At 40.1% G+C, this 122,146-nt stretch overlaps 2 protein-coding genes, 2 long non-coding RNA genes and 1 pseudogene across 8 annotated transcripts; 2 read left to right on the top strand and 3 right to left on the bottom strand.

Moving 5' to 3' along the window:
• Window positions 1–1,370: 1,370 nt before the first annotated feature.
• TOPBP1 (DNA topoisomerase II binding protein 1) lies at window positions 1,371–53,491 on the bottom strand. 3 transcript variants are annotated; one of them, XM_025867172.2, is made up of 20 exons: window positions 53,328–53,491; window positions 52,618–52,708; window positions 50,805–50,939; window positions 48,968–49,111; window positions 47,914–48,095; window positions 46,663–46,859; window positions 45,161–45,340; window positions 44,301–44,470; window positions 42,098–42,261; window positions 41,701–41,948; window positions 25,194–25,510; window positions 24,371–24,543; window positions 18,586–18,797; window positions 17,054–17,340; window positions 9,481–9,654; window positions 9,281–9,390; window positions 4,685–4,808; window positions 3,970–4,116; window positions 3,750–3,852; window positions 1,371–1,612 (listed from the first exon to the last, which is right to left on the bottom strand). In XM_025867172.2, the coding sequence occupies exons 2-20, from the start codon at window positions 52,699–52,701 to the stop codon at window positions 1,386–1,388; spliced, it is 3,378 nt and encodes a 1,125-aa protein (XP_025722957.1). In that variant the 5' UTR covers window positions 52,702–52,708; window positions 53,328–53,491; the 3' UTR covers window positions 1,371–1,385. The 3 variants fall into 3 exon arrangements, with proteins under 3 accessions (XP_025722957.1, XP_073756066.1, XP_073756069.1); XM_073899965.1 differs by having other exon boundaries at window positions 44,301–44,455; XM_073899968.1 differs by lacking the exons at window positions 52,618–52,708; window positions 53,328–53,491 and adding an exon at window positions 50,145–50,309 and having other exon boundaries at window positions 50,805–50,941.
• LOC141374015 (glyceraldehyde-3-phosphate dehydrogenase-like) lies at window positions 19,310–22,299 on the bottom strand (annotated as a pseudogene).
• Window positions 53,492–53,558: 67 nt separating the features above from the next.
• LOC141374000 (uncharacterized) lies at window positions 53,559–67,561 on the top strand. Its single transcript, XR_012380515.1, has 3 exons — window positions 53,559–53,596; window positions 54,379–54,420; window positions 66,980–67,561. It is a non-coding gene; the product is annotated as an uncharacterized lncRNA (long non-coding RNA).
• A 1,481-nt stretch (window positions 67,562–69,042) lies between these two features.
• On the top strand, window positions 69,043–109,283 carry LOC112831659 (inhibitor of carbonic anhydrase). 3 transcript variants are annotated; one of them, XM_073899876.1, is made up of 17 exons: window positions 69,043–69,388; window positions 80,049–80,221; window positions 83,418–83,526; window positions 84,466–84,627; window positions 85,876–86,032; window positions 86,882–86,937; window positions 89,900–90,078; window positions 91,464–91,635; window positions 92,547–92,689; window positions 95,132–95,222; window positions 96,417–96,458; window positions 99,260–99,415; window positions 102,903–103,044; window positions 105,757–105,821; window positions 106,349–106,533; window positions 107,827–108,013; window positions 109,095–109,283. In XM_073899876.1, the coding sequence occupies exons 1-17, from the start codon at window positions 69,346–69,348 to the stop codon at window positions 109,127–109,129; spliced, it is 2,097 nt and encodes a 698-aa protein (XP_073755977.1). In that variant the 5' UTR covers window positions 69,043–69,345; the 3' UTR covers window positions 109,130–109,283. The 3 variants fall into 3 exon arrangements, with proteins under 3 accessions (XP_073755977.1, XP_025737805.1, XP_073755983.1); XM_025882020.2 differs by having other exon boundaries at window positions 69,044–69,388; window positions 85,873–86,032; XM_073899882.1 differs by lacking the exons at window positions 89,900–90,078; window positions 91,464–91,635 and having other exon boundaries at window positions 69,055–69,388; window positions 85,873–86,032.
• On the bottom strand, window positions 80,278–84,458 carry LOC141374001 (uncharacterized). Its single transcript, XR_012380517.1, has 4 exons — window positions 84,339–84,458; window positions 83,837–84,097; window positions 81,406–81,472; window positions 80,278–80,378 (listed from the first exon to the last, which is right to left on the bottom strand). It is a non-coding gene; the product is annotated as an uncharacterized lncRNA (long non-coding RNA).
• Window positions 109,284–122,146: the final 12,863 nt, after the last annotated feature.

The raw sequence follows: 122,146 nt of genomic DNA, 5'->3' as shown, positions 1-122,146 counted from the left end.
TAAATGCACTTTGGGACATTTTTTTCTCTTCAAAATATTTCTTCCAGAAACTTACAAAATATTTAGAAAACATCTATTTTGATTAAATGTCCACTTATTTAAAACTTCAAAAGGGAAAGTTTACTGTCAAGAAATTATTTTAAAATTCTAAAATGATTGCTATATTTAAAAATGGAATTTCTCTTAATTATACAGGCTTAGGGAAACATGGTAAAGTTTAGAAAACTTTACTTATGAGTACATGTATTTTTATCACTTGAAATAATAAGAACTATAATTAGTACTATAAAAGGGTATTATAAAAGCTGCCTTAAAAGAAGGTCCCTTTGGCTTTTGGTAACCAAACCTCCCAGAGTCCAAGATAGACCAGCCATATACTGAACTAGAGTGAAGTGTTTTATGTCATAATTTTAACAATTCCACTAGAGTAAATATAATTCCAACTATTTTCCTTCTATGTATATACATATAAGTGGAATCTTAACAAATATATTTTACCAAAGCTCATGGTACCCCCAGTGTTCATTTGCCTCAAATATAAGGAAGACAGCCTTTTATTCTGAGTTTATTTATCTACTCTGACTTGGCACAAGAGTTAGGCTCTCTGTAATGACAACACATGATCTGAAGTATATTAAACAAAAAGCCACTTTCACTCAGCATGCAAATATAGAATTGGCCTCATGAAATATATAGGTAGCTTAAGACAGATGCATAGTTCTATCAATCAATTCAAGATAGAAGTTCCCTAATACTCGTCATACAACTGGAGATTCTTCTATCAGGAAAAAGATGAAGTTATACTACTGAACTTGAATCATATCACACTGAGATCTGTAATCACCTTTTCTAGAAGATAAATTTGTAAAGAGAATACAAAATACACCTAGTTTTAATAAGAAATAACTAATTTAGAACAAATATTATTTATACTAACATGACAGAACAGAGAGAATTACCCATTGAATCCATTTCAAATGAGGCAAAGTGGATCCTAAAATCATTTTCTTCTCAGGGGAGGTTACAAAAAATATTAATCACACCACAATGTCAAAGCAGTTGCTTGGTATGGAATAAAGCTTTGTCTGCTTCCTACCCCAAAGTAAGAATTCTAGAACAGCTTGGAACAAGGGACGGAAGGAAAAAAAGCTAGGGAGGAAGGAAAAGCTAGCCAGTAAAAGGCCACATAAGCAGTATATAATATATATACTTTGGGCTAAATAAAGCCCAGTAGTATAACCCTTTTCCTGGTCCTGATATTCTAATCTTTTTCTTTACTGATTGCCACACCCCCACCCCAGGAAAGGTGCAAAGTTAGGCTTAACTCGTGGAACTGAGCCAGCAGGAAGCTAAAGAATGAGCTACCCTCCTCTCAAGTCACCAAGTCACTCCTTTTTGCCATCAGTGACGGGTACATACCTCAGTGCCTCCAGGACTCTACTTCGCCCACTGCGGGCAGAGCGAGTGCTATCAGGGGTTGAAGAAGCACTGTTACAACCACTTCTTGAAAGGGAAGCCCTCTGTCCTTGGGGTTTCACTATTGATGTTGCAGACATTATCTCCTGCAGCTGCTTTTGAAAGTTTTCTCTCATCTCCAAGGTCTGTGTCAGAGCTTGAAAACACAAAAATACACCAATTGTTTCTTTTTTATAGCATCTCATTCACATTAACTGTTTTGTCTAGATTTGGTTGAACACAAATTTATTCATTTGACATTTACTGAATACTTACTACAGGCTATAGTAATGTACTAAGACTAGGAATATTCAGAACATAAAGGCAGTCCTTACCAGGACGACTGTGTACGAAAAAAATCAAGAAGCTCTACTAAGACACACTGCTAAGACCTGGTGATTATCCCTTTTGTAGAGCCCCCTGCCTGCTTCTGACCCTCTCCTGTGTTATGTACCACACTCTGAGGTACATTACAGAAATTAACATATGTGATTTTCCCCTGTGGTACTTGAAAACAGACCACAATATATTTATTTTTGGTTTCCTTGTAGATTAAACACAATGGTACTAAATAAACATTTTTGGAATGAACTGAGTGGGACTAACTAAATAGGTAAGTCATAAGGAAAGCTCCAGTAAGTAGGGTAAAATGAGTATGGAAAGTAGAAAATATTAATCCATTAAAAATAGGACATATATAGATACAAATTTATTCACTGCAGTACTCTTTGTAATAGCAAGAAATCAGAACCTGGATGCCCATAAAAGGGACTGATTAAATGGCCATTCATACAATTGTGAAAAGAAGATTCAAAATGAAGCACTGCTAAGAGTCACTTAAAACAGTCAAAGGACGCTGAGAAAGTAGGGCCTACGCACAGTCTCCTGTTTTCAGTTCCCAGAACACCATGAACTATTAACTGCTGTCAACTGTGACTTGTCAATTGCCAACTCCACCACCTCCTAGAACATATCCTTCTATTTTGGACTGAAAAAGAGATATGACCTGTTAGCCAAATAATAATCTTGTATCCGTTTATTTTATTTATTTATTTTATTATAAAGATTTTATTTATTTATTAGAGAGAGAGAAACAGCATGAGAGGGGAGAGGGTCAGAGGGAGAAGCACACTCCCCGCTGAGCTGGGAGCCTGATGTGGGACTCGATCCCAGGACTCTGGTATCATGACCTGAGCCGAAGGCAGTTGCTTAACCAACTGAGCCACCCAGGCACCCTCTTGTATCAGTTTAAACTCTGACAGCATCAGGGGCACCTGGGTAGCTCAGCTGGTTAAGTGTCTGCCTTCAGCTCAGGTCATGATCCCAGGGTCCTGGGATGGAGCCCCGCATCTGGCTCCCTGCTCAGTGGGGAGCCTGCTTCTCCCTCTCCCTCTGCCCTTCCTCCGGCTTGTGCTCTCTCTCAAATAAATAAAATGTTTAAAAAAAAAAAAAACTCTGACAACACCAATCATATTTCTTTCAAAACAAGTTACATAACCTTGTGGGGTTTTTGCCTATATAAGCTTGTCCTCCCTGCTTGCAATAAGGAGTTTCAGTGAACTATATCACCCGCAATCCTGAAAACCCCAAATAATAGCTTTTGGTTGCTTTACAGCCTCTTCTTCTTGGTCAACACAATGAATACTATACAGTTGGGAAAAAAAAAAAAAAAGAAAGAAAAAGACCAAAGAAGCTCATGTACCAATATGAAACACTGCACAAGTTGAACTATTAAGCAAAAAGATAAAGATCAAAGTATAAAACAGCATATATAGTATGTCCACCCTTTATATTTTTTTAAAAAAAGTGCAGAAGAGAACATATGTATTTATGATCGATTGTGTATGCATAAAACTGTAGGACACATAAGCAACTAAAAACATTGGAAGAGTGGGAGAAACTCTTCATGCATCCTTCCATACCTTTAAACCATGTGCATATGTCAAAATATATTATACATATACTAAAGCTTTTTGAAAGTTACTGGAAAGAACTGAACCAAAGAACAAATTTTTACAAAACCATCAATTCCACTTACCTTTAACAAAATAGGGCTGTATCACACTACCTCTGTAAAATACCTAGTTCCACAGATTTCATAAGTTTCACACTTATAAATCACTAAAGCTTTGCATATTATTACTTAATGATTGGCATGGAACTTCAATTCAATCCTCAAATATATGCTTTATAGAGACACAGAAAACAACTTTGTTTTTCCAAGCAAAGGAAGCATTCTGTATGAAAGATATATATTTGTAAACAAAATTTTTTTGTAATTTAAAATATTTTACCTCCTTTAGAGTCATTCCTTCCATCTCCATTTGATGTTGCTGATTCTTTATTACCGGTGGTTATACTGTCTATATCGTTTTCTTCTATAGGCAAATGATTTGGCTATTCAAGGAAGAAAGTTACAATTTCTTAAACCAAGTCACTGCATAAAGTTTCACAGCACTGTATGATTATACATTCAGCTTAAGGAGGAGGTAAATGTGTTACCATATTATCTACCTCATCATCCTTTGTTGTTGAATCTGCTGAGAGTAGTCGACTATTAGAGAGTCTGCCATCTTGCACTGTACTGATATCCAAGCTCATTTTGGGATTGTAAGTATGTGGATAAAGAGATTCAGGAAGATGTTTATACTCTTGCGCACACTGCAATATAATGGCATGCTTTAAAACAGGACTGAAAAACATCTTAGTGAATAAATTACGTTAAGTAGAATAAGGACAACCAATACATTATGTCCTAAGACAGCAGAAGTTTGCAGAATTAAAATTTTACAAAAGTAGGTGACACTGAAACATACCATCATACAAATGACAAAACTGTTCTAATTTTAATGTCATGTACACTGAAGAGTAAGATCTAACTCATTCCTATGCTTTTGCCAAGATATCATTCATAGTCCTGGGAATACCCGGAAAGAAAACAGTTCTAAACTGCATTGGCATGCTAAATTAATTCTCCTTAAATTACTATATTATCTTTCACATCATTTTTAATTAGGGAAAAGAATCAGAGAAATCAGAAAGAGTACCCATTAAAAACTCAAGTATTTAGGGACTGATCTTAAGTTTTTAATGCCAAAGAAATGAAATGTGCACTGTTAACTAAGGTTATCAAACTTGTTTACATACATGGAAACTGGTTTGTGTCCTGAAACAATGTTTGTGTACATTCTCATTTAATAGAGAGGGAAGGAAAAAAAGTATTGCTTACTTCTAAAAGCCAGTGTTCTGAAACAATGTGTACTCCTCTTTCTTTTACAGATTTATACTCTCGGTTAGTGTCATTTGGTCGGCCTTGATAAATGAAATGAGTCACCGTTTCATCAAAACTCCATCTGAAACAATCAAATTTTAAAAAACAAATAACTAAGACAAATATCTGAGTTTAAGATGATCATTGCTCTCTACGAACAGAATATATTCACCTTCATGAAACTTTCACTATCTAGAGTAATCATGGACATTAAATGACAGGCTCCATTTTTTTGGGTGGGGGGTCAAATTTTACACATATATCTCTAGGTATGTAAGTTCAGAGATCTGGAGGGTAGGTAGTCTTTAAAAATATTACTTGCTTCTTTATACTTTTTTGAATTGTTTAAATTTTCTTTTTTTACAATGAGTATCACTTTATAGTAACAATAAAGGTATTTTAAAATCAATCAAATAGGCAAAGCATCCAATCTGTCCTCCAGTTATTGGCAGTTACTAGTCATTGTACATTTCCTCTGTGTGCCATAATAAACTATGTACTTTACACAACATCTCACCTATTCCTCTCAACAATCCTAACACACTGATATTATTATATCCACTTTACAGATAAGGAAACTGAAGGTTAAGTAACATATTTAAGGATATTCAGTAAGTGGTAGAGCCAGTTTTGACTTCAAAACCCATACTCTTAATGAGTACATTAGCCTACAATCTCTTGATTCTTCCCATGGAATAGTTTCTTGACCTAGGAAAATAATTTAAAAATTGTAAAATATATACTATCCTTCTTAAAATCAAGTAAAAACAAGAGAAAGTAAAAATTTTATTTCTGAATATAATCACCAAAATAAATAGGTTTCTCATTATGGACACTTAACATACTTTCCATTTCCTAAATAAGAAATAACTCTATTTTCTATTTTTTTAATTTTTTATTGTTATGTTAATCACCATACATTACATCATTAATTCTTGATGTAGTGTTCCATGATTCATTGTTTGTGCATAACACCCAGTGCTCCACACAGAACGTACCCTCTTTAATACCCATCATCAGGCTAACCCATCCCCCCACCCTCCTCCCCCATCACCAGGCTAACCCATCCCCCCACCCTCCTCCCCTCTAGAACCCTCAGTTTGTTTTTCAGAGTCTATCGTCTCTCATGGTTCGTCTCCCCCTCCAACTTACTCCCCTTCATTCTTCCCCTCCTGCTATCTTCTTCTTTTTCTTTTTTCTTAACATGTTGCATTATTTATTTCAGAAGTACAGATTTGTGATTCAACAGTCTTGCACAATTCACAGCGCTCACCATAGCACATACCCTACCCAATGTCTATCACCCAGCCACCCCATCCCTCCCACCCCCACCACTCCAGCAACACTCAGTTTATAACTCTACTTTCTAAATAGCCAAGTTAAACAAATTAAGAAGGCATATTTCCTTCTAAATTATATTATAAACATCTCTATTTCCTACTCTATTGTCTGTGTTTCCTCCAAAATAATAGTAAAGAACACCTTGCCTAATTTAGTCGTTAGTCTAATAGTTGTTTCTACTTCTGTTAGGGAAAACAATACAAACTTAAATAAATTATAAAGATAATTAAAAAAATAAGAGGAACACTTCTGCCTGATTCATCTTGCTTCATGCCTCACTGCAATAATATGGAAAATGTTGAGTTTCAGTCCTCCGAGATCCTTTAATGACAGACTGTCAATGATCCTAAAATGTTTAGATCAGGAATTAGCAAATTTTTTCTTACAAGGCCAGATGATAAATATTTTAGGCTTTGCAGGGCAAAAAGTTGTTGTAAACGTAAAAAGTTAAAACTACTCCACTCTTGCCTTGTATGAAAGCAGCCATAGATAATATGTAAACTAATAGGCATGGCTGTGTTCCAATAAAACCTCACTTAGAAAAACAGATGGCTGATCTTCTGGTCTAGATCAGTGCTTTCAGCAAAATTGTTACCTTACAAGCTATTTTGTAAATTTGTGGGAGTGATTTTGGTTGTTAAAATAATGTGTTTATATGATGAGGGGTGGTACAAGCATTTAGTAAGGTCAAGGGATACTAGAAATTCTGAGGAAGAGTTACACATACAATTATCCCGTATCTTGCATGATTTTCTAATGTCCTGACACAAATTCAGAGGTTAAAAAAAGTTTGTTTATAATAATCTGAGGCCTGTTTTACTTATAAACACAAGTGAGTTTTTATTTTTTCAGTTTAAATATACACTAATGTATCGAACATCCAACTACTAAGCAACTGATGGAAGACTATACTTTGCTTAATCTGTAACTTTGCCAGATTGTGAACAACTCTTGGTAAAGTCCTGTTACTGACAGAAACGCTGCTCATGGTATCTGAGTCTCTGTATCTGTTTCAGCCTTGTGGCTGCAGCATTTTAAGTGATTTTACATATGTATGTAAACATATGAATACTCTGGGGCGCCTGGGTGGCTCAGATGGTTAAGTGTCTGCCTTCAGCTCAGGTCATGATCCCAGGGTCCTGGGATCGAGTCCCGCATCGGGCTCCCTGCTTCTTGGGAGCCTGCTTCTCCCTCTGCCTCTCTCTCTGTCTCTCATGAATAAATAAATAAAATCTAAAAACAAACAAACAAAAATCATATGAATATTCTGTTTTCTTCCAGTGTCATCAGGCACAGGCATTTACATACTAAACAAATTCTATGATTATGTGCCTTCTGATGACTTTCATTTTTTAAAATTATAAAGTAGTTAAGTTATGGGGTGCCTAGGTGGCTCAGTTGGTTAAGTGTCCAACTCCTGATCTCAGCTCAGGTCTTAATCTCAGGGTAATGAGTTCAAGCCCTGTACTGGGCTCCACATTGGGCGTGGCACCTAATTAAAAAAAAAAAAAGTAGTTGTTATATTTGTGAAATCCTTTTAGAAGAGGTAATGCTATGACATGCTGAGGAGATCTGGCCTAGATGTTTAACTGTAGGAAGTGGGAGGCAGTGTCAGATGATCTCTTCAGTATGCTCAGGTTCTAGCTTATGGATGGGAATAAGTGGGACAGTTTCATTTGAGAACAGATTACCCTATGAACATATAAATATTGTAACCTCTACATATTAAAGTAGAGACTTCACCAAGTCTGAGAAATCCCTTTCAGGAATAGATTTTTTTAAAGATTTATTTATTTAGAGAGTGAGTAAGCGTGTGCACGAGTTGGGGGTGGGGGTGGGGGTGGAGGGACAGAGAGAGAGGGAGATAAAGTCTTAAGCAGACTCCTTGCTGAGTGCAGAGCCCGACGGAGGGCTGAATCTCATGACCCTGATATCACAGTCTGAGCCAAAGCCAAGAGATGTACACTTAACTGACTGCACCACACAGGCGCCCCAAGGAACAGATTTAAGCAAACTTTCAATCAGTTAAATCTTATTTAGGAATTTCAGCAACAGATTCTATTTTTCACACTGAGAGGACTGGCATTTTAAGTCTTATTAAAATTCAAGTTCTATAGGTTCCTTTTATGTCTTACATCAAGTCCACATGCAAAGAGAATATACAATAAAGCACTCAACTTTGACAAATATACAGACCCTCAAAGGACTCTTGTGAGAATGAAATGAGATAAAGCTTGGCTCATACTAAGAGCTCAGCAACTGGTAAAAGGTAATATGATTATAATAATATGTAATCATATAGTAGATACAAAACAGGTAATACAAACATTAGTTCTAACAAGTAAAGCTTTTCTAAAACAGATACATTAAACACATTAAGATGCTTATAACTATCTCAGATACATTTTATTTTTATTCTCCTGATCTAATTTATCAAATAGAAAGCTAACCAAAGTAACACTTACCAAAGGTGAAGATAAAGCCAAACGTATTTCTCAAACTGTCTGTTACTTATAGAACCAGTCATTACGCTATCTACAAATGGTTGAATACAAGTGATTAAGAAACCTAGCACTGCCGACAGTGGAGTACGATGGACTCAAGACTGGCTGGCATGGGTAAGGCTCTCTCAATCCCTGGCACACATACCATCTATGCTAGAGGCTGTCTCTAGCATGGCTGTCAGGTGGAGGGCAGATCTGATAATCTATACCTCTAAAGTAGTGAAAATGAATAGAAATTACACCATGCTACAAAAAAACCATTTGATTCCTGGAGGGCTGCAGCACTGCTCACAGGAGGGCTCTACTCTGAAACTCACTAAGGTACAAATATGCTTAATCTCACACCTCGTATCTCATATGAGTGAATGTGCCATGAATCTTTTACTGAATGTATTAGGCAAAGATGCTTCTTGTACTCGTAATTCATGGAACCCAAGTTTCTAAGTTTCTAGAATAGTGAGTGGCACAAAATAGGTTCTCAAATATTGGTTGCACATACCCTAAAAAATACACATAGCAACGTGAACTGATAATGGGAGTGAGTATTTTTCAAGGATGTAGTAAACGAAAAATCAACTGGAGATACCGCAGACAATATGACATGCTAAAAGGCAAAATAAATGGTCCTTTGTGGATGCTCACAATAGCTTTAGGTTTTCCTATATGTGTAGATAATATCAGTACCAAAACAGAAAGATGTGTCAACTACCTGTAATCTGCTCCCAGAGACGCTGCAATCCCATTCAGTTCACCCTGCTTCTTACTGAGTTTCTTACTCACACATACCACTACCTTGTGAAGTGGCTTGGGGGCTTCTTCCTGTCCATAGGAATGAAAAGAAACAGATCAACTATTATTGTTTGAAATATTTTATCTACAACTTGCCTTTAATAAGAGATCTAATTCTACCTTCTCCGATTGGGCATCCTTCAGCGGAGGGCTGGCAGACAGAGCAACAGCATTTCGAGAGCTATTTGCCAAAGCAAGTTTCAAGTTTCTGACAATGACTTCTGAAAGTGGCGTACTCAGTTTCCTTTTCTGCTGGCTAGGACCTCCTGGAGTTTCCAAGGCTGCAAGTGCATCCTGTATGTATGTCAGGGGAGAGAGAGAGGACGAGAAAGAAGAGGAGGAGGAAGAGGATTGGAAAGGACAGAAGGGAAGAGGGGACAGTAGGGAACAGGAAGGTCAACGGTACAGGAAAGAGAAAAGGGAGAGGTCAGAGAGAGAATCCTCAAAATTAACTGGATTACAGCTTTAGCCTCCTCCGGTTTTCCTCCAAACAACAAAAAGAATGAAATATTATCTGCATCTGAACATAATAAAGAAAAAAAACTTCATGCTGTCCAGGAAATGCTTACATTTTCAGCTGTACTCACCATATTTGGCTGAACCTTAGAGTGGGAGGTGCAGTTAAAATTAAGGACACCAAAAAGCAAAATGAACAAACAATAAACATGGAAGGAAACAAGCAAGGATGGATACGAGCAAGATCTGAACTGTAAGATTAGTAAGTTGGCTGTACTGAGAATTGTGAAAAATCCTCAAAAGGACAAAATACATTCCTGTTCCCAAGCCACCCACAGTTCCCTCATGAGAAGGGATCACTGTTACTTAGGACACTGCTGCTCCTCTTTTCCATCTGTATAGTACTCCATGCACACAGCTGACTGTATTTACCACTGCTCAACTGATGAATATTTAGGTTAACAATCTTTTGCAAGTATAATGATGCAACCAACTACCTTGTACACACACCATTTTGCACATGTAAGGATAAAAGGAAACATTTAAGCAAAATTTATGTAACAATGTTGACATTCTCACAAGCAAAGCATTAGAGTGTTTCCCAACATGTTTGATAGCACAGTGGGTAATCAGATTTTTTTTTTGCCCATCTGATAGGTTAAAAAAATTTAACTGTATGCTTTCCCACTCTTTTCTACTAAACGAGATTAAACATCTTTATGCATGTATAATACTTCTATTTTTTTGTGACAGCTATCTCTTCCTAACTTTTGCCCATTTTTTCCCCATTGCTTTTTTTTTTAAAGATTTTATTTATTTATTTATTTATTTATTTAGAGAGTGAGAGTGCAGGGGGAGGGGCCGAGGGAGAATCTCAAGCAGACTACGACCTGAGCTGAAATCCAGAGTCAGATGCTTAACGGACTGAGCCACCCAGGTATCCCGCTTTGGCTTTTTTTTTATTCACTTGCCTGAATATATTTGTATGAGTTTGTATGTATACATATCCATTGAGATATACATATATTTGTTCCCAATTTGTTGTCAAATTTTTGCCATGGAGAATTTTTAAATACTTTTATTGCACATTTATAAAATCTGGGGCTGAATGTGGAGAATTTTTTAATGCTGTCAGATTCATATGAACCTTTTATTTCTTTTGAGGTATATGTTATAGTTAGAAAGGTCTTCCTTGGGGCGCCTGGGTGGCTCAGTTAAGTGTCTGCCTTCAGCTCAGGTCATGATCCCAGGATCCTCGGATTGAGCCCCACATCTGGCTCCTGGCTCAGCAGGGAGCCTGCTTCTCCCTCTGCCTGCTGCTCTCCCTGCTTGTGCTCTGTCAAAAAAATAAATAAAATCTTAAAAAAAAAAAAAAAAAGGCCTTCCTAATGCTGGGATTATTGAAAAACAAACTTACTCTTTCATGGACTATTCTATTATTTTTATGCCTTTATTTCTTGTATTTAAATATCTAATCCTCTGAAATTTATTCTCATGTAAGGGGTGAGTTTTCATCCCGTTTTCTCAGATGGCTACCCAGTTGCCTGATTTGAATGCCACCTTTATCATATAATACATTCTCCTATCTATGGGGTGTAATCCTGTGTATTAATAGGAGTACTCATGTAATGACACACTGCTTCAATTACTGCAACTTCATACAATGCTTGAATAACTAGTAGGGCTACTGCCTACCCTCGATTATCCTTTTAAGATTTTATTTATTTGAGAGAGTGAGGGAGAGAGAGAGAGAGCTGGGGGAGAGGGAGAGGGAGAGGGAGAGGCAGACTCCCTGCCAAGCAGGAAGCCCAACGTGGGGATCGATCTCAGGACGCTGGGATCACGACCCGAGCCAAAGGCAGATGCTTAACCGACTAAGCCACCCAGGCGTCCCTCTTTTCAGATTTTTAATACTATTTTTGCTTGCATTTTTAATAGGATTTATATTACCTTTATAGATCTTTACAATGTTTAACCTTCTTTGTGAGAATATGGAAAGACTTTCTATTTGCTAAAGTTTTTCAAAGATTCCTATATAGCATTTAAAAAGATTCTTCAAACAAAAAAAATCAACCTCGCATAACACAGCTACCTGCTTTCTGCACCTGCTCCATTCACATTGCTTCCTTTCTGGTATTTCCCCCACTTAAGCATTAGATCCCAACCTCACTCACAACTCAAGGGATGTGGTTTCAGCAATTCTCCCCTCTTGTCTACATCAACTGGATCTCTACTAGATTGGCCATACTGGCATACAGTTATTTCTTTTCTTTCTTTTTTTTTTTTAAGATTTTATGTATTTATTTGGCAGAGAGAGAGAGCACAAGCAGGGGGGAGTGCATTGGGAGAGGGAGAAGCAGGCTCTGCGCTGAGCAAGGGAGCCTGATGGCCCGATGCCAGGACCCCAGGATCATGACCTGAGCCGAAGGCACTGAGCCACTCAGGCTCCCCTACAGTTATTTGTCCTATCTTGAAAATAAAACAACCTTCTTTTGACTCTACTATGCCCTACAGCAACCACCCCATTTCTTGGTTCCCCTTTACAGGTAAGATTCCTCAAATGCACTGTTTATATTCAATGTCTATAAACTTCTCACATTCCCATATGAATCTATACTGGCTTCCACTTCCACCATGTCATCAAAACACTTCCTGTTAAGATCACCAGTGACCTCCACAATGCTACATCCAGTGGTCAATTTTCTGTTCTGACCTTTCTTGACTTTCAGCAGCATCTGACACAATTAACTATTCTTCCTCAAATATTTTCTTATGTGGCCTCTAAGACAATCTCTAGGCTTTCTCTTCCCTCACTGGTGGCTCCTTCTCAGTCTCCCCTGCTGGTTCTTCCTCTAAATGTGAATCCCTCAGAGTGCTCCTTGGACATTTCTCTTCTCCTGCTCACTTGGCATCTATTCTCATATGGCTTTAAATATTACCTACAAACTCGAATCCCCAAATTTCTTTCTCTAGCCCAGATCATTACCCAAACTTCAAGCTATGTATGTAACTACCTATTTGACAACAGTACTTGGATATCTAACAGGCATCTCAAACTTTATGTGTCAAAAATACAAACTCTTGATCTGAGGCCCTGATCCCAACCCGTTCCATTCAACTCAGTTGATTGGCAGCTCCTTTCTTCTAATCTCTCAGACCAAAAATTTGGAGGAGGATTCAAATTCCAAACATTTAAACACCTGCCATGTACTAGGGAAAACTGATGGAGAACAATCATTATCTAGACATAACCTTGTAAAATTATTAGATTTTAAAGATAAAAGAAAACTCCACATGGCCTTCAGGCAAAAAAGATGAAATTAACTTACAAAAACAACACAATTAGACTGGCATCAGAATTTTCAAAAACAATATATACAAAGAAAGGCAGCAGTGGATTAGCATTTTCAGGAAACTCAAGAAACAAAAAAATGCAAATCAGGAACAGTACATCCAAATAATCTGTTGAAAAATCAGGTCTTGGTAAAGGTTTTGAATGTGTAGAACTCAGGAAATATTGTACACATGTGTCCTTCCCGAGTATTCTAGAGGATGCACTTCATCCTACCAACAGATGATGGGGAAACTTCACAAAGGAATGACAGTGAGCATTTCACATATTTGACTGTAGAGTTAAGACTAAACAAGGGTGAGGTCCATGGGTTAAAAAAAATATATAAACATTTTATTTTCTGACAAAGTAGATAAATGTAATTAAAAACAGTGGAAGAGAGAAAATGGAGAAACAGAATAAGATTACTGACTGCAACAGAAGCAGCAGGGGTCAAAACATCATTTACAACTGACAAAAGGTTAAGTAAGAAGGGGGTTTAAGGGCACCATAAGAATAAAACTAACAAACCCTTTCCTAAATAAGGAAAAACAAAAAAGAAAAACAGATACCTGAAGAAACATGTAACATACACACATAGATAACATAAAGTAATTACAATATATGACAGAAATGAGACCAAGTATAAATCATATTAAATGTGAATGTGCCTAAGTTGCCTGGTTGAAAGAAAAAGATTTTTTAAATGGCTCATAAAGCAAAACTCAATTCTATGCTCAATTCTACCTTTAAAATTCAGCAATCCCCAAAGACTAAAATGAAGGAATGCACAGGATTATAAGGCAAATGAAAATCACAAGATAGTACGAACTGAAATCCTTATACCAAGGTAGACTTCAAGCCAAAAAGTATTAAATGAGAAAAAGAACATATCCCAAGTTACATTAATAATTATGTCTATGCACTAATTAACATAGCAAACCACATGAGATGCAAGAAACAGAAACACACCATATTAGGAAACTTGAAAACACCACTTAGTAGGAGTTCAATGAACAAAAAATAGGAAAGGATATAAAAGATCTAAACAACATAATCAGTAAGTCATATCGTGTGTGTGTGTGTGTGTGTGTGTGTGTGTGTGTGTGTGTGTGTGTAGCAAAGACTATCCATGTTGGAGAATACATCTTCTCATAAAATGTTCTCAAAAATCAAGAAGTGTTCTCAAAAACTGATCGGCTCAGTTGGTTAAGCGACTGCCTTCGGCTCAGGTCATGATCCTGGAGTCCCGGGATCGAGTCCCACATCGGGCTTCCTGCTCAGCGGGGAGTCTGCTTCTCCCTCTGACCCTCTTCCCTCTCGTGCTTTCTATCTCTCATTCTCTCTCTGAAATAAATAAATAAAATCTTTGAAAAAAAATTAAAAAAAAAACCTGATCATATATCAGGGCACAAAGATCAGTAAGTTCTATGAAGTAGAAATATTATAAACAACACTCTAATCACAATGTAATAAAACAAGAAATTAAAAACAAAACAAAGCCTTTCCATCTGGAAAGTAATGAAAATTCTATTTCTGAATAAAGGGTATATGAGTATTCCTTCTAATATTTTTATTTTGCAACTTTTTGTAAGTCAGAAATTATTTCCAAGTGAAAAGTAAAAAAACAAAAACAAACCAAAAACCAAAAACTAAAACCCCAACTTATAATTCCTTGTTGGCAAGGATGGGGGACACTGGGTGCTCAACACATTACTAGTAGGAGTATAAACTGGTACAACCACTTTGACAGTTAGTCTCTACTAAAGTTGAAATATGACCCAGCAATTTCACTTTTAGGCGTATACCAAAAAGAAATGCATGCACACATATTTCAAAAGACATGCACAAGAATGTCTACATGATTTGTAAGAGCAAAAATCTAGTAGCCATCTAAATGCTCATCAATAGTAGACTGGGTATGTAAATTGTGGTATACCCATTTAATGGAATATTATGCAGCAGTGAAACCAATGAACTAAAGTTACAGGAACAAGGACACAGCTTTCAAACAGGTTGAACAAAAAAAAGGCTCAAGAAGAATATATATTATAATTCTACGTTTAAAATTAAAAATAAAAACAAGCATAATAAAACTAGTGTTAGAAGTCAGGAGTGTTACCTCTGGAAGGAAGGAGGAAACAGTGATGAAGGAGAGGCATGAGGAAGGCTCTATGGCACTGGCAATGATCTCTTTCTGAACATGTACAGTGGCCTTCCAGCTGTTAACTTTAACATTTAGCAGCACATTTGTTGTACTTTTCTGATGTATGCCAAATAAAAATTAAATAGAAGATTTTTAAAATATGAGGCCTAACGTGTTCAATTTTATGATTATTTCATGGGCCCTATTGTTGAGTAAAAAATTCAATGTACCATATTACATCAATTTGAAGAACCACTGATTGTAAGATGAAGTACCATTTTATGTATTACCAAAAAGGAAAAAAAAAAAGCCCCCAAAATCAGCCCCCCAAAAAGAAAGGAAAAAAAAAGAAAAACCCTGCTAAGTAAACTATGACTCTAAATGATAAAACTTTTAAATGTGTTTTGTGCCTTCACTGAGACTATTTCAGAACCATCAGCTTTCTGCAAGGTATCTAAAGAAGAATGGTGTCAATGACTGGGAATATTTCTATTTTTCTTGCCTACTAGTATCATTTCATCTACTATTCAAAGAGTCTGTGAGCTAAGAGACCTTAGAGATCATCTAGATATACTCCATGATTTTACAGATGGAGATAAACTCCAGCCCAAAGAGGTTAACCTGCCTTAAAAGACAGCAAGAAGCAAAACAGAAGCCTGATTCTAGATCTGTTCTCAAACCAGTGATTTTTCTCTATTTCTTAAGGCATAATGATCAGTGTTAATGATAGTACCAAATGTTACTTTTTCGAGCAAAGGTTTTGCTTGGTGAGAACTATCCAAAGTATCAATTTATATTTATTTTCTGAAGACGAACAATCTGTAAATTTTATAAACCTACTCCTAAACACACCAGTAAAAATTATTAGAATGTTGCTTTATGTTTTTTTAAGTAGGCCCCATGCCCAGCATGGAGCCCAACACTGTGCTTGAACTCCAGACCCTGAGATTAAGCCCTGAGCCGAGATCAAGAGTCAGACACTTAACCGAGTGAGCCACCCAGGTGCCCAGAATGTTGCTTAATACCCTATCAGCAGAACTCCAACAGATGATTAGTACAGTAATTGTGCAAAGGCTCATGGATAAAAAATCATCAACAATGATTTTAATAGCCATTTGAAAGGCCAACAGCTACTAAAGGAATAGTGAAGAAAATCATTTTTGGAGAATAAGAGGAAACCATTTATTGACAAATAAACTCTTGATCTGTGAATGAATTTCTCAGAAAAGGAGCCATCCTCCAGTGCTCAGGAGATCAAACAAAGATGCAGACTTAACCCATCTTTTCAAGGGAAATGACTGCAAAATAAGGTGATAATAGACACATTCTTGGAGGGAAAGCACTGAGGGTACTGCTAGAATCAAAATATAAGTAGCAATGGGTTTATATCATAGTTTATAAAATCATTTCATCACACCATTTCATTCGATCCTTAAGATAAATCTGAGTTTTCAGAGCAAGTGATAGCCTCTTTGTACAAAAGAAAAAGCCTATGCTTGGATATGTTAAATGATCTGTCCAGAGTCATACTGTTCGTGATCTGGGACTTGAACCCAGTCCTGATTTCACACCATTTTACCTCCAGCTGTTATCTCAACCCTAAGTATATGATGGAACGCGATAATATGAATCTACCTGCCAGTATCTCTGGAAAACTTACTACCACAAACTTTAGAGGTGATGCAGAATTTGGAGCTTTAACTTTAATATACTATGAATTGTTAATGGTTAACTCCAGGACTGTTTTCTATAAACCCTACCTTCACATCAAAGGAAGGTTTGAAGAGTTTGTCCTTGGACAGAAATTTTGATGGTGTATCCAGATGTAAGGAGGGCTCCTTCTGAAGTCGCTGTCCCACTGGTGGGGAGACTGAAACCTGTCTGGTGTGTTGTGAGATCACAGCACGGAAAGCTTTACTCTGAAAGCGGTTCATATCTAAAGGTGTAACAGCTGTTTTCCTGTGAGTTTCCAGTTGTGCAACAGGATGCTCCAGAGTATCTGGATTTAGATTCACCCTGTTTGTTATTTCAGTTTCCAAACTTTGTTCTAGAGATTTAAAATGAAAAGAAACAAATGTGAGCCACTAAGGTCATCTTTTATCTCTAAAGAGGCATACACAAAGTGATACTCTTATATCATACTGTTAGTTTTCATGTGAATTCTCAAGTACACTTTAAGTCACAAAGTTATATACCTACCTTCCAAGAAACAAACCAAATGATGTATTAAAATATGTTGAGTTAGACAAAGCATAACAATTGAAACAATGAATGAAATTAGACTTCCTATTTCATATTGTTGCTTGAAATATTTTTAATAAACCTCACGATTTGCCAAATATTATATGTGTCATCTTAGTCAATGGCAGTTAAAAAAAAAAACAAACCCAATTACATATACTCTGAGTTAACAACTACAGTGAAGTTTTTAAAAAGTTCTTAGTGAAATTTTAATATGACCTAAATGTCACTTTGCCTCAGTTGTAAAATTTCCAGTCTGTCTGGGTAAGCAATAATGGCTCTGAGAGCTGTTCCCAAGCTACTGACTTGTCCCTGAAGTTTGCCTAGGGATGCCATCATCTTAGAAGAGGGGGTACTGTGTCCTCCCACCAGCCTTTTTTCAACATTTAACAAAAACACTTAATAGATGGCTATGCCATGCCAGGTCCAATGCTAGACAATGGAAATATATAACGCACAAGACATGCATATTCTTTGCCCTTTCAGAGCCTGTAACTGAGTAGGGAGATGTGAAAGCAAACTAGAATTACACCACTGGGATCAAAGGTTCAAAGGGGATAATGCAGGGAGTTTTGGCAAGACAAAGGCTATAGTTGGTGGGTCAAGGAAGGCTTCCCAGAACTGAAAGATAAGGACAAAGAGGCAAGCATGAGGTGCGCTAGAGAAAAGACACAGAAGTCCAAAGATGAGAGGAAGCGAGAGCACATGATTGACATGGTGTGTCAGTGTGAGCCACAGAAGGAACAATAAATGGGATCCTAGCTCACATCGTAAGACTTCAAACACTGAGACCCCAGAATGCTTCTAGATTATTTTGTACCTTCCAGCTTTCAGACAGTGCCTGCAGTAGAGAACAGGTAAAATTAAGTATCTGTGCTATGAACATGTTTATTTTGCCACCCAATAAGGAATGCTTAACAGCGGTGCACAACACTCAACGTGAAAAGGAGAAATCAGTGACCTTGTCTAAAAACAAGCTTTGACACATTCATATTCCAGAAACCATCAAATTGTAAAAATACATATAAAAGAACAAAATAAAAGTATTAACCTTCTTTAGTTGACTTTTCAATCAGAAAATGGCTTTCATTGGCTCTCTTTCCCATTCTAGCAGTCTCCAACAACCAAGATGTGGTGACTGCTGGTAAATTCCACTTCTTGGCAGCTTCATATTTAGATCCACCTGGTTCTTTCAATACAAGATGTGTACTGGCAAACATGCCTTTCTTTGCATTGGATTTGCGAACAAAGAATTCTTGAACGCTGAAAATTATATTTAAATAAAAGCAAACGGTCATATACACAACTAGTGAGCAAGCTAAGAAGGAAGTTTCTAATACAACTGTTGTTAAGAGTTCTATATATAATACTCGCTGATAAAAAGTTGATGTTTACGAATCCTCTTACAAACGCTTACTCAAAGATAAAAATGTATTGCTACAGTAAAACTTTTTATAAAAACATAAGCAAATTAACCTAGACTTTCAAGAACTAACCAGGAAAATTACCTCCTTAATTAGTCATCACCTACCCACCTTGGCCCTTCTTCCCAAAAGGAGGCATGGAATAGCCAGGGAGCACAGAAAGGGTATGAATAACACACTGTATCTTTCTAGCCCACTATGTCTTCCCAAAGCATTTTCAGACATAATCTCATTTGATACCCTTAATATTTGTGAAATACCAGTATTTTACAAAATATTGTTTTTTTTTTAAAGATTTTATTTGTGAGAGAGAAAGAGAGAGAGAGAGAGAGAGAGAGAGAGAGAGAGAGAGAGAGAGCATACGCACATGTGTGCGCACAAACGGGGAGCGGCAGGCAGAGGAGGCAGAGGGAGAAGCAGACTCCCCGCTGAACAAAGAGCCCGATGTGGGGCTCGATCCCAAGACCACATAATCATGACCTGAGCCCAAGGCAGACGCTTAAGTGACTGAACCACCCAGGCATCCCTTTTACAATCGTAAAGATACCTGGGAAAAGATACAATTAAGTGACTTGTTCAAAATCACAGAATATTTATTAAACACAGAGAACATGGGGACAGAAAAGAGAAGTCCACCACTTGATATATAAACAGAATTTTTTTTTTAAACAGCTTCTGGGTTTTATGCTCTAGTTCCCACTTTCAAGATTCTTTAAATCTCCCACATTTTTCCTAGCACTTTCATGGTTTCATTTTTCACATTTAACTCACTGATCCATTTGGTACTTATTTTGTATGAGATATGGCTCTAACTTTATTGAATCCTATTTACTGAATAAGCCATCTCTCTTCTTCAATGACTTGGAATATCACTTTTTTTAATAAAGATTTTATCTGAGAGAGAGAGCACAAGCGGGAGGGAGGGGGGAGAGGCAGACTCCCCGCTGAGCAGGGAGCCCCATGTGGGGCTCGATTCCAGGACCCTGAGATTATGACCTGAGCCGAAGGGAGATGCTTAACTGACTGAATCACCACCCAAGGCATCCCGGAATATCATTTTTATCATACACTAAATTCCTGTTTGTATTTGGTCTATTTCTAGACTTTCTGCTCGTTCACTGAACTTCCTGCAACTTATTAAAGCCACACTATTATTTAGTGAGGTTTTACAAAATATATTTAAATAACTATTCTATTTTGGAATTTTCATGATTTTTCTGCTTGCTAACCTTTTCTTAAGAATTCAAGAATTTAGTTTGCTTGTTGCCCTCCCTAAAAAATCTGGATGGCATTTTAACTGGGATGTTAAATTTATACATTAATGTAGGGGACTGAACAATAGAAACTTTATAATCTTCTTTTCAAGAACATGGATATCTTTTCTACTGTTCCCTTAATAGCATTTTATAAGCTTCTGTAGCTCTTCCAAGTTTCCTGTTAAACCTGTTGGTAAGTATTTTATCTCTCATTGAAACTTAGTTTTCATTAGCTTTTCTAACTGGTTGTATGAAGGTCAATGATTTCTGTATATTAATTTGCCACTTTATTGATACTTATTAAAAGCCACTTTACTAAATTTTTCTCTAAGCACTGCTTTAGTTTAACCCCTGGAACTTGGGTGTCATACTTTTGCTATCATTACTTTCTAGATTTTCTGCAACTTCAGTTTTTTTCAAAAAGCTTTTTATTGTTTAGTATAATTCAAATACAGAAGACAGTGAAAATGGAAATACAAAATTTAGTGAATTATTATTAAGTGAAAACCCTTGTATCTACCAACTACATCAGATGACAGAATCTTGCCAGCCACTCCAGAACCTCTCCAATGTGTCCCTTGCTCAATTACAACCCCTCCATACCTCCCTTCTTAGTAGTAGCCACTATTTGGGTATTTGTGGCAATCACTTCCTTACCTTTCTTTAGTTTTATCACATAGTGCATTCTTAAAAACTAGTTTTTTGGGTTTTTTTGTCTTTTAGCTTATAGGCTCCGTCCTCTTTCCCTTCCCCTTAATACATATTTGTTGAAGACACTGTATTATTTATAACAAAGTTATCTCAGAGTCTGGATTTTGCTAACTGCATTTCTGTGCTATAGTTTAACATATTATTATTTTTTTTTTTGGCTGGGTACAGTATACTTTATTGATGGTACATGACAAGGTAGGCTTCCCCAAGACCCTCCCCTTCTTCAGGGGGCCTGGGATGGAAATGGTGGAGGTCGGGAGATTCTCAGTGTTTTGGGGGATAAGTTGGGGCAGGAACTCCCCAGCAGCTGAGGGCCTCTCTCTTCCTCTTTCTCTTGCTGGGGCTGGTGGTCCAGGGGGCTCTTACTCCTTGGAGGCCATGTAGACCATAAGGTCCACTACCCGGTTGCTGTAGCCAAATTCATTGTCATACCAGGAAATGAGCTTGAGAAAGTGGTTGTTGAGAGCAATGCCAGCCCCGGCATCGAAGGTGGAGGAGTGGGTGGTGTCACTGTTAAAGTCGCAGGAGACAACCTGGTCCTCAGTGTACCCCAGGATGCCCTTGAGGGGGCCGTCTGATGCCTGCTTCACCACCTTCTTGATGTTGTCGTATTTGGCAGCTTTCTCCAGGTGGCAGGTCAGATCGACGATAGACGTGTTGGGGGTGGGGACACGGAAGGCCATGCCGGTGAGCTTCCCGTTCAGGTCAGGGATGACCTTGCCCACAGCCTTGGCAGTGCCAGTGGAAGCAGGGATGATGTTCTGGGCAGCCCCTTGGCCATCACGCCACAGCTTCCCAGAGGGGACGGACACGGTCTTCTGGGTGGCAGTGATGGCATGGACGGTGGTCATGAGTCCCTCCACAATGCCGAAATTGTCATGGATGACCTTGGCCAGAGGAGCCAAGCAGTTGGTGGTGCAGGAGGCATTGCTGACAATCTTGAGGGAGTTGTCATACTTCTCATGGTTCACACCCATCACGAACATGGGGGCATCGACAGAAGGAGCAGAGATGATGACCGTCTTGGCCCTGCCCTTCAAGTGAGCTCCAGCCTTCTCCATGGTGGTGAAGACCCCAGTGGACTCCACAACATACTCGGCACCAGCATCACCCCATTTGATGTTGGCGGGATCTCACTTCTGGAAGATGGAGATGGACTTTCCAATTGATGACAAGCTTCCTGTTCTCAGCCTTGCCTGTGCTGTGGAATTTGCCATGGGTGGAATCATACTGGAACATGTAGACCATGTAGTTGAGGTCAATGAAGGGGTCATTGATGGCGACAATACCCACTTTGCCAGAGTTAAAAGCAGCCCTGGTGACCAGGCGCCCAATATGGCCAAATCCGTTCACTCTGACCTTCACCATCGTGTCTCAGGGATGCGGCTGGCACTGCACCAGAAGATGCGGCTGTCTGTCGAACAGGGAGGAGCAGAGAGCCTATTCTCCTATTTCTTATAAATCAGTAGTTGAATCTAGAAACTTCATCATATTGAGGTTTTATCATTTTGGTAAGGCCACTTTAAGGTGATAGTGTGTTATTCATCAGGAGGCATATAATGTCTGTTTTCCTTTTTATTATGTGATTACTGATTTTCAGAGCCCAGATGTTTTCATTCATTAGGAGTTATAACCCTATCCTTCTTCATTTATTTGTTGGAATACCTCTTAAAGAGAAACTGTCTTATCCATTATTATGGTACTCTGATACAGATTACATAGGAAAGGCAGGATAAATACTTGATCCTTTCACTTTATCTGACAGCTTTCAAATAATGGGCTGGTTTCCCAGCATCTTTCAAACATGACCAATTAGCTTTGTTTGGAAGTCATTATGAAATCATGATTTAAACATTATTTGATGTGTTTGGATCCACTGCCATTATTCTCTTTAGTGATACTTAAATTTTCCTGTCTTTGGCCAGTGGAGGTCCTTTTGACACAACTTCCTTAGCAGTCCTTGCTATCTGGTCTGACAAAATGTTCCATACTCACTGATACCTTTTCTGCCCCAGACCTGGAATTAATTTTTTTTTTAAAGACTTTATTTATTTGAGAGAGAGAGTGCAGAGAGAGAGAGCAGTGAGCATGAGCATGAGTTGGCGGGGGGGTGGGTAGAGGAAGAGGGAGAAGCAGGCTCCCCACTGAGCAGGGAGCACGATGTGGCACTTGATCCCAGGATACTGGGATCAAGACCTGAGCCAAAGGCAGATGCCTAAGGGGCTGAACCACCTAGGCGCCCCCTAGAATTAATCATTTCTTTACATTTTAGTTTCTTTTAGCCAGAAATGGTATTTTAGGATCACAATCTGGGCACTGGGATTGCTTATTACCATTGTGTTGATAATGATTTCTAGGCTTATAAATGGGTTTGAATTCCTCTTAGAACCAAGAGTTATGAAATAGTTCTAAAATGTCCAGTTTATAAGGTCTTTTCATTTTCTATTTATACTATTCATTTCTAGTCTTTTTGCATCATGATTAGTGAGTATGGTCTGTACTCTTTCTACTTCAGGGAATTTACTGAGCTTTTCTTTGTGGCCAATTTCTTTATAGGCAATGTTTCTTAGTGTTCTACAGGCACTTGAAAAGGTATGTTTTCTGTTTCAGGGTAGATGACTATGCTATTGAAATCTAGATCCTTCCCTGTTTTCCTATGTGACCTCTCATGAAATAAAAGATGGAAATTAAAGTCTCCTACATTACTAATGTATTTCTGTTGATTCCACCTTGTATCTCCTAATGTTTTCGTCTGATGGATGACAGTCATGTTCTTTTTGGCATTTATATATTTTAACTTCAGTGTGACTAGCTATTTACAGTGCTCTTCTTTTTCTTACTTAATGCTTTTGCATTTGAATCCAAACTTGTCTGACATTAGAACTGCAACCCCTCCTTTCCTTTTGTTTGCATTTCTTTGACATACCTTTGCCCATCTTTTTTTTTTCCAGATGTTCTGAATCAATTTGTTTTAGGTGTGTCTCTTTAAAGTCATTTTAAGTGTTGCTTCAAGATCTAATCTAAAAGAACTTTTTTTTAAAATATAAAAGTTGATTTCATTTACATTTACTGATATAAGTTTTCTGCTTCCTTTTAGAACAGTTACCACCTAAGGTTCACTTAGGGGTTGGGCTAATTTGAATTTTGGAAGTAATTTTCTTTTTTTTTTTTCCTTCCCAAGTATTCATTACTGAAAAAGAATAAATTGCCCATATGGCCCATGGAAGGGAATAATGCTTGGATGTGCAATATTCAATCATGGCCCTCATATCAGCTTTACATATTCCCTTTCCTGGTAGGTAAGCACTAATGCCCATGGTCTGAACCTTTGCCAGGTATCCATCTAGTAGTACTGAGCCATCACAAAGCTCAATTCCAATTTGAATGTTCACCAATAAGTCAAAAGGTACACCATGATAGCAAGTGCACAAAAAATACTACATACCTTGCTCCAAGGCGATTTGCTAAGAACGTCAACGAATCTTTTTCTGCTCCTGCACACTGGCTGAACGAAATAACACAACCCTCTAAAGGAGTCATTCCTGCCATTACTGGGACTGGTATGAAGAGAGGATTTGACTTTGGATCAATTAAAGTCTGATAGTCTATACAAGTTACCTTTTAAAAACAAGAGACACAAGAACAGCAACCTGAAATAAGCAACTAGTGGTTAACACTGGTTTGGTTACAGTAGCAGTAATTTTAGTTTACATGAAAAGCGATTTTACTTGAAAATAACCTTGTGTATGCTCATTCTCAATACATTTCACATTATATTAAAAAAATTAATTCATTACACAGGATATTAACATCAGGCAGGTTTACCATTTAATTACTAAATATTGCGGTAAATTTAATTTCTTCCCAAGTATTAGTTTATAAATTTTCCTCTTAGCTCTTGGAAAGTTAAAAAAAAGTGGTTGAATTACCAGTGTTCAGCCAATAAAAAAGAACAATACAAAAGTGCACCCATGCTTTGGTTGTGAGAAAACAGCGAGGACTGAAATAGTATGAGGTGACCTGGGGTAACATCTTAAGAAGGAATGCTGCTGCTGTGGCCCCAGGGAAACAATAAGCTCTACTCTGCCAGGATTGGGGCCAAGAAAGCTTGCGTATTTTCCTATCTTACAATTCCCTTTGCTAAACTCAAAATCTAAACCTTGCGCAAATGCCAATTTACCTAAACTGAATTGCTTAGGAAATAAACATTAACACTCTCAGGGCCTGATATCCTTCAACACATTTCAACTGCTACAGGGTTTTCTTACCAGCCACGTATTTGTGACAACTTCTCCCACAGTTGCTTCTACTTCACACCCCAGCAGAGGAACCACAGCATAATCAGCAACAATTCTGCTCTGAAGGGACACGATTTTTCCAGCATTTTCTCTTATGATATTTGCAATATTAGATTCATTTTCATTACTAAACCCCAAAACAAGGAAACTCTTTTGGCTAAATAAACCTTCTTCAGTAATTGTAGAAGCATCAGGGAGGCAACGAGTGACAGAAGACTGGTTTTCTTCTTGCAGAGAAATATGAGTAGAGTCATTAAAGGGCTCAAGTTCAGACTTCACAGCTTCAACTGAAAGAGAAAAAGAAATGTTTTCTAGCAGAAAATTTATCTTATACTTAAAGGTAACATGAAGCCTGAGAACTGTGACCACAGTCACAAAAACTAAGGCTCAGTAAGTACACAAACTCATCCCATCTTCTTGGCTACCAAGAGTACTGTCATTATTTCCATCTTCCATTAGAAATGACAACAGCAATCATGTCACTGTTCTAGGTATTCCTAGTATACTAGAAACTCCAATTAATTGAAAATTATGATGCTCTGGTAACTCCCTGGGCCTGTCTCAGTCCCCAAACCGGTTTTGCTAATTCACAACAGAACTGAGAAAGTATCATTAAGGAAAAAACAGAAGTAATGGCCTAAATGGTCAAGCCCTTCACGTGGAAATAACTGATAAATATAGTAAGAGAATTATGGTTATTGCTTTTTATGGTTTTTTATCTTTCAAAAACCTCCTAAAATTTTCATATTGAGTTTACAGCTGCTTAGCTACTACAATATGGATTTAACAGAACTACTGATGAAGGACCCAAGCAAATAGTCTCAACTATTACATTTCAGAATCAAGTTGGCTGATGGATAATTAGAAAAAAAAAAACATAAATGTCAGTAACAAAATATATATAGTCCCTAATATGCAATAAACACTGGCAATTCGAGGCTAGAAGTTTAAAAGGTAAAAGTACTATTTAACATACTACTGGAAGTCTTAGCCTCAGCAATCACACAACAAAAAGAAATAAAAGGCTCCAAAATGGCAAGGAAGAAGTCAAACTTTCACTATTTGCAGACGACATGATACAATATGCAGAAAACCTGAAAGACCACCAAAAAATTGCTAAAATACATGAATTCAGCAAAGTTGAAGGGTATAAAACCAATGTGCAGAAACCTGTTGCATGTCTATACACCAATAATGAAGCAGCAGAAAAAGAAATCAAGGAATCGCTCTCACTTGCAATTGCACCAAAAATAAGATACCTAGGAATAAACCTAACTAAGGAGGTAAAAGATCTGTACTCTGAAAACTAGAGATCACTTATGAAAGAAATTGAAGAGCACACAAAGAAATGGAAAACCATTCCATACTCATGGATTGGAAGAACAAACACTGTTAAAATGTCCATACTACCCAAAACAATCTACACATTTAATGTAATCCTTATCAAAATACGACCAGATTTTTCACAGAGCTGGAACAAACAATCCTAATGTTTGTATGGAATCACAGAAGACCCCAAATAGCCAAAGCAATTCTGAAAGAGAAAAACATAACTGGAGGCATCATGATTCTGGATTTTAAGCTCTATTACAAAGCTGTAGTCATCAAGACAGTATGGTACTGGCACAAAAACAGACACATAGATCAATGGAACATAATAGAGAGCCCAGAAATGGACCCACAAGTATATGGTCAACTAATATTTGACAAAGCAGGAATGGATATCCAGTGGAAAAAAGTCTCCTCAACAAACACTGTTGGGAAAGAAAACTGGACAGCAACATGCATAAGAATGAAACTGGACCACTTTCTTACACCATACACAAAAATAAATTCAAAATGGATGAAAGATCTAAATGTAGAGACAGGAAACCGTCAGAATCCTAGAGGAGAACACAGGCAGCATCCACTTTGACCTTGGCCTAGCAACTTCTTACTAGACACGCTGTTGGAGGCAAGAGAAGCAAAAGCAAAAATGAACTATTGGGACTTCATCAAGATAAAAAGCTTTTGCACAGCAAAGGAAATAGTCAACAAAACTAAAAGGCAGCCTACAGAATGGGAGAAGATATATGCAAATGACGTATCAGACAAAGCGTTAGTATTCAAAATCTATAAAGAACTTATCAAACTCAACACCCAAAAAACAAATAATCCATTCAAGAAATGGGCAGAAGACATGAATAAACACTTTTCCAAAGAAGACATCCCGATGGCTAACAGACACACGAAAAGATGCTCAACATCACTCTCCATCAGAGAAATACAAATCAAAACCACACTCAGACACCACCTCACACCTGCAAGAATGGCTAAAATTAACAACATAAGAAACAACAGGTGGTTGGCAAGGATGCACAGAAAGGGGAACCCTTTACACTGTTGGTGGTAATGTAAACTGGTGCAGCCACTCTGGAAAACAGTATGGAGGTTCCTAAAAAAGTTAAATAGATCTACCCTATGACCCAGCAATTGCACTACTGGGCATTTACCCCAAAGATACAAATGCAGTGATCCGAAGGGGCACCTGCACCCCAATGTTTATAGCAGCAATGTCCATAATAGCCAAACCATGGAAAGAGACCAGATGTCCATCAAAAGATGAATGGATAAAGACTATGTGGCGTGTGTGTATATGTATATATACATATACATGTATATGTACACACACACAATGGAATATAACTCAGCAATCAAAAAAATGAAATCTTGCCATTTGCAAAGATGTGGATGGAGCTAGAGGATATTATCTTAAGTGAAATAAGTCAGAAAAAGACAAAAAAACAAATGATCTCACTCATATGTGAAATTTAAGAAAGAAAACAAATGAATATATGGGAACAGGGAAAATAAAAAAAAGGAGAAAGGGAAACAAGCCATATGAGACTCTTAAGAATACAGTACAAACTGAGAGTTGATGGAGGGAAATGGGCTAAATCAGTGATACGTATTAAAGAGGACACTTGTGATGAGCACTGGATGTTTTAAGTGATGAATCACTGAATTCTACTCCTGAAACCAATATTGCACTGTATGTTCACTAAGTAAAGTTTAAATTAAAAAAAAAAGGTAAAAACTTAGTTTTTGATAAATCTAGTGGTGCTGTGTACAAGGATTGGCTAACTACAGCCTAGGGGCCAAATTGGGCCTGCAGCCTGTGAGTTAAGAACGGCTTTTACGGGGGACACCTGGATAGCTCAGTCAGTTAAGCGTCTGCCTTCAGCTCAGGTCATGATCCCAGGGTCCTGGGACTGAGTCCCACACTAGGCTCCTTGCTCAGCAGGGAGCCTGCTTCTCCCTCTGCCTGCTGTTTTCCCTGCTTGTGCTCTCTCTCTCTCTGACAAATAAATAAAATCTTTAAAAAAATGGCTTTATGAGGCATCTGTCTTTGGCTCAGGTCACGATCCTGGACTCCGGGGACTGAGGCTCAAGTTGGGCTCCCTGCTTTTCCCTCTTCTTCTGCAACCCTCCCCCCCCCCCCCCCCCCCCCCCCCCTTCTTTTTACCCCCCTTAAAAAAATTTTAAAAAAAAAAAAAAAGGAATGTTTTTTACATTTTTAAATGGTTGTAAAAAGCAGAACCCAAACAAAATAGAATATGTACAGAGACAAAACATGGTTGACAAAGACTAAAGTATTTACTGTCTGGTCCTTTACAAAGTAAATTTGCCAAGCCCTGCTTTATGAGATCTCAAGAAGCCTGGAAGTTATTCAAGGATTCTTCATTTATTCACCTATACAGGCAGTGTGCTGAGGTGCTTTATGTGTATGTAATTAGTGCTCGTGATACTATGATGATGATACTACTGGTTTATCTTTTTTTTTTTTTTTAAGATTTTATTCTTATTTGAGAGAGAGATCACGCACCTGCGCACGAGAGGGGCAGAGGGAAGAGGTAGAGAAGCAGACTCCCCACTGAGTGCAGAGTTTGACATGGGGCTTGACCTCAAGACCCTGAGATCATGACGTGACCTGAAATCAAAAGTCAGATGCTTAACCCACTGAGCCACCCAGGCGCCCCACTATGGTTTATCTATACTCTTTCTTCAAGGGGAATCTCAGGCTTAAAGAGGTTAAGTAACTTGCCTGAAGTCATATAGTTAAGTGGTAGAAATGAGACATAAACCAAAGGCTGTCTGACTTCAGAGCCCGTAACATTATGTTATATAAGTGCCATCTTCTTATTTCTATCTTCATCTCCAAAAGACATTAACACTTGGGCGCCTGGGTGGCTCAGTTGGTTAAGCGACTGCCTCCGGCTCAGGTCATGATCCTGGAGTCCCGGGATCGAGTCCCGCATCGGGCTCCCTGCTCAGCAGGGAGTCTGCTTCTCCCTCTGACCCTCCTCCCTCTTGTGCTTGCTCTCTCTCATTCTCTCTCTCAAATAAATAAATAAAATCTTTAAAAAAAAAAAAACAAAAGACATTAACATTTTAATTTTTAAACTAATCCTTGCCATATAAAAAAAGTTATAAATCTTTATAAATAAAACTTTCCTACTTCATACAAGTGTTTAAATTACTCTTATTGACCCTCTAAAGAAGCACAGTTTTATCTAAAGCATTTAGTGATCAGTAGGTCAGGAGACTCTTTGACCTCCGTTTCATACTATAGAGAATAAGGGACAAGAGTGTATTTATAATTTTAAAGATATCTGAGGATGAATAAGCTTAGAGGGAAACAAAGGTGATAGGATACACAAAGACGATAACATAGTTATTGCTCCTGTAGTTTTTAAAATAGCAATTTTTGGGGCACCTGGGTGTCTCAATTGGTTAAGCAGCTGCCTTCGGCTCAGGTCATGATCTTGGGGTCCTGGGATCAAGCCCCACATTGGGCTCTCTGCTCAGCAGGGCGTCTGCTTCTCCCTCTCCCCACCTCAACATTGCTCATGTACTCTCTCTCTCAAATAAATAAAAATAAAATAGCTATATTTTTCTTTAAAATTTTATTTATTTATTTGAGAGAGAGAGAATGAGAGAGAAAGAGCATGAGGGGGGAAGCGTACAGAGGGAGAAGCCGACTCCCCGCTGAGCAGGGAGCCCGATGCGGGACTTGATCCTGGGACTCCAGGATCATGACCTGAGCCGAAGGCAGTTGCTTAACCAACTGAGCCACCCATGTGCCCCTAAAATAGCTATTCTTAATATAAAACATAAAAAGTTTTTTTCCCTTTATAATTAACTTTGTAATCACACCTAGAAGGCAAAAGAAACAACTCTGTTTAATGTCTATATACTGCTGGTGAGAGGGAAGATGGAAACCACGAGGAACTTTAAACTAGTACTATAAAAACAAACTAGCAATACTAAGTTCTTACAAACTGCAAGTAAAACCCTGAAGTTATTTTTTTATTTGACAATTTTTTTATTTATTTAAATTCAATTAGCCAACATATAGTACATCATTAGTTTTTGACGTAGTGTTCAACGATTCATTAGTTGCATATAACACCCAGTGCTCACATCACGTGCCCTCCTTAATGCCCATCACCCAGTTACCCCATCCCCCCCCCTCTCTTCCACAATCCTCAGTTTCTTTCCCAGAGTCAAGACTCTGTCATAAAACCCTGAAGTTATTAAGTGACTCAGAATAAGCTAGATGTTCTACAGCAGTCCTTTCCATTTATTTGGGTAACAGAACCCCCTTTTCAAACAGATCTCATTTAGAAGCCCAACACACACTTCTTGATAAGTCTAATATTGAATAAGCTCTCCCAAAAATAATTTTGCTTTAAGAACTACAAAATACTTGGGGCGGGGAGCAAGATGGCGGAGGAGTAGGAGACCTGGATTTTGTCTGGTCCCAGGAATTCAGCTGGATAGGGATCAAACCATTCTGAACACCTACGAACTCAACAGAAGATCAAAGAAAAGAATAGCAACCACTCTCTGAACAGAAAAACGACCACTTTCTAGAAGGTAGAACGTGCGGAGAAGTGAATCTGAGGCGATATTCAGGAAGACAGATGGCGGGGGAGGGGGGCTCCATCAGCCAGTGCCGGTAAGTGATAGAGCTGCAGAGCACAAAATTGGAACTTTTAGAAGTCGACTCCACTTAGGGATGTCGCTCCAGTGGCTAACTGGGGTGTGGAACCCTCGCTGGGACAATGTGGTCTCAGGACCCTCGGGGTCACAAAAAGACCAGGGGTGCCTGAGTGTGGCAGAGCTCCCGGGTATCAGAGCAGGGAAGCCGGCTGCAGACACGGAACCGAGGAGTGGGCTCTCAGCTCGGGGTTGCCATAAACTGTGACTGGCGACACAGTTGGGCCACTGCTCCTCCAGCAGGAACCCAACAAGCGGCAGATCCAGGGAGACTCCCCTTGCTCCCCTAGGAGGAGCGGCGTGGGAGCGCACCGCAGGGGTCTGCTGGGTTTGGAGACTCCACACCAAGTCGTGTGCCAGAGATAGAAACGCTTGGTCACAGGCCGGGTGAGCACAGAGTGCGGCCGGAGACCAGGGAGAGGGAAGTGACTGACTGCTTTTCTCTGGGGGTGCAATGAGGGGTGGGGCCCCAAGTTCTTGGCTCCTCCGTGGCGGAGACTGGGAGGCCACCATTTTCACTCTCGTCCTCCAAAGCTGTACGGAAAGGTGCAGGGAACAAAAGCTCCTGAGAGCAAACCGGAGCAGATTACTTAGCCCGGACCCGGCAAGGGCGGGGCAATTCCACCTCCAGCAAAGACATTTGGGAACAATGACAATAGGCCCCTCCCCGAGAAGATCAGCCAGAACAGCCAGCCAAGACCAGTTTACCGATCAAAGAGAACAGCAGAACTTCAGCGCTAGGGGAATACTGCACATAGAATTCATGGCTTTTTTACCCTGATTCTTTAGTCTTTCAAAGTTAATTTTTTTCTTTTGAATTTTTCTTTTTCCCTTTTTCAACCAACATCTTATCAATCCCTTTCTTAAAAAAATACTTTTTATTTTTCATTTTTAGAGTCATAGTCTATCCCTTCATAGTAGTCACCCTTATTTTTGATATATATTTATAAGTTGTTCTCTCTTTAAAATTCTGGGGTACAGTTTCTTCTAAGAGATCAAAATATACCCTAAATCTCTAGTGTACGGCTTTGTTCTAGTCTCCTGCCTGATCACATTCTCTCTTTTTAAATCCTCTTCTTTTTTCAACCAACTTCTTACCAATTCCTTTTAAAAAATCTTTTATAATTTTCATCTTTACAGTCATATTCCATCCCTTCATCGTACTTACCCCTATTTTTGGACATACAAGGTTTTCTTTCTTTAAAATTTTGGGAGGCACTTTTTTCTAACACACCAAAATACCCCCCAAATCTAGTGTGTGGCACTGATCTATGCACCAGCCTGATCATATCTGAACATATTCTGTTTCTTTGCTTTGTTTGTGTTTGTTTTTATCTTTTTCTATTTTTTTTTTCTTCTTTCTTTCCCTTTCTTCCCCCCCCGTTTCAAGTCTCTTCTGATTTGTTTAGTGTATATTTTCTGGGAACGCTGTTACCCTGTTAGCATTTTGGTCTCTCATTCATCTATTATCCTCTGGACATAATGACAAGATGGAAAAAAATCACCTCAACGCAAAGAACAAGAGGCAGTACCGACTGCCAGAGACCTAATCAATATGGACATTAGTAAGATGTCGGAACTAGAGTTCAGAATGACGATTTTAAAGATACTAGCTGGGTTTGAAAAAAGCATGGAAGTTATTAGAGAAACCCTTTCTGGAGAAATAAAAGAACTAAAATCTAACCAAGTCGAAATCAAAAAGGCTATTAATGAGGTGCAATAAAAAATAGAGGCTCTAACTGCTAGGATAAAGGAGGCAGAAGAGAGAATTAGTGATATAGAAGACCAAATGATGGAAAATAAAGAAGCTGAGAAAAAGAGAGAGAAACAACTACTGGATCACGAGGGCAGAATTCGAGAGATAAGCAATACCGTAAGACGAAATGACATTAGAATAATTGGGATCCCAGAAGAAGAAGAGAGAGAGGGGAAAAAGGTATACTAGAGCAAATTATAGCAGAGAACTTCCCTAGTGTGAGGAAGGAAACAGGCATCAAAATCCAGGAGGCACAGAGAACCCCTCTCAAAATCAATAAAAATAGGTCAACACCCCAACATCTGATAGTAAAAGTTATGAGTCTCAGAGACAAAGAGAAAATCCTGAAAGCAGTTCAGGAGAAGAGATATGTAACCTACAATGGTAGAAACATTAGACTGGCAACAGACCTATCCACAGAGACCTGGCAGGCCAGAAAGGACTGGCATGATATCTTCAGAGCACTAAATGAGAAAAATATGCAGCCAAGAATATTATATCCAGCTAGGCTGTCACTGAAAATAGAAGGAGAGATAAAAAGCTTCCAGGACAAACAAAAACTAAAGGAATTTGCAAACACAAAGCCAGCGCTACAAGAAATATTGAAAGGGGTCCTCTAAGCAAAGAGAGCCTAAAAGCAACATAGACCAGAAAGGAACACAGACAATATACAGTCACAGTCACCTTACAGGCAATACAATGGCACTAAATTCATATCTTTCAATAGTTACCCTGAATGTAAATGGGCTAAATGCCCCACTCTAAAGACACAGGCTACCAGATTGTTTAAAAAACAAGACCCATCAAATGCTGTCTGCAAGAGACTCATTTTAGACCCAAAGACACCCCCAGACTGAAAGTGAGGAGGTGGAAAACCATTTACCATGCTAATGGACACCAAAAGAAAGCTGGGGTGGTAATCCTTATATCAGACAAATTAGATTTTAAAACAAAGACTGTAATAAGAGATGAGGAAGGACACTGTATCCTACTTAAAGGGTCTATCCAACAAGAAGATCTAACAATTGTAAATATCTATGCCCCTAACGTGGGAGCAGCCAATTATATAAGCCAATCAATAACAAAAGCAAAGAAACAGATCGACAACAATACAATAATAGTGGGGGACTTTAACACCCCCCTCCCTGAAGTGGACAGATCATCTAAGCAAGATCAACAAGGAAATAAAGACTTTAAATGACACAGTGGACCAAAAGGACTTCACAGACATATTCAGAACATTCCATCCCAAAGCAACAGAATACACATTCTTCTCTAGTGCCCATGGAACATTCTCCAGAATAGATCACATCCTAGGTCACAAATCAGGTCTCAACTGGTACCAAAAGACTGGGATCATTCCCTGCATATTTTCAGACCACTAGAACTTAATCACAAGAGGAAAGTCGGAAAGAACTCAAGTACATGGAGGCTAAAGAGCATCCTACTAAAGAATGAATGGGTCAACCAGGAAATTAAAGAAGAATTAAAAAAAACTCATGGAAACCAATGAAAATGAAAACACAACTGTCCAAAATCTTTGGGATGCAGCAAAGGCAGTCCTAAGAGGAAAGTATATAGCAATACAAGCCTTTCTCAAGAAACAAGAAAGGTCTCAAATACACAACCTAACCCCTACACTTGAAGGAGCTGGAGAAAGAACAGCAAATCAAGCCTAAACCCAGCAGGAGAAGAGAAATAATCAAGATCAGAGCAGAAATCAATGGAATAGAAACCAAAAGAACAGTAGAACAGATCAACGAAACTAGGAGCTGGTTCTTTGAAAGAATTAACAAGATTGATAAACCCCTGGCCAGACTTATCAAAAAGAAAAATGATCCAAATCAACAAAACCATGAATGAAAGAGGAGAGATCACAACCAATACCAAAGAAATACAAACAATTCTAAGAACATATTATGAGCAACTCTATGCCAGCAAATTAGATAATCTGGAAGAAATGGATGCTTTCCTTACAGACGTATCAACTACCAAAACTGAACCAGGAAGAAATAGAAAACCTGAACAGACCCATAACCACTAAGGAAACTGAAGTAGTTATCAAAAATCTCCCAACAAACAAAAGCCCAGGGCCAGATGGCTTCCCAGGGGAATTCTACCAAACATTTAAAGAAGAATTAATACCTATTCTCCTGAAACTGTTCCAAAAAATAGAAATGGAAGGAAAACTTCCAAACTCATTTTATGAGGCCACTATTACCTTGGTCCCCAAATCAGACAAAGACCCCATCAAAAAGGAGAACTACAGATCAATATCCTTGATGAACATGGATGCAAAAATTCTCACCAAAATACTAGGCAATAGGATCCAACAGTACATTAAAAGGATTATTCACCACAACCAAGTGGGATTTATCCCACTGGGCTGCAAGGTTGGTTCAACTTCTGCAAATAAATCAATGTGATACAATACATTAATAAAAGAAAGAACAAGAACCATATGATCTTCTCAATAGAGGCAGAAAAAACATCTGACAAAGTACAGCATCCTTTCTTGATCAAAACTCTTCAGAGTATAGGGACAGAGGGTATATACTTAATATCATAAAAGCCATCTATGAAAAACCCACAGTGAATATCATTCTCAATGGGGAAAAACTGAGAGCTTCACCCTAAGGTCAGGAACACGGCAGGGATGTCCACTATCACCACTGCTATTCAATATAGTATTAGAAGTCCTAGCCATAGCAATCAGACAACAAAAAGAAATAAAAGGCATCCTAATCAGCAAATAAGAAGTCAAACTCTCACTCTTTGCAGATGATATATACTTTATGTGGAAAATCCAAAAGACTCCACCCCAAAACTGCTAGAACTCACACAGGAATTCATTAAAGTGTCAGCATATAAAATCAATGCACAGAGATCAGTGGCATTTCTATACACCAACAACAAGACAGAAGAGAGAGAAATTAAGGAGTCAATCCCATTTACAATTGCACCCAAAACCATAAGATACCTAGGAATAAATCTAACCAAAGAGGCAAAGGATCTGTACTCAGAAAACTATTAAATACTCATGAAAGAAATTGAGGAAGACACAAAGAAATGGAAAAACGTTCCATGCTCATGGATTGGAAGAACAAATATTGTGAAGATGTCAATGCTACCTAGAGCAATCTACACAGTCAATGCAATCCCCATCAAAATACCATCCACTTTTTTCCAAGAAATGGAACAAATAATCCTAAAATTTGTATGGAACCAGAAGAGACCACGAATAACCAGAGGAATGTTGAAAAAGAAAAGCAAAGCTGGCGGCATCCCAATTCCGGACTTCCAGCTCTATTACAAAGCTGTCATCATCAAGACAGTATGGTACTGGCACAAAAACAGACACATAGATCAATGGAACAGAATCGAGAGCCCAGAAATGGACCCTCAATTCTATGGTCAACTCATCTTTGACAAAGCAGGAAAAAATGTCCAATGGAAAAGAGACAGTCTCTTCAACAAATGGTTTTGGGAAAATTGGACAGCCACATGCTGAAGAATGAAACTGGACCATTTCCTTACACCACACACAAAAATAGACTCAAAATGGGTGAAAGACCTAAATGTGAGACAGGAGTCCATCAAAATCCTAAAGGAGAACACAGGCAGCAACCTCTTCGACCTCAGCCACAGCAACTTCTTCCTAGAAACATCGTCAAAGGCAAGGGAAGCAAGGGCAAAAATGAACTATTGGGACCTCATCAAGATAAAAAGCTTTTGCACAGCGAAAGAAACTGTCAACAAAACCAAAAGACAACCGACAGAATGGGAGAAGATATTTGCAAATGACATATCAGATAAAGGGCTAGTATCCAAAATCTATAAAGAACTTCTGAAACTCAACACCCAAAGAACAAATGATCCAATCAAGAAATGGGCAGAAGACTTGAACAGACATTTCTGCAAAGAAGACATCCATTTCTTGATTGGATCATTTGTCTGCACTGCCCAAAGCAATCTACACATTTAATGCAATCCCTATCAAAATACCAACAGCATTTTTCACAGAACTAGAACAAACAATCCTAAAATTTGTATGGAACCACAAAAGACCCCCAGTAGCCAAAGCATCTTAAGAAAGAAAAGCAAAGCTGGAGGCACCACAATTCCAGACTTCAAGTTAATTTTACAAAGCTGTAGTAATCAAAAAGTATGGTACTGGCACAAAAACAAGACACACAGATCAGAAGAGAGAACCCAGAAATGAACCATTGACTATATGGTCAATTAATCTTTGACAAAGCAGGAAAGAATATGCAATGGGAAAAGGACAGTCTCTTTAACAAACGGTTTTGGGAAAACTGGACAGCACCATGCAAATAAATGAAACTGGACCACTTCCTTACACCACACACAAAAAGGATAAAAGACCCAAGTTTGAAACCTGAAAACATAAAAATCCTAGAAGGGAACACAGGCAGTAACCTCTTTAACATAAGCCATAGCAACTTTTTTCTAGATAGGTCTTTGGAGGCAAGGGAAACAAAAGAAAAATAAACTATTGGGACTACATCAAAATTACAAGCTTCTGCACAGTGAAGGAAACAATAAACAAAACTAAAGGCAACCTATGGAATGGGAGGAGATATTTGCAAATGATGTATCTGATGAAGGGAAAAAAAAAAACTGATTCAAAGGGATACATGCACCCCTATGTTTATAGCAGCATTATTTACAATAGCCAAGATACGGAAGCAGCCCAAATATTTAATGACTGATAAATGGATAAAGAAGATGTGGTCTATGTGTACACACACACACACACACGGGAATATTATTGAGCCCTAAGGAAGAATTAAATCTTGCCATTTGCAATGACATGGATGAAGGTAGAAAGTATAATGCTAAGCAAAATAAATCAGAGAAAGACAAATACCAAATGATTTCCCTCATATGTGGAATTTAAGAAAGAAAACAAATAGGAAAAGGAAAAAAAAATAAGAGAGACAAAGCAAGAAACAGACTCTTAATTACAGAGAACAATCTAATGGTTACCAGAGGGGATGGGGGAGCTGGGATGGGTTCCATAGGTGATGTGCATTAAGGAGTGCACTTGCCATGATAAGCACCAGGTGATGTATGGAACTGTTTGGTCACTATATTGTACACATGAAACTACAGCACTGTATGTTAACTGGAATTAAAGTCAAAACATAAAAAAAAGAAATACTGGAAATTCCCTTCTAGAAATATGGTAGCTAGACATTTGAAACCCTCTTACTATCAAGTACTTGAAAATATAGGATAAAATACTAAAGGCATCAGTACAAATACATAGCTATATAGCTGAATTTGCAGGAAAGTGCGAGATCCTCAAGGACTGAAAATGAAGTAGTAGTAATGAATGCAGAGCATTAAGTGGTCACTAAAACCAATGGTTACCCTGAATCTGAATCTGTTTTGGCAGAAACTTAGACCCTCAGAATTTAAGGACATCACACGGAGGGAAACAGAGTCAAGTCTTTGGTCTCACACAAATTAGAGGTGGGACAGAGTATACCCCGAGGAAACAAACCCAGAAACCCTAAAGGGAAATAAATATCTTTAGTTACAATACAGTCCCAAATCAACCAAACAATAACAAAAACCTACCCTGTAAAGGAAGTAACAAGTACATCTGACTTTGGCTTTGGGTCAAGGGGGAAAAACATCTCTCCTGAGAATTTGTCATCATAAGCTGGTCCTCAAAGTAGGTTAGGGTACAAATTTACACTAGCCTGATGGTCCAAAAAACATCCAGCCAATAAACTGAGAAGTGTCTGGAGTTGGAAAATTCCTAGACTTCTGGCAGATTTAAACATGAACTGTTTCTAAAGAAACAAACCCTCACCTCAAGCTTCACCTCAAGCTTCTTAGACTTCCCACAGTCCTAATAAGAATGAGTTTACAATATCAGAAAAACATGAAGAATCTAGGCACCATTAACAATAAAGAGAATTACCCCTCCCCTCCATTCAGATGTAGCAGTATGTTTAATGTGTTTCAAGAAATAAGTAACAAGACATGAATATAGAATAACAGATTATTAAGAGAACTAGAACTTCTAGGAATTGAAAAAAATAATTACTGAAATAAAAAACTTAATGGATGGGTTAACCACAGTAGGCAACAGCTGAACAGACAAACAGTGATGTGGAAGGAAATCCTGAAGAAATCACACATAATAAATCACAGAAAGACAAAAAGATGAAATTAGAAGGGCAGGTTAAGTGTTCCACACAAAGAGCTAATGGGGGTTAGAGAATATAGAGTGGGGAAGAAGCAATATTCAAAGGTAACAGATGAAATTTTTTTAAAATAAAAAAAAAACAAAAAACAAAACCCTCACTAATCCTTAGATTCAGAAAGCACAATGAATTCCAAGTAGGACAAGTACATGGTAAAACTCTAGGACGTCAGCAATAAAAAGGAGATATTAAAAACAGCAAGAAGAAAAGATTTCCTACAAAAGAATAACGATGAGACTGAATGACTTCTTATCCAGCAGCCATGGAAACAGGACAATGAACTAACATCTCAGGGAGATCAAAACAACCGTCTAGGATTATATTCCTAGCATAACTGTTTTTTAAGAACAAGGACAAAAAATAAAGACATTAACAGAAACTGAAGGAATTTCTAAAGGATATATTTTATAGGAGGAAAGAAAATGATCCCAGAAGAGAGTTCTCAGATACAACAAAGAATGGGAAGCAAAGAAATCACTAAACATGATGGTAAATCAAAACAAGTATGGACCATATAGAACAGTGTCTAACTGTCCAATTAAAAAAGACAATGACAACATTAGCCCAAATCACATAAATTGAGTATATTAGTGTATGTAGGGGGTGTGATCAGCAGTGCTATTGAAGATAGTGTTATAAAGTTCTTGTATTATTCAAGATGAAGATAAAAGTTCTGATTAACTTTAGATTTCAAGTTATGATGCCCATTCAAGTTCCAAGTAATCACTGGAAATATAAACAGATGTAACTTCCACATAAGTAAAGGGTAGACAGGAAGTTGGGAGGTTGGGGTGAGAGAGGACAAGCTCAAGCTATCCAAAAGGAAGCAAAAATGTTAAACAAGGAAGCACAGAAAAATGAGACAAACAGCACAAATTAAGATGGTATAAAATAATAAGTAACAATAAATGTAAATTGACCAAATTTGCAGTTTTAAAGAAAAAGTCATACCAGATAAATACCGTATCACATGAGGCAGGGACAGTTCTATTAATATCAGACAAAACAGATTTTAAGGAAAAAAAAATTAGGAAAATGAGGATCATCATGTAATAAAACAACAAACTATATTAAAAAACTAAATCTGACAGACCTACATGGAGAAACTGTCAAAGCCACCATTACAGTGGAGGAGTTTAACACGCCTGTGTCATTAATCCATACAGGGTAGACCAAACTTGGTATCAGGTACATGTAAAGAAACCTCCAAGCAATCACAGAGACATGGGTAAGTAAGAACAATCTCAGCAGTACTGTTTGCACTGGCAAAAAAAGAGACACAGTAAAAATGTCTATAGGTGGGCAAAGAGATAAACTGTGGTATATTCGACCAGTTACTTTGATTAAAAATCTCTCATGGTTGGAGGCGAGCAGCAAAAAAGTACATACCATCTGTCATCTATGTAAGCTAAAATATACACAAAATGAGAGTATCTATATTGCATATAGATATATATACATGTAAACTATGAGGAAAATGGAGACTCACAGGGGGCTTTTGGTATAGTGGAATATTCTATTTTTTTAATACCTATGTAGTAGTACATGGTTACTCATCACATTATTCTTGACATCTTTTTCAAGGTATCAAATGTTTCACAAAAACTTTTTCTTAAATAAGAAGAAATTCTGCTCACAACTCTTCACCGGCAAATTTCCTTCCCACTTTGAGAAGACGACATTGTTGTGGTATACAGTGCAGCACTGTATGCATTAAAGATCACAATAACCAAGTAAGAGGTAATTATAAGGTTAAAATAAGTTCATGCTGTTACACGGGCCCCTGGGTGGCTCAGTCGGTAAGCGTCTGCCTTCGGCTCAGGTCATGGTCCCGGGTCCTGGGATCGAGCCCCTCGTTGGGCTCCCTGCTCCGCGGGGCGTCTGCCTTTCCTTCTCCCTTTGTCCCCCCACCTCATGTGCTCACTCTAATGGATAAATAATATCTTTACAAAAAATCTTAAAAAAAAGTTCATGCTGTTACAAACTCACACTAACAAACTGATGCTGGTATATAAAACAGATCAAAGAGGAGCCAGTGAATTGAAGACAGATGAGAGGGTCAAAGGGTTCAGCATCCCCTGGCCTTGCCTACTTAGAAAAAGTAACAAACATAAAACACTAAGGGAAGAAAAAGGTTTAACTTAAAATCTAGAAAACCTGACAGAAATCACATGTGTATGTATTCTGCTACTAAAACCTTTTTTTTTTTAAGATTTTATTTATTTATTCATGAGAGACAGAGAGAGAGAGAGAGAGAGAGAGAAAGAGGCAGAGGGAGAAGCAGGCTCCCAAGGAGCAGGGAGCCCGATGTGGGACCTGATCCCAGGACCCTGGGATCATGACCTGAGCCGAAGGCAGACGCTTAACAACTGAGCCACCCAGGCGCCCTACTAAAACATTTCTTAATGACTGTAAATACTAATCAACTATTTCTTACCTACTGTTGGGTTATTATTTACATACTGAGAGAGCAGATCTTCGTCAGCTTGTTCATGCTTTTCATCAGAAGCCAAGTCTTTCTTAGAGAAGCTGTTGTTCTTTTTTAAAAGAGCTGTTTTACTTTCAGGTTGATCTGAAACTGGAATTTCCACTGGCTGGTAGTTAGCATGGATATATGGCTCTTCAGGAAGCATATAACCTTTACTAAAACACTCTAGCAACCACTTTGCTCCCACTGCATGAGGCCTACAAAAATAGTACATAATTATATATTAGTTTAAACCATAAAGACCATCATCTCACTTGCCATGCAGGTTCCATAATTGCATGGATATGCAATTTTAAGAAAAATCATTACAGAGTAAAAATTGCTTTAAATTAAAAACCGACAAAACCTGTGGGCCGATTTATCCCAAAACTGCTTCAATTCATCATCATAATCTCCCACAATAACATGAGTTACATCTTCATTGAGCTGATTAAAACGAACTCCACCTCCACTGTTAATAAGCCTTCTCAGTTTATCTAGCTTTCTGCCACTAAAACCGCAAAGATAGATCTGCAAAGAAAGAAAATATTTACTTTAGATTAATGCATTTAAGATGGTTTGTTTCTCAACAGAAACACATTAAAAATAAATATCTAAATGCATTGTGTGTAATTAAGACAGCTCTGTGTACATTTAAAATATATTAAGAATCGAGTATATTCTGAAATTGTTTTTTTTTTTAACAATTCTGACATTTTTTTAAAAAAGATTTTTTAAATTCATTTGAGGGAGAGCGGGAACGAGGAGAGCAGGAGCTGGGGAGAAGCAGACTCCCTGCTGAGCAGGGAGCCCAACATGGGGCTCAATCCCAGGACCCCGGGATCATGACCTGAGCCAAAGGCAGATGCTTACCTCACTGAACCACCCAGGCGCCCCAATAATTCTGAAATTTTTATTTTTTATTACTTCTTCACAGTCCCATAGCATTATTATCCACAGTAGACACCTGGTAAGTACTGTGAGGCTTTAATAAAATAGAAGCTAGAATTCAGTTATCTTCTGGATACTAGTGCATAGCCATGTCTAAAATGCAGGTAGCTTCTTAAATTCTAAAGATCTTACTACTTGTAAATTTAAATTATAGAAACAAACTAGAGTTTACATATCTGAACTCAGAAAACTTGGGTTTAAATTTTGGTTCAGAGGCCAATAATTAACTACATGACCATGATAAGTTACTTAGGCTCTTTAAACCAATTTTCTTACCTATAAATTGAGATACCTTTTACACAGGTGATTACACAAAAAAATTTAAGTCGAGCTGAGGACAGTACTTTGAAGATAATACACGTGCAATAATTTATTTTTAATTATCAGTATGCATGTATTTAAACTAATTTAATAAATATAAAAAGCCTCCCATCTGTATTTTCCATTTTAAAAAAATTTCTTAAGAATGGCAAATCCAGGGATGCCTGGGTGGTTCAGTCGGTTAAGTGTCTGCCTTCGGCTCAGATCATGATCTGAGTCCTGGGATCAAATCCCACGTCGGGCTCCTTGGTTGGCAGGGAAACTGCTTCTCCCTCTGCCTGCCGCTCCCCCTGCTTGTGCGTGCTCTCTCTGTCTGGCAAATAAATAAATAAAATCTTAAAAAAAAAAAAAAAAAGAAAAAAAGAATGGCAAATCTATTCCTAACTGCATTTATATCCCAAACTAAATAACCTCTCTTATTATAAGATACTGTAACAAAAACCAGGAATCATAAATAACTAAAAGTCAGGGGCATCTAGGTGGTACACTTGGTTAGGCGTCTAACTCTTGGTTTTGTCTCAGGTCATGATCTCAGGGTAGTGGGATTGAGCTCCATGTTGGGCTCCGTGCACAGCACAGAGTCGGCTTGAGATCCTTTCTCCTTCCCCCTCTGCCCCTCCCTCTTGCGCTGTCTCTCTCTCTCTCTAAAATAAATAAATCTTAAAAAAACAACTAAAAGTCATATCCATAATTAGTAGAGTCTAGGATAAAAGATTATATAAGACACTTTCTGTTCTGCCAATAAACTGATGTTTTACCAACTAATATATAGCCCATTCACTCTAAAAGTAGAAATATATTAAATAAGTATTCAGCTCTAGGAGATCTATAGCATATGATGTTTCCATCAAGGCACTTATAAGATAGTTTATTCATACACTAAAAAATTAAGTAGCCTAAGAGACATTAAACAAAGTCTCTTAGGTCTAATGGTTAGGAACACAGGATTTGGAGTAGATGGCTGTCTACTTAATGTCTGTGTGAATCTCAACAAGAATTTTAATCCACTAAGCCTCAGCCTCAGGGTAATAACCATTTTAGAGTTATCTGTGGGAATTAAATGAGAGTATATACAACATATTAACAATATATATGAATTGGTTACCACAGTCTAGGATATTAGAAACACTTAAAAAATGACAGTTATGGACAGATGTGGCCTAATGTTTGCATCTACTTAGCTAGAGTGAAGGGTTTATATGGATAAGGAACAAGCCCAACTCTGAGGGGTCTTCAAAGTCAGGCTAGGAAGTACTGATGTACATTATCACTGCATGTATTACATAATAAAGACATACCCGACAACCATCTAATAAATCTTCAGGTGCTTGAAATGCACTGACATCCAGATTTTCTAGATTTTCAAGTGTAGGCTCCACTTTACTATTAAGAACTGAATTACACATCGATTCATTTATGCAACTTGCACTGATGTTGGAAATATGGCTGACATCTGAAAGAGTACGACCTACATATCAAACAAAGATGTAGAAATTTATGGAGATAAAATTATGATTACCTATTTTCCTACAGCTTAATTTTTCTTATACACTAAGGGCTGTGAATAATTTCCAAAGTAAGCTTCAAATGTTTTTACTGAAATCTTGGTGGCCAGTTTTGAGAAGGGAAAATGAAACTAAGGTTCATATTTTAGTCAAATAAAAACATACTTAATACATTTTAATAGTGGCTTGCTTCCATTAAAAATCTGAAGTTGCTGGCTGTAGGGTCCAGGAAAGAAAAAAGTGTAACATCTGCTAAATTGCCAACATGGCACCTACGAAATAGAAATGGTTTTCAATTTTATATGAATACAGATGGTCTATAGTAATTGTAGCAAACTAATAAAAATGTATTACATTTGCCCACCAGTCAAGCTTGGAAAAATTCTTTTAAGTCTCTATTAGTATTCTCGATTTCTTTAATCATCTTTTGCAGTAAATCACCGTATGAAAGAAAATATACATCTGTTATAAAAAGAAATATCTAGAGTTCTGGACTGATCTTCATACAATTTAGTTATTACACAATTATGCCTGGAAGCATAGCAAGAAAGGATAAATTCCCTACTATATCTCACTGATCCGATTTACAAATCAATTCTTACAAAGAAAGCGGCATTAAAAACGACTGTTTACTTTAATCCCACTGAACTTACTATCAACTGTGTTGATCCGGCCAGTAGGAGTTGAAGTATCAGGCACAGTCTTTGTTTCTGGTCTAGGTTCTGTCTTGTATATGGATTCGTCCTGACAAAAACCTTTGTCAACACTGTCAAAAAACCACTGTGTGGTCACACAGTGTACATTCCATCTCTTGGCACATTCGTATTTCTGACCTATCATGTTCATTAGGAAAGAGAGAAATGTAAACCATTAAAATCCATCTCTGTAGAAATATTTGAAGTATGATAGGTTATGGGAAAAAACTCACCTCAACAAAATGAGTTACCAGTAATTATTCTTATACAAACTATGCTATATAGTGTATGTAAGGGGGTTTATCTCTTAAAATTGTGGAATTTATGTGGAATTCCTTTAAACCAGTTTCTTAATCTGTAACATGGGAATAACTCACAGAATTATGTGGCTTTAGTAAGACTGCATAAAACAACTGTGAAGATTGTAAATGTCTGCAATATAAAAAATACCAGCTTTGAACAGACTACTCTAATGTCAATAGGATTTGACTTGGAAGTCCAAATAGACAGGCATATTATAAGAAATAAATCTTTTTATTGCCTTAAAACAACTTTTAACACAATGTATTTAGAAACAGTGTCATAGAGAAACAGGTAAATACATAGTAAACATTAACATGAAAAGGATGTTTTTGGACATTTTTGAGAGCTAAGAGATGAACTGCCTTCAGATCCAGAGATTCAATAAGTTACCAACTCTACTCACAATTATAATATCATAATTGGCCATATGCAAAGTTCTGACTTAAGGACAGAACTAATTAATTTTAGTTTTTTCCCACTAATTTTGTTATCTAGGTAGCTTAATAAAACACAGTATAAGGAAATAACAAAAACATCAACAAAATTCTTCTCTCATCAGTTTGTATATATTTTAAGGGTATTGGTAAAGAAAAAAAATCTTCCAAAACAGGTATAAAGGTTACAAGACACCAAAATTAAACACAATTTTAAGGAATTATTCTTATTGATAATGTATTTTTCTTTTAACTGCCTCATTTCTGCAAGATGTATCTTCAAGTTACAACTTGTAGTTCATCCAATAAAGCTGATTCATTCAATTAAAAACTAAGTCAAGCTTTTAAAATTTATCATTAGAAAGAAATGTAATTTAACTACATCTATTAGACTTTTTATTATTCATCCAAATTTCTTGTTTCATAAGTATTTGGTAACTATGTAAGAAACCTTTTCTTTAAAAAAAAAATAAATAAAAATAAAAATCAAACAATAAAAACCACTGGAAATTGAAAAAAAATTTTTTCTATGATCTGGATAAACCTGGACAGTCATGTAATTTTTCTACAGATTATGAACCAAACTATCTTTGTAAGAATTTAGGGGGGAAAAATACCAGATTTATTAACACATCAAAAGCAAAAGCTATTCTGTAAAGATCTTAAAATGTTAAATACTAGAGAAAATTGTGCATTTTTTCCATTTGGGAAACATAGTTTTACCTTTTGGTTCTTGCACAATGAGGTGTGTACATTCATTCATTTTCAGCTGTCCCATGTATTGACCTCCATGCTTAACTGTGAGTTGCTGAACTGCCTTCCTGTCTAAGCTACACAAGCCAGTCACACAGATTATGCAACCAAGAAAAATAGGACACTTGAAGTCTTCCATGTTTACATCAGTATACCTAGCTATTTTTCTGGGGAAAATAAGTAACAAGGAAAAAATTAACATATTAATATACCAGAAGGTTTAAAATTTACCAGAAGAATAATGACAAACAACAGAAATCACTAATGCTTTCATTTTTTAGAAAAGGGGCACTGACACTCAAAATTACACTAACTGCTCATCTAGTTCAACCATGTCACTAGTAAAAGGTAGTATTTCAGACAGAGTTTCTCAAATAAAACTGTTTTAAGGGTTAACTCTTTGAGTTCATGCTGGTCAAAGTGGTGTATTTTCCAAAATTTTAAGTGTGAATTTACTTAAAAACTCAAATGGTTGCCTATTAGAAAAATGGCCTTTCTATCCTTCCATTATACTATATAAATAATAAGCAATGATTTTTGGCAGAATACCAACAAAAATATTCTTTTTCCATGTAAGGCAGATGTGCTAGGAATGAAGGTACCAACGTGGAGACAGGTTTAGGATGTGCTGGTGTTGATAGGAAGACTGGAAAAATGCCCATTTCTAAGGTCCACAAGGGCAGGGATGCTATCCTGATTTGCTCAGTATGCATGTCTAATGCCTACCTCAGGCCAGGTTCATAAAATAAACTTGATTAACATTTACTGAATGACCACATCTTGGTTAATGGCTGACATGTTTACATTTAACTTTACATGGACACCTTTGAGAGGGAATAGGACTATCAAAATGGTTAATTTACTCTCCATCTTAGCACAGTAGTGGAAAGATAATGCAACTTAAGAGCTACAGTTGCCGCAGTGATCTTCTCAACTATTTTACAAGAATTTACCGCTGAAAGCAATTTCTACTATCAAAGCATTTCTTACCTTGTAGCTAATATTAAATCAATAGCCTAATCTACCTATCAAATTATACCTTGATAAGAGCTTGCAGATTGTGCTTATTTTCAGTGAAGAGTAATAACCCCATCTTTTGTCCCTGAATAACAAATCCCAAGAGGACAACATAAAACTTCCCCTGTAATAACCCACAATATGCCAAAATGATTGAAAGTATTTTTTTTTCAAATCTAGACAACACATAAATGTCTTTCTTACTTCTCTTGTGACTTTTCCCAGAGTGTTTTAATCCAAGAAGGAAGCAAAATAGGTTTCTTTAGGTTTGCAGCAACTAAATATTTTTTGCTGCCAACTTCTCCTGCAATAAGGTGAGTTACTGATATATTAAGGTCTCTATATACACGTCCACCCATCATTTGTACATATTTATGAACTTCTTCCTGTAAACCCAAAGGAAAAAACATCAATACTAAAGCAAACAATATCTCTTCCATTTTTTAATACAAAAACTCAAATATCTTTTAAGATATTTGTTGTTGTTAGCTTGAAGGCACAAATGTTTCTCACTACTATAAAGTTAAATAATTGCTTTTTGGATAAAATATGAATTATAAATTTAAAAATAATTACTTTCATATATTATTTCCTATAGTTGTTTCTTCCAACTCCATAAATTTATTAACCTGTTGCTTCTAGAATATATTTAATATACTGTGCATATATATTAAAAATATAAATAGTATACATTATATATAAAAATATGTATTTTATCTCTTAGAAAGCATTATTGAAGCATTTCTTGCCTCTTAGCAAATGTTAAATCCACAGCCCATTCTACCTATCAACATTTTTTAAAATAATTTTTTTTAAAGATTTTATTAGAGAGAAAGAGGGAGGGAGTGTGGGCACAAGTGGGGGGAGAGGGAGAAGAAAACTCCCTGCTGAGCTCAGAGCCCAACGACCCCAGGACACTGAGATCACGACCTGATCCGAAGTGAGAAGCTTAACCAACTGAGCCACCCAGGCACCCCAACATTTTTTTAAAAAAGATTAACCATCTATAGTGGAAAAATGTGACTCAAACTCTAACTCATCAATTGCATAGGGGAAAAAGGGGAGTTTTCTTTCAAGTAGTCAGTTCTCAATAAAACAGATTCCATTATATTCATTAAAATAGAAAAGATATATATTGGTGTATACAGACTTTAAGTCATGAACAACAAGTACAAGGTCTTTCAAAGTGTCTCCTATGCAGTGAAAGATGAAGTGTGGAGGTAAATATATTGATCATGATATTCCTCTCAGCACCTACCCTTTTATCTTTTTCCAGGCTTGTACAAGATACAGTTACATCAGACATAACCATATTATAAACTGGATGTTCAGCTCTTGGGACGCATCGCTGGTGGTGCAAACAAAATATGACTACTTGAGGGCCAACAATTCTGCAGCCAAGCTACAAAAAAAGGGAAAAGTTTAGTATGTAGGAAAAGACCTCCTGCTTATAAAATTACATTTTGTAATATTTAGCAATTCTTTTTTTAAGATTTTATTTATTTGACAGAGAAAGAGAGGGAGAGAGAGAGAGCGCGCAAGCAGGGAGAGCGTCAGGTAGAGAGGGCAGGGAGAAGCAGGCTCCCCACTGAGCAGGGATCCCAATGTGGGGCTCGATCCCAGCACCCTGGGATCATGACCTGAGCCAAAGGTAAGACGCTTAACCGACTGAGCCAGCCAGGCGCCTCAATATTTATCAATTCTTTACAGAAGCTGATGACCACTGCAGAAAAATCACTAAATTGTTATAAGAAAAAATAAGGACCATTATATAATTTCTCAGAGACACTACACATTAACACACATGCAAATCAAACAATGCAGTCTATCAAAAGAAATAAGCTTCAAGAGCCACATTCAGTCACAACTGCCACCAAATTTTAATATCTGAAACAAACACAGTCTTAATGATAGGGTATAGGAATAACAGTCTTTTGCTCTAATTGGGAAAATCCATATATACTTTTTAAATGAAGTATCCAGTGAACCAAGCAGTTTAAAAGTTTAAGAGCCTAATTAACCCCTTCTAAAATATCTATTCTTCACACAAACACACAAAAATCCTAGGCAGTTTCTACACTTGTGTTTTAAATACTTTGTCTTCAACTCAATGTCTTTCCAAGTAAGTATTTCTCAAAGATATTATGGGTTATTAAAAAATATGACCTTTTATTTTTATTGATAGCTGAGTTAAGAAAAGTTGACAGTCTTGCTCAACATCAGCACATTCAGGCCAGATCTAGAAAGCGTATGGTTGCCAAAGTCACGAAGACATGACTGATTTAAAGATTTACGTGGTAAATAATTATTGTTATCTTTTTGTTCAGTCATAGGAAAATTTGAGTTTTTAATGCTATTGATTCTATCTGACAAGGAGTGTTATTTCCAAAAGGAGGGTAAGACCAACAATGCTTTTGGCAAAGGTGGGCACAGACCTTCCAAAAATTGTGCAGATACTGCATCTACCTATTCTTCTATGTTTTCTTCTCCTTCAAACAAGAATCACTTCTTTGTAATCTGGATGGAATTACAGCCAGTTTACTTTTATTTCAATGCTTCTCTCTTGTCCAGACACCAAAGAAGTAATGAGTCAGTAGACTCTGGAATCAACAAAAAGAAATAAGATGCCTCATTGGTATATTAGCAACACTCATCCCCAAAATGCTTCCTTTAGGCAAATGTTTCAGACCCTCTCTACAAGGTACAGGTACAAAAATTCTGCGTCCAAGAGCACATAGGAAAGACAATAAATAACCAGCGTTATGTTGAGATGTTTTCCAACTCTCTACTGAAACACTTGCAATCAAACTGAGTTTAAGTACGGTAGAACTCCGTCACTAAAATGTTTCATTACTATTCCATTCACTTAAGCTAAGTGAAGTTAAATCTCCTGAAATATAAAAATTATATATAACAAAAGCCTAGCATAACATGATTAGCCTTTAAAAATATAATTCTGGTCTCCCAAAACCAAAAGATTCCTCTATATTCATAATCTGTATAATACTTCATGGTCAGTAAAGAACTTATGTCCACTAAAGCAAAAACAAAACAAAAATCAGACCACAGAAGGAACACATGAAAAGTTAGCAAACCTTTTTGAGGTGATCAAAGACAACGCCACTAAAAGGGTCACAGATATAAAGTGACCTATCATTTTCCTTTATCTTCAATGCTTCTTCTTCTGTAATAATCTGAAGATATTCTTCTGATTGGAACTCTTTTATTGACTGAAAGAAAAAAAATGAAAGAACGCACCTAAAATTTTTCACCTGTAATTAAGTCCTATGAACTCTATCTTCAAAAATCCATCCCAATCCAATCTTTTCCATTGAAAGCTACCATCATCTCTCACCCAGACCTCCGCAGAAGTCTACAAAGTGGTTCCTTTTCCTTTCCTTGCCCTAAATCTATTCTCCCTACAGCAACTAGTAATCTCTTTAATGATACAAATCAGGTCATGAGTCTGGCCCCTGCCTATCTCCCCACTCTTACCTTCTACCTCTCATCTCCCCTGCTTACTATTCTCTAGCCACTCCTACTTTCTTGGTAGGCCTGGAACAAGCCAAGCATGAACTCACTAGAGGATCCACTCTTGTTCCCACTATGTGAAATATTCTCCCAGTCTTTACCTGACTTGATCCCTCACTTCAATCAGATTTGCTCAAATGAAAAAGGAAAAGTTAAGAGTCCTTACCACAGCCCTTAAAGCCCTTTACATTTACACTAATGTTGGATAGGCACTCCAAATACTTTCTCAGGGGTCTGTGTATGGCTGTTCTGTCTGAAAGCTTCTTCCCCAGACACCTACATGGCTAACCATCTCACCTCCTTCAAGTGTACTCAATTATCTTCTCCATAAAGCCTTCATCAATCACACTCTACTTAAGACTGTAACCTTCCCTTCTCCCCCAACAAACATCCTCTAGAACTCCTTAACCTATTTTGCTCTTTTCTCTTCCCATAGCACATAGCACCCTACAACATATTACAGTTTACTCATTTATCCTGTCTGATTTAGGTCTAGGTCCTCCTGCTAAAATAGAATGTAAACTCTGAGAAAGTATGGATCTTTGCCTGCTGTGCTCACTGATGTATCCCAAGTACTACAACAGTGCTTAACAGGTCATGACACTCAGTAATTATTTGCTGAATGAACTTCAAAGAAAAACCTGCTACAACAGTGCTTCTTAAACTTTAATATACACAGGAATTACACTGAGAATCTTGTTAAAATGCAGATTCTAACTGATCAGTCTGAGTTGGGCCCAAGGTTCTACATTTCCAACTCTACTGATGGGGTCTGTAAGTAGCAAGGATCTACGACACCCCCACATCTTCCCACATTACACTGTGCACAGTAAAACATACTGTGTACTACCAAAAAATGAAGTGTAACCAGAAATTTGAGACTCAAATTTCTTCAACATACAAAGGTCTACTCTGGTTAGTAGACATAGAAAGCAATGTAATTTCCAAGAATGGCAAGTCTGCTACTTTCAATAAAAATGTCATAATAGGACGCCTGGGTGGCTCAGTCACTTAAGTGTCTGCCTTTGGCTCAGGTCATGATCTCGGGGTCCTGGGATTGAGCCCCACATCAGGCTCTCTGCTCCATGGGGAGCCTACTTCTCCCTCTGCCTGCCGCTCCCCCTGCTTGTGCTCTCTCCTATCACTCTCTGTCAAATAAATAAAATCTTAAAAAAAGTAATAGATTTCATGTTCCCCGAAATAATCATGTATTTACATCAATCCAAAAATATGTAACACATCTATATTAATGTACACTACAATAAAACTAGTACGAAAATAAATTATTAAAACATAGAAAGTCCCAACAAATCATAAACACTAAAAACGAGAAAATGAATTCACAGCATCAAACAAGGCATTTTCAACTATTCTTACCTCAAGAGCTTTAAAAAAACATTCGGAATTGTCTGAAGACTTTAAAAACTTCACAAGAAACGGTTCCTTATCATTTCTGGACATTTTTGAACTGTCAAAATAAAGGAACCATTAACAAGGACAAAAACACATCATGTATGAAGTTAAATGTTAAAAGTAGGTATTTTTCCGTGCAGACAATGCCCAAAGATAGCCATTCTGGCCTTGCCCGTGAATTCGTTCATTAGTTTCTAAGAAACTCTGGAATGTGGGCAAAGTCAAGGAAAAACATGACAACACCAATCCTTGCAAATCAGAGAACGAAATTAATGTCCCTAAACTGACCACGTTCAGGGCCTTTGTTATGAGGCTCTGGACCCCTAAGCCAATGGGCATTCAATTGCACTTAGCTAAAGGATACACAGAATGAAACTGTCCAGGGCCCTTGACGTTTGTTCACCCCTCAGTAAACGGACTTTAATAGAGAAATGGAAGCCGGTTAGCAAGGTCATGCCCCCAGAGGCCGAAAGCTCTTGCTTGCCAGCTGCCACAGAAAGGCCGGGCTCTCGGTCCAACCGCAGCCACGTCCTCTCCGGCGTCAAAGTCCCAGTCGTCGGTCCGAGGGCCAGTTACACGGGCGGGAAACAAGGACCCCGAAGGCCGGGGGAGGTGTCGCCACCCCCCAACCGGGGTGGGGAGGGAGTTGGGTCCTCTCTCCGTGTCTCGCTCACCTCGGTGGAGCCTGGGGGGGGTCTTTGGGAGGCGAGTGGAGGGGCGCGCGGCCTGCAGGACCGTGGCTGGGGTCGGGCGCCAGCCCGGCGCACCTCCGCCGCAGCCGGCGGCGCCCCCGACCCGAAGCAAACGCCGAACCCGGAAATTGCCGAGGCGGAGAACCGACTTTCGCGCCAACCGCGCGGACGCGCCCGCCTCTTCCTGCGGAAGTGACGCCATCCGCAGCGTCGGGAGGAGGGCCGAGATGTCAAAGGTGGTGCTGGTGGCGGTGAGAGCGCCGTCACTGCCAGCTAGCTTAGGGGTTACCGGGGTTTAGGGCTTTGAAGTGGGTGCCTGGGTTCCGCTGGGAGTTGGCCAAGGGCTCACGGCTCAGGGGATGGGGCAGCAGGCCAGGAGTACCTTAGAGGAGGTCCTAACACATCGAAAAGTAAAGCCCCCGGGGAAAATTATGTTTCCTCCATCAGTATTTCACACCTGCCATATGCCAGGCAGTGCGTGAGAAACCATATATTATCGCCCCAAACAACTCTATGAGGAAATAGTAGTATCTCTGTTTTACAGATGTGAAAACGGAGGCTTCGATAAGTTAAATGATGTGAGGTCACACTTTAAGTGGTAGAATTAGAACTGAATCCAAGTCTTTTTGACCCCATAGACAGGGTCCTTTTCCCTCCAATGTAGCAGGAATGTGAGCACCACCTACCACAGCCAAATGGTCTGAGGGAAGAAAGATGTCAGGATGACTTGAATCACATAGCCAGTGCAAAAGATCTTTGTCAAGATCTTTAGTGGTCTCTGCCCCCCTTCAAAAGGCATCTCATTTTCTTTCTCCGTAACTCCCTGAGTGCTGGGGAGATTCTGGGGTGGAATCTAATATTCAAATGGCAATGTTCAGGGAGAGAGGTGTTAGATGGGCCTGCAGAATTTTGGCTTGTTGATAACCAGTGACACACTGCTTAGCTGGTGTTTCTTATTTTATTCCTCACTCTTGAGATTGAGAAGCTCATGACTTTGGATTGAGTAATGCGAGAGTTTTGTTTTTCTGTTTAGTGCCTACGGATGGGTCTACGTGTGTAAATACACCCGTGGTAGGTGAGTCAGAATCAGTAACCCTGGGGCTCAAAGGTAAAGGCCATCGTTGGGGAGAGGGTGAGGAGAGTCTTCAAAATGAAGCAAAGTTACTAGAGTTGTAAAGAAAAAAACAAAACAAAAAAACCCACAAAAAAAAAAAAACAAGAAGGAGGACAGCTATCACCACTATAGCTTATTGTAAGGAGCAAATCTGTCATGAAGCTGTGGTGATAATTAGTGTTTGTGGGGTTCTTTACAGGCAAGAAAGGACTCCTGCTCGCACTATTCCCGTTTACTCTCCTCAGCAATCCTCTAGGATGTGGGCATCATTATCCCCTGTTGTGTAGATGGGGAAAGTGAGGCCCAGGGCCACACAGCCAGGGAGTGGCTGCACCTGGGCTTGAGAAGAGGCGGTGTGACTGGAAACCCCTTGCCCTTCCTGACGCACCACCTTACTCCTTGTCATATGCTGCCTGCCCTTCTCTGCACCAGGAGGCAGGAGCCTACTTCTGACACTTCTGGGCCAAGTGGAGGCTTCACTATAGGAGGAGAGTCATAGATGCTCTAACGAAGAGGAGGGGGAAAATGAACTGGACCTTTTAGCTTTCAGCCAGCTGATTTTAATAGCAGAGGAGTCGATCTTGTCTTTAGAATAGACCAGGTGACAAGTTCTCCCATCTGTATCTACATAGGCGGGGAGGGTCTGTATCTGTTCCTGAAGTACCTAATTTTGGAAAACAGAGCAGTGTTTCTCAATCTAGTGTAGTGCCTGGACCGGCTGCATCAGCATCAACTAGGAATTTGTTGGAAATGAAAATTCTTGGGCCTAATCTCAGACCTGCTGAGTCAGGAACTCTGCATGTGGGTCGTGGCATTCTATTTTAATAAGCCCTCCAGCTGATTCTGAGGCACACAAAAGCTTGCCTGAACAGCATCTCCGAGGAAAGGATGAAAGTGGTGATATGGGTTGTGGTCCATGAAGGTTTTGGTGAAAATGGGGAATGGCTGTGATTTCCCCTGCAGGCAGTTGCCTCAGAAGATGGGGTTCAGAATTAACCTTCCCTTCACTTCTCTGGCATTTAGGGTCAACTTCTTGTTTCTTTGGCACTTCTGTCATCTACAGTCAGACACTCCAAACTCTGCTTGGAGTAGGATTAAAGGGAACTTGATATTTAACTGTTTGTAGAATGAAATAACACAAGAAACAAATATGACAAAATAGTTATTTTAAAATATGGTTGGAGGGAATATGATTATTTCTTGTTATATTTTGCTACCTAGATAAGATTTCTGAAAATGAAAAATGAACTAAAAGTATGTATTTCTTTTGATAGCGTTTTATATTTAAGTTTCTAGTGCCATAAATGGATAAATGTAGGGATTATAACTTAAGAATGAGATTAGTGGGACACCTGAGTGGCTTAGTTTGTTAAGCATCTGCCTTCAGCGCAGGTCATGATCCCAGGATCCTGGGATCAGAGCCCCGCATTGGGCTCCTTGCTCAGCGGGGAGCCTGCTTCTCCCCCTGCCTGCCACTTCCCCTACTTGTACTCTCTCTCTCTCTCTGATAAATAAAGTATTTTTTAAAAATGAGATTAGTAAATGATCTTTATTGCTGCAGAAATCATCTTTGCAATGGCAAAACATTTGCTTAAATTGTTGTATTAGGTAACCTACAAAGTAAAGCATAAGCATATTGAGTCTACCGAGGTGCAGGGAAAAGGAGATAAAATGGAATGTTAGTGGCACGTGTTGCTACTGGCTGCATTTAATTAGGTACTATAAGAAAGAGACAAACTCAGAGAAGAATTGGCTTGTTTGTATGCAAAAAATAAAAGGGTTTTGCAAGGTTAGAAAGGCTGCTTATATCCAGGCCCTAAAAACAAGAGATAAACCTGAGAGAGGTTTTGCACAACAAATGTCCATTACAACCTATCCATGTGGGAAAGATCTAGTTGAGAATATGGTTGTTCCACCCAAGCTGGCTAGGCACCATTAACAGAGAGAGAGAGAGAAGAAGAGAGAGAGAGAGATGTGTCGCCAAGATAACAATCAGGCTTGAAAATTAGTCTAGGGGAGAACTGTGTGTGTGGCTACTACTGTAGAGAGAGCTCTGCCATGACTTCCTGGCAAGCTTGCACATATGCATATAGGGAAGGGTTTGGAATTGCAGCATATTTGATGGTGCCTCATCCAAACACCTTGTGATCCTGCTGGAACATGAGAGGATGGGAGGGCTCCAAGGAGCTGCTAGCTCAGAGGCCACGTCCCACTTGTCTTGCCTCCCTGAGCTGGCTGTGATTAGATAGTTCCCCATGGCCTCCCAGATTCCAGTGATGTATGGGGCTTTCTGCCCCATCCCCTCAGAAGAGAACTACTTGGCTGCTGTCTAGATTTGGATCCTTGGTGATGGGATTCCCCACAACTCAGGTTGCGGTCCTCAGCCCTTTTGTTTCAGTGTCATCCCTTTTGGTGTATGGGACGAGGACCTGGGGAGCTGGCACCTTTGGCTTATTCTTTTTTACTATCTGTGAAAGTAACAAATGATCTAAAAGTGTCTCATGTATCTTCACCAGGCTAATCAGTCAGGCCTTCCCCTTGCCCGGTGTGCGTGAGGTTGATGACTAACACATGAAAGTGATTGGAAGCAAATAGACGTGAAGGATACTAAGGTTTTGAGATAATTGTTTTGTGAAGGCAGCCAGAAGCCTGGAGCAATCAAACTTTGACACAGTCTTCAAGCTTGCACAATAGGAAATGGGTGAAAGGTCATACAGCCCCCAAGGAGAACAAACTCCTCAATACCCAATCCAGATGTAGCTAGAGAAGATAATGGAGAAGAAAGACCCTCCCGGAGGGAGATGCCAAAGACCTTGGAGTGTAATGAACCAAAAATCTACTTTCAGGGAGCAGAATCTGAATCTAATCAGGCAGAGGAACCACCTAATACCTGCCTGGTAGGACTTCAAAGTTGATACTGACTAGCAACAGATATGGGTTTCTACTCCTCCCCTTTATGAAAGGGAGTTTTATTATAGTTATTCTGTTCCTGCTCCACCATTGCATATCAGGTATGTGAATGGGCAGGGGTGAGGAGGGGGAAGCAACTTGTCTTTTTAGTCCATATGTCACTAGACCATAGAGCAGATTCTGACAGAGACTATAGCCGACCTTTAGTGTTCCAGACATATCCCTTCAATGCTTAAGCACACTGGCAAACTTCCAATTGCCCGCATCTGTCTTTCTTTGCATAAAAGCATTCTCTGATGTCAGGAGTCTGAATTACCACCTACACAGTAGGCTAGAGGGCGAGATTATGACCCATGACTGACAGGTATACACAGACTCTTGTTTGCAAGCTTCTTTTAAATATTTATTTATTTATTTATTTATTTATTTGAGAGAGAGAGAGAGAGAGAGAGAGAAACAGCATGGGAGGGGATAGGGTCAGAGGGAGAAGCAGGCTCCCCGCTGAGCAGGGAGCCCAATGTGGGATTCGATCCCAGGACTCTGGGATCATGACCTGAGCCGAAGGCAGTCACTTAACCAACTGAGCCACCCAGGCGCCCTTGTTTGCAAGCTTCTTTTTTTTTTTTTTTTTAAGATTTTATTTGTTTATTTGAGAGAGAGAATGAGATAGAGAGACAGCATGAGAGGGGAGAGGGTCAGAGGGAGAAGCAGACTCCCTGCCGAGCAGGGAGCCCGATGCGGGACCCGATCCCGGGACTCCAGGATCATGACCTGAGCCGAAGGCAGTCGCTTAACCAACTGAGCCACCCAGGCGCCCTGCAAGCTTCTTGATTCGGATTCTCTACCCTGGTTCCCAGAGGTAACTGACTTGTTAGTAGGAGCTTTGGATGCTTTCTTTTCCCTGTCCCACTTTCTCATTCTCTTACCTGTGTTTCTTTACTTACCAAATAAGACACTTGCAAAGTCTTATTTAAGAGGCTGTTTTCTGGGGGAACTCAGACTGAGACAAAAGTTGCAAGAAGTGTGTTTCCCTTTCATAGTGTGTGTTGTTGCTGGGAAGTTGTCTGGTGAGGGATTGCAGTTCCCATCCTCTTTGCATCTAGGTGAGGTCATGTGACTGAGTTATGGCCAACAGAATATAGGTAGAAGTGGTCCACGAGAACCTCTTGTACCGTCTTCCACACTTCCTTACTCTGGATGTCAACACACAGGGCAATCTTGCAAGCCCCATGTTGAAAATGGCAGAGCCTCTCTCAGTCTTGATCTCTGAATGACTGACCAGAGCTGTGCAGGTGAACTCTCCACCCCTGCCTCTCTAACAAATCACCACCACTGCTGCCAATTGGGCTTTATTCTATTATGTTAAGTCACTGAGATTTAGAGCTTCATCTTTTATGGCAACTGGTACCAACCTAATCAATCTAAACTTGGCAAGGTTTCAGCAAATGTGTGGCCACTTCAAAAATTGTCTTTATTACCATGAAGGCCCTTGGAAAGAAGAAAGAGTAAAATTGCTCCAGAGACAAATGCCAGGGGCCACACGGGGAAGAGCATGGACTATGGAAGTGGGCTGCCTGGTTTGAATGCTGGCTCTGATGGGCACTATTGTCTGACCTTGGGCAAGTTACTTAAACTCTCTGTGCTTCACTTTCTTCCTCTATGAAATAGGGATAATAATAGCAACTACTCATAGGGTTACTATAAATTAATATTTGAAAAGCACTTATTTCAGTGCCTGGTACACAGTTAATGATAAATTTACAAATTCCTAATTTTCCAAAGGCCATCATGAAGTCTTTAAATTGTTTCCCACAATATAATTTCCTAACCTTCTGCTCTGCTATTATGAGAGGTTGTGCCAAAGCAACAGAGATGGCTTTAGCACTTTGGATGTTCTTCCTTTGCAATATGACTTTGTTCCTGTACATAGGACATTTTCAGAGTTTGCTCCACTCAGAGGTCAGACGGCACCTCTGCCCTATTGGATTCAGGCTGTGTTAGCTTTAGGTAGATCATTAACCTTAGGAGAAATGTTCATCTCTTGACCCTATTTGGTTTTTGTCCACAGGCCTGTAGAGAAGATTGCTTAACCCACTTTAGAGACAACCATTTATGTGCATTTATTCATCTATTTGATACTTTTCTTGAGCCCTATAAGATACCAGGCACTATTTTCTTTCTTTCTTTTTTTTTTAAGATTTTACTTATTTGAGAGAGAGTGTGTGTACAAGCAGGGGGAGGGGCAGACGGACAAGCAGACTCCCCACTGGGTGAGGAGCCTGAAACGGGAATTGATCTCAGGACCCTGAGATCATGACCTGAGCCGAAGGCAGATGCTTAACCGACTGAGCCACCCAGGCGCCCTACCAGACACTATTTTCCAACGTTAGGATTAGTATGTTGAACAACAAAAATGTGATATCTTCTCTTATAAACCGTATCTCCTTTCAAAGTTATGAATAAATGAAGGAGGAGCTGGAGCAGTTATAAATGAGCACAATAACCTATAAAACTCATTAATCCAGTAGTAATATACTAGAGTCTTAAAAAATAAATATTAAAGATTAGTAGCTAACATAGTCCTCACTTGTGCCTCTTTCATGAAGAAGTAGCTTATGCGGGAATTGTGATCTTGTTGCTTCATCTGGAAGATGTGAATAAAGCACCATAAAACATATATCTGAGAGCATTACAGACTTAGAATTTCATTATCTAAGATATCTAAGATATCTAAACAATATCTAAGCATTAGAGACTTAGCCAAATTTCTAGAAAAGGGAAACAACCACATTTCCTCAGGGGAGTTTGCCACTTCTGGGCAGAATGCAAGAGGTATCTGGATTTGCCTGGGCAAAAGGCCACTGCTGGCAGAATTTATGGCAGTCTCAGGGCTGGAGAATCAGAAATAAAGGCAAGCTCCCAATGAGAAGGGAGGTACAGAGAGCTAAGTCTGACAAGTGACCAGTTCTCCCCTTAAGATATTTGGCACAAGTTGAAGTTACATGGAACGGGAGGCAAAGAAGACAATCCCAAACCTTAGTGTGGGCCCAAAGAATACACCAGGTTGTTAGCTTACTATTGCTGCTGTAACTATTGCCACAAATTTAGTGGCTTAAAACAACACATATTTATTATCTGATGGTTCTGTAGGTCAGAAGTCTGAAGTGAGTCTCACTGGGCTAAACCCAAGGTGTCAGCCGGCGTGTGCTTCTTTCTGAAGGCTCAACAGGAGAATCCATTTTCTTGCCTTTCCCTGCCTGTAGAGCTGCCGACATTTCTTGGCTCATGGCCCCATCCCCTTCCATATTCAAAGCCAGCGATGGCAGAGTCTTTCTTACATTGCATCACTCAGACACTAACTCTTCCCTTCCCTCTTCCACAGTGAAAGGACCTTGTGATTAACTTGTCTCAACCAGCTAGACAATCCAGGATAATCACTTTATTCTGAAGTTGCCTGATTAGCAATTTTAATTCTATCTACAACTTTAATCTTCCTTGCCGTGTAACATAACATATTCACACTTTATGGGGTTAGGACTTGGATATCTTAGGGGGGCCATTTTTCCGCCTACTGTACCAGGCTTTCAAGTGGAAGCCATGGAAGCCTACCAAAACTACAACCTTGTCTTGATTCAGCCCAACCTCAATTGGTTGAAAGTGATCAGTCCCCATTCTATCTTCTTAGCAGGACAAAGGAGTGAACACACTTTGGAAATGATGGTGTATCATCTGGAGCCTCTAAAAAAACTTATAAACACGTCTGTTTGTTCCAGCAAAAATTAAAAGGCATGCCAAGAGAACTAGATGTCCAGAAATTAACAGAAAAGCAACAATATAAATACATCTACAAATAACCCAGATATTGTAGTTAGCAGACAGAAATGGACCTTTAAAAATTATGATCAATATGGCCAAGGAAATGGAGAAAAATGTGATGACAACAGAGGAAAAGATGGCAAAAATAGTGAAAAAGATGGAGAATTTCATTGGAAAACTGGAATCTATGAAGAAGAAATCAGGTGGAAATTCTAGAAGTGAAAGAGGCAGGCAGTTATTCCACTATAGATGCAAGAAAAAGCATCCTCATGCTTTCTGTCTAATTGGAGCAGTCAAGATTGCATGGCAGAATACGGAAATTACAAAAATACAGAAAGAGAACTCTTGCAACTTGGAAATAATCTTGTAAATGGCAAAAAGATTCTTTTACTCCAAAAAACAATCTATGTGATTTTACATGAAAAGGCAATAATTGGTGGCAATTTCTCAATAAATGGATTTAACAGTACAATGGATACATGGAGGAGGAGATCACTAAACTGGAAGGCAGGTCAGTATAAAGTGTCCAACTGAAGCACAGTGAGAAAAAAAAGAATGGAAATATAGAGAAAAAGCAGTTTTAAAACATTACTACATATATATTTATAGAAGTATAAAAGTGGAATCAACAGAGAACAGGCAAGAGGAATATTTAAACAATGAGAATTTTCCAAAAACGATGAAAAACAGCCCACAGCTAGGGTAAAATCATAGTTAGGCATACCATAGTCAAACCAAAGAGCATAAAGAAGATAAGGAGTCTATTTAAAAAGCAGCCAGAGAAAAAAGACATGTTACCTTCAAAGGAACAGCAGTTGACTTCTCAACAGAAATTATGCATAAAAGAAAACAGTAAAGTGACATTATTAAATTTGTGGAAGAAAATAACAGAGTTAAACATACTTGGTGGGAAAAAAGTCCTATAAAACTGTTAGTTAAAAACACTTAAAACCCTGAAAAAATTCATTGTCAGAAGATTTTACTAAGGTAAAGAAATTATTTAGACAGAATAAAAATGATCCCAAATGGAAACAGAAATTGAGGATGGAGTGAAGAGCAATGAAGAGAGTAAATATGTGCTTAAATATAAATAAATATTGACTTAATATTTATAAATATAGACATTGATTTTATGACATTCAAAATGATAAATATAATTAAAAGTTCATAACAATAACACAACAAAAGGGACTAAGTGAACTTAAATGTTATAAAGTTCTTAGCATTAGCAAGGAAGTTACAGAAGTGATAATGTTCCTTACACTATAATAAGCATTGTAATCTATTGGGTACTCACAAAAGAATAGGAAAAGAATATGTAACTAACAAGTGAATAGAGGGTAAAAGATGGAGTAATTAAAAAATTGATTACTCTAGGGGAGCCTGGGTGGCTCAGTTGGTTAAGCGTCTGCCTTAGGTTCAGGTCAAGATCTCAGGGTCCTGGAATGGAGCCTCAAGTCAGGCTCCCTGCTCAGTCGGGAGTCTACTTCTCCCTCTCCCCCTGCCCCAGAGGCCCCCCACCCCAACTCCTGCTCTCTCTGTCTCTCTTTCTCAAATAAATAAGATCTTTAAACAAATTGATTAAAAGAAGAAAAGAGAGAAAAGGGAACATAAAACAGTTTAGCCAAACAGAAAACAAATAGTAAGGTGGTAGATAACACCTGAATATATCAGTAAATACATTAAATACCAACAAATTTATATGACAATTACTAAGATTGTCAGATGGAATTTTAAAAATATTTGCTGTTTATAGAAAACACTTTAAATATAAGGACACAACACTGAACACAAAAGGATTAAAATATATATCATGCATACAATAACCAAAAGAAAGCTAGTGTAACTAAAACAAACAACAACAAACACAGAAAGCTAGTGTAACTATACCAATATTAAACAAGACTTTAAGGCAGAAACATTACTAGCGATATAAAGAGGCCTTTCATAAGGATCATAATTATAAAGGGGTTAACCCACCAGGAAGATATCACAATCCCAAATAGATATGCACTCAAAAATACAGTTTTAAAGTATACAAAGCAAAAGTTGAGAGAATTAAAAGAATAAATAGACAAACCCACAATCATAGTAGGGAATTTTAACACACTTTTCTCTAGTGCTAATAGAAAAATCAGGTAAAAAAATCAAACAGGAAACAGCAACACAATTTTCTTCTATACACACATATGTATGTATTTTATTTATATGTAATATACATTATATATAAATGTTTATGTTATATATACAAATAAATACCCAACAACTATAGGATACTCATTATTTTAAAATGCACACTAAACAGCAAAAAGCGACTGTATGCTGGGCCACCAAACAATCTTCAACACATTGCAAAAGACAACTCCTTCAGAGCATGTTATCTTACCATAATGGAACTACACTAGACATAAACAGCAAAAGGTAGCTTGGAAATGACAAACACTGGAAATCAAGCAATACACTTCTAAATAAATTATGAGTCCAGTAGGAAACCACGGTGAAAATTAGAATATATATTGAATTAGAATATATATTTTAAAAATATTTGGATAATCATAAAGATATATCAAGAAAAAGAGAAAGCATTCTTTTTTTATAGGGAAATTTATAGCCTTAAATGCATATATTAGAGTGGAAGAGAGTGTGAAAATCAATGATTTTAACTTCCTTTTATATAAACTAGAAAAAGAACAAAACCAAAAGAAAGTCAAAAGAATGGACATTAATGAAATAATAAATGAATTTACAATGGAGAAAATCAACAAAGCCAAAAGTTGGCTTTTTATGAAGATTAATGAAGTAGATAAAATCCTGGCAGTAAGAATCAAGAAAAAGGAGAAAACATGAATTACCAATATCAGCAATGAAAAAGAGGATTGTAGCAACAATCCCCCCACATTAAAAATGTGTAAGAGCTTTCAGGTTGGTGAATGCATCCATGTATTGCTCTCCAGTTCCTCAAGGACAGAGTTCCTGTGCTTGAAAGCCTTCCAGACCTCACCTATGAGTCTCTTCATCTGGCTGTTTATCTGTATCCTTTATAATATTTTTTTGTAATAAACTGGTAAACATAAAGATAATATTGAGAAAAACTTTACATCAGTAAGTGAAATTTAGATGAAATGGACAAATTTTTTGAGAAACAAAATTACCAATACTTGAAAAAACTTGAAGAATCAGAAAATCTGAACGTTTTTCTAGCCATTAAAGAAATTTAATCTGGAATTGAGGACTGTTTCACTAATAAACTCTAGACATGAGTGGCTTCACTGGTGTACTGTTCCAAAGATTTAAGAAGAAAATAACATTACTCTTATATAACATATTCCAAAGAATAAGAACAGTGATATTTCCCACTTTATTTTATGAGCTAACATAACCTTAAAACCAAACATATGGGGATATTAAAATAAGGGTAAAATTGAAGAATAATTTCTCTCATGAAAAAAGATGAGATGGATGCGAAATATCCTAAACAAGATGTTGGAAATTCAAGTTCAGCTGTATATTAAAAGCATTATACATAACAACCAAGTGGGGATTATTCCGGGAATGTAATAGTGGATTAACATTTAAAAGTCAGAGTAGTTCGCCACATCAACAGAAAAAGGAGAAGAAATCATATGATTATCTCCATAGGTGCAGAAAAAAACTTGATAAAAATTCAGCATTCATTCATGATTTAAAGAAAAAAATAGGCAAACCAGGAAGGAAGGGAGCTTCTTTAATATGATAAATAACATCTAAAACGAAACAAAACACCAGCAAACATTTTACCCAATGGTGAATTATTGAAAACTTTCCTCCTCTACCACTACTTCTACGTAGTGATGTACTGGAAGTTCTAGTCAGTGCAGTAAATCAAGAAAAAGAAATAAAATTGTAAGACTTGAAAAAGAAACAAAACATTATTCACAAAGGCAAAAGGATGTACACAGAAAATCCAAAAAAACTTATTATAATTAATAAAATAATTTAGTAAGGTCGTTGGATTCAAGGTCAATATACAAAAACCAATTATTTTTTCATATACCAGCAACAAGCAAATGGGAAATGAAATCGTGACCCCGTTTATAATAGCACCAAAAACCAGTTGATATATAGGAACAAATCTAATGAGGATGTTCAAGGCCTCTAACCTGAATACTACAAAATAATGTCAGGAGAAGAGCTAGTAAAGAAGGCCTAAATAATTGCAGGGATATACTGTATTCATGAATTGCAAGGGTTAATAGTGTGGAGATGTCAAATCCCTCCAAACTGATCTGTATTTTTGTATAGTTCCAATCAAGTGTCTGCAGGTATTTTTTTTTTCTGGAAATGGACATGTAAATTCTAAAATTTACATGGGACTGCAAAAGCCAAACAGTAACAACAAACAACCCCAAGTCCATCTTGAAGGGGAAAAAACCCAAGGACTTACATTATGAGATATCAAGACTTACCATAAAGCTATAGAAATTGAAACAGTGAGATATAAATGGAAGGATTGATATACAGATCAGTAAAACAGAATGAAGAGTCCTGAAACACTATATAATTGCCTGATTTTTTAAAAAGATTTTATTATAATTTCCTGATTTTTAACAAAGTTTTGTACTAAAGTACAGTGAGGGAATGGTGCTGGGTCCATTGGTGTCCCACTAATCTCATTTTTAAGTTATAATCCCTACATTTATCCATTATGGCACTAGAAACTTAAATATAAAACACTATCAAAAGAAATACATACTTTTAGTTCATTTTTTATTTTCAGAAATCTTCTCTAGGTAGCAAAATATAACAAGAAATACTCATATTCCCTCCATCCATATTTTAACATAACTATTTTGTCATATTTGTTTCTTGTGTTATTTCATTCTACAAACAGTTAAATATCAAGTTCCTTTTAATCCTACGCCAAGCAGAGTTTGGAGTGTCTGACTGTAGATGACAGAAGTGCCAAAGAAACAAGAAGGTGACCCTAAATGCCAGAGAAGTGAAGGGAAAGTTAATTCTGAACCCCATCTTCTGAGGCACTGTTTTCTGTCTAGCTTCTTTGTCTAAACATAATATTCGTGAGCATCAACTGTGCTATTTCATATACATTCTGAGGCAGAGTTATTGCAGGTTTGGTTCCATACCACCACAATAAATATCACAGTGAAGAGATTCAAATGAATTTTTGGTTTCCCAGAGCATATAAAATATGTTTAGAGTATTCTGTAGTCTATTAAGCATGCAATGGCATTATGTCTATCAAAATGTACATACCTTAATTAAAAACACTTTATTGCTAAAAAATACTATCCATCATCTGTGCTTTCAGTGAGTCATAATCACTGATCCCAGAAGACTGTAACAAATATGATAATAATGAAAAAGTTTGAAATATTGTGGGAATTACCAAAATGAGACACAGAGACACATTGCAAGCAAATGCTGTTGGAAAAAAATGGTACCCACTGACTTGTTTGACGTAGGGTTACCACAAACCTTCCATTTGTGAAATATGACACACAGTGTCTGCGAAACACAATAAAGCAAAGTGCAATAAAATGCGGCATGCCTTTATTATAATTCTCATTGCTCTGTGGTATTCCAATAGTGAACATACCATTGAGTATTGATGGAAATTTCGTTTTTTTTTTTTCAGTTTAAGGCTATTATGAGGTAATACTGCTGTAAAAATTCTTGTATATGTCTGTTGGTGAACATGTGTATACCTTTCTGTTGATACAGGGTACACCTATATTCTAATAACTGCCAGTTTTTTAATGTAGTTGTACAATTTCCACTTTCCTACATCCAACAGTGTATGAAAGTTCCAGTTTCCCCATATCCTTGTTAATACTCAGTTTGGGATGGCTCGCCGCCATCATGAACAGCACAGTAACTATCCGGACCAGGAAGTTCATGACTAACCGACTACTTCAGCGGAAACAGATGGTCATTGATGTTCTTCACCCTGGAAAGGCAACGGTACCTAAGACAGAAATTCGGGAAAAACTAGCCAAAATGTACAAGACCACACCAGATGTCATATTTGTGTTTGGATTCAGAACCCATTTTGGTGGTGGCAAGACAACCGGCTTTGGCATGATTTATGATTTCTTGGATTATGCAAAGAAAAATGAACCCAAACACAGACTTGCAAGACATGGCCTGTATGAGAAGAAAAAGACATCAAGAAAACAGTGAAAGGAACGCAAGAACAGAATGAAGAAAGTCAGGGGGACTGCAAAAGCCAACGTTGGTGCTGGCAAAAAGTGAGCTGGAGATTGGACAACAGAAGGAGTAAAGATGCTGCAGTGGCTTTATCTGTGGTGGTTGTGCAGATTTTTCATGAGAGGATCAATAAACTAAGAATGTTAATATGAAAAAAATACTCAGTTTGGGATGAAATATAAATTTATAAATTTAAATCTTAAAGTTTAGCTATTCTGGAGTACATGATGAAGTTCATTATAGTTTTAATATTAATTACCCTGATAAATAATAAAACTGAATACTTTTTCATGTTTATTGGCAAATTAGATAACTTCTTTTGTGATGTACCCATTTTTCTATTGGATTGTTTGCTTATTGGGTTGTAGGAGTATTTTATATATTATAGCTAAGAGACTCTGTTGGATGTATTTCAAATATTTTCTCCCATTTTGTGGCTTGCCTTTGACTCTTTTTTTTTTTAAAGATTTTATTTATTTGTCAGAGAGAGAGAGAAAGAGAGCAAGTGAGCACAAGCAGAGGGAGAAGCAGGCTTCCTGCCGAGCAGGGAGTCCGATGCGGGACTCGATCCCAGGACCCTGAGATCATGACCTGAGCCTAAGGCAGACGCTTAACGACTGAGCCACCCAGGCGTCCCACCTTTCACTCTCTTAATGGTGTCTTTGGGTAAACAGAAATTTTAAATATTTCTGAGTGCAATTTCAACATATTCCTTTATGTTTAGCACTTTTTGGATACTTTTTTTTTTTTAAAGATTTTATTTATTTATTTGACAGAGAGAGACACAGCGAGAGAGGGAACACAAGCAGTGGAGTGGGAGAGGGAGAAGCAGGCTTCCTGCTGAGCAGGGAGCCCGATGCCCGGCGTGATCCCAGGACTCTGGGATCATGACCTCCGCTGAAGGCAGATGCTTAACCAACTGAGCCACCCAGGCACCCAGGTCTCCTCGAATTTAACAAATGATTTATAAGCCCTTTAATTTGTGCTATATAACTATAGTTATAAACTAACTTGGTGAGATAGCATAATATCATAGAAGACAAAGCTAAGCCACATGGCCTAGATATTTTTGGAATTGATGTTTGTGAATGGTGTGAGATAGGAGCCTCTATACATTTTTTTCTCCCATGTATATGTCCAATGGACCCAGCACCATTTCCCCAGGTGGAGCTCACAGACTTCAGGAGGACTGGGCTGCAGGCTTCAGGACCAAGCAGAAGCAGCCCTCTGGGGTTCAGCGTTTCACCTGACCTTAGTCTTCAGCACAGGGTTGCAGGGAACTGTGTCTTTTGGACTGGGGGGTGGGGGGGCTTCCGGGAGGGACGTGGAGTGGGCAGTGGAGATGCCTGCGAAGAAGAGTCTGAGGATCCCTGAAAACTGTGTTCAAAACATCGTGTGTACGTGTGCACATGTTCTCCTGAGGGAAGAATCCCTAGGTTTCATCCTGGGGACTGCCCCCCATTCCCCTGAAGTCTGTGTTTTCCAAACATCTAAGAGCTGCTTGGCTGGATGAAGGCCCACGGGTCAGTCAACTTACGTTCTAGTAACTAACCTGGGAGCCCAGCGAATCCCTTGCCTCCAGCCTGTTTCTCTTTCTGAGAAGGCGGTCAGCTCAGCGGGCTCCGAGGTTGCTTCCGCTCGCACCTCCCGCGGGCCGACCCCTATCCCGCGAGCAGAGGTGCAGCCTCGCAGCTCCGGGAGCTGGGCCGAAGGGGTGGCTGCGGGTCGGCTGGAGCGTGGCTCGCAGCTTGTCGCCCTCCAACCCTGTGGAGGGCCGGGGCTGCCGGCGAGCGGCCCCTGGGAGGGGTCGGGGGTGTAGCGAGAGTGATCTGCCCAAAAGGCTAACCCTTCGGAGTAGGCGGATCCGCCCCCGCCAAACCCACACTCCCGGGCACGCAAAGCCTGCCTAGGCGCGGGGAGCCGCGAGTCAGTGTCGCGTACCCGCAGCGGACTATGAGGCTCGCGATCTGCGCCCTGCTGTGTGCAGGGACCCTGGGTGAGTGCGCACTGGGAGCCGGTGGGCTCTTGCTCTCTAAGACCGGGACTGGGTGCCAGCCGAGGGTCAGTCGTACAGGGACACTGCACAGCCTGGATCTAAGGGGTCCGGAAGCAGCCCAGCGCCTGGCTGGTCCCAAAGTGCTTCTGCCCGTGGTGCATGCAGGCTCCTGACAAACTTTTGTAGCCTAGGGCTGGGGGCCATATCCGGCTTGCCGGCCTGATGTTGTACGGCTGGATGAGCTAAGGATGGTTTTTACATCTTTAAATGGTTGAAAGAAGATAAAAAGAATTAATAGTTTTGACACACATAAATTATAGGAATTTAAAATTTCAGTGTCTATAAATAAAATTTTATTAGAACACAATCATGCTCATTCAGATAAGTATCGTCTGGGGTTGCTCTCCGGCTTCAAAGACAGAATTGAGTAGTTGCCACAGAGACCGTATAGCCCACAAAGCCTAAAATACTTACTAGCCTGTTACTGAAAAGATTTATGACACCTGGCCTGGAACCTGTTGCTCCCGTTCACAGCCAAGGAAACAGGATTACAGGAGAGAAGGGATTTTCCCCCAGGGCTCATGGCTCTGTGTTAGTAAATGGGAGAGGGGCTTAATGTCAGGTATGCTTGACTGATCAGGTATCTAACCAGAAGGGTTTTTCCTGCTTTGAACTGTACAACATTTCCCATCCTTATCGCACAACAAGGAGGTAGAGGAAGGTGTGGGAAAAGCAATCATCCTAGAATAGGATCCACCTGCCACTCATTTCTGTGTGACTCTGGGCCATCCCTGGACCTCTCTGAACTGGTTTCCTCATTAGGTAGGAATTGCTTTTTTATAACTAACACTGTGAAAGTGGAATGAGATAATGTACCTAGACAGAGCTAGACACAGGTGAGTATCACTGAAAAATCCTGCGCATAAATGTAGGGGGCCCCTTCCTGTGTTGGACAGAGGGAGCCCAGGGCTCTTGGCTGGGTAGCTGTAAGGAAGGTAGGTAACGGTATACCGTTAATGAGCTCATGCAAGTGAACCCCCACCCCCATGACTCAACAATTGTTGGTTCTTTCTAGCCCTGGTTCTGCCTGGCCTCAGGCTGTCTTAAATAACTTCCAGAGGGGTAAGTTGTCTTACCTGGGGAGAGAGGTAACCTGGAGACAGCAGAGGGAGGACAAGGCAGGAAGGGCAAGGAGTGCCATGGTGGGCCTCCTTGGCCTACTACTGCCACATGGGGCCACACAGCGAGCTCTGCTGGGGCTGGAGGGGGCTGGAAAGGTAGTGTACAGCCGTGTTCCATCTACAGCCACCAGGAAATCCAGAATGAAACCCCCTGGTTGCTCCCCAGTTCCTCCTGGATAGGACGTGTGTTGTTTTTTCTTCCTCTGTCTCCTCTCCTGGCAATGTCAGGTGCTGACGGAAAGCTCATTTCCCAATCGGCTCTATATTTACAAACCAGAGGCAAGAGCGGCCTACCTCCCCCCATCCCCACCCCCCACAGTCCTTCCCGCTGGACACTGGATATGGATCAGGCTGGAGTCTAGGATGTGCTTTCTTCAAAGCCCTCTTCTGACAAAAGCTCTTCTGATGGCAAATGACAGAAAGGCAACCAAAAGAGTTTAAAATTAAAAAGATCAGAAGGGGGAGGGTTGTTATTAGTAGACCTTGCAAGAGTCAAGAACCAAAGGTTCAAAACAGCCTGTATGTCCACTTTGGCCTCTACCTCCTACCTCAGCCTCTCTGGAGCTTAAGAGGTTTCTCCACACAGTGAGCATGTGGCCACCAGCAGCTGTTCCTTCCTAGGATCAATCTGAAATATCCACAGTGGGCTCTGATTGTCTTTTCTTGAAATTGTCACATGACAGGCATGGAGGGTTATTGAATTGGCCTAGGCTAGCTGGCTTGCAGTCTCTCTTTTTCTTTTTTAAAATAATTTTTACTGAAGGATAATTTACATATAACAAAGCGCACTCATTTTAAGTATACATGTAGTTAAATGGATTTTGGTAACTACACCTACCCATGTAACTACCACCACGATCAAGGTACAGAACATGTCCATCACTCCCAAACTCTTCTCTTCCTCGTCATTCCCACTTTCTGCCATTATAGGTAAGTTTTGCTGTTTCATATAAATGGAATCATCCAGTACATAGTCTGTTGTGACTGGCTTCACTCAGCACAATTGTTTAGCGATTCATCCACATTGTCGCGTGCATCAGAGTTCATTTCTTTTTGTTGATTCGTCGTATCCCATTGTATGGCTTTACTACAGTTTGTGTACTTCTTCACTTGTTGATTAACTTTTAGCTTGTCTCCAGTTTGGGGATATTATGAGTAAGGCTGCTTATGAACGTTAGTGTACAAGTCTTTGGGTAGACATAGGTTTTCATTTCTTTTTCTTTTTTTTTTAAGATTTTATTTATTTATTTGTCAGAGTGAGAGACAACACAGTAGGGGGAATGGCAGGCAGAGAGAGAAGCAGGCTCCCCACTCAGAAGGGAGCCGGATTCGGGGCTCCATCCCAGGGCCCTGGGATCATGACCTGAGCCAAACACAGACGCTTAACCAGCTTGGCCACTCAGGCACCCCAGGTTTTCATTTCTTTTGGGCAAGTTTCTAGGAGTTAAATTTCTGGGTCATATTTAACTAGTTAAGAAAATGCCAAACTTTTTTGAGTAGTTGTACCATTTTACATTGCTGCCAGCAATGTAGGAGAATTTCAGTTCCTCCGCATCCCAGCAACGCTTGGTATTGTCAGTCTTTTCACATTAACCACGTCTGTTGTGGTATTTCACTATGGTCTTACTTTGCATGTCATTGATGAGCAATGATGTTGAGCATCTTTCTATGTTCTTACTGTCCACTCATATATCTTCTTTTATGAACTATGTGTTCAAATCTTGTCCCGCTTTTTTTAAAATCTTGTCCCATTTTTAAATTCGGTTATTTGACTTATTATTGAGTTAAAAAGCCCTTTGTATATTCTGGATACAAGTCCTTGGTCACATAGATGTATTGCAATTATTTTTTCCAAGTTTGTGACTTAGCTTCTTTTCATTTTCTGAACGCTATCCTATGAAGAGCAAATGTTTTACATTTTGACCAAGTTCACTTACCAAATTTTTATGTTTTGGTTATGATGTTCTGTGTCCTCTCTAAAAATATAATTGGCTGCCCCTAAAGTTGCAATATTTTGTTTTATTTTATTTTATTTTAGAAGTTTCATAGCTTCAACTTTTCTGTTCTGGACTATGATACATTTGTAGTTTTTGTGTATGGTTGAAGTAAAGTTTGAGATTCATTTTTCTCACATGAATATCCAGTTTTTCCAGGACTTGTTTTTGTTTTTGTTTTTAAGATTTTATTTATTTATTTGACAGAGGGAGAGAGAGAGAGCACAAGCAGGGGGAGCGGCAGGCAGAGGGAGAAGCAGGCTCCCCGCTGAGTAGGGAGCCGGATGCGGGACTGGCTTCCAGGACCCTGGGATCATGACCTGAGCGGAAGGTAGACACTTAACCGACTGAGCCACCCAAGTGTCCCCAGGACTTGTTTTTGAAAAGGATATTCTTTCTCCACTGAATTACCTTAGCAGCTTTGTTAAAAATCTACTGACCCTATAAATGTGGTTTACTTTCTAGACTCTCTGTTCTGTTGTATTAAGCTGTATGTCTCTCCTTGTGCCAATATCACACTATCTTGATTACAGTAGCTTTATAGTAAGTCTAGACATTAGGTAGAATAAGCCCTCCAACTCTAGGTACTACTTCAGGGTTGGTTTGGCCATTTAGATCCTTTGTGTATGCATATACACTTTTGAATTAGCTTATTAATTACTATAGAAAGCAAGTTTAGTCTTGAAATATTGTTGAGATTTCATTTAATTTATAGATCGTTTTGAGAAGTGTTAACCTCAAAAAAACATTGTCAGTTATTTTACCAGCAAAAATGGGTTTATTTGGGAATAGCAGAAGATCATATTTCAGGGTATGCAAGCTATGGCAAAACCATAGGCAAGACTAGAGAACAAAAGACAGGAGATGCTTTTTTTTTTTTTTTTTAAGAGAGAGAAAGGGGGGAGTTGGGAGAGGCTATTTAAAAAAAAGTTCGGGGTGCCTGGGTGGCTCAGCCATTAAGCGTCTGCTTTCTGCTCAGGTCGTGATCCCAGGGTCCTGGGATCGAGCCCCACATCGGGCTCCCTGCTCCCTGGGAAGCCTGCTTCTCCCTCTCCCACTCCCCCTGCTTGTGTTCCCTCTCTCACTGTGTCTCTCTCTGTCAAATAAATAAATAAAGTCTTTTTTAAAAATTAAAAATTTTTTTAAAAAGTCCATGGGCTGGGAATTCTAAGTGTAGTGGGTTTACATTGACCGAGTTGTGACAGTCTCTCATTGGCTGGGCTGTTGCCAGGCAAAGAGAAAATCTCTTCCTCCTGCTAGGGTAGTAAAGTATAGGCTTCTTCCTGTTAGGAATGCAGGGTACCTCTCTTCCTGTTGGGGTTTGCAATTGACAAGGAGTGGTAGGGTGTGAGAACTTTCGCTTCTGGCCTTCCTGCTTTATTTTATTTTATTTTACTTTACTTTACTTTATTTTATTTTATTATTTTTTAAAAGATTTTATTTATTTTAGAGAGAGAGAGTGGGGGAGAGGGGCAGAGGGAGAGGGACATGCAGACTCCCTGCTGAGCACAGAGCCCTATGAGGGGCTTGATCTCAGGACCCTGAAATCATGACCTTGAGCCAAAATCAAGAGTCAGACACTTAACAGACTGAGCCACCCAGGCGTCCCAGTTAGCAGGTTACTTTTATTTTAGCACCTTGATGATATTATTCCATTGTCTATGACTTGTGTGGATTCTGACAAAAAGTCTGTGATATTTATTGTCTTTGTTCCTCTATACTTAATTTGTCTCTTTTCCCTAGTTGCTCTAGAACTATGAGTTTATAGTTTTCATAACATTTGGAAAAATTCTGGGCAAATATTTCTTCACATATTTTTTCATGCTCCTTTCCCCTTTTCTCCCTAGGACTGCAGTTACGTATACATTAGATCACTGAGGCTCTTTTTATTGGTTTTTCAATCTCTTTTTTTTCCCCTCTCTGAGCTTCATTTCAGACAGTTTCTAATAATGTCTTTCAAATTTTATTTATTTATTTGTACAATATAGTGATTGAACACTTCCACACATCACCTGGTGCTCATCACCACAAGTGCCCTCCTTAATCCCCATCACCTATTTCACCCATTCCCCATCCCTCTCCTCTCTGGTAACCAGCAGATTGTTCTCTACAATTAAGAGCCTGTTTCTTGCTTTGTGTCTCTCTCATTTTTTCCCCTTTCCCTGTTTGTTTTCTTCCTCAAATTCCACATTTGAGTGAAATCATATGGTATTTGTCTTTCCCTGATTCATTTTGCTTAGCTTTATACTCTAGCTCTATCCATGTCCTTGCAAATGTCAAGATTTCATTTTTTAAGAGTTCATTCTTTTTTATGGCTGAATAATATTCTTCTATGTATCTATCTATCTCATCTTCTTTATTCATTCATCAGTCAATGGACACTTGGGCTGCTTCCATATCTTGGCTATTGTAAATAATGCTGCTATAAATATAGGGGTGCATGTATCCCTTTGAATTAGTGTTCTTGTATTGTTTGGGTAGATACCCAGTAGTGTAATTGCTGGATCGTAGGGTGGTTCTATTTTTAACTTTTTTCAGGAACCTCCATATTGTTTTCTCCAGTGGCTGCACCAGTTTGCATTCCTACCAACACTGCGCATGTCCTTTTTACTCTACATCCTCGCCACCATTTGTTGTTTCTTGTGTTTTTGATTTTAGCCCTTCTGACAGGTGTGAGGTGATATTTCCTTGTAGTTTTGATTTGCATTTCCCTGCTGATGAGTGACGTTGAGCATCTTTTCACGTATGTGTTGGCCATCTGGATGTCTTCTTTGGAGAAACGTCTATTCATGTCTTCTGCCCTTTTTTTTTTTTTTTTAAAGGATTTTATTTATTTATTTGACACAGAGAGACAGAGGGAGAACACAAGCAGGGGGAATGAGAGAGACAGAAGCAGGCTCCCCAATGAGCAGGGAACCTGAGGCAGGACTCAATCCCAGGACCCTGGGATCACGACCCAAGCCAAAGACAGATGTTTAACCAACTGAGCCACCCAGGCACCCCTTCTGCCAATTTTTTAATTGGATTATTTGGTTTTGGGGTGTACAGGTGTATAAGTTCTTTATATTTTTTGGATACTGACCCTTTATCAGATATATCATTTGCAAATATCTCCTCCCATTCCATAGGTTGCCTTTTAATTTTGTTGATTGTTTCCTTCTCTGTGCAGAAGATTTTTATTTTGATATAGTCTCAGTAGTGTATTTTTGCTTTTGTTTCCCTTGCCTCAGAAGACATATCTAGAAAGAAGTTGCTATGGCTGATGTCAAAGTAGTTACTGCTTGTGTTCTATTCTCAGATTTTTATGGTTTCAGGTCTCATGTTTAGGTCTTTAATCCATTTTGAATTTATGTTTGTGTATGGTGTAAGAAAGTGCTCCAGTTTCATTCTTTTGCATGTTGCTGTCCAGTTTTCCCAACACCATTTGTTAAAGAGAGTGTCTTTTTCCCATTGGATATTCTTTCCTGCTTTGTCAAAGATTAATTGACCGTATAATTATGGGTTTATTTCTAGGTTTTCTATTCTGTTCCATTGATCTTTGTGTCTGTTTTTGTGCCAGTACCATACTATTTTGATTACTGCAACTTTGTAATATAGCTTGAAGTCCAGAACTGTGATGCCTCCAGTTCTGCTTTTCTTTCTCGAGGTGCTTTGGCTACTGGGGTTCTTCTGTGGTTCCATACAAATTTTAGGATTGTTTGTTCTAGTTCTGTGAAAAATGCTGTTGGTATTTTGATAGGGATTGCATTAAATGTGTAAATTGCTTTTTTAATTTTTTTAAATTTTTTAAAAAAGACTTTATTTATTTATTTGACAGAGAGAGACACAGCGAGAGAGGGAACACAAGCAGGGGGAGTGGGAGAGGGAGAAGCAGGCTCCCCACTGAGCAGGGAGTCTGATGCAGGGCTCCATCCCAGGACCCTGAGATCATGACCTGAGCCGAAGGCCAATGCTTAACAACTGAGCCACCCAGGCGCCCCTTGTTGGGAGTTTTTTGATCACGGATTCAATTTCTTTGCTGGTTATAAGTCTGTTCAAATTTTCTATTTCCTCTTGTTTCAGTTTTGGTAGTTATCCGTTTCTAGGAATTTATATCCATTTCTTCTAGGTTGTCCAATTTGTTGATATATAGTTTTTCTTTTTTTTTTTTTCTTAAGATTTCATTTATTTGACAGAGAGAGCACAAACAGGGGGAGTGGCAGGTAGAGCAGGCAGAGGGAGAAGCAGGCTCTCTGCTGAGCAAGGAGCCAGATGTGGGACTTGATCCCAGGACCCCGGGATCATGACCCAAGCCGAAGGCAGCCACCTAACTGACTGAGCCACCCAGGTGTCCCATAGTTTTTCACAATATTCTCTTATGATTATATTTCTGTGGTGTTGGTTGTTATTTTTCTCTCTCATCTATGATCTTATTTATTTGAGTCCTTTCTCTTTTTTTTTCATGATAAGTCTGGTTAGAGGTTTATGAATTTTTAAAATTTTTTTTCAAAGAACTAGTTCCTGGTTTTATTGATCTGTTCTATTTTTTTTAAGTTTCTATATCATTTATTTCTGCTCTAATCTTCATTATTTCCTTCCTTCTGCTAGTTTTTGGTTTTGTTTGTTGTTCTTTTTCTAGCTCCTTTAGGTGTAAGGTTCAGTTGTTTATTTGAGATTTTTTCTTTCTTGAGGTTGGCCTGTATAGCAATATATCAACTTCCCTCTTATAACCACTTTTGCTGCATCCCAGAAGTTTTGTACTGTTGTGTTTTCATTTTCACTTGTTTCCATGTACTTTTTGATTTCTTCTTTTATTTCCTGGTCGACCCATTCATTGTTTAGTAGTATGCTTTAACTTTATGTATTTGTGGTCTTTTCAGATTTTTTCTTGTGGCTGATTTCTAGTTTCATAGCACTGTAGTCAGAAAAGACACACCGTATGACTTCGATCTTCTTGAATTTGTTGAGTTGTTTTGTTTTGTGAGCTAATATGTGATCTATCCTGGAGAATGTTCCATTTGCACTTGAAAAGAATGTGTTTTCCTCTGTTTTAGGATGGAATGTTCTGATTATATCTACTAAGTCCTGGTTTAATGTGTCCTTTAAAGCCACTGTTTCCTTGTTGATGTTCTGTTTGAATGATCTGTCCATCAATGTAAGGGGGGTGTTAAAGTCCCCTACTATCATTATATTATCTATTCATTCTTTCATGTTTGTTATTAACTGTTCTATGTATCTGGATGCTTCTGTATTGGGTGCATAAATATATATAATTGTTATATGCTCTTTTGGATTGTTCCCATTATTATTAAATAGTGTCCTTTTTGTCTCTTGTTACAGCTGTGTTTCAAAGTCAGTTTTGTCCCTTGTAAGTATTGCTACTCTGGCTTTCTTTTGCCCACTGTCCACTATTCTAAAACTTTTTTTATGTTTTTTTATATATATTTATATATTTTTATATATATATACTTTTTTAAGTTGTTTAAAGTACTAGGGCAAGTCCCATATCAGTTACTCTTTCATAGGCGGAAGCAGAAGTCCATCCTGCCTTTGGTTTTTTTGTTTTGTGTTTATATTTCTTTTTTCTTTTGGTTAGTTCTGTGTTTTAATACTGTGTTTCTGACAAGACTTTCACTTTTCCCCTTACAATACAAACTTCATTCACCCTGTTTTACACTCACACTTAAAAAAGAAGTTAGAAGTGCAGAAACTAGTTTTAGTCATTTGGACATAAGCACAGTGGTGACTGAAAATATAGACTTTCAAAAAGACTTTCCTGGGCACCTGGGTGGCTCAGTTGGTTGAGCGACTCCCTTGGGCTCAGGTCATGATCCTGGAGTCCCAGGATCGAGTCCCACATCGGGCTCCCTGCTCAGCGGGGAGTCTGCTTCTCCCTCTGACCCTACCCCCTCTCATGCTCTCTCTCTCTCTCTCTCTCATCCTGTCTCTCAAATAAATAAATAAAATCTTTAAAAAAAAAAGACTTTCCCCCAAAGTGCATACCTTTGAGAAAGAAAAAAACTGTAGTTGGATACAGTAGCTCTTTGTATAACTTAACCTGCTTACAAAGCTATTTTCATTTATAGAGTTGTATTGTCTGTACTGTTACCAGTTATTTCTAAGCACAAAATGTTTTAGCAATCTATATTAGCAAGCAGAGTAAACATGCTTTGAAAGGCTCCAAATGCAAATGTAAGCTAATACTCCAAACGTTTCTATTCTGCACAAGGGCACATGGCCTCTAGAGTTCCATTCCCTAGCTTGCTCTCCCTTCCCTGGGCTGCTACTATGGAAGACTTTTTCAGATAGGGTTGAGGGGCTCCATTTGTCATTCTGTCTTTCGTATGGGATTCTGTCTAAGGTAATTTGGCATCTCATGTCCCATTTCTTTTGATATTTCCTACTTACAGTTAAAAGGCAGTACAGATTTTGGAGTCAGACAGACTTGGGTAATTCAAATATACTGGACTTCATCAAAAACAAGGACCTGCTACTGTTGTAACTTTCATCCTCTAGATTTTATTTAAAATAACTTTTGGCTCAAATACTACAGATTTGTAAAAAAGCATTTTGCCTTTGTAATATTCTCTACGCTCATTACTATAGCTTAAAATGCCAGTGAAATAAACGTGCACTGATTTTAATGCCCCAGCAATTAGTGCCATGTAAGGTTAGAGTATCCAATGTCAAAAGAAAGACTGAATCAGTAGGCTCAAGATTCCTTCCTATAGGTTTCTTTTATCATTTTTCCTGAGGTGACATTCACTAACATCAAATCAATTATTTAAAAATGTATAATTCAGTGGCATTTAGTTATTCACAGTGTTGTGTGACTACAATCTCTAATTCCAAAATAGTTTCATCACTCCAAAAGAAAATCCTGTACCCATTAAGTGGTCAGTACCCATTCCCTTCTCCCCCAGCCCCTGGCAACCACCAGTTTGTTTTCTGTCTCTGTAGATCTACCTACTCTAGATATTTCATACAAGTGGAATCATATAATGTGTAGCCTTTTATATCTGGCTTCTTTCCTTTAACATATTATTTTTGAGGTTCATCAATGTGTAGCATATAGCAGTACTTCATTGTTTTTATGGCAGAATACTAGTTCATGGTTTGGATATACCATATTTTGTTTATCCATTCATCCACTGATGTACATTTGGGTTGTCTCTGCCTTTTTCGACCATTGCGAATTGTGCCGCTATGAATATTTGTGTACGTGTATTTGAGTACCCATTTCCAATTCTTTGGGATATATACTGAGGAGTGGGATTTCTGGATCATATGATAATTCTGTGTTTGACTTTGGGGGGATGCTTTTGGCTTTTTTCTCCAAGGGGAAAGACACAATCAAAGAAATGGGAGTTGAGAATTCATGTGAGCGATGCAGCCAACCCAATTTTTGTCTATCCTACTCAGCCAACCATTTACCTTTCACCTCTTCTACCAGCAAAGACAGATGAGTGCTGTGGGTCCCTTACACCTCTGGCCTCTGTCCCCTAGGGCTGTGTCTGGCTGTCCCTGGGAAAACTGTGAGGTGGTGCACCATCTCAGATCATGAGGCCAGTAAGTGCTCCAGTTTCAGTGACAATATGAAAAGAGTCCTTCCAGCGGATGGTCCTCAGGTCACCTGTGTGAAGAGAACCTCTCACCTCGAATGTATCAAGGCCATTATGGTAAGTTGCAGCTGACTACAGGAGAGTGGAAGAAAATCCATACTTCCTTTTTCTGTGCTTGTTATTGTTTATTGCTTCAGAACAACTTTCTTCCCACAGGAACTAGACCATGCTTTGCAGGAGAAAGAAATAAGCTGAAGACCTGAAAGTACAGGGACTGTGTGTAGAAAAAAATATAGGTGCTCAACGTTCATTAATAGTAAAAACAATACTAGTAATTAAATGACTAATAAAGAAGGATTCAGTAAAAATGCCTGCCGTAAAGCAAAGCCAGAACTGCACTGGAAAAATCCATAGTCAGAAATAAACAAGAAGCTATAGTATTACCGTTATTACTTAACATTGTTTTTGAAATTTCCCAGTAATGCAGTAAGATACAAAATGCATATGAGGTAGAAAGAAACAAATAAAATATCAATATTTTCAGATGATTGCATGCCTGGAATGTACAATGGGGTCAAGAAAAATATTACTGTAATTATTTATTAACGAATAAATTAGTTTGGCAAAAGATAAACATATCACAATGTCATTGTTGTGTATCAGTGGTCATTAGTTGGCGGAAAGTTGCCCAAAATTGTGACTCATTTTCATTTAAAACAATATACTGTAATTCTATTATACTATAATATATTCTATAATATAATAGAAAAACATTTCAGGAAAAAAATCATGGGAGAGATCTGCAAAATTGTTATAATACAGAAGTCTAGGACAAATGAACATTTATTTTATTTATTTATTTATTTATTTATTTACTTTTTTAAAAGATTTTATTTATTTGACAGAGAGAGACAGCGAGAGAGGGAACACAAGCAGGGGGAGTGGGAGAGGGAGAAGCAGGCTTCCCACGGAGCAGGGAGTCTGATGCGGGGCTCAATCCCAGGACCCTGGGATCATGACCTGAGCCGAAGGCAGATGCTTAACGACTGAGCCACCCAGGCTCCCCATGAACAACATTTATTAATGAATTAAAACATATGCCATATTCCTAAATGGGAAGACTAAATATCATATACTTGCATATTTTCCCAAGAAATAAGTTTAATATAATTTTGATCAAAATACAGTCTTTTTAAAAAGAATCAGTTGAATAATTATAAAATCCTAAGGAAAAGCACATGGAGGAGAATATGAATAGTATTATGAAAAAGAAAATTAGCAAGGGAGTGGCTGAGGCCTACGTGAAACTATAAAATATAAAAATAGCAGTGTTACAGAGACCAGGGTCCTAGTGTAGATGTAAGAGACCTGGAAGAGAACAAAATTCACACATATTTGCAGCTTTATTTACATACATTCATCCATTTACTTGTCTATGTGATATGATACGGATGTCAACTACGATCAATATCCAACATCAGGGCACTAGGGCCCTAGGTTTAATAAATTTAGGTAAGATACGTGTAGATTTACATAGATATGTATGATAAGGCAAACTTCCTAAACAAATGGCTGAGAAAAGATTTCTTTAGCTGGACAACTGGGTAACTATTTAGCAAAAAAATCAAGTGAAATGTTTAATCCATTTACCAAAACAAGCTTTCAGTTTGACTCAATTTGACTAATATAGGTAGACATCACAAGATAAATTGCAGAGGTAAATAAATTTGGAAATGAAAAATTATAAGTCTCTGGCAAAAAATTTTTTAAAGCCTTAAGCATCTGAAAATATATTCACCTCAGCTATGACAAAACACCATAGTGCAAAAACTAGATAAAGATGGCATTTAAATTTATAAGAAATGCTTAAGAATAACAAGCTATACACAAACCATTCACAGAAAAGAAATTGTAACTAATAAATAATATAAACAGTAAAGGAAAAGTGTTCATCCTTTTAAATAATCAAATGCAAATAAATGCAAATAAAGCCATTTCTTAAAGTAACAGTTTATACCTAGAAATGTAATAACATCTCTTAAATGATAGCATTTCTTTCTGGTAGGTTTCTGTGACATTAGGATACATTGCTATTGGCATTATAAATGATAAATTATGTCATTTCTGGAAACCAATTTGGAAATATTCAGTAAGAGTCATAAATATGCATACAAACTTTTATTTATTTTTCTCTAATTCATCTGTGAGTGGGGGGAATGATTTGTTACAAGAATTTGACCTTATACAATTGTGGGAGCAGGTTAAACTTCTCTATGACAGTACTGTCTTTCATCTGTTCTTGGAGCTTGAGGAGGAGGCTGCGAGGAAGGGAAGATGTATGTAAAGTGGGGGAAGAGCAAGAACAATCTAGAACCTCAGTCTTGACCTAGAGCCCATGGGCGTGAACTGAAACCCATGTCTGTAATTGCTTCTGACCTTGACGGTGTTCATTAGGCACAGTGGCCTTCTTAACCTTTTACCTTTATACTAACTCCTTCTTTTTCTCAAATTAATTTAAGTTGGGTTCTGATACACACAACCAACAGAGTATTAATTATATATAATACATACATATGTAAATACATAAGTGTGAATATATGTGTAAGAAAAAAATGGGATGGGGAAAAAGGAGGCAAGTATATAGAAATGCAACACTAAATTCAGAAAAAGCCTAGTTACTTCAAACGTCAATTAATAAATGAATTTAAAAAATGATTTCCATGATGGGTTGAGAAATGATCCAATCTCGTTTCTGAGAAGAGGCTGTGAGGTTGCTGCTTCTCACAAGAAGGAAGGAATGCTGGGCTGACTGACATACTTGAAGAGGGAATCCAGATGTGTGAGTGCAAACCATGACTTCTTATAGATAGAAATATTCGACAATTCACTCATTCACTTATCCAGCAAATGTTTATTGAACACTTACTTGTAGAAGGTGCTTCTCTGGGTACAGTAGGAACCTTAAAAGGAAACACACACACACACACACACACACACACACACACACACACACACACACACGTGTCCCCACCTTGGTGGAGCTTACATTCCAAAGAGAAAGGCAAGCAGTAAACAATGAAAGTTTGTCAGGTGGTTGATAAGGGCTAAGGAAAAAACAAAGGAGAGTCCAACATTCATGCATGAAGTGGTAGTTTTAAGATATGGTTGTAGAGAGCCTCGATGTGAAGGTGACCTTTGAGCAAACACTAGGAAGGGAAGGAGGTCTGACCCATGCAAGTATCTATGGGTCAGACATCCCTGGCAGAGGGCTAGGTTAGGGGCTCCCTTCATGGTCTGGTCTCTTCTCTTTCAGGCAAACGAAGCAGATGCTGTGACCCTCGAAGCAGGTTTCGTGCTTGAAGCGGGGCTGCCCCCCTTCAGCCTGAAGCCTGTCGTGGCAGAATTCCATGGATCAAAAATTGGTGCGTTCTCCCTGGGGCCCCAGGTCTCTGATTTGACACTGCAGCCATCAGGGAGAAGGCAGGGTCTCTGTCAACATTGCACCTGAAGGGAACAGAATGGCTGGAGCTCTTTGGGTCGAAGGAGACTGTCATCTACACTGCCCCTCAAGGGCTGGAATGTTGACTCTCCCTGGGAAGCTGTGAACTGTGTGCATCCTGGTGGAAGTACCCTTGGTGCTGCTGGATAAGAGGGGGGCAGGGCTGTCTGGGGTCCATTGCCCACCCAGTGGGGCTGCACCATTGGAAGGCCCATCTCTGGAGACACACAGACCTGGACAGGCTCTTCCCTCTGCTGAGTCCCCAGCAGGTGCTACAGAACATGGGTCTGTGAATGCCGTGAAGAGAGGTTTGTGGCGGGCGGGGGGGAGGGTTGAAGTATAACGCTTTGCCTCCTCTCCATCCTTGTCCATAGTGTCATCAGTGTGTGCGTGAGCACAGCCCAACTCAATCAGACTCCAACTTGCAGAGCCCTGGCAAAATCCTGGGGTCTCCCCTGCATCCGTCCTCTCAGACCTTCACCATTGTGTCTGGGCTGCAGATGGAGAAGCAGAGAAGGGAGAAAAGCCTTTGGAGAGACGGAGTAACATCACAATGACTGGGAGCTGAAGATCTCCCTGAGGATGCCCTGCAGGCCCTGTAATAGCTGGTGGCCCCCACCCCCATGTCTCTGCTGGCTTGGAGGGGCTGGCAGAGAGACACAAGTGTTTATTGCCTTGAAAAGGGACCCCCCACACACTCCATTAATCAAAGGCTTTTTTCTTTTCCTTTCCTACCTGTTCACCAGGGAATGGTAGAGATGCTAGGATTCCCTAAAGTTGCCCGCTGCGCACACTCTGGAAGATGAGCTAGCGACAATGTGGTATCTTCCTTTAGCCCTTCTTTCTCTCTGCTCCTTTGCAGATCCACACACCTCCCATTATGCTGTGGCCATGGTGGAGAAGGGCAGCGACTTCCAGCTGAAACAGCTCCAAGGCAAGAGGTCCTGCCACACGGGCCTAGGATGGTCGGCTGGGTGGTACATCCCCATGCGGATACTTCTTCCTTCTGACTCTGTTGAAGAAGGTAAGCTGGCTAAGGCTGGGGGCCCTCAGGCGGGACTCCTACTCCAGTCGCCTACAGGGATTGTAGTGGGGCCAGACAATCACTATCAGGTGTATCAGTTTCATGAACTGCAAGATGGGGTGAGGACAATCTGCTTTAAATGTGGTTAGCTGGGTTTGCTGCAGCAGCAACCCCTGGGAACTGGCAGCTGAGTCTTCTCTCAGCAAAGGTACCTTGGTCTCTGAGCTCTCGACAGCCCCATACTCATTGTAACCCCGGCGGTTTGGCTTGACAAGGAAGGTCACTGAGGCTCACGACAAACAGGAACTCCCTCTGGCTTCCCAGGAAGGCTCACTAGGGATTATAGCCACACCACCAGCAGTCAGGCCTTTGTGCCTGGGGTAAGGGCTTGGGATGGGGGCAAGAAGAGAAGAGTGGCCTGGAGCCATGATTTTTGTGTGTGTGTACTTCTTGTCTAGTTATGATGAGCCAAGCGAGCCTAGGGTGCCCCTTTAGCCCTTGAAAGATGATGGCCAAACCTTTCTGTGCTTTTGAGGCCTGCCAACTCTGCAGCATTCATGTTTTGCCTGTAATAGGGACAAGGGGCTGCTGGGGTCAGATGGAGTGCTATAGCCTGGGCCACAGCTCTGACTCTGTGCCATTTCTTGGGGTCTCCTCACCTCAATGTCAGACACTGCTGGATGTCTGTGTGAAAGCTTGTGAGGTGGCTGTTGGCACACCCCCTTGCCCACCCCCGGGCAAGTTAGCCCAATCCCCTCCCATGGATTCCTGGAAGAGGAATCCCCACAAACTACCACAGCCCCTGGACCCAAAGGGGAGAGGAGTGGATGGGACCGTGTCCTGAGGTAAGGAAGGATGGTCGGAGTTCCTGCAGTGTCTGGGGTTCTGCCTGCCACACTTAGAGCCTCCGTGGTGAGTTAACAAGGTGAGTGGCCCTGGGGTTGCAGCTTGTTTTCGTGTAGGTCAGCCGCCCTCGTGTCTCGAGTGGACAAGCTGGGAAGCATCTGGTGGGCTGGAGCCCCAGGCCCACACATTAGTGTGATACCTGAACACATGGGGACCCCGGGCCATCCACTTCCTCAGCCACGGGCACTGTCGGCCACCTCTGCTCATCTGCTTCCTCAGGATGGTCCTGGGAAGTGTGTGCAGCATCACGGGCTCTCACATAGGGCCTCGCTCACACACATGTGCAACCTGGAGACCCCCAGCCGGTTCATGCCCTGAGGGCCTTATGTCTGTGTTAAGCAGCCGCAGCGGAAATGGCCCAGTTCTTTTCCGGCAGCTGTGTCCCCTGTGCGACCAGGGAGGTGTTCCCCAAGCTGTGTCAACTGTGTGCAGGGAAAGGGACAAACAAGTGTGCCTGCTCCTTCCAGGAACCATACTTCGGCTACGCAGGCGCCTTCAAGTGAGTGGGGACACCCCCCCAAGCCCCCACTCCTCCTCACTCTGATGGCAGGGAAACTAAGGTACAGGGAGTGGACAGGGCCTGCCCAGACCACCTAGGGTGTCAGTGTGAAACCCAGGGTCCTGAGTGCCCCCCATGGCCTGCCCTCACTCCTAACCATCCCGAGGAACAGTCTTCTGTGTGGGAGCCCCTCTTCTCTCCCTACAGCCTAGGGTCTGTATGTTACCCTCCTGGACCAAGGAGGGCTGAAGGGACAAAACTGTATCTGGGACTCTGGGATTCACAGACCCAGGCTTGGGCTTCCAGCTGGGCCAAAGACCAGGACCTCCCGGCTTGCTTCTTTCTCCCTGAGCATCTCCCTGTGTCATGAACATGTGCCTGCGTCTCTCCGCCTCCCTCTCAGCCCCCTGCAGGCACCTCTCCATGTCTGTAAGAGACAAGGCTCCTGCTCAAAACCAGAACAAAACTGTCCAGGAATCCAAGGCTAGCCTAAGTTTTTATCCTCTGTATTAGGCTTTATTAAAAGAAAAAAACAAAACCCCCCAAACCCAGTCACTTTAGGTTGCCTCTGAAGGGGAAGGTGAGGGTCCTGCCCTCACATCATCCCTCCCTAGAGTTACCTGGGTTGTGATTTACAGAGCTCCTGCCTGCTTCAGGCCCAGGTTGACTGTGGAAGTACAAAGGCCCCTCAGATGGGGCCATGACCTCTGAGGACACACTGAAGCCTGGGCAACTGTGGGCAAAGCTCTGTGAGCCAGTGGTCAGGGCAGAGCCTCAGAGGGGTTGCACGGGGCAGGGGTGAGCTCAAATCATGGGGATTGGCCTGATGCCTGCTGTCTTGTTCCTCAGGTGTCTGCAGGATGGTGTAGGGGATGTGGCCTTCGTGAGGCATATGACAGTGTTCGGTAAGTGCTGGATGGAGGAAGAATCACGTGAGCCATACTGGCCAGGGCAACTGGTTTCTTCCTGAAGGTTTCCTTACATCTAGAGATGGGTGATGACAAGACCGTTAATGAAATAGGAGAGTTTCTGAACTACTAGTCTCCTCAAATAACATACTACATCCACTAATGGCAAGATTTAAAAAAAAAAAGAGCGCTTCTGTACAAAAACCATTTCTGTTATTCGTACTTTGTTTAGTGTTCAATTTGTTCAGTCCGTAAATCTTCTAAACAAATTTTCTGAACATTTAAAGAGTATTTACCAATTAATAAAATGAGACAAGTTTTAATAATTCAATTCTCTTAGCCACTGCAATATCCATTTCAAATGTAATCATACTCTCCTGAATGCTTCAGTGTGAATGTTTCCTTAATCCTATAAATACCTTAAACAAACAAATTATAATGATTTCAGAACTTATTAGCACATCTACAATTAGATGTGTTGCAAAAGTGTTATTACTGTGGACAAAAATATATTTCTTTTTTGTCTGTTTTGTTTTGTTTTTTTAAAAAAAACCTTTCAAGAGTTTTGGGCAACTTATCAGAAAGAAAGAAAGAAAAAAACAACATAAATCTCAGACAAGTTGAAGTTACAGAATTTGGGTTTTGTTTTGTAACCAATTGAATTTCTATCGGATACAGAATACACTTGTATCGCTCAAGATGTTTAAACCAAATGTATATTCAGTATGCTATGTTCATTTTTAAGATAAATGTCTGCTACCTCAAGGGAAATTTAAAGTCATCACTTTTTATATGGGCCTTAGTTCCTTACAACCTCGTGTCTTTCTCTAGCATGAAATAGGAGCTCGGTGTCCTTTGTTCCCTTGTTCAGCCATTCACAATTCACTGTTCCTTCATTATTGCACACTGACCTGGTTTGTTAGCATTTTGGCAATTGAGGCCTGTCTTATTATCAGAACATTTAATTAGTGGGGTCATCTAGGGGTTTCGTCTCCCGGAATCAAGTTGTTCCAGATACTTGTCCTTTTTGCTTCCTCTGGTCGCTCCAGTGAGTGCAGGTATGTTGCCAGTGGGCAGCATCTTCTAACACTCACCCTGAAGTGTTTGGAAACATCTTCACTTTCTGAAAACACCAGGTTGTCCCAGAAGGTCCTGGTTTATTTTTGCTGAAAGTCACTTGTCCACTAATATATAAGACCATTCACCGCCTTTTAAGTAGCAGTTTATGACTACCTACCAGGCTTTTGGGGTGCAAACGAGTGTTGGTGGGGAACTGCTTCCACCAGTGGACCCCCGAGTGACTGATGTCGAGAAGTTTTTTCTTTCTGAAGCTAGGAAATCATATTGATTCTTTTAATTTAAATCTGACATTACTAAATCATTTAAATTTTTTTCAATATAAAGATTTAAAGATTATTTTCTCTACAACATACATAAGTAAACTTGTAACCATTCACAAGAACTCTAACTGTACTCCTTCTCTTTCAGTATGAGAGTATATGAACCCCACAAACCTCTGTGAGTTTGCTAGGGCTGCGATAACAAAGTAACACAAACTGGGTGCCTGAAGCAACAGCAATTTGTCTCTCACAGTTCGAGAGGCTAGAAGTTCAAGATCAAGGTGTCGGTAGGGTTGGTTCCTTCTGAAGGTTCCTTGCTTCTCCCCTAGTTTCTGGTTGTTTGCCGGCCATCTTTGGTATCTGTTGGCTTGTAGTCACATCACCTCACGCCACCTCTTTCCCTTCACATGGCATTCTCCCTGTGTGTGCGTGTGTCATTTTTATCAGGACACCAGTCATACTGGATTAGGGGCCCACACTACTCTAGTATGACCTCATCTTAGTTAATGACATCTGCAATGACTCTTTTCCAAGTAAGGCAACATTCTGAGGTACTGGGGATTCAGATTTCAACATGGGAATTTTGGGGGGACACAATTCAACCCAGAATACCTTTGAATACCTAGACCAGGGGAACCAAAGAGCCTGTTTTCCTCACAAGGTTTTCTGGTCTTCTTTGTACCTATAGAGTACGCTGACTGGGCCCCTAGGTAGGCCTCCTTCAACTCTTCTCCCAGCTTGCCCCAGCAAGCTCTGCCTCCAGGGTGGTAGTGCCGCTGTAGTAGGGAGACCCGGACTGTCCTAACATGGCGATGCATCAGCCTCACACTAGCTGACAAGTCACTTTCAGTCTCTGAGCCTAAGTCTCCTCATCTCTAGAATGGGGTCATCCTATTACTGGCCTCCCCTGGTTGCTATGAGGATTAAATGAAACAGGGCATGGAGAGCCTCCAGGACAATCTTTGGTGTGCTGTGGATGCTCGGAAAACATTTGCTATTATCATCCATATCAGCAGAGTTACAGATATGTGGGGATACCCGGAAGGGCCCTGGGCAAGCGTGCCTCCCCAGCCTCGTGTCTATCTGCAGCAAGAACCAGTCATTTTGCCTCCTGAGGCCTCGGGTTCCTCATAGGTATAAAAGTATTTGGAAAAGATTCTCTTTCAGTCTCTTTGGGTTGTTAAAAAAATTATTAAAGGAGACAAATTAGGTGATACAAACAAACTTGAACATTTCACGAAGTGGACAGTCTTGTTTTGGAGAACTGCAAAATGGGGCAGAAGGCAGGTAGCTTCTATAGGACAAAGAAGAGGAAGAGACAAATACAGAGTATCTGGTTGGCTGGGGCCACACAGTCAACCTTGTCTGGGGTGAGAGGCCCAGAGTTGGCTTTGTGTTTGGGGACTGGCTGACTGAATATACTTTGCTTCTGGTCAAGTAGAGCATCTATAAGAACACAAAAGTCATCTAGATTTTGGCTTGCATATGTGGCACGTGGGCAGGAGCAGGGCCTAGAAAGTTATTACAACAAGGTCAAACAGTCTGTGATTCAGGGAGCAGCAGGGACCACAGCTCATCGTTCTGCTGGCAGTCGGCTCATCTGGGCTTTCCTCCTGCAGAGAATCTGGCAAACAGGACTGACCGTGAGCGGTACGAGTTGCTCTGCCTGGACAACAGCCGGATGCCTGTGGATAAATACAGGGAGTGCAACCTGGGCCTTTTCCCTTCTCATGCTGTCGTGGCTCGAAACGTGGGGGGCAAAGATGACTTGATCTGGGAGGTTCTCAACCAGGCCCAGGTATTCCCACCCTCCATCCTCACTTCCTGCTTTGTGTGTGTATGGAGGGCTCCCTGCTTAGATTTGGGGCATTTTCTTACATTCCCTTCTAGCCACTCTGACAGTTCTTTTGGGTGTCGGACAGGAACCATGTCATACATCATCTGCTTCACTGAGAAACTGCTCAGTCTGTATGTTATAGACAGCAGAGGCCATGAACCCCTCACTTGGTGTCATCGACTCCGTGGACCAAAGACTCCATAGAAGTGCCTCCTTGCTCCATTTTTTTCCTTTTCAGTTCTAAAGGGGTCCTCAGGATGTGGGGTAGATGCCCCTCCTCCATGGAGTATTCCCCTATTATCTTCCTGGCATGTGATCCTGCCCTCCTCACTTCCCTCAGTGGCAGGTTCCCTGGCCATGAGCATTGTCTCTGTCTGGTGTTGGTGGCGGCCTCTCCTGGCCAGCCGTCATTCATTCCCTGTCCCTTCTCTGTTGGTGCTCTCTGCTCAGCACTGGGGATTCAGAGATGAAGTGGACAGGGACTTGCCCTTGAGTTGCTTCCAGACAAGTGTGGGGGACATGATGAGTACACATACAAATGATCACCAGATGAAATGGTCCAACCTTGGGCACATGGATTGTGTACTTTGTAGAGGACAGGAACTGGGTTTCAGGGTATATCTAGGAAGATTCTTGAGCCCTAGGAAGAAAGCTGTGCTTACCCCTAGGAAGGGGGATATTTGCCAGTGAGGGCAGCAGGTGCCATTTCACGTAGAGCCACCACAAAAGCAAAAAGCAGACAGACATTGGAAAGAGCTTGGGGATAGGTGCTATAGTCAGGAATGGCTTTGGGCCAGTTAGTGGGAGTTGTAGACAAAGGGCCCTTCCATTCCATTTTTTGGAGGCCAGAAAGTTCCCAGCTGGTCCTTCAGTGGTAGGCCTGAGGTCAGAGAGGAGCCCAGGGCTCCTGACCTCCAGGCTCAGTGGCAGGTGTTGGACCGCCAGCCATTCTGGGATGAAGGCCACCAGAGCTACTTGGGACAGTCAGCTGGCCAGGAGTGAGGCAGTCTTCACTGCCTGTCCTGTGGGAATATGCCATTGGAGAAGGGCAGCTGTCTGGCACATGGCAACCATACCTCTTGGTGTGGAACTTGGGGAACAGCCTCGGCTGTTTCCCTGAAGCTGCTTATGGCCAACTAGCTGGGATTTGGGTAAAGCATTCCCTGGAGAGAGGCAGGGGAACCCTGGGAACCACAGGGGTTTTGGTGGGCTGGGTGCTTTGTCTTAGCTCTTGGGTGCTCATATTTTCTCTCTTCCAGTTTTCCTTGTCTGGTTTTGGGTTTGTTTTCCCTTTCCCTTGCTATGCCAGCTTCCCTCCTTCTCTGTTTCTTTTATCCTTTGAACAGGAACATTTTGGAAAAGACAAGTCGACAGAATTCCAGCTCTTTGCCTCTCCTCATGGGAAGGACTTGCTGTTTACAGATGATACCCATGGGTTTTTAAGAGTGCCTCCTAAGATGGACGCCAAGCTATACGTGGGATACGAATATTTTGCTGCCATTCAACGTCATAGGATAGGTGTGTAAAGTTCTGGGAGGAAGGTAGAGCAGGAAAGCCAGAGAGGCTTTCCCAGTGCCTGAAAGCCTCACCTCACCCAACCTTCACTGGCCCATGGAGCCCAGGGGAGCTACCAACTGCACTGTTAGTGAGGGGATTTTCTGCTGAGCTGGAGAAAATCCTGAACTATGAGATCACAAAAGGGTTTTGAAGATCTTCAGATTACAGTCAACTTGAAGTAATGATGGTTCTTGCTCCTGTGTATTAACCAGGGTCACCCCACCCAGTGGCAGGTCTATATGACAGGGAAAAATAGCACATCCCAAACTGAAGTGGGGACATGGCCTCTGCCACTATCAGGAGTGAAACTAGAATTTCAGAGGGTGTTAATCCAACCCTTGCCTTCCTCTAGATCCCTATGGTTCATTTCTTCTTTCCTTCCTTTTGTTTTCATTTAGTCAACCAATAGTTAATGAGCATCCACAAAAGTCACCGTGTTAGATGTGGGCATACTGTGGTGATCAGACATTGGGTGAGGGGGAGAGCAATCAGGCTCACCCAAAGGAGAACACATGACTACCAACTGGGGAATGCTACTGTTGGGAGAACCCAGTCCTGTCAGAGCAAACTCTGGAAGGTCCTGACCTTCTGGTGCTCAGAAAGTGTTCCCCTCAGGAGGATATACTCAAGGAGGTGAGGTCAGGAGGGTGGGGAACTGCTCTGCCTTCACTACTCTTTCCGAGTACTGAGCTCCCCATTTCTCCTGGAGGGTGACAGACAGGAATGAGCCGTGATATGGGCATGAGACATACCCACTCTGCTGCTGTCAGTGAGGGCCCCACTGGACAGCCATTCTGTAGCCAGTGGCACTTAGCTCCCAGACACATCTCCGGACTCCTTTTGGATGCCTCGCTTTTCTCCACCTGTCCTAGGTGTGGAAGACACCCAGAGGGTGCTATGGTGTGCAGTGGGCCACCATGAGAGGGTCAAGTGTGATGAGTGGAGTGTCCTAAGCGGTGGTGCCTTACAGTGCACCATAGAGGAGACCACTGAGGACTGCATCACCGCCATCGCAGTAAGGAGAGCCCCACCTCCACAGCTGGGCTTGGACACCCAGACATGTGGCCTCTCTGCCCTCTTCCCATATGTCTTCCTGTTGGCCATGAGGCTAAAATGCACCTGTTGTGTGCTGCCCCCACCCTCCAAAGCCCCACCCAACTCTACTGAATGTGCCCCTGTAGCTCAGGCTGGCCCGAGACCCAGACTCCTTAGGTCAGCTCTGGAGTCCTGGGAGCTCTGAGTATTGTCCTGTCCAGGAGATGCAGGAAGGGGGGTGACATCCCAGGGGGTGGTCAGGGCCCGTGTGGATTGTGAAAGCAAATCAACCTCAGTCCTTGAGTTGTAAATATAATTTTTCTTCTGGTGATAAAAATATTATATGCTGGAAGTGAAATGAAAGATAAGATTATTCACAACTTTCTAACTCAGAGATCATTACCACATAATTTCTGAGTTATGAAGTTGTGTTATTAACTTTCCATTTCTCTATGAGCAGATAATATTTTTGTGATTAGGAAAATAAATTTACAATAAAAGACTCGAAAATTGACAAACTCAGGAGACACACAGTCTTCTTTAATAAGATCTTTATTTTGATAAACCTTCCTGGGACTAACCCGTACACTAAGATCTTGCAATTTATACAGTTGTATCAGTTTTAAGGATTAGATGAATTTGAGTGCTCAGGACATTGCCTAGCATATAGTATGTAGTCAATAAATGTTATCTATTGTTGTTATTTAAAGTTAGCACAGTAGGTGCACTTTCTTAGGTAATGGAATATTCATTTAAAATGTTTTTAATGGCTGCACAATATTCCACCAATATTTCTGCCTCAATTTATTGAACTGATTTCTCAGTGTCTACATTTGAAATATTTCCAAATCTTTTGCTATTGTAGATAATATGGGATTGAAGATTTTTGTTCTATAACCTCAATATTTCTGGGTATATCTTTAATAATAATAATAGCTAACATTTTGGAAGTTACTTACTATGTGCCAAACATGCTTCTGAGCTCTTAACTTGCATTAACTCATTTATTTATTTATTTTAAAGATTTTATTTCTTTACTGTCAGAGAGAGCACACAAGCAGGGGGAGCGGCAGGCAGAGGGAGAGGGAGAAGCAGACTCCCCGCTGAGCAAGGAGTCCGATATGGGACTTGATCCCAGGCCCTTGGGATCATGACCTGAGCCAAAGGCAGACCCTTAACCGATTGAGCCACCCAGGCGTCCTGCATTAGTTCATTTAATCCTCACAATGAGCCTATGAGCCCATTTTATGGATGAAAAAAATGTGTATAGAATAGTTTTTAGGCATGTGTTCTTCAGAATAGTCAGATTCAGGAGGCTATGTGGTATACTGGTTATGAGCAGAAGCTAAGGAATTAAACTGTTTAAGTTTTAGTTTTAGTGACCATCTATTGGAGAAATTATTTAACTTCCCTCTGCTTTACTTCACTAGTGTATAAAAGGGGAAGAATTATAGTACCTACCTTATTGGATTTTGTGAGGAATACATGAGGTAATCACTGTAAGATGTTTAGAAAGGGCCTGGCACATAGTAAAGGCTTGGTAGGTTTTTGTTTGTATAGTTGCAACTGTTTTAAGATAGATTTCTAGAAGGACAGTTAATAGGTCAAAAGCCAAGAGCGAGTATGTATCTGTGTGTTTTTATCTCAACGACCTTATCTATCACTGTAAGTATATATTTTTTGCTCTGTGGTTGGAAAATTTCATTGATTAAAATAAGTTAATTATTAATGAATTATTTAATTAGAGAAATTGTTTATTGCAAGTCTTTGTTGTGCCAAGGCTCTGAGTATAGTGCTAATGGGATTATGGGAACAGAATTGAACTCCACCATACAGAAGAAAAAAGTTCCATAGAAACATAGTAAATACAGGGGCACCTGGGTGGCTCAGTTGGTTGAATGTCCAGCTCTTGGTTTCAGCTCAGGTTCTGATCTCGGGGTGGTGAAATCGAGCCCCGTGTTGAGCTCCGCGCTCAGCTTGAGAATGTGCTTGAGATCTTTCCCCCTCCCACATGCCCCCCACCCTGCTCCTCCCCGTTTGTACTCTCTCTCTTTCTCTCAAATACATAAATAAAATCTTAAAAAAAAAGAAACATAGTAAATACAACCCCTGAGTCTGGCCATGTAGACTGTTGAGTGACAGTGGTCACAAAGAAAACGTGGTGAGGGCATGTCCAGTACTCAAGATGGGTCTAATAAGAGGTCAGAGATGCCAGGGAGCAGGATCTGGGTTGGGCGCTTATTCCTGGGTCAACATGTCCAGTTTTCTAAACCCTGTGGTGAAATGGCAGAAGTTTTGGGTGATCCATGATTTGATGAATCAAAAGGACATGTGACATAAAGCCAATGAGAGATACCTCTGAGGGTCAGTGAGACAGGAAATGGCCTCACTGTTGTGCTACTGATTTATTTCTTAACTTCAGAAAGGAGAGGCTGATGCCATAACTTTGGATGGAGGCTTCATCTATACAGCGGGCCATTGCGGTCTGGTGCCTGTCCTGGCAGAGAACTACAGTAAGTGGAAGGGGTGCCTGTCAGTGTTTTATTTTCTCTGGGCCGTGGACATAGAAAGAAGGAGAAATGATCCAGTTCATTGTTGAGATAATAATTAACTACGGGTAGAGTGTGAGAGGCTAGCAGATAGTATCCTCCTTCCCCGGAGTCAGAGCAAATGAAGATATGGACACAGGAGTTAGGCAGAAAGAGATGAAAAGAGATATTTATTACTGAAAGGGTGATATTGGAGGGCATGGTACAGAGCTGGCTTCAGGGCTTGACAAATTGCCCTGGAGTTAGAGTTACCCACTAGTTCAGGAGAACAGGTCTGTTGGCTTACCCTACAGCTGAGGGCCCAGGAGAACGCATATTGTCATAGAGCTTCATCGAAAAGATCTAAACTACCCTCTCCCCACTCTCTTCAATAAAGAGAGGAGGGGCTGAGCCACATGTGCCTCACTCAATACTTTTGCTAAATTTACTAGTCCAAAATTAACTCACCCCAGCTGCACTGGAAGGTTGAGTGGTGAGGCTACAAGGTCATGTTCTTCAGGGGGGATCCTTTCACATAAAAAAATAAAGCTGGGGAAAAGGGGATTTCACCAATATAATTTATTAAGCACCTCATCTGCTAGGCAGTGAGCAAGAAACCATACATTATCCTTCAAAACAAAACAACTCTGTGAAGTAAATAATGGTAGCTCTGTTTTACTGATATAAAAACTAAAGCTTAGAGAAGTTAAATGATGTGTCCAAGGTAGAATGAAGACTGTATCCAGGTTTTTCTGACTCCATGGACTGGTTTTTTCCCCCTCCAACATGGCAAGAATATAATGATTGCCTACCACAGTCCAGAGCTCTGAAGGGAAGAAAGATTATCAGGATGACTTGAATCACATAGCCAATGCAAAAGATCTTTGTCAAGATCTTTAGTGGTCTCTGCCCCTCTTCAAAGGGCATCTCATTTTCTTTCTCTGTAACTCCCTGAGTGCTGGGGAGATTCTGGGGTGGAACCTAAAATTCAAATGGCAATGTTCAGGGAGAGAGGTGTTAGATGGGCCTGCAGAATCTTGGCTTGTTGATAACCAGTGACACACTGCTTAGCTGGTGTTTCTTATTTTATTCCTCACTCTTGAGATTGAGAAGCTCATGACTTTGGATTGAGTAATGTGAGAGTTTAATGCCATGTATCCTGATTGTTTTTCTGTTTAGTGCCTACGGATGGGTCTACGTGTGTAAATACACCCGTGGTAGGTGAGTCAGAATCAGTAACCCTGGGGCTCAAAGGTAAAGGCCATCGTTGGGGAGAGGGTGAGGAGAGTCTTCAAAATGAAGCAAAGTTACTAGAGTTGTAAAGAAAAAAACAAAACAAAAAAACCCACAAAAAAAAAAAACAAGAAGGAGGACAGCTATCACCACTATAGCTTATTGTAAGGAGCAAATCTGTCATGAAGCTGTGGTGATAATTAGTGTTTGTGGGGTTCTTTACAGGCAACAAAGGACTCCTGCTCGCACTATTCCCGTTTACTCTCCTCAGCAATCCTCTAGGATGTGGGCATCATTATTCCCTGTTGTGTAGATGGGGAAAGTGAGGCCCAGGGCCACACAGCCAGGGAGTGGCTGCACCTGGGCTTGAGAAGAGGCGGTGTGACTGGAAACCCCTTGCCCTTCCTGACGCACCACCTTACTCCTTGTCATATGCTGCCTGCCCTTCTCTGCACCAGGAGGCAGGAGCCTACTTCTGACACTTCTGGGCCAAGTGGAGGCTTCACTATAGGAGGAGAGTCATAGATGCTCTAACGAAGAGGAGGGGGAAAATGAACTGGACCTTTTAGCTTTCAGCCAGCTGATTTTAATAGCAGAGGAGTCGATCTTGTCTTTAGAATAGACCAGGTGACAAGTTCTCCCATCTGTATCTACATAGGCGGGGAGGGTCTGTATCTGTTCCTGAAGTACCTAATCTTGGAAAACAGAGCAGTGTTCCTCAATCTAGTGTAGCGCCTGGACCGGCTGCATCAGCATCACCTGAGAACTTGTGAGAAATGCAAATTCTTGGGCTCCACCCAAATCCACTGAGTCAGAAACTCCAAGGATGGGGCCACTGCTCTGTGTTTTAACAAGCCCTCCAGCTGATTCTGATGCACATTGGGGTTTGAAAACAACTGTGGGGGAGGATCCTGAGATGAAAACAGGTGCTCACTTGGGTTTGGAGTTTCTTATGGGACAGGTAAACTGCGGGAAGTGGGTGGGTGGCTTTGGACCACCACAGCACCAGCAGCAGCTCTGGTCCCCGCTGAGCACGGGGTCGCAGAGGCCCTGTAGGTCCATGCCCCACCAAGGCCTCTAGAGTGCAAAGCTTCTCCTGCAGCAGCTCCCCTCCATGTGCAACAGGACCCAAGCCCTAGGACATACTGTCCCCCTCCCCCTCTGCTTTTATGGCTAACAGTCTTCAGTGAGTTGTGTCTTCATCCCCAACCCAAACGGCTGGCATTTTGTCAGCCATGCAGTCTCCTGAGTATAGAATATGTGAAGTCAGAAAGAACTCCACTTCAAGAATGGTTGAAATTTACAGGAACTGCAGTATATGCAAATGCAGGTCAACAAAGATGCTTAGAAGACAGTTCAGGGTGGCTGGCTGTGATGGAGAAGGTTAGATTTGAGTAGAGACAGAGAGGGATCAACTCCAAAGACAAAGACACACACAAAACACACACACACACGCCCGATGGCAATAATTAATGCCATTTGTGCAGAATTAGTTACACCTCCAGAAAGGTACTATAACAGTATTTGGCTGCCAGAACAGTGTAATAGAGCACAGTCTGGTAAGCAAGGGCTTGGCCCGGCCTCAGGAGAATCTGCTTCACTGAGGGAGGGGCTCTGGTACTGCTTGTGCCACTAGCTGCATGGCTGGAAACCCAGCAATGTAACCTCCCCGTCCTATCTTAATGTACAATGTGCCCATATTAGCACATCTGATCCCCCTGAAAGCCCCCACCCCGGATGGGTATCAGTGTTGCCATTTTACTGAGGAATAAACTGGCAAGTCTTCTACCTGCCATGTTGACTTCCAACTTTTCCAGGCTTGAATATACAGAAACCCGAACCATGATGGCAAGAAAGGGAGTGTAAGGGGAGGGGGGGTTGGGAGTAGTGGTGGAGGACCACATTCCCTCTAGTTCTGAAGATTTAGGATTCTAATCTTCTTATAAATTCTGCTTTACTGTTTAGGCCTCAGTCAATAAGAACAATTCAGTTACAGAGTATTGGGATAGGAATATATCAAATATCAGTGATGTTCCCATTAGAATCAAGAACACGAGAAGAAGGCCCACTCTCACCAAAGACACTTGGTACTACTTTGGAAGTGAATGCAGGGTGATTTAGAAGATTAGAAAAATATTTTTAATAATGGAGAAAAAAGATTAAATTGTCACTATTGGAAAATGATGTTATCATAGATCTAGAAAATCAGAGACTTTAAAAAAGAAGTTATTAAAGCTCTTTCTGTTGGATTTCAACAGAAGTATTTCAACAGGCACACACTTATATGTACAAGATTTATATAGGTAATTTGTAATATGACAAAGTGGGTCACACCATAAATGCCCACCAGTGGGGGGATTACAAAATATGGTACTTCCATACAGTGGAACATAACTTAGGTTCAACCAATAAACAGAATGAGATAGCTATATCTACTTCTGCTGAATCAAAAAGGTGCCCACAATAATATATCACTGAGGGAGAATAAAGCATCTCGCAGTAAAGAATGTATAGTAGGAATCCATTGAAAAAGTATGAAGTATGTGTGTAAGGATTTCTGGATGTCTGTATGTAGAAATATCTGGAGAGCGGTAGTGTCAGACTGTTTGGCCCCATACCTAATAATGATAGTTATTGGTAGGGTCTTCTGCTAGAGTAAGGAGAGGGGTTCAAGGTATTCCCCTTCCCCTGGGAGAGTGGCAGGCAGGGGCTAACTGTAGCAGCTTTAGAGTACATTTTCAGAGGGTCCTGGAGCTACTGAAATTGCATTTTGTTATCTCTGTTGCAAGGTCATTACGTCGTGGCAGTGGTTAAGAAATCAGATCCCTACATCACTTGGGGCTCTCTGGAAGGCAGGAGGTCCTGCCACCCCGCAGTTGGTACTTCTGCAGGCTGGATCATCCCCATGGGTTTGATATACAACAAAACCAGGTCCTGTAAATTTGGTAAGTGCATTCTGTGATGCGGTGCAGCAGCCCCTTCCTTGGGCCTGTAACTGTGTAGGACAGGAATCCAGTTCAATGACAAGGAATGTCAAGGGATGGCATAAATTGGTAGTGGGGTCAAGGGCTGGGCAGACATTACAGGTGAGCTTCACCTGTCCTTGAGCAGGTGCTCCCCTTTCTCCTCACCTCCTTACTTCTGAGGGGAGTGGCTTGGCCCAATGGGTAGATATCAGGGAAATACCCTATTCTTTATGTGTTACAACTGGCTCAGGGAACAAGCCTGGGGTTGCAGAGTAAGAGTGGGATGTGTGTGTGTGTGTGTGTGTGTGTGTGTGTGTGTGTGTGTGTGTGTGTGTTGTTTTCCCATATAAACCAGATTGGCTGCTTTGTAAAAATTGAAAACCATACACCAGTAAGTCCTTGGGTGCTTTTTCACTTGCATCCTTATCTCCCTTAGAGTCTCAGATTTATCATTTTAGCAGTACTCTTGCCAATACCTAAAAGGCTCCTGGTGCCCTGCTTTTCCCAGCCATCTGACAAATCCCACCTCTGCATGAACCCCATTACCTGCTCTCTTCACTTGCTTAGCAGCTAAGGAAGCTTCATATCCTTAGCAGCTAAACCTGGCTGGAGAAGTCACGGGGTAGAGCAGTTCATTCCACTGGAAATGGTCCAGAAGCTGGCCTCAGTGGGCCTCTGGCAGTCACACCATCACTGTGTTGCTGCTCCACACCCCTATACTTCCCAATAATTATCCTAATGTCCTCACTTCCCACCAGCACCCATCTACCACCCTTTCTCAGCACATGACTCATCTCAGCTGCAACAGACAACTGAAATGGTCAGAAAGGTTCCCCCTCACCAACCCACTGCCAAAGCTGTGGGCCTCCTCGTGGCTGTATCCACTCAGCCTCCCTCCACCTGTACTTTGGGTGTGGGCCCCTCCTCTGTTCCTCTCCCTAGAGCCTCATACCCTTGGTTACTACTTCTCTCTCTAGTATAGCCAACAATTTCTTTCAACATTAAGCATCCCCAGTGTTTTCCATCTTTAAAAGTCCTCCCTCTCCCAGCAGTCTCCTCTAGCTTCTGACTTGCTTCTCCTCCTCCTTGCTGCCAGACTTCTTAACAGCATGGTCTGAGCCACTCATCTCCCACTCACTCCTCCACTCCCTGTCCTCTGGCTTCTCTGCGTCATTCCATAGGAAGGACTCTGGTCAAGGCTACCGGTGACCTCCATGTTGCTCAGTTGGAAGGTCATGCTCCAGTCCATTCCTCTCTTACTTCTCTTTCTTCAGATCACCTTAAAACACTATCTTCTGGCTTTTGTGAAAACCCTGGCTTGGTTTTTCTCCCACCCCTACAAAGCCCCCTTTCCCAATCTGGTTAATAAATGTTTCAACTGCTTAAAGCAACTTTCTTTCCCCACTCTAAACTCAATCTGCAGGCACTCACATCCATGCCTACAGCCTCGTTTACCATCTAAGCAAATAATACTATACATACAAAACTAGGCACTTGCCATTTGCAACGACATGGATGGAACTGGAGGGAGTTATGCTGAGTGAAATAAGTCAATCAGAGAAAGACATGTACCATATGACCTCACTGATATGAGAATTCTTAATCTCAGGAAACAAACTGAGGGTTGCTGGAGTGGTGGGGGCTGGGAGGGATGGGGTGGCTGGGGGGATGGACACTGGGGAGGGTATGTGCTATGGTGAGCGCTGTGAATTGTGTAAGACTGATGAATCACAGACCTGTACCCCTGAAACAAATAATACATTGTATGTTTAAAAAAAAAGAAGATAATAGGAAGGGAAAAATGAAGGGGGATAGATCGGAGGGGGAGACGAACCATGAGAGACGATGGACTCTGAGAAACAAACTGAGGGTTCTAGAGGGGAGGAGGTGGGGGGATGGGTTAGCCTGGTGATGGGTATTAAAGAGGGCACGTTCTGCATGGAGCACTGGGTTTTATGCACAAACAATGAATCATGGAACACTACATCAAAAACTAATGATGTAAAAAAAAAACTAATGATGTAATGTATGGTGATTAACATAACAATAAAAAATTAAAAAAAAAAACTAGGCACATAGCCAGCACTAGATAAATGTTGGCTGCTATCACTATTATTGTTATATCTATATGTTGATAACTATTACATCTTTATCCCTAGCACAGATCTCTCTTTGACCTCCACATCGGTGTATATCGAACTGCCTATCTGACGTTATCTAATTGGATATTTCAAAAGCACATTAAGCTCAAAACAAAATGTATCATCTCTGCCGAGTCTGCTCCAGAGCTGCCTAGCTCAGTGGAGGACCCTACGTCCATCCACTTGCCCCAGCTGGAAACCAAGCTATCATTCTCCACGTACCCATCCATCACCAGTGATGTCCCCCTCTACTGTCTCCCTCCCCTTGTGCTACTCTAGTCCCAACTGTCCTCATCTCCCCTGGACTACTACAGTAACCTGCTGCCTGCACCCCACATCGGCCCTGGATTCCATTCATCCCACTGGCAGACCAATGTTTGCAAAATGCAGATCTGGCTATATCTGGCCCACTACCCCTGGTCCAGCATTGCTTGTAGCCCTTCAGAAGCTCCTGATTTCTCTAAGGATAAAGAACAAAATTCACACAAAGGTGTAAAAGCGGGTCTGGACCTTGCCTCCTCTCCACTCACTCTGGTACTGGGTGGTCTAGCCCCATGGCCTCTTACTGACCTTTCCGTGCTATTTGCCTCACTCCCCACCCCTGCCCTGGGCCTTTTCAGATGCTGCTCCCTGTCTGGAAAACCCTTGTCCTTTCACCCTTCACTTAAGTAATTGCTATTCATTCTTCATCTCTCGACTCTAGGCCTCTCCCTGATTCCCAGGTCTGTACCAGATTCCTTTATGTACAACCATGTAGAACCATATTCTTCTTTCCCATTGCAAGCCGGGTAGGGGATGGGGGGTACAAATTCACTAGTGTGGCTACTTGAGTTACAACTGTTGCTCATGGACTTGGGTTCCAGGAGCACGGGGCCTATGTGATGTCCTTACCGCAGTGCCCTGGGGCCCAGCACAGGGCTTGGCAGCTGAGGCTCTCAGGCCCCTTCCTGGATTTGGAGTCAAGATGGAATACCTTATAAGGAAGGGCAAGGGCAGCAGAGGTCAGGGAAAATGTGGGAGAGGTTTGACCGGGTAGGGCTTTTAGTTTTGTTCTCTCTCTTAGAATTGCATCTGTGTCTATCCTTCCACACCTCCCACTCTGTGCCATCTCTGTTCCACAGACCCTTATCCCAACTTCAGCCAGTCACCCTTTACTTTGCTCTAGTTGCAACTTTTTTTTATTCCATAAGGTTCTTATTTGTAATAATATGGTACCAAACACCCAAATGTGTCTCTACACCATTCAAGCAATTCTAGGGACAAAATTGGAGGCTTTCTGGCTAACAAAGGCAAGAAGAGCTGACCTCCTGTGTTTTCCTGCACAGACGAATTCTTCAGTCAAAGCTGTGCCCCTGGGTCTGACCCAGATTCCAGTCTCTGTGCTCTGTGCAGTGGTGGCAGCAGCCCAGCCCACACCTGTGCCCCCAACCACCACGAGAGATACTATGGCTTCAGCGGGGCATTCAGGTGAGTAGTGTCTGTGCACCACCTTTCTCTTGGGCACCAACCCAGCAAACCTCTTGTCCCTTCATCTTTTCCATCACCCCAGGATCTGGCTGCTACAGTTAGGAGGAGCCAGAATTAGAAAACCACGGCAAATTCCCACTGGCCCCAAGGACTCGAGCCCAGCTCCTTTCTGGAGCACTTTTCTGCAGACCCAGCTGACTTAGGGCACCTGAGGAGAAGCAAGAATGAGGGGTACAGGATCACAACCCTGGGTCTACTTTTGTTCTTTTCTTCTGTGTGATTGTGGACAAGTCACGGAATCTTTCAGAGCCCCAGCTTAAAACCAGAGGACGGATACTGGACATGTGCTTCTTACATCTGGCTGATGAGTACCTTTTAAAAAAACAGATATTCCTGGGCTGCTCCAGCCCTTCAAGAAACCTTTATTGAGCACCTACTATGTGGCAGACACTGGTCTAGGTAGAGGGGTTATAGCAGCAACAAGACACATGTAGCTCCCCTGTCGCCTGCGTCTTATCTCATGGGGAGAGTAGGACAATAAACATATAAATAAGGGCCAATCACTTCCTGACTGCTGAGTGCGGCAAAGGAACCAGGAGGGTGCTGTGGTAGTGACTTGGGTAGACCAAACGAGAGTCAAGAATTTTTTTTAAATTATTTATTTATTTATTTATTTGAGAGAGAGAGAGAGAGAGAGAGTGAGAGAGAGCACGAGCGGAGGGCAGGGAGAGGGAGAAGCAGGCTCCCCGCTGAGCAGGGAGCCCGATGCAGGGGCTTGATCCCAGGACCCTGGGATCATGACCTGAGCCGAAGGCAGACACTTAACTGACTGAGCCACCCAGGCGCCCTGAGAGTCAAGAATTTTTAAATAAAATTATACAAGGGGAATTTTGTTTTCCTAGATATAAAAATCCCATTTAATACCATACATTACTCTAAGACTATGATCAGTACAGACTGGTTTGTGTCGAAGAATGACAAATCAGTGGAAGAGAATAGACTTCAAAGACTTATACATGGACACATTATATTTGGTGTATAACAAAGACAGCATTTCAAACTGGGGAAAGATGAACTTGAGAGATCAAATAAATGAGTGTGGCGAACTGGCCCTTGGATCTGGTGGGAGCAGATTCAATAGTGAGTCAGTCCCATAAGCTGATTGGCAGGGGTCAGTGAGGGTGGGGTGAAGGGGTGCTGATCACAAGTGCAGTGATTCCTTTTAGGTGTTTGGATGAGCTGGGGAGGGAGGCCTATTGCTAAGGGCAGTGTGGGATCAAGACAGGGATTATTGCTTTTCAGAAAAGGAAAGAAGTATGAATGCTGATAAAAAGAGCCCAGTGAGTGGAGAAAGACTCTAACTGCATAAGGGAGAGAGGCTAACTATCAGAAGGTGCCTGAGAGTGTGGGTGGGGATGGGATGCAGGGCACCTGGGGAGAACACTGTTGTGGAGAGGGAGACCTTCATTTCTTGGTGCCTGGAGGGCAGGAAAAGAGCGCTGGAGACTTTGGGCTGACAGCTTTGGCAGAGGGAGGCCGGAAGAAAGCTCATGTCATGATAGCTGTGTTTTCTCTGGGAAGCAGGAGCACATGGTAGAGTGAGTGTTGGGGAAAGGGTATGTGGAGAGACAGACGCATGCAGGAATTTGAAAAACATTTTAGTCACTGCTCTGTGGAATGGGGAGGTGGCTATCTCAAACAGTGGTTCTCACCACCAGAGCACAGATCCTCCTAGGGGGCTTGTTAAAACACAGATTGCTGTGCCCCACCCCCAGAAGTTTCTGATCTAGTAGATCTGGGGTAGGGCCCCAAGAATGTGCATTTCTGACAGGTTCACAGCTGGTGCTGATGCTGCTGATCCCAGCCCACACATAGAGAAACACAGATCTAGAGAGGGGTGAGGAAAGCAGGAAAGCCCAGGAGAAGTGAATGATCAGGAGGTTCTCTGCCCTGCCTTCCTGCTGAGGTACAGACACCTGAGGCAGACCATCATGCTTATTCAGGACTGGGATTATATGAAGGGCAGGAAGAGGAAAGAAATGGGGCAAAGGGAGCTTAGGAAAATTGAGTAGGAATAATTGGTCCTAGCTAAGTATAGAGGGACCTGAAGTTAGGAGAGAGAGAAAACTGGAGAGGTGCTCCTGATAACCAATCACTAATGTCAATTGCCAACTGTTTGGATGTCATAGTACTGATTGTTAATGTGTTTGACATTTCTCATAAAGAATGGACCTTAAACACAGAGAAACAGTTTTCTGGGGATTAAGTGTGAACACATATCTAGTGATGCACATTCACTACTGATCATTAAGGCTGACTAGACGTATGGATGTGAAAAGACTCCTTCAAAATCATGTCTTCCATGTTGATTTTAATCTCTGGTGTGAGTTTTGATCTGACCAGAGAGTCATCCTTGAATATTCCTATTAATAGGAGAACACAAACATCTCCTCTGGAGAAAATGATCCGTATTTAAAATAAGGAACCAAACAGTGGTTATCTACAATGGAAACAAAAAAAGCAGGTTTCTTCTTCTATTACATTTCCGCTCTAAGTCTCTGGGACAGCCCGAGTGTTATAGTTGTGTGTGTGGGTGTGGTAAGCCCACTGGCCTCAGGTGGAGGGGCTGTGAGCCTCTCAGTGGGTCCCTCTGGGTGTCTCTCCCTCCCACTCCCATTGGAGCTCCTCACTGATCTGACACTTGCTGTGCAGGTGTCTGGTTGAAAAGGGAGACGTGGCCTTTGTGAAGGAGATCACAGTCTTCCAGAACACTGACGGTATGTGCCTGTGCTGTCATTTCCTCCCTTGGAAAAAGTTTGAGTCTCTCCCAGGAAGTCACTCCCCAGTCGGGCAACCAGGGAAGTTTATTAAAGCATGGCTGGCTCTCTTCATTTATAGGCATTCCTTATATATTCTGGATACAAGTTTTTGTCAACTATATGTATTGACAATACCTTGTTTCTCTCTGAAAGGCTTACCTTTTCACTTTCTTAATGATGTCTTTCGATGAACAGATATTTTAATGTTTAATGTAGTTCAACTTATCAATCTTCTTTCTGGCTAGTGCTTTTTCAGGCCTGTTTAAGAAACTTTTGCCTTTAACAGGACTGAAAAGGCACTAACCAGAAAGGCTATGAATTTATAACTATGCATTTTTCTCTTTCTTCTATTTTTAAAATTTAATTATTTCATTTTTGTGTGTCTCTGTGATTCTCCCAGACATTGGTGGTTGGTCACATCCCCCCGGGGAGGGCACCTTTACCAAAGCTGTCAGCTGTGGCTGACCAACCTTCCTTCTCCCCAGGAAAGAACCCTGAAGCATGGGCTAAAGATCTGAAGCTGGATGACTTTGAGCTGCTGTGCCTTGATGGTACCAGGAAGCCTGTGACTGAAGCTTGGAGGTGCCACCTGGCCATAGTCCCAAATCATGCTGTGGTCTCAAGGAAAGATAAGGCAGCTTTTGTTCGCAGAATGCTCTTCAATCAACAGGTATGGGCACACAGGAGGTCCTTCTACATGGTCCCCCCAGCCGAGTACTCAGGTCACCTCCAGAACTGACAGGTACACCCAGCCCAGTCTCACACCCTTTCTCCCCGGGCAGATTCTCACAGCCCTGCCTCTGAGGAAAGCAGAAAGCTAGCTGGTGAAGGCTAGCTTGTGCTCTGGGGGTGTCTAGGATATCAAAATGGACTGAAAAAGCTTCAGACACATGAGTATCTGAAGGGTCTCCCTAAGACTCACCTCTCTGGGCAGACTCCTGGTACCTCCTGGACTTGTTTAGTTCCTCCATGAGAGTTATCTCTTTCTTCTTTCTTCTTCTGTCACAGAAATAAGGGATTTGGCTCAGTGTCCTTCACACTAGGGTGAGGAATTATATGTGGGAAAAGCAGAATAGAGACTACTCTACCTGACTTAGGGTGGGTCCCAATGCATTACTGAACCTGGGCAGGCTGAGCACTGTTTTAGGCTTCATGAAAGTTCAAGAGCCAACATTCAGACAACTCATGACCTCTACAGGCAGCCAACAAGGGCTATGAAGTAGCAGGATGCCTAAATCAAATGATCTTAAGGAAAACCCAAAGCCTCAGCTGCCTTTCACACTCATATGCCCCATTCCTGGAAGAGCCCCATATGAGTAATCCATGTCTTAGCATATGCTGCCCACATGTCTCAGAGGACTACAACCCAGGGAGAACTGGAAAAACCAGAGGCTCTTGGTCAGGGACTCCTGAAGGCATGTCTCCCAAAAGGCAAGCTGCCCCCTTGGCTGTAGGGGGCTGAACAAGGAAAAAGAGAGGAAGGGAAGGAAGAGATGGAAATGGTCAGGTGCCTGGGGCAGATCTAGAGAATAGAAGAGGCAAGGCAGCCAGGGCTTTGGGCAGCAGAAGACAGGTAGTATGACCCAGGAAATTGAAAATATCCAGCAGTGACTGTCAGAATTGTGATACAGTGGCCACAAAACTTGAAGCTTTTTTTATTTAGCAGTTACTTTACATACATCATCTTCATTTACAAATGAGTAAACTGATGCTCACTGACACAGTAAAGAAGTTTCCTAAAATCACATGACAAGGAAAAGCTAGGGCCACAATTTGAACCCAGACGCCATGTTTTTTTTTGCCATTAATGGTGCTTCTGAAACTGTTGGCTGTGTCCCAGGTCTCCCAGGGGCTGGAGCTGAGCAGTGCAGCAGACTTAGATCTTCTAAGGCGGAACACACAACCTCGTGCTCTCTGGTGCTGCTGCTCACTCTCTGTCTGTCTGTCTGTGTGTCTGACTCAGGAGCTCTTTGGAAGAGATGGGTTTGAATACAGGATGTTCCAGATGTTTCAATCCTCAACTAAGGACCTGCTGTTCAGTGATGACACGGCATGTTTGGCTAACCTTCAGGATAAAACAACTTACCGAAAATACTTAGGACCAGAGTATCTTACGGCCATTGCTAACATGGGACAATGCTTACACTCTGGTGAGTAGAATAAAACACCGAGGAACAATACCATGGAGTCAAGGTAAACATATTTGTATTAAGGACCATTGTGTGCCAAGCCATGGGCCAGTACTGATAAAGATGCACAAAGATGGAGAAGGCTTACTTCTGGCCCTGCAGGAGGATGCAGACCTACCAGTGAGGTAACTCAATTAGACGGCAGTATAAGAGACTACCTGAAAAATGACCAAATCATTTGAAGGAGAAAGAGAGCGCAACTGAGATCATTTGGAAACTAAACTTGTTTACTTGTGCATTTCCATTTTTTTTTTCCTAACAAAATGAAAAGGTACACGTGTGAGCACTTCAGTGTAGAGAGAGGGTTGGGAAATGACCTATATATATCACTCATAGAGGATTAATTTTCAAAGATTTTAAGTAAAATGTATAAATAATATTAACAGACACAAAATGAAGTTAGCACTGTATGTGCCCTTTCTAGTTTTATATATACTTATGTATTAGAACGGCATAGTATATGTGTGTGTGTGTGTGTGTGTGTGTGTGTGTGTGCGTGCGCGCATGCGCGCGCGCGCGTTAGAATGGTATAGTTGCCTCAAAAAGGATTAAGTTGAAGAAATAAAATTAGAGCTGGGATAATCAAATTGCTGAGAGTGTGCCTGAATTTTTGTTGAATTATATTGTGTGTTGGAGATGATGAGAGCAGGAGGAAAGGAAAATGTAGGTATTTAAAGAAAGCACTGACATCAATTAGGAGATACAGACACACAAAGAGAGAGAGAATTTAAAAAAATTATTATTGGGGCGCCTGGGTGGCTCAGTAATTAAGCATCTGCCTTCGACTCAGGTCATGATCCCATGGTCCTGGGATCGAGCCCCGCATTGGGGTCCCTGCTCGGTGGGAAGCCTGCTTCTCTCTCTCCCACTCCCCTTGCTTGTGTTCCTGCTCTTGCTGTGTCTCTCTCTGTCAAATAAATAAATAAAATCTCTAAAAAAAATTATTATTACCTAGCATTTATTCTTAGAGAACAGGAACAGAATTGTGTTTAGTAAATACAGGAAGTACCTAAAAGTCTTTCTCTTATGTTTTGCTTCACAGAACTTCAAGATGCCTGTACATTCCATGTACATTAAAAACTGATCCAAGTGGGCAACCACAGATACTCAGTGCCTGCAAATATGGTGGGGACACATCCTCACTTGTCTGCATGTGGGCCTCTGTTAACCTCAGTTGTTTTATATAATTATGTGCTGTAACTGATACAAAAATTAAAATGAATAAAAATTATTGTGTCTTCTCAGAAAACTTTGTTGTATGTCCTCAGATTTTTTGAGGGGAGAAAACTATGTCTTTATACTAGATTTATGCTTCTAAATTTAATATCTATTAGATTGTACTTTCTTAAAGAACTGCACAAGACTAGCTCATCTTCCCACCCTATTCTTTATTTTACTGAAGAGTTGAGTCACTTACATAGAATTTAAGCAACAAATCTGTGTGAAGGGCGTCTGAATGGTGATTACAAGTGTGCAAAAAAAAAGCATCAGTGTGTGCAGTATCAAGGACTTACATAATAAAAACAAAGGACAAGGAATGAGTTTGTATATTTTAAAATATATTTGAGCATTTAAAATTCATAATGTCAAGTGGAATAAAAATCCTGACTCAGATTAATTGGAAGACATTAAAATTACTGCAAAAATCTAATCCTACTACCCTTTTACAGTCAACTTCCTGAAAGTCTGATTTATACTCAATTAAGTCAGTTTCTTAGTCAAAAGTCAGAGATTTTGCCATATCTAGTATTATCATAATTGCAGTTTATGGTAATGCCTCAATAAATATTGAATAGGACCCTAAGTTATATATTGTTAAATGTTAGTTTTATGAGTGTGAACTTCTGTTTCTGTCTGTGAAAGAGTAACCAGTACAGGACTTGCCCTCTTTCCATAAACTAAAAAGCTGGACAAAGTATATGAAACAACTGTTTTCAAACATTGGACAACAGCAGCACAGGACTCCTGTCCCTGAGAGAAGGGAAAGAAAAGAGGTAAGCAGAATGATGACCCTACTTTTTGCCTGGAGGAAGTTTCCAGATGATGACCCAGGGAGAGGGAACCCAAGAAAGCCTGTCACATTGAGTTGAGGAAACAGAGATAAGAACTTAGAGAAGCAAGATGACTGGAGTTTGTATAAAGAAGATATCTGTAGAAGAGTCCTCCTTGAATGTTTGGTGAAATACTAATCTGCATGAGTGTAGAATGAAATTGAAATTCATCAGACTAGACAAAGAATAACTGTGAGAGACCTGTAAGCTGAACAATTCCCAGCGCCCACACAGAGCTAGGAATCATTTGTGTTCCTACTATAACCAGAGTGAAGAGACCTAATTGAATACCTAAGGATTTTACTGAAGGTCAGGCCTTGGATGGGAGGATAAATAAAGTACCTGTAGACTAAGGGCTGCTCTATAACTGCCCTGAGAGTGCAACTAGCTTTGGTAGGATCCAGCTGATCTGTACGTAACTTAACTGCCTTCTAAAATAAGCCTCAATACACATAAAGGAAGACAACAAAATCTAAATATTCGGAAATGTAGCTTATGTAATATCTAGCATCAAATGCAAAAATTAGCAGATACGCAAAGAAGCATAAAATGTGACTCAGAGTCAGAAGAAAAATCAACCAATAAAAACACACCTAGAGGGGCACCTGGGTGGCTCAGTCGGTTAAGTGTCAGACTCATGATTCTGGCTCAGGTCATGATCTCAGAGTTGTAAGATGGAGCCCTGTGTTGGGCTTCACGGTCAGCACAGAGACTGCTTAAGATTCCACTTGAGATTCCCTTTGCCCCTTCCCCCAACTCTCTCTCAAATAAATAAATAAAAACTTAAAAAAAAAAGTCTCACACACCTAAAAACCAAAGAGATGATAGTATTTAGACAATGGACTTGGTCTTTAAAACTTTTTCCTTCAAGTTTTATTTAAATTCTAGGTGGTTAACATACAGTGCAATATTGGTTTCAGGAGTAGGATTCAGTGATTCACCACTTACATATAATACCCAGTGCTCATCACAAGTGCCCTCCTTAATACTCATCACCCATCTAACCCATCCCCCACCCACCTCCCTCCATCAACCCTCAGTTTGTTCTCTATGGTTAAGAGTCTCTTATGGATTGTTTCCCTCTCTCTCTTCCCCCCCCCTTCCCATATGTTCATCTGTTTTGTTTCTTAAATTCCACATATGACTGAAATCTTATGGTATTTTTCTCCAACTGACTTATTTCACTTAGGTAATACACTCTAGGTCCATCCACATTGTTGCAAATGGCAAGATTTCATTCTTTTTGATGGCCAAGTAATATTCCACTGTATATATGTACCACATCTTCTTTATCCATTCATCAGTTGATGGACATTCTGCCTCTTTCAATATTTTTGTTATTGTTGATAATACCATATACATTGGGGTGCATGTACCCCTTCGAATCTGTATTTTTGTATCTTTTGGATGAATACCTAGTAGTGCAATTGCTGGATTCAAAGGTAATTCTATTTTTAACTTTTTGAGGAACCTCCATACTGTTTTCCACAGTGGCTGTACCAGTTTGTCTTCCCACCAACAGTGCAAGAAGGTTCCCCTTTCTCCACAACCTCGCCAATACCTGTTGTTTCTTGTGTTGTTATTTTAGCCATTCTGACAGGTGTGTCTTACCATAGTTTTGATTTGTATTTCCTGATGATGAGTGATGTTGAGCATCTTTTCATGTGTCTGTTAGCCATCTGGATGTCTTCTTTGGAAAAATGTGTATTCATGTCTTCTGTCCATTTCTTAACTGGATTATTAATTTTTGGGGGTGTTGAGTTTGAGAAGGTCTTGGATACTAACCCTTTATCAGATACAGACAATGAACTTTAAAACAGTTATTATAAACATTCCCAAGGATTTAAATGAAAACATGAACATAACAAAGAAAAAAGTGTAAGGCTTAAAGAAGGCCCAGTGAAAATCTAGAGCTGTAAAATTTGTGTTTTTCAAGGAATTTGTCTATTTCATTTCAATTGTCTATTTTTGCTATAAACTTGTCCAAAATATTTTCTTACTATCTTTTAATATTTTTAGGTTGTATAATGATATCTATTCTTCCATTTTCCATACTGGTAATTTATGTTTTCTCTCTTCATTTTTCTTGATCAGTCTAGTTATAGCTTTATCAATTTTATTGAACTTTTCAAAGAACAAATTTTTGTTTTTTAAATTTTCACTATTTCCCTATTTTTTTATCTCATTTTCTGTTCTATTTTTTAAAGACTTCATTTATTTGAGAGAGAGAGAGAGCACGCCAGAGAGAGAGAGAGAGCATGAGCAGGGTGTAGGGGCAGGCAGAGGGAGAAGCAGACTCCCCGCTGAGCAGGGAGCCTGATGTGGGACTTGATCCCAGGACGCTGGGATCATGACCTGAGCCGAAGGCAGTCACTTAACTGAGTCACCCAGGTGCTCTCATTTTTTGTTCTTGCCCTTATTTCCTTTCTGATACTTACTTTTCATTTAATTTGCTTCTTTTCTTAGATGCTTATGGCACAAGTTTAGATCAGTTATTTAGAAGAGTCTTCTTTTTTTTTTTAAGATTTTTATTTATTTATTTGACAGAGAGAGACACAGCAAGAGAGGGAACACAAGCAAGGGGAGTGGGAGAGGGAGAAGCAGGCTTCCTGCTGAGCAGGGAGCCTGATGGGGGGCTTGATCCCAGGACCCTGGGATCGTGACCTGAGACAAAGGCAGATGTTTAACTGACTGAGCCACCCAAGCACCCCAGGATGTTAGGCTTTCTTAATGAATTGACTGCTTCATCATTATAAAATGTCCCTATTGTCCCTAGTAATACTTCTTAAGTCTATGTCATTGGATATTAATATGATTACTCCATCTTTCTTATGAATGGTGTGTGCTTGGTAATATTGTTTTCCATTCTTTAATCAGTTTCTATTAAGGATGGTTTCTTAGAGCACATGGTTGGGTCTTTCTTTTTTCATTTGGTGTGACAATCTCTACCCTTTTAAAGAATGTGTTTAGTTCATTTATATATAATGTAATTATTAATATTTGTTTTCTATCTGTTTCCTCTGTTCTTTGTCTCTTGCTTCCTCTTTTCTGCCTTCTATTGGCTTGAGTGTTTTTTAGTATTACATTTTATCTTCTCTATTGGCTTTTTAGCTATTTTTTATTTTTTAATGTCTTCTCCAAAGTTTACAAGACTTATCTTTAGCTTAACACTAGTGTCATATAATGCTATACCAGGGTACAAAGTTAATATACAGAAATCTGTTGCATTTCTCGACACCAAAAATGAAGCAGCAGAAAGAGAAATTAAGAAAACAATAATATTTACATTTGTATCCCCAAATAATAAAATAACTAGGAATAAACTTAACTAAGGAGCTGAAAGACCTGTACTCTGAAAACTATAAAAGAACTTGAAGATGACACAAACAAATGGGAAGATAGTCCATGCTCCTGGATTGGAAGAACCAATATTGTTAAAATGTCCATACTACCAAAAGCTATCTATAGATTAATGCAATCCCTATCAAAATATCAGTGATATTTTTCACAGACTAGAAAAAATAATACTAAAAATTGTATGGAACCACAAAAGACCCTGAATACCCAAAGCAATCTTGAGAAAGAAGAACAAAGCTGGAGGTATCACAATTCCAGACTTCAAGTTACATTACAAAGCTGTAATAATCAAAACAGTATGACACTGGCACAAAAATAGATACATAGACCGTTAGAACAGAAGAGAGCCCAGAAAAACAAAACAAAACACGAAAGCGGCAAGAACATACAATGTGGAAAAGACAGCCTCTTCAACAAATAGTGTTGGGAAAAATGGACAGCTACAAGCAAAATAATGAAACTGGAACATTTTCTTACAGCACATGCAAAAATAAGTTCAAAATAGATTAAAGACTTAAATGTGAAACCTGAAATCTTAAAACTCCTAGAAGAAAACATAGGCAGTAATTTCTTTGATATTGGCTACAGAAACATTTTTCTAGATGTCTCCTCAGGCAAAGGAAACAAAAGGAAAATTAAATTATTGGGACTACACAAAAATAAAAGGCTTTTGCACAGCAAAGGAAACAATCAACAAAACAAAATAATCCAACACCCACAAAACCCCAAGTAATCCAATTAAAAATGGGCAGAAGACATGAATAGAAAAATTTCCAAAAACATACAAATGGCCAACAGACATATGAAAAGATGCTCAACATCACTAATCATTAGGCAAATGCAAATCAAAACCACAGTGAGGTATCACTTTACACCTGTCCAAATGGCTAAAATTAAAAAGACAAGAAATAACAAGCGTTATTTTGTTAACATGAAAGGGAACCTTCATGTACTGTTTATGGGAATGCAAATTGTTGCAGTCACTGTGGAAGACAATATGGAGGTTCCTCAAAAAATTAAAATAGAATTACCATATGATCTAGTAATTCTACTATTGGGTATTTGCCCAAAGAAAATGAAAATGCTAATTTGAAAGGATACATGCAACCTTATGTTTATTGCAGCATTATTTGCAATGCCAAGATATGGAAGCAACCCAAGTGTCAATCGATAGATGAATGGATAAGAAAGAATGGTATGTGCATGTGTATAATGGAATATTACTCAGCCCTAAAAAAGAATGAGATGTTGCCATTTGCAACAACATGGATTGACCTAGAGGGTATAATGCTGAGTAAAATAAGTCAATTAGAGAAAGACAAACACCATATGATTTAACTCATATGCGGATTTTAGAAACAATGAATAAGTGAACAAAGAAGAAAAAAGAGACAAAAAAACAGACTCTTAAATATAGAAAATAAACCAGTGGTTGCCAGAGAGGATGTGGGTGGGGGAAGGGGTGAAATAGATAAAGGGGACTAATTGTACACTTACCCTGATGAGCACTGAGTCATGGACAGAATTGTTGAATCATTATATTATACACCCAAAACTCATACAACACTGTATGTTAATTATACTTCAATAAAAAATAAATTTAAAATAATGTTATATCACTTTGTGTATAATGTAAGATCCTATAATCTTACACTTCCACTTTAATCAATGATTTCTGGATAAACTTTTAACAAGCAGGTCTTCAAGGTAAAAAAAAAGGCCCTGATTTGTATCATTTACCAATTTCATGAAGTAAATACTTTTACCATGGATGATTTCAAGCTACCAAAGTGATGTCAATGAATTCAGAGTTAAGAGATATATACAATCAACTTTTGCAAACCAGCACAAGCTGACAGCACTACCCCACTAATTTCCCTCTTTTATTTGTGGGTTCTTGCTATCATGTATTTTACCTCTGCATACATTAAAAACTTAACAATAATTTTTATTATTTTTATATCATCAATTATCTTTTAATGAAATTTTTAAATGATAAAAGAAATCTTTTTTTTAAATTTATTTATTTATTTGACAGAGAGAGAGACAGAGAGAGCAGGAACACAAGCAGTGGAGTGGGAGAGGGAGAAGCGGGCTTCCCGCAGAGCAGGGAGCCTGATATGGGGCTCGACCCCAGGACCTTGGGATCATGACCTGAGCTGAAGGCAGACACTTAACGACTGAGCCACCCAGGCGCCCCAATAAAAAGAAATCTTTACTATCTACCCACATCTTTATTGTTTCCAGCTTTCTTCATACCTTTATGTAGAGTGCAGATTTTAGCTATTTTGTAGGCAAATCTATCTGGCAAACTTTCATTGTCTGTAGACATGTTATTTTTTCTTGTACTAACTTTGGTACTTTCTGTTCAACTTTAGGTGAAATTTGCTTCCCTGGACTTTTAGAATAAGGCTATTTTTAGGAAGGGGTTTCTTACTTCACAGAACTCCCTCTTCTATCATTTTGTGCATTATTTAAAAACACCGTAACTTACTTTCTAGGATTTCTTAGTTTTATTCCCTTCTCTACTTTGGTCTAGAACCTTGTTTGTTCCTTCATCCTTGTTATCCCTTTTTGGTGCAATTTTGATTCCACTTCTAGATCTATATTGCTCCAGATCCTTTGGTCCTTCTTGGGAAAGGTATTTTCACATCTACTCCTAGGTCATCTCCCTGCAGGCTACCCCCAGGAAGCCAGCAGCATGTTCATCTTTTATGTTGGTCCTTCCAGGAAGACTCCTAGAGTTTCACCTGCTACAAAGTCCTCAGGTTCTCTTGCCCAAAGCCTCAGAGACTTTTGGCTCTGAAGGGCTTGAATTTCTGCTGCCAATTTCCCCACCAGGAGAGCCAAACCTGTGAGTAATCTTCAGTGGCATAACCATAAGGCAGGAACCCAAAGATCCTGGTCCAACAGAGACTTTTCACTGGCACTGGGGAAGAGTTGTCATGGACCCTACACCTACTTTCTCTGAATTTTAAAAAAACTTGGAAAGAAGACCAGAGCAGATAAATAATGTTTCACATTTCAACATATTGAAGATACCATTGGAACTGTTTCAGATGTAATAAAATCCTGGGACTCTAACCTTAGTAACACACACACACACACACACACACACACACACACACACACACACACTACTTGACCTACAATTTTTGTGTATTTATAGCTCCAGTCCAGTGATTTTTTCTGTGTTTCTGTGACCTCATACCACCTTCCTCTGGGGTGAAGGAGTGAGGATGGAGGCTAGTTAACCTATTTTCAGGCAGATTCTACCCTATGGGGCTAATAAGTCTTACTAAATTATACATATAGATAATTTGTACATATTTATGTATGAGGCCTATTTGTGGGAACATTTAGAACAATTAAAAGGGTAAAATCATTCAATTGTAGAATCCAGCAATTGATACCAATTGTCTACAGACCTGTATAGGCCAGAGGTTTACTTTGGAACAGCTGAGAAACCCAGTGGACTTTGCTCTTCTCTTCCCACGGGGAGCAGGGACATCAAACAGTGGCATTTGCAGTGGGGCAGCAGAGGGATCAGTGATCTGTTTGTTTTGCCCCATGAGTACTAGACTGCTCAGCATAACCAGCCACTTTTCATGGGCCCACCTGAAGCTCTCAGGACTGGGCTCTCCTGGTGAAAAAGCAATGGGAAATGAAATACCTAAATAACCCTGGAAGAAATTATGAATGACCCTCCACGACAGTAAGTTACAGGATGATGAGGATTGCTCAGGATGTCGAGTGCAAAATAGGTTCTAGCTTTGCCTGCCCTACTGGGCACCCCACCTATTATGTCCTCTGGCTGGGCCTCAGTTTTTCCCTCTTTAAAATGAAGTCAATGTACTAAATGGTCTCACAGGGTATGTTTTGCTGAAGGGCCCATCAGCAATAGACACAGCCATTAAAAAATTATGGGGGGGTCACTTCATTAAGTCATGAACATGTTAGTACTTAGTCCATACTAACTGTTTTGTAATAATGATAGTCACTACCATCACTGGCAGGGCCAGCACTTTAATAGCATTGAGTAATCTTCAAAATGGCCCTAGAAGATAGGTATTCATATTCTTTTTTTTTAAAAAAAGCATTTTCATTTATTTATTTGTTAGAGAGAGAGAGAGCACAAGGGGGGTGGGCAGCTGGCAGAGGGAGAAGCAGGCTCCCCGCTGAGCAAGGGGTCCAATGCAGGACTCGATCCCAAGACCACAGAATCATGACCTGAGCTGAAGACACTTAACTGACTGAGCCACCCAGGCATCCCTCATGTTGTTATTACTAATGAGAAAACAAAGTCTAGGAAAATATAAGTAACTTGTCCAACATCATGTAAGTTCTAAGTGGTCTATGATTTAAACCCAGGAATCTCTGACTCCAATTTCATACCCATTTTATTCCACAGATAGCACATGATAATACTTAGTACCTGCTCTCAAGAATGGACAGGTGAATAAAAGGAGCACACAGCATTATCTTGTCTGTATACCAGTTTTATAGACAAAATAATGCTGCCAGGCCGATACATTGTCTAGGATCTAGGGGTCAGCATGCTTGTAGGATTCCCTGATGTGATGTGACCTGAGGGGCTGGGCTCACAGTGCTGTGTACACAGAACTTAAAGGGGAAAGATATTGGTCATGACACAAATAAAAATAAGAAGGAGAATAATGTGCTGGGTACTATACTAGGTGATTAACTTTAATTGCTAATTTAGTTCTCATAACAAGCCTATGAAGTAGGTATTATTATTCTCATTTTCTAGATGGGAAACTGAGGCACTGAGAGTTAAGTAACTTGCCTAATTCACAAACAACTGAAAGTCTTATTCTATAGAAGTGAATGTATAAAGTAAATGACCAAACCACACTAGCTTTAGTGGTGTTCCCAGTCAGGGAGAACCAGGGCCATGTTCTTTTCTTGGCCTAATCTTTGCAGTTGTGATCATTTCTCATGCTTACTTCTATCACTATCTAATGCTACTTTTATCACCACTACATTCCTGCTTTGCACTGGGTAGATGATTTCCAAATACAAATACGGAAATAAACTCCACTTCTGGGAACAGGTTCCTATACCTGAGATCCTTCCCTTATTTTAGCATCCAGACTCCTTGACATTCTGGTGTCCTGGCCCACTTTATACCATGCTCTCAAAATTCCCCACCATTTCTCCCTCCTCCCTAGTATCCCACTTTGTGGTCAGGAAGAAGCCGATTGTCAGAGGGGCCCCTGGAGTGGGGACTGAAGCAGCTTCTGTAATATGTTACCTGTTTCACAATTTTGCCTGAAACCAGCCCTGCCATGGAACTCTAAACTATGGCCCTGGCCCTGACCTCTAACCCTGTTCCCATCTTTCCCAAGCCTGTCCAGGTGTTCGGCAAATGGCATGCTAGAGAAGACCAGCTTTCCCTGAATGCCCACCTTTGACCAGTGACTTTTGTTCCTTTACACATGAAAGTTTCCAGAGTCTACTCAGCTCCAGGGTCAGTGGCCTCTACACCTGTTGGCTTAGAGGTCAGGTATGGCTAAGTTAGGTTGAACATTATACTGACAAGGAAAGGGTTTTCTCAGGAAGTTCTTTTGCTTGCAGAATGGATATCTCTAGATTTTGAAATGAGGACAGTCTGCAGTCTTTCCCAGTATATTATAGAAGAATGGCTGAATTGAGAAAAAGAAGCCCAGAGCTTTGTAACATTGAATGATGCTGACCAGCTTTGCTCAGTTACTCCTCAGTCTGCACAATATCCTAATATCTGCCCTTCACAGTATACCATATGACTGTGAAGACAGACAAAAAGTCTCCTCTTTTACTCTTCCTTTTTCCTACCTTTCTCTCTTTCCTTCCTTTTTTGTTCTTTTCTTCAGTTAAAAAATATGTATTTGTTCTCCACCCTTTCCTGTCCTTGAGGTGGCCATGGGCAGTGGAGCCTGAGAGTCTGGGGCAAAGAGGCAGCTGGAGGTCAGAAGATTGATTATGTACAGAGGAAGTGTGCAAAGAGTTAAAAATATTGAGAATATTGGGGTCCAGGTTTCTCTCTGTCAGAGAAGGAAGCTGCACATATGGAGAGGAAGAAAACTAGAAGATTTTTTTGTGGTGTTCAATTGGAATTAGAGGAATTAGTATGAACTCATGGTTGAAGAGAGAGAGAGGGAAAGAGGGAAATAGATGTAGATGTGTGTTATGTTTTGTGTGTGTGTGTGTGTGTGTATTCCTAGCTGTCTGTTGAAAGATCTTAGTATCAATTTCTTTCCAAAGCAGTTACCACATCCATCACCCAGATTTTGGTTCCTAAGTACTATTCTATACTAAAAGGATAAAGTTTCTTAGAGAAATGAGATTCCATAAACATAGATTCCAGAGCTGATGTGGAAACTACAAGATAGGCCTGGATGTCTTATTCTGCCAGAAAGTGAAGTGCTTAAAAAATAATGGGGCTTGTGAAATATACACAGGAACAAGCTTGAAGGGCCACCCAGTGGCCAAATTTACAACAATTTGAACATAAAAATAAATGAGGAGGAAGATTCTGGGAAGATGGTAGAGTAGGAAACACCAGGAATCTGTCTCCCCACTCAGACAACAATTACACTGGTAAGATCTGTTTGATGTAGCTACTTTGGAATTATGGAGGCTACTGAAGGCTTCCAACATCCAGGAGAAGACTTGGAAGGAAGATAACTTGCCATTAATTTCAGTTCTTACCTTCACTACCCACCCCCTTCTTCCCACCCTGCATCAGGCAGCTTTGAATATATTTCAAGAGAACCCAGCACACAGCTGTGGGAGCCAGGGTGGGCAACAAGGATCCTGTCATGCAAATATCAGGGATCTGTACTATGGTCACTGATTGTTGCTTCTAAACATGGAGGTGCAGATACAAAGCAGGGAATCCTTTGTTATTGTACCTCCCTTCATTGTTGCAAGTCTTTCCTCCTCCAAGTGACTTCCAGAGAATTTGAAAGGCTAACACCTTTTTCCCCTTTCAGATTTCTCTTTTTCTCCCTTTTGAGAGCCATACATTTAAGATTAGGGCATCCAAAAGCAATGATATGTTCCAGAGAAATTAGAAAGTTACTGCACAAACCCAGGGAAAGAAGTAGGATCAAAAAGACCTTAAGTTTTCACTTACATCCTTGGTACAGAAACAACCTACAGAAATTAAAAAAAAAAAAATCTGGAAACACTGGAGAAGAAGGAAAATTTTATTTCCAGAGTAACTACATTATTAGATTCAAATGTCCAGTTTTCAACAAGAGAATCACAAGGCATACCATGAAACAGGAAAGTATAGCCTATTCACAGGAAAAAATAAACCAACAGAAACTATCCTTGAAAAGGACCTGATGATGGATCTACTACACAAAAACTTTAAAACAACTGTCCTAAAAATGTTCAAGGAACTAAAAGATGTGGAGAAAGTCAAGAAAACAATATATAAACAAAGTGGAGATATCAATAAAAAGACAGAAAATTTAAAATTAACAAAAAAGAAATTCTGAAGCTAAAACAAATATGATAACTGAAGTAAAAATTCACTAGAGGGATTCAAAGACATATTTGAACAGGCAGAAGAAAGAATCAGTGAACTGAAAGACAGGACAATTGAAGTTATAGAGTCTGAGGAACAGAAACGAAAAGTTGGGAGAAAAGTGAACAGAGCCTAAGGGACCTGTGGGACATCAAATGCAGAACAATATATGCATTGTGGGAGTCACAGAAGGAAAGAAGAAAGGCGTAGAAAAATATTTGAAGAAGTAATGGCAAAAATGTCCCAAATTTGATGAAATACATAAATATAAATATCCAATAAGCTCAATGAACACCAGGTAGGGACCCCTACCAAGACATATAATAACCAAACAGTTAAAAGCCAAAGATAAAAAGAGAATCTTGACCACAGCAAGAGATAAGTGACTTATCACATACAAGGGATCTTTGATAAGATTAATAGCACATTCATCTTCAAAAACTTTGGAGACCAGAAAGCAGTGAGCTGATATATTTAAAGTGCTAAAAGAAAAAAAAAAACACACAAAAAACCTGTCAACCAAGAATCCTATATCCAAAGCAAAACTGTTCTTCAGAAATGAGGGAGAAATTAAGACGTTCCCAGATAAACAAAAACTGGGGAAATTTCTTACTACTAGACATACAAGAAATGCTAAAAAGAGTCCTGCAGGTTGAGACCAAAGGACACTAGATGGTAATGTGAAATCTTTGTGTGTTTTTCTGCAAAGATTTTATTTACTTGAGAGAGAGAGAGAGAGATCATGAGCAGGAAGGAGGGGTAGAGAGAGAAGCAGACTTCCCACTGAGCAGGAAGCCCCATGCGGGACTTGATTCCAGGACTCTGGGATCATGACCTGAGTTGAAGGCAGTTGCTTAACCGACTGAGCCACCCAGGCACCCAATAACGTGAAATCTTATGCTGAAATAAAGATCACAGTAAAGGAAAATAAATGGGCTGTTATAAAAGTTAGTATTGTAACAATGATTTGTGACTTTACATTTTGCTTTATATATATATATATATATGAAACTAATGCATTAAAAACCAATTATTTGTTTTTATTTTATTTTATTTATTTTAAAGATCCATTTATTTATTTGACAGAGAGAGAGTGCATGCACATGAGTGGGGGGAGGGGCAGAGGGACAGAGAATCTTTAAGCAGACT

Source organism: Callorhinus ursinus, unplaced genomic scaffold, assembly GCF_003265705.2.
Source record: "Callorhinus ursinus isolate GAN/ISIS: 27379988/994484 unplaced genomic scaffold, GSC_fseal_2.0 scaffold1, whole genome shotgun sequence".
Taxonomy (NCBI): domain Eukaryota; kingdom Metazoa; phylum Chordata; class Mammalia; order Carnivora; family Otariidae; genus Callorhinus; species Callorhinus ursinus.
This window is presented reverse-complemented; position numbering and strand designations above follow the sequence as displayed.

Coding starts and splice junctions, on each gene's coding strand:
- TOPBP1 (XM_025867172.2), bottom strand. CDS start 52,701: ATGTCCAGAAATGATAAGGAACCGTTTCTTGTGAAGTTTTTAAAGTCT. Junction 49,112..50,804: donor TCTTTGATCACCTCAAAAAG/GTTTGCTAACTT, acceptor CTTTTTTTGTAG/CTTGGCTGCAGAATTGTTGG. Junction 3,853..3,969: donor CAACAACAAAGGATGATGAG/GTAGATAATATG, acceptor TTCCTTGAATAG/CCAAATCATTTGCCTATAGA.
- LOC112831659 (XM_025882020.2), top strand. CDS start 69,346: ATGAGGCTCGCGATCTGCGCCCTGCTGTGTGCAGGGACCCTGG. Junction 84,628..85,872: donor TTCTGACTCTGTTGAAGAAG/GTAAGCTGGCTA, acceptor GTCTGTGTTAAG/CAGCCGCAGCGGAAATGGCC. Junction 105,822..106,348: donor AGTCTTCCAGAACACTGACG/GTATGTGCCTGT, acceptor CCTTCTCCCCAG/GAAAGAACCCTGAAGCATGG.